Source organism: Achroia grisella, unplaced genomic scaffold (assembly GCF_030625045.1).
Source record: "Achroia grisella isolate CSIRO2021 unplaced genomic scaffold, CSIRO_AGI_Agris_v1 utg6026, whole genome shotgun sequence".
NCBI lineage: Eukaryota > Metazoa > Arthropoda > Insecta > Lepidoptera > Pyralidae > Achroia > Achroia grisella.
This window is the reverse complement of record NW_026712960.1, coordinates 287,152-409,047: the sequence shown is the minus strand read 5'-3', so window position 1 is coordinate 409,047 and position 121,896 is coordinate 287,152. Positions and strand designations below refer to the sequence as shown.

At 33.8% G+C, this 121,896-nt stretch overlaps 5 protein-coding genes across 7 annotated transcripts; 3 read left to right on the top strand and 2 right to left on the bottom strand.

Moving 5' to 3' along the window:
• The first annotated feature begins 504 nt into the window (after positions 1-504).
• On the top strand, positions 505-67,558 carry LOC131848919 (ski oncogene). The gene is made up of 2 exons (XM_059198879.1): positions 505-1,766; positions 66,686-67,558. The coding sequence occupies exons 1-2, from the start codon at positions 960-962 to the stop codon at positions 67,190-67,192; spliced, it is 1,314 nt and encodes a 437-aa protein (XP_059054862.1). The 5' UTR covers positions 505-959; the 3' UTR covers positions 67,193-67,558.
• Positions 67,559-78,915: 11,357 nt separating this feature from the next.
• On the bottom strand, positions 78,916-90,600 carry LOC131848922 (sterol carrier protein 2). The gene is made up of 2 exons (XM_059198883.1): positions 89,223-90,600; positions 78,916-79,739 (listed from the first exon to the last, which is right to left on the bottom strand). Exons 1-2 carry the CDS (start codon positions 90,327-90,329, stop codon positions 79,236-79,238), a joined length of 1,611 nt encoding a protein of 536 aa, XP_059054866.1. The 5' UTR covers positions 90,330-90,600; the 3' UTR covers positions 78,916-79,235.
• A 656-nt stretch (positions 90,601-91,256) lies between these two features.
• LOC131848921 (uncharacterized) lies at positions 91,257-94,989 on the top strand. Its single transcript, XM_059198882.1, has 3 exons — positions 91,257-91,450; positions 92,272-94,324; positions 94,736-94,989. The coding sequence occupies exons 1-3, from the start codon at positions 91,380-91,382 to the stop codon at positions 94,877-94,879; spliced, it is 2,268 nt and encodes a 755-aa protein (XP_059054865.1). The 5' UTR covers positions 91,257-91,379; the 3' UTR covers positions 94,880-94,989.
• A 1,187-nt stretch (positions 94,990-96,176) lies between these two features.
• On the top strand, positions 96,177-107,820 carry LOC131848936 (myeloid leukemia factor). Of its 3 annotated transcripts, none has more exons than XM_059198898.1 (8): positions 96,177-96,436; positions 96,599-96,762; positions 97,182-97,264; positions 97,850-97,952; positions 100,630-100,750; positions 101,266-101,367; positions 102,872-102,967; positions 106,273-107,820. In XM_059198898.1, the coding sequence occupies exons 1-8, from the start codon at positions 96,384-96,386 to the stop codon at positions 106,364-106,366; spliced, it is 816 nt and encodes a 271-aa protein (XP_059054881.1). In that variant the 5' UTR covers positions 96,177-96,383; the 3' UTR covers positions 106,367-107,820. The 3 variants fall into 3 exon arrangements, with proteins under 3 accessions (XP_059054881.1, XP_059054880.1, XP_059054882.1); XM_059198897.1 differs by having other exon boundaries at positions 96,587-96,762; XM_059198899.1 differs by lacking the exon at positions 102,872-102,967 and having other exon boundaries at positions 96,587-96,762.
• Positions 107,821-114,265: 6,445 nt separating this feature from the next.
• Positions 114,266-118,464, bottom strand: LOC131848932 (uncharacterized; the record flags this gene model as incomplete). Its single annotated transcript, XM_059198892.1, has 4 exons — positions 114,266-114,954; positions 116,773-116,932; positions 117,401-117,605; positions 117,909-118,464. Coding segments are annotated over 4 exons (1,089 nt in total), but the record flags the coding sequence as incomplete, so codon positions are not given.
• Positions 118,465-121,896: the final 3,432 nt, after the last annotated feature.

The window sequence follows — 121,896 nt, the reverse complement described above, 5'->3', positions numbered from 1 at the left end:
CCGAAACTTGTGGATTTATGAATTATGCATTGTCTATTGATAAAAAGATTACAAGAATCAACTTAGCAATTATGTACCGACCGTTCCACAGTTACAGTTCCATACCGCACTGAGATTACATTTAGTCAAATCCATCGAAACTAATCTGTTACAATTTTCAGTTGTTAGTCATATCAAGTTTTAAATAATTACACCCTATCTATTATCTCTGTGAGAATAAAAATATGTATAAAAGAAATTATGGTAATGTGTTTTAAACTATGCTTAAAAACAAATTACGTTTAGAGTCTAATAGAATGTCTCTTCAGAGTTAAGTTCTTAATATTATTCTTAGTCCACCTGTTTTTTTTCTAGAGCAAAAATAAAGTGGATTTGTATGATTATTACATATGAATAAACAGTTAACAGTCTGCGTATTGTACTCTATGTCGCGGGTGGCCGCGACTCGCGCCGCCATTCTGGATTATTTTGACGGGAAGGTCGGTCACGTGACACGGCGGTGGGCGAGGGACGAGGGGCGCCGGCTAGACTCTCCAGTAGCCGAGCCATCCGTCTGCTGCTTTGACTACGGCCGGTCGCCGGAATCTACGCCCCGGTCTCTGGCGCCCGCATCTATTACGTGCTATTTCGTCTAAATAAATGAAACTTTTTTAAATTAGAATCGGTTGTATATCGATGGAACACGTCTCAGTAATACAACTTTCCGAAGTATCTAGTGCAAAACTGTGGCGGTGTTGTGATACGAAGCAGATATTTTCTTATTTTTGCACGGCTGTGCGAGCGGCGACGGGGCGGAGACGCCGCGAAGGAGCGCCGCGCGTTCGTCCGGGCCGTCGCGACGGCTGGGCACACTCGGCAGACATGTTTCGATCGCGATCGGAACGCGTCGCACGTGCCGGCGCGTAGGCTCGCCGTGACATGCGCCCCTTGAGATCCGTCGTCGGTGGGGGTGACCGAACATGGATGTAGTGACGCCTCACATCACCTCCGTGCTGAAAACTTACCAAGCGAGCGCGCCGCGCAGCCTGCAAGGGCCGGGCTGCGGGCGAGCGGAGCCATGTAGCGAAGCGCCGCCGCCGCCGCCGCCGGCGCCCGCCGCGCCTCCGATCCTGCTGGCGGCAGACCCTGAGCTGGGCGAGCGCGGCGAGACGCTGCTGGAGGGCGAGCCCATCTCGTGCTTCAGCGTGGGCGGCGAGCGGCGGCTGTGCCTGCCGCAGATCCTCACGTCGGTGCTCACGGACTTCAGCCTGGAGCAGATCAACCGCGTGTGCGATGAGCTGCAGATCTACTGCTCGCGGTGCACGCCCGAGCAGCTGCACGAGCTGAAGTCGACGGGCGTGCTGCCGCGGTCGGCGCCCTCGTGCGGGCTCATCACGCAGACGGATGCGGAGCGGCTGTGCGCGTCGCTCCTGCATGCAGCGGCCGCGTCCAGCCCCCACAAGCTGCCCGGCTTCCGCGTCTACCACGAGTGCTTCGGAGGCGCCCGCGGCGTGTGCGCCCCGGATTTGAACCTAGTGCAGTGTTTGGTGTGTCGCTTGTTGTACAGTCCGCGGCGGTTCGTGTGCCACTCTCACGATTCGGAGCACCGTACGTGCCACTGGGGCTTCGACTCGTCCCGATGGCGCCGCTTCCTGTTGGTGGTAGACGAGGAGAAGGAAAAGGAGAAGTGCGAGGCGGTGCTGGACGAGCTGGCCGCCAAGGAGACGCAGGCGCCGCCGCCGCCGCCTCCCACGCACAAGCAACACTTGCCATTGAAAAGAAAACAGGTAAGACTAGTCCTCTAGTTATCCAATTATTTTAGTACCTCCGTACCTCCGAGTTACAAGACCATTACATAAATATTGAACTCTACTTCAGATAGTTTCAACAAATTTCTTATTACAACACTACCTGATAGCACATGTATCGTACATGCACTTGAATATTGGGTCTACATAAGTCACCTATAACTAGGTAGATAATATACCTATAGGTACTAGAACGTACCAAGCAGCAATCGTAAACTGTATTTTACTATAAATAATAGTAAAAAAAAATAGGCCATTCATATAAGAATCGAGTTGGATTCATGTCTTAAATGATGTTTAAAGAGAAACTATTGTCTATAGCTAGTATTATTTTTGGCAATCCGTGGGAGATGCGATTGTTTTGATTTCGTTCTGTAATTTTGGGCATAGATGAAATAATGGTTTCGGTACTACAGATGAAATGATGTTACACGGGTTTTCTAAATACATGTATTTCCCTTTTAGATAACAAATATGAGATGTGTTCCATACAATTTGAAGTCATATTTTTCACCCTAATGAACCTTCAACAATTTAAATAGAGAACTACAGTTTACCAATAGGCTGAAGAATAATTTAAAGATCTATTAAAATAATTGAAGAAATTTATTCTTACTCTATGGCGTATATTTAATCATTTGATGGAGCTATTTAAAGACCTAACTCTATAAAAAATCTGTTATGACCATTCTGCAACTTTATTGAGGAATACAATTCTGATTTCAAAGTACTAGTGTTTTCTATGTGTCTGTAATACATAGAAAACATTCAGACCAATACAAACAATCATACTCATGAATACAAATGTTTGTACCGTGCGAGGAATCGAACCATCGACCATCGAAAGTAAAGCGGTGTGCTAAACCGCTAGACTATCGAGACTGTCATGTATAAAAGAATAAAATAAAAATTGAATCTATGGGAGAAGATGCAAGGTTCCAAACAAAATAATAGCTTGCATAGAGTCATATATAACATGTTTTGTTTTAAGTACTTTTAAGTAAGTCGTGTTTTCATCTCTACAAATACAATATGCTTATCTATAAAAAGTTATATGAATTCGTACAAAAAATGTTTTTTACTAACTGACGTTATAATTTTTTTTTTGTCGATAAAATGTATAGAACAGAATCAGGTCGGGCTCTCTAGTTACCTGTATGACGGGCGCCTCCTAAAACTAAAAAAACTTGACAAAAATCGCGAGGGGTGAAATATCCCCCCCACTATTCTATGCCCGGGTGCCACACCCCTTGCATCCGCGAATTAAACTACGACCCTGTGAATTCCGATACAAGCAAAAAAAATAAAAATACTGACCTAGTTACGAAAAATGATGGACCATTTTTAGATGTAACGTCTATCGTATTGATTTTGCCTATATATTAATACGCGAAGCAAAAACTTTGTACTCCTTTTAACGATAATTGCGCGGACGGTATGAAATTTCACACATTAATAGTTTATATATAGAGAACAAGTGCAGAATGGTATTTTTTTTAAATTAGGCATTAAAAAGTACTTTATACCAATAAAAAAAGCATTATACACACTACCATATATTTGACACATACGCATAGAAGTACAGTCTTTAACAATAGAACCTTAATAACATACATAAGTATTTTAATAATATTATTTAAATAATTTTAATTTTTGTCTGTCTGTCTGTTCCGGCTAATCTCTGAAATGGCTGGACCTATTTTGACGGAACTTTTATTGGCAGGTAGCTGATGAAATAAGGAATAACTATAGCCGGAACAAAAAATGTTATTTTGGTGTATGTACCATATTTATATTCATATGCATGTAGTAAAAAACGTTTATTTCAATATTACAAACAGACACTTAAATTGTATTTTTATGTATAGTTAAAAACAAATTTGTATCACATTTATTTCCTCCAGACAGGAAATAACAATAGGAATTCTATAATAACAATAACAGTCTAGGTATCTATGTATAATAACAATAACAAAACTAATTTCCTCTGCCACTAATAAAACAAATGGTAGGCAATTTTGTTGATTATCTAATATATACTAGGCAAGGGTACACAATAACAATTCGTAGAACTATCCGTTACTTCATCTCTGATAATTGATAATAATAACAATATCAATGTATACTTCCGTTCGATATTTGATTGCTACTTTATTAATTAACAAGCGGACTGTTCCGACTTTACTCGGATCACATACCATATAAAAATGGTAACTATGTACAACCTCCGCAAAAAATATTTACCACATTTTTAACTATCTACAAACATTTGAAAAACACAAACAATACTTGAATCCATAATATTTGAGTACTAAAGCAGTGATATTTCAGTATTTTCACTACCATAGCTCATCATTTAAACTATAATGCAGCTTGTAAAGCATACTATTTGGAGGCAGCTATAGGTGAGAGAGAGGTACCCCGATAGTTCGTTAAAACTGTATTTGATATAACAGATTTATTTTGAAAAAAATTAATTCAGATATTAGTTTTTTTAGCACTTACGTTATCTACTAATATATGTATATATCTGTTTGCTAATAAGCTAACGTTTTCTTCAACTGTCTCTATTGGTCTTTATTGTTAGCATTTCTTGCCCAAGGTCCACCTGCCACGCTTTTATATCTATATCCATCTTCTGTACGATCTTCCTCTTCTTTACATATCTTTTATATACCAAGACATTATATCTTTACATTTAAGTTACTCGATTGTGACAATTCATAGACAATAAATCGTCACAATGACTGCTCTTCGATTAATTTCGATTGTTATCCATGTTTTCCATTACCGTACAGTTGATTAGATTTATATATATAAGTACACCTGATATAATAAAATAAAGGTTGCATATAGCAAAAAGAACAATTCGCATAAATTCATTAGCATTGTCAGATATCAGCGTTTAGATCTTTATTTGCACTTTACTATGTTTTATCTGTTCGATAACATATGTCCGCGCTCAAAACAACTTTATCTTGTGTCACAGATAAATACAAAATGTTATTGAAAATTTTATCTATAACAGATAACGTTATTACTTCTTTAGTGCAAAAGTACGTGTTACCTTTGAATACTATATACTGACCTAAGCTGTGGATATTTTTAATGTAAGATAATGAAATCGCAATTCGTAATATGTCTACGTGCAATCTTATTGGCACACGTTGGCAAGGCAACAGCGATGGTTGAAAGGTTGAAGATGAGATTCTCATTTCGCCGGTTGCGGTTCGATTCGCTAGGATTTAACTATAATAATAATAATCTTAAGACAATTCACACAGCGCCATCTAGACCCAAGTTAAGCTAGCTAAAGCTTGTATTATGGGTACTAGACAACTGATAGAAATATGTAGATATTTTTTTTATCGTAAATACATACTATGTAAATACATACAAAACACCCAGCCCGATACAAAACAATTATAGTCATGAATACAAATGTTTGTGCCGTGCGAGGAATCGACCCCGCGACCATCGGACGCAAAGCGGTGTGTGCTAGACCGCTAGATCACCGAGGTCGTCAACTATCTTAGTTAACATGGACGATTATTGGATAGTGTCCCTGCCAATCCCGAAATAGCATAATTGATAATATATTTTCTACCTGAAATAGTATAAAATTTCTGTTTGCAAAGTGGACGGTCAGAGGTCAATTCAAACTCTAATTAAATAAACTAATTAAATAACGCCGTAGATTGTATTCTGGGTTTTTCTATGTGTAAATTATGTATGTATTTATGAAAAAAAATGTATTGATATCAGTTATCTAGTACCAATAACACAAGCTTTGCTTAATTTGGGACTAAATGGCGCCGTGTAAATTGTCCAGGGTTATTATTACACAGTATAATACAGTTGGTTCACAGTCTTGATCTCAGATACAAATAAATCTACAAATTGTAGAGACAATGACATGGTGTTGTAGCAACTCATAGTTTTTAACTTTTTTTATTTATTGATCATAACATTTATAGAGGTAACAAAATGGTTGAACAATAAACACGTGTGAAGAATACAGATATGACTATTGATCATAAAACTAGTCGAAATATTATCAGATAGTTGTCGCCGGCTTCTGAATTAAAGATTAACACATTGTTTTCTAAAATTCGCGTTTATAAGTACGATATTCTTGATTTGTAATACGACATTTCTTTATTTATTTTTATAATCCACGTAATTTAAGTTTTACAATCATTTCAGCGTGAAATAAAAGTGACGATGTTTTTAAAACACGATATATTTATATCGTTTGTTTATTTGATTCTTTCAGACCTACCACAGACATCATCAACATAGATAAAAATGTTCTGTTTCTTTGTGAATGAAATTTAATTATACCTGACTTTTGGCTTGATATACTCTTTATGTCTTACCTCAAACACTTTTCTTTAAATATATGATAAATGGAAACGTGCTTTCTGTCGGCAATAACATGATGCATGAAGCTTCATACAATAGCATGAAGTTTAGTCATTTAGTCCAACATGGAGAATTCACGAATTAATCACAATGGTTTCCAGGCGGAACCGTGTGGACGACAACCTAACGTGGTACATTACTGGCAATGGGGTCAATATCCCTTATTACTAATCCCCCCTTAAAAATATCTCTAAGAATATCCTTCAATTCTTGTCCCTGAGGGGCCCATCCAGCGAACTCTATAAAAGAGCACAACACAAGCACAATAGATCTATCTGTCTGTGGTACTGGTTTTCTTTAGCACCAAGTACTAGCCCAAATCCTTAAAGGGTTACTACTTAGTACTTTGGTGCTACTCGGTGTAGTAAAAGAATAAACTCCCTTTCAAATCCTTTATACTATACTATGTACAGGCTGCTAGTAACATTGTATAGACATCAGTAGAGACATTGTAAAGCCGCCAGTGAACGATAGCGTGCTGCTCTATGACATTAGCGCAAAGTCGAGAGCTCACATTTCCAGCAAGTTATTACCGCGGCATTCCGCATCAGCCGCTTCTAAGAAACTCAAATGACAGCCGCCCGGTTTATGTTGGGATCTCACGAGACAATAATTCTCATGATGTTAAAAAATATAGTCATGGTATTAGTCTACTAATGACACGGTTTATCGCACGAGCGGTAGAGCCGAGCCAAATAAAGTGATGGTATGTGGTAACCGTCGCCTATATATATGAACAGAGTACCATCCTGAAACATTCACCATCGTGATATATTCCTGATGAATTTGAAACTGACTCATGTTCATCTTATGCTCCAATGGTGTCCCGCCAGCGTAAACCGTTAACGCCGGCGTGTACACCATTCTATTATAATCCATTAAAAAATACCTCCTGATACCACTCATGTGTTGCCATTTCGGTGCTTTAAAATGTTATGGTTTCAAATCCTGTAATTTCAGAGTTCTCTTTCAATCGAAACTATTTACAAAGCAAGTCTAATTAAAGTAGGTGAGACTGAGCGACTAACTCAGACACTTCTTAAAAAGTCTACCTCTTTATTTCAGGTCCTACTAAGTCCCTTTACGTGCCAAATTGCGAATGAACTAAATCGTATCGTATTGTGACGCTTCTTCAATAATCGGAGGATGTAAATCTCTCATAAATATTGATATTTCAAGTTTAAAAATACTATTTTCTAGTAATAATAAAATGTACAAGTGCTCAAACTATTTTTAATGATCTTCCAAGAATATTAAAAGCCATTTTATAGCGTTTCCAATTTTACTGGTATTGTAAATATTACCGCGTTATTTTTATTGCCTTCTAAGTGTAGCTGGATTTCATTTATAATGTATATGCTCTTAACCACGACGTCGTCTGCGTGGAATTAAATTTTCATTTTTATCAAAAAATCTAAAATAAAAGTAGTCGAAGTTTCTACTAGCTAGTTAGCTATAACATTAGCTATCTGCGAGTGAAAGTCCGTCAAAATCAGTCCAGCAGGGTTAGAGATTAGCAGGAACAAAGACACAATTTTTTTATTCTTTTTTGATGTACCATATACCATGAATTCATATATGCATTTAGGGAAAATCTGGTAATTTGAAATTACAGATTCTAAAATTTTATTTATTATTATAGATACATGGTTTTATATTTGTTCATCAGTATGTAATATGCTTGTATGTATGTTACTTGTGTTTATAATTAACTACATTAGCATCTCTCACGTTGCATGACTTGTTGACACGAGTAACATTGGGGTACAGGGTTAAATTTTTCGCTTCAAGTTTCACGTGACACCACAGAATGTTAATTGTTTTGTTTTCGACGTTTTCTTGTTAGTGTAACAATATGACAGTTGTTTACGGTGGTGGGTGGTCCCACATTCGACTGTTCGTGTCAAATTGCTGTCAGGAATTCGTCAGCAAACATCAGGTGCCACATCGTTACTTTGTATTTCTTTACAACAATTTTTCTATGTCATAGGATTAGCAACGATGCTGACGCACCTGGAACACCTGATAAATGGCAACTACAGATATCATGTCACGTTACACCTGTGGTATTTCTTGTGTTGAATTTTTTTTCGAAAAAGGTTAATACTGTTGATCGCAGTTGGCCTTTATAGTTTCACAGAACGATAGGGGGCGAGTGCAGATGGTACTCAAAACCCGTGGAGTTATGGAATGGCCGAAGGGCAACTCCTTAAAGTATACGACATTAGTCGTAGTTAACAGTTCCCTAGTAACTTGACTTTCCATACGGCTGATAGTATAAAACCATGTTTTGATTATGTTGTTCTCATAATTGCCCACGTGTAATATTGAATTGCTTTTCGTCTGAAACGAGTAAAGTTAATTAATTCTTGTTATTACGAACTGATACATTTTTCTCGAAATTTAGCTTATATTTGATAACACTTTCGTTGTTGTTGTTTACCTATATTTTCCTTGAAATTATAAATGTGTAGGCAAATTTTCGATAACCATCCACGTGTAAGTGATCACAAATTGCGGGGCCCCGTCATGAAGTTCCATTAATTTTCCTATAATACTTAGAAAATATTTTGTTTCCCACTTCCGCTGCGGAATGGACAATAAATAACAGGCTCTTGGTCAGTAGCCAATGGACATCAAATGGCATGACACTCACCGCATATGAATCAGCGCGGATGCGTGCTCGAATGAATGGAGTGATTTAATTAAAATATTTTCAAAGAATAGACTTAATTTCTCCTTCCGACTTCAAAAAGAAGTTCGTCCTTATGGTACGCGGTATTTTTGTTAATAAATTGTGAACTGAATTTGACGCGATTTATTTTGTCTTCCGTTTTAGAGCTAGCTAGCTTGATGTCTAGGTTTAAAATTTCAGCTTCAAGACCTAAAAGTCGTCATCATAAATTCGAATTTGGCCGATATTAAACACCTTAGTGTTTTCATTTATATTTGTAATTGTTCTTCGGTGATGGCAACTCTGATGACAACTAAAATTAATCCGAGAAACGACGATAGGATGGGTTCTGTCACTTTAGATTCAAATACCTACTTGGGATAATGCGGGGCATGTTGTGTCAATTCGTCGTACTCTATAACGTCGACAGTTGATATTGTATCTCCTAACCATCCCATCTGGAATTGCAGTCGTGAATGTTTATTTATTTACCTAATTTAGAAGACATTAGTACTTCTATTAATATGATTAAAGTCGGCTTTTTAAATATTAAATTATTCAATACCACCTTATTGTTAAAAATAAAATAGGCGATATTTTATTTTTAACAATAAAGGTTTGAAAACCTTTTCCCTCTGGCGTTAACATTAGGAGAATCTTTTTAAAATGTCAACATAATTACAATAATTGTGCCGTTAACATTCCATTTCTGGAACTGCTGACCATGGTGTAAGTATAGCCTCAGTCCTCGCTGGATCGGAGCGAATTTAGAGCTTGAATTGACAGAAGGGTAGATAGGGACGAGGGTCCAGTTCAGGTGACACTGTTCTCGTCCATGTGATATATGCTTTAAAATTATAACATAATACATATTGTTGCTTCTGGGAACATTGGAAGAAAATAAATGAAATGTGAATCCTAAGACTATATTTTGAAGTAAATTGTTCTGAACTCTCGTCAAGATTATTATAGAAACCGTCGTCTGAATACACGAATCTCAGCACTTCCCAATAGTTGACTGAGAGAGAATGCAAAAGCATTTAGTCCAAACTTTTGGACCATATTTTATACATATATCTTGGCCAATAAAGCAAATAAATAAATATATATAGCACCTAATATGAACTTGACGTCGTCATGTGACGCTCAAGGGTCGACATTCATGAAGGCCAAGATGTTATGCCTTTGTAATTTCACTATCTTATTTTAAACTTCAAACAGAACACAGCTGACTAAGAAAGCTACCTAAGAAGGTTGAAGAAATAATTGAGGATATATTTCGTTTATTAGATAGTGAAGAATGTTTAGTACATTCTCTTACAACGAAATATATTTAACCCAAGTTCTGCGAAGGAGGTAATCATTAATGATGGCCTTTTCTGTGCTATATAATTAAGTTGGTATATAAACGGTATCTATTTGGAAATAGTGAAGTCATCGATGAGGAATGAATTTTGTTGGTATGTGGAATATTTGGCTCAGGAACTGACATGTGGACAGTTCGTTAGCCACACATTTTATTACACATTCTTCATTTGTGACTTGCTATTTTCGTAGAAAACAGTAAATATCGAAAAGTCCATGAAAATAATAGATAATCATAAGGGAATCATATATTTTACGGCGACAACGCTATTTTGAATTTTGACTTCAGCAACCTGAATCAAAATATTTACGGCAAGAACACTTCATTCTGACCTAAGTAATATGGATTCCACGATAAAATGTCAACATATATTTATACAGACGTACTTGACATTTTTTTTCTGTTCACACTAATTCTAATATTTCTTGATCGTTTGCTTGCTTCCCAAGTAAAGGCACTCAAATCTTTTCCAAAATGTTCTGTCGAGTAATTCTGGTCTATAGTTTCCTTGCTGCTTTAACTATTTTATTTTCTCATCTTTTATTTGGTCGTCTTCTTTTCCTGTATAATTTACCCAGAGAACAAGCTGCGCTTAGAACTAGATGGCGCTGTGTGACTTGTCCTGAGATATTTCATGTCACAATTTATAAATATATGTATTCTATTCATCAATTTAGATATATGCATATTATGACACTACGATGTTATTGTCAATAGCGTTTAAGTCAGAGAATTGTATTTTAATCTTAACACGAATGATTTAATGGTAAATAAACTGTTTACCTCGACATTTTGACTGGGTTGCACTGACCGTAGTCACGAGCAGTCATGATGTCATCAAAACTTACAACGTTATTATTGGACAAAGTAATGATAAGGTAAAAACATTTTGATTTGAGCTCTACAAAATTTATAAAGACGTCGCCCAGTACTCGAGATTCGACCATAATTAATTTAACATTCAGTAATACAAATAAATTAAAGACAAACAATATTAGTCTATTCTCAATTTAACCACAGACTTTAATAATAAATAAACGTGTGTGTATCAAATGTATGTTAGTATTTGTAAGGTAGTTTTATTATTTCAATGTATTTTTATACATTATTAATAATTTTTTATTCTGCATTACTTCTCTATATATCTGCACTTATAGATTATCTGTAATTGTGCGAAATTTCATACTCCTCCATCCGCGCAATTTTCACAAAAATGGGTACAAAGTTTTTGTTTCACGTATTAATATAATGATTACTAAACTTAAGAAAACACCTACTTCTTTCGCACTTACTGAAAAAAATAACAGTTGCAAAAGAAATATTCAACCTTTGTGGAATTTTAATCGCCAATAAATTAGGTAAATATAAGTTCTTTGAGTGCGAGGTAAATTATGTGATACCTACTTCTGTTGCTTTCAAAGGGGTTTTTATTATCAATTTGGCAATGTTGCCAACATTCCGAAATTTCATTGCGATGTCTAAGATTTCAGGTATGTCGATTCCTATACTATCTCTCGTAAACTGACTCATAAGTAATAATAATAATAGGTTATATGAAACTTTCGCGGTTGCCAAATTATTTACATATTTTGACAGAAATCATATACAAATATTATTTTACTGAACTTTTTCTAGAACATTTTCTTTCGCTAAAAATTCTAATTATAGCATTACACACAGACTCGAAGAAATCTTGCGCGTATTGAAATACACAATAATGACATTATAAATACAAGCAATAACATCCCAAGCAAGTACATGGTTTATTCAAACGAAGTTCTTCGGAATCTTAATTTTTAAAAAATACCATTGCCGTTTCTTTTTACTCTAAACTGACTTTTCTATCTACTTGAGCAAATTAGATTTGATTGAGTGATTCGAGTTTGTAATTTTGCTCAAATCCAAGAATGGCTCTGACTGTCAAGTAAGATAAATTAATACCTAATCAATATGTATATTTTAATTTATTGCCTGTTTTTTTCTTTAATATTTATTTCTATAGATAAATATTTCTATGGTTTCGTAATTGTGTGAGTAATTATTTAATTAAAAAAGCAGCATAATATAACTCGCATAGATTCCTCCCGGATTCTGATCAACAATTTTGAACAGATTTTTAACTTTTATGTAATTTATTTGTTTATTTACATGTCCTGGGTGAAATTTTCGAACTTTAAGCCCTCTTTCTGTTTGTGATGCTTCAGATTCCTCAGGCGTAATTTATGAATTTTGCCTCAAAACCATGACCTACTGTATAATCCATGAATTCTATAATGTCTACTGAATTACTCATGTGTAGAGGTGACGCTTATCATGTTTTTATCAGGAGATAGAAAATACTGGATTTATTTCTAGAGATAATACCAGATAAGGTGTGGTTTTTGTTCGTTAAATTTTATATATAAAATAAAATAAAATTTTCTGCAGTACCGTGTATACAGGTTACCGGGGCAGAATTTGTAGAGTCGTTTGCTTGGGTATTTTCTCACCTAGTTTTGCTGGCAAGCAGCATGATTTATAAGCTGTATTACGGTTTAAGGGCGTATAATGGCAGTGAAATACAAGGTAAAGACATGACGTCATCCACATCTTAGCTCCCCGCTAAAATGAGGATGTGGCGATGACAGCGTTGCTGTATAGGTGAGACAAGTGTAAAGCCGATGGATACCTCTATATACCAGAGAGACCGTAGACTTTTTGCCATTCCACTATCAAAAAATATGGTGTGATCAGATATGCGGAGTACTAGCCGGCACAAATTGCGCTCCGCGTCCAGAGAGAAGGTACTCCACCTGCCATCTGTCAACCAGATGTGAGTCACGCGTGATCGCTGTGATGGTATCATTTCGTCAGACACCTACGGATATACAGGTTGCGTAACGTAATTTTATAGGCGCAACTCACGTTCACACGTGCCGTGTTGTAACAACATTGATATTGAATTTGCTCCACGTGCACAATTACGGACATCGGCAGACTGTGTCTAGACGCAAACTTAAAACACGTAATGTGCATTATATTGTCATAATAGCATTGGTTCCATTGCCACCGCAGTATCTAAAGCCGTGGTTCCGATCCCTTGAGGACTATGTTTAGTGAAAGAAACGTAATACCATCGTGAGCTAATGGAAAATCATCACCGTTTTCTATGATACTGTTATGTGCATATCACACAACTCCACAAAACCATAGACATAATAAAATTACATAGACTGAGAATGTTACACAGAAAAAGACAGAATGTTACAAAAAAAAAAAAAGAAAAAGATATACTTTTTCGGTGTAACAATTGGGAGAAATATACTGTAGATTAGCGGGAAGGGATTCATAATAACTGACTAGAAACAAGTTGATAATTGATCTGACAGTAAATGTTTATTGTTAAATTCATAAATTAAACGAAACATAACGGTACATTACATTTCATAATAGTATCTTTTGTAGAGCGCCTATGTTTATCGCAAATAAATTTGATTTGATATTGACGACTATCGACGTTAAGTCCTGGTGAGTTGGCTACGATAGGTAATTTAACTGATTTCATCTTCATTTTTTCACCCTTCAGCGCTCCGCCAGCGTTATAGCGTTACCACAGGCGGGATCACCTTTCCGTCACCATTAACAAAAGATTTTAAATATAAAACATAGTATATATAATTTATAAATTTATGACAATTACTTACATTATTACTAAGCTATGGACTTTAGTAAACAGACTTAAATGTATTTATTCCCTTTAATTTATTATACACTTACAAAATACACATACTAGTACAATTATTAACAATGAATATGTGTTTTTATTACTATTCGAAGTAATGTAAGTTTATAATTTTATTATTATAACTGAGCAGTAGACTGTAGATAATATGGTAATAATGAAGACATGTTGCTTATACAAATAAGCGTGCGAACGAGACGGAAGACCCGGTAAAACGAAACTGGCTTAGAAGAAAAATAATAAAATGTAAAATAATTTACTTATTCGACAGACTATTATGTAAATGGTGTTTGCAGCAATCTTTCGTCAACGAATTCGTATGTTTTCTATGTAAAAAATAGGAATAAAATATGTGAGTCATATAGTATCTTACAAGAGGTACGAGATTCTCTTACCTTATCATTTTAGGTAGTATTGAAAATGCATATCACGGAAAAGTAAGAACATATTATGAAGTACTAGGATAGCATAATTATACAGGAGGTTTTGGAAAAGTCATTGTAAATACTAGCCCCCTTTTATTCTAATAACTTCCTCTATTGTTTTGATCTGTTTGTTGTACATATTTTGTAATTCGGAAAACAACTAATCAACCAAGAAATCCAAAATTCCTGGTATAGGGAGGTGTAATGATAGACAGAACACTCGCCAACTTTCCAAATAATCTAGATTGTTCTAGATAGTAAAGAATAGCCTGTCTATTCAGTGATACAAAGGGGCCAGTATCTGGAGAACAATTATTTGATTTTTTAATATTTTTATGAAAAAATGCGTTAATGTAGATAAAGATCTGGATAATTTTGACCCTTCCGTACTGAATTGATAAAATGACCCCTCGGTTTGTATGAAAGGCCATTTACATATTCACCTCACATATTCTATGGATGTGATGTAACTAAAAATTAGGTACCATATTGTATTTAAATTTAAAATAAACGGTATCATAATGTTTCTGAACATTATTCTAAACGGTTTTCGTATATCTACATATTATGATAATAATAGTACATTTATGTGGGAATATGGGTTTGTTTCGATGGCATAATACTCCTAATAGAGTCGCGCGCGCGTACATTATGTGATGATATTTATGGTTTTAGTCTACGGTCTACTAATTTACATCAGTTGGCTAATCAGTTGACTGCCATTTCTTTCACTAAGAGAGAATAAAGTCGCGAAGCTGACAATGTCAATGTTTTTTAAACGTTTTATGTCTCTAGGCAAAGGTCAGTTAGTAAACATTCATAACAATATGAAAAAGTAGTGTGTCTATATTTTTATTGATATACATGAATGTTAGATGATCCGATGACCTTCGTGTTACCTATAATATTTTATTACACATATTAAATATAATTCACTATAGCTATTACCTGTAAAATTACAGTTTTTCATTTTTTAGAGAATTTTGTTTATTTTATATATTTACCACTACTGTATTATAACATTAAGAGAAACTAAATCGGTCGGTAGGTGAATGTGTTTTTAGTTTTAGCGAGATATATAATATAATCTTTCTAAAACTCAAAATATATTATATATTTAAATAGTAATATATATTAATATCTCAGCATTTACTATATTATTAGTAATAATAGTATATAGAGACGGAACAAGAACTATGTTGTGGTAACCAAGGACATTATAACTATATACATATATAGGTAAGTTTTATATAACGGGATAACCCGACACGAGCTAGTTTCCTTATCAAATTTCTATTTATAATAGGAATTCTTAATATAAATAGAGGCAGTATATTACAGTTTGTTGTTCAATTGACTATAATAGAACAGCTAATTAACATATGATATTTTGTACATCAAATATATAGGGGTGGATGGATAATTTCATACAGATTCCATCCTTATATTCCATTATTTCTGACTAGTGCGGCAAGAAAACAACTATTTATTAAAAAAAAAACTAAATAAATGCGTATAATTCCCAAGAAAGCTCACAATTAAGTAGTCAAAAGTGACATATAAAAAAAGGTATCAAAATAATACAATATTTATATATAGAATGGTGGACTAGCTGCCAGCGACAAACAACATCCTATCATCTTTCCTCGTCCGATCGATGGGATCGATTGATCGATCGATCGACGAGAAATGATCCGAGGAATGTTTCGATCCGAACATTCCTCGTTTGAATGGGCGGTCCCATTCAAACCAGGATCGAAATACCGATCGAACCCCTAACGGTGGCCTCAGACGTTAGGGGTTCGAACGGTGAAGTTGTATCCGTCAGACAGAAGTTGTCCTTCACCCTCTATATGTCTTCCCTTCCTTTGTAGTGCCCACGAAAATGGAAGTGAGTGCCACTTCCATTTTCGTCGTGTGAAGCTGTAAACGGCAGCTACCGATATAGCATTAGGCTAGTGCTTTCCATATTTATCAACAAAAAAATCCAATTCCTCATAGGTACATAGTTAAAAACAATATCTGGATCGAGACGTATGATAACGTAAATATATTTACGACTAAGGTACTGCAAAATAAGATTGTAAAACGTGTAAATGTATAATTATGATATTGCGCATCACCACAAAACTGGTGTAATTGTATTGTATTATTAATAAACTTGTATTATTGGGTAAACCCGCCACAAACATTATTAACTTGTGTAATATTTATAAGAAATAGTTTCCAAAATGACAAATTAGTATTATTCTGTATTTATCGACTGATTTTGAAATCTAATTTCACTCAATTTTACTTAAGTACATAATGTTTATAAAGTTATATAAAGTCAAAGTGAAATATTGTTTATGCATTAATTAACATATATTATTTATAAATGTCAACTTATCACTGTGGTTGAAAAAAGGAGAGGACGGTCAAAAAAAATATTTAAGGATTGTGTGATATGTATAAAAGGAGAGTAAGCGCTCAGATATGACGGGATCAGTGGAAGAATATGACTTGCGCCGACCACAAATAATGGGATAAAGGCAAGGCAATGATGATATCAACTTGTCACTATCCCTTCCGTCCCGTTTGGCTACGTACTTTTAAGAGGAACTACCAAGAAACTCAAGTCGATATTTTTTTTAAATAGTCTTGTTTTTTATATATTTATATATGTAAATAAATATATAAAAAACAAGAAGCTAAGCGAAACTTTGCCATCCTTGTATGTTATTCGATACATCAACTTCAATATGCGTAATAACATTTTCATCGGAAAATGTTATTTCCGGAACAAACATCATTAATAATGGATTGTTTTCAACAATAATCTGGTATCAGTTAATTATTTTCTACAAACACTAAATCCGGCACCATTGTGCCTATCTCTAATATTAGTTTACTAGAAACATAGCGTTTGTTATCGTAGATAAGTTAGAATATAACGCACATTAATTATAGGTAGTTTTTTACCCAAACAGAATAACAATAGTAATATATCACTGGACAAATTCATACAATGCCATCTAGTCCCATTTTATTTAGCAATTTAGCAGAACTTATGGGTACTAGACTGCTAATAGAAAAACTTTAATACGTATATAACATACATAGTAAACATACAAAACAAGCAATCATAGCCATGCATACAAATGGTTGAATATCGCAAGGAATCGAACAAGCGACCAGCGGAAGCGGTTTGTTAAAAAGCTAGACTCCCGAAGTCGTCATTATTATAAAATGTATCTACTTAATGAATGTTTATTAACAGTTTGATGACTGTTCGAGTTTTCATACAGAGTGTTCTAGAAGCCTGCTTATTGATCCATCAAAATAAAAAGTTTACGACCTAGCTGCTTCACAATACGAAGCTTGGATTTTCAGTACTAAATAATTAGTCATGGCCCATCAACAAGATCGTAAAATAGAAACGTTCCCCATTAAAAGTGAAGATAATTCAGGTGGCAGTATGAATCACGTTCTCTTGTGCCAATACAAACTAAAAAAAAAACTGGCCTCGAGCCGTCTTGCCCGTTCATTACACAAAATATTATTCGTAACCAAGTCGTAAGTAATGCCTGAGAAGTGACAAATTCAGTTACTTACACTCAATAACTAATACACAAATATGAAAGACAAATCATGGAACCTAGATAGCGCAGGATTAACAAAGAGCACAGACTTAAAACATTATATTTCTGAGCCTAACGCTATGTCTTGAAATTATAATTTTAATAACTCTCTCTTTTCTGTGAAATCGCCAACTTATTTTGTCGTATTTTAGTTCTATATCAAATTAATTATTATACACTGTCATAAGTTCTTTTACATTATACCACAGAGCAATTATCATTACGTTTATAAGAGTTGCCAGCGCCCTTGTCAGAATTGAATCTATGTAACAAAGTATGTATAAATGTATATGTCTGATAGACGCAATTCTGAGATGTTTATTAAATGATCTAAACAAAAAGAACTTGCGCAGTCTATAACAAAAATGTTTTATTCCTAGAAACGAAAAAATAGTTTTATAAAAAAAATATTTAATATCTTATTTAAAAGTTTAATTTTCGAACGTATAATACATAATTAAAATCCTACAATATATTATCCTAATTGCAATTCAATAAAGTTAACAATCCAATGACACTAGTTGCATCATAAACTTTAATTTTAGTAACAAGCGCCGGTCGTGTATGTAATCAATCGAATTTGAATCTTCATTTTATAGCTATTAATATTAAAATAGATGTTTGGAGTTGTCATGTCGAGAATAGAATAATTCTAATGTCCAGCGAACATCTGGAACGTTGCCAACGTCGGGTAGCGACCCCAACTACCGCCCGGTGACCGGTGCGCGGTGTTGTCGCCTCGGCCACTCGTGTGCGGTTGATTGATTACCCCGCTTACCTCACGCGTTCACTAATATAATTCTAGGATACTCACTTGTCATGTTTAGCTAATTTATTTGTAGCTACGCGATCTGCGGCTTAATAACTTTTTTTTAAATAATAATCAATAACGCAGGACAATTCACATAATGCTATATAGTTCCATACTACAGCTTATGGTATAATAATATCTCACCGAGGTCGTCAAAGAATGTAATAAATTATTGTAAATTTAAATGAAAATTAAATATTGCAGTAACATAAATAAATAAAGACAAAATAACAGGAAATATTTATTTTCTTGACGAGGAAATTGAAAGTAGAACCCGTCGAAGTAGCATAATATTTTTATATATTCCATTTTATTTATTTAGATTTAGTTAATGTATCTGTTTTTAAGATTTTTCTTGGAGCAAATACTACTAAATATTACAAAAAAAAATATTACGATATAGAAACACTTTATATTTTATTGTATAATATAAATATGGTAAATGTCTTCATAAAATATGTATTCACACGTTCATAAGTAAGATACAGTATGTATATATTTTTAATAATTTTTGATCGACGAAGGTTTTCCTGTTTTATAAACTATTCTTGTATCAAAAACATATATAGGTATTCTAGTTATAGACGTTATTATCTGTTGTTGTCATGTTATATTGTAGTGAATTTGTATTTCACTAAAAATTTTCTGTGTAAACGGAACTTTGGTTGGTCAAAGCCAGTGATTCTCAAACTTTTTTTCTCTCTCTCTCAAACTCATTTTTAAACGGCACACTTTTAACAATTTCAAAATTCGGCGGCATGCAAAGATTACTATAGTTTTAAAAATTATTTACTTACCTATAACACATTGCGTAAAATAGTTTGTGATAATAATTTTAATGTGCGAAATAAAATAATATGTACTACAATAATACAATAATATTTTTTTATGGATGATAATGGAATGTTACATCGTTTAATGGTTTACGCTGGCGATGCACCATAGGAGAATGTGACAACTTCACCAGGAATTTATCAAGATGGTTTCCATGGGGAAACGCGTGGAGGTTAACCTGTTAAAATTGTTACTTGGCTAGCAATGAGGGCAACTCAACAGTCCACATTACTAACAACTCCCTTCTTCCCACAAGTTAATATATAAGTTAACTTACTTATTATTAACTTGTAGAATTAATATAATTATATATATACAATTTTGCGGCACACTTAGTATTTTGTGGCACAAAAAGTGCCGCGGCATAGTGTTTGAAGAATAAGAATCACTGATCTAAGCTATGTTGAGCGGTTTGTATTGTTTCCATGCGGTTTGCCAATGACGGCTACTACTGTAAATAACATTAAAGAGACCGTCCTTGATAATAATCGCGTCGCGCATGCGTAAGAATCAATCTGCGCCAATTATCTTGTGTACACATATGAAATTGTTTGAAAATAGTTATAATTGAATACACAGAAGCGGTTTCCGAACGCAATTTAAAAAAAAAAGTATCTCTATATCAATTTGTTTATGTTTATGTAGACATAATTATTATACACTTTTATACTATACTAGTATAAAAGTGTATAATAGATATTTTGTGTATAAAGTTTTCAATTTGGTGGAAGGTTGTCTTTTTAGTTCCAAATTTAATTTGTGTTTATTTTATTTTATTTGAATATATCAAATAAAAAAAAATGGTTTGTATGTATGGTATGTAAAAAAAATGTCTTTACAATTAGTACCTTAAAATGTTTCTGGTTAAGAGTATAGCAATACGTACAGAATTAGAATTAATGATAATGATTTTTTTGCAACATATTATTGAATATTACGTATTTATAATTATGTAAAAAAGTAATTTACATGTTTAATGTCTGTTAAATATATATGTGTGGACGATGGTGTATATTTTACACACAGCTTTTTTTTTTATTGTAAACAGTCGTACTTCTTAAACAAGGATTGTATTTACATACAGACTTATAATGCTATATATTACTAATTATATACATACATCAGGACATTTAATAACAAAAATGGCAACACCGAGTGACATAATATCACGTCTCGTTTGACTATTAAAATAAAAGAAATTCTATTAATGAATATCCAAAGCCGGAATACTCTTTAAATATACGCACATGAGTTTAAAGACTAGGTGATAGTTAAAGAACATGTATCCAAGCCAGAACCCAAACATATTGGAAACGAAACAAAACGTCTACAAGAAATTGTGGAAAACAAAACAACGGTGTGCAAATTCAGAAATAACCCGGCATTCGAGTCCTAATGGATTTGTTGCGCGGGAAATGTCAAATGGTTCGTACACCAGCGATGTTCAGAATAGATCCACAGATTATATATATATAGAGTGGTATATATCAGCCAGTGTTTTTCTTTAATTTTTTTTTTATTTTGTACAAACTAAAAGTATATGCCCGTCCCATTGTGCCCTAAAACTAATTACTACATTACCTCACCAGTGAGCAAATAGCCTTAGCCACACTATCTGTAGGATCAGCTAAAACGCTTTGTATGGCACCAACATCCAATATAGTCATTTTATGGTCTGACGTTATTCTATGTTGACTCTCGTCCAGACACACTCCATCAGCAGATAATACACATCTTACACCACAACAACTAGTGTTCATTCTGTGTTTTTTATGTCATTAGAATGGCAAAAAACTAACGTCCAGTCTGATGGAATGTGGTATCCGTCATCTAAACATTGTTCATGAACAGTACCACGGGTATCACGTTACCATGTCACTCCCGTGGCTCAAACTCGTGGTACTTTTGCAAGTTAGGTTAAGTTTTATACTCGCACTAAGAGGCTTCAATCCATCCATCTGGAGATTGTTGCCCCGGAAGTCGATACTAGGGCAAAGGGGTTTGGCCCGAGGCCCCAACCTTCACCTCGCTAGGGGCGTGCGGATGACCAGACATTTCCGTAGCTCAAGTCATATATTGTCATTCCGAACTAAGATATGCCTCTTATCTGGTAATTTGATTGCCTAATCTCATCCGACAACCAAAACACAGCTTACAAAGCAAGCTGCTTGGAGGCTGAAATAGGCGAGACTTATCACTCAAAGTCTTTGTCAGAAAGTATACCGCTAGCGCAGACGATATACTATTATCATTCATTTAAAAAAAAAAGACATAATAAATTGATTCCAGGTACTGTATTCCTATAGTATATCTTTACATTACGTAGTATATTATGCGATTAGGCGATTCACCTATTTTTTTCTACATTTTTTTTATTAGTGTTCTGTCTTGCGGAATTTGAATTGCCTCTGTGTTGTGCAAAAACGTAACGTTGTATACAACAACAATTCCACTGTACTACGTAAGACCTTATCTCCAGGAAATAGAGTCGAAGTTTTAAATAACTCTTGCACGAAAGAATCTTTTTGATAGATCTACTAGTTATGTAAATTGTAAACATTTACATTAAAATTATAGGATCTATAACTATATTTTCAAATTAATAGTTAACCCTGACATGCCGCCATACATCGGATTATATGATTTTATTATTCAAAATCTTAATCTATGATATGCTCTGTGGTTAATTCGCGATCATAATTTTTATTTTATTCTTGAAATTGAAACGTTAATATTATTGCCTTAAAGTTCATTCATTGACTTCAAATTCCATTAATTTCTCCTAAATTGGCGCGTGGAATTAATAATGATAGAATAATATTTAATTCGTCTCACGTAAGTTGAGATACGGGTCCATGATATGCAAATACGATAACGATTTACGACCTTTCGTCGACCACCTGGCTGGAAACATTAAAATAAGAAAAATAAATCAAATATTATCTATGATAATCGTCATATTATTTACCTTAATTGAAAGTATGCTTTATGATTAAAGGTACGCCAAAATCTGTTACGTTGACATAAACAATATTTAACTTCTTTTAAAAGTGTCATTGATGTTTTTTTTTATTTGCACTAAAGAGTTTTTATTATTATCGTCATGTCCATTTGTCTGTTATTTTTTAAATAGCGATATTTTAAAAATGATCTAGTGACATCGGACAGGTTTTAATCTTTCTACGGTTGTGTTAAGGAAACATTTAACTCTTTTCTAATACATGTATTAAAAATTAAACAATAAAATTAAAAGAAAAATGGTCTATATTTATGACTATCTGTGCCCGTGTAAAATTTATAGCCTGTTATTCTAATGTATATAATTATATAGTTTTAAAATTTTATTCAGTAGTTTTTGCGTGAAAGAGTAACAAACATCCATCCATCCATCCATCCATCCATCCATCCATCCATCCATCCATCCACATTTACAAACCTCCACGTTTGTAATTTTTTTTTTTATGTATGATATAATATATTATAACGGTTTACGCTGGCGGAGCACCAGTGGAGGATGATAAGATAAGCATGAGGTCAGGTCAGTTTACCTATCGTGACTAATTCACCAGGAATTAAACACGATGGTTTCCAGGGGGAACATCCATCCATGGTACATTGCTAGCAATGGAAGTTACTAGTTCCCATTACTAACAATCCCCTTCCCCCCCACGTTTGTAATAAGATCAAACTATAGCCATCACAAAATATGTCTCTCCCGGATAATCAATAAGCAATAAAATTACATGTGTTAATAGGTTTACACATTTTAGATTTGCAGATACTAATCTACAAAACTAAAATGTGTTTATAACCAATTTTTTATTTATCAACGGAATAAACCTAGTATTTTATAAAATAACTCCGGACGTCATATCTTTGTTTGTCAATTGCAAAGGGTCTGCAGTCTCTTTGTACCCTTATCGGGGGGGTAATTGGGGCGCGATAGAGCGCCGGGTCAGAGGCCGGCGCACGCGCACGCAGCGGTCAATGACCCGCACCACTGATGAATGTCACACTTGACTCTAATAATTATGTTGACTGAGATGCTAGAAGATGCATATAGTTAGAAAATTGTACATTTACCATTAACTTGCTACCCGCCCCGGCCTCGCTCGGGTTTACAGAAATAAATAAACAACCCTGGACAATTAACACTGTGTTATCTATCCCCACGGTAAGCAGAGCTTGTGTTATAGGTACTTACTAGATAACTGATATAAATATTTAGATATTTTTTTTTATAAATACATAAATAGTATACATTTAAAAAACACCCAGACCGATACAAACAACCATATTCATGAATACTAATGTTTGCACCGTGCGAGGATTCGAACCTGCGACCATCGTAAATAGAGCGAGGCCGTCAAAATATATTATTTTCTCTTAAATCATTCTATTGCTGATAAGTGCATGATAAACGTTGCGTAGTTAAAAAAAACGCAGCGGAAGTGACTTCATTTTATACTATGTAAAGATTAGTAGGTACTACACGATACTTACTATAGTTTACTTTTTAAAGAATTTATTTATATCCATATAAGCATGATTGGGAAAATAATAATAATAATATCTCAGCACAATTCAACAGCGCCATCTAGTCTCAAGTCAAGCAGAGCTCGTACTATGGGTGCTAGATAATTGATATAATTATAAAAATACAATTTTTTTTCTAAACGCATTAAAAAATATATATAGAAAATACCCACATAGAAATCAATACAAATATTTGTACACCGATGGTCGCGAGTTTGATTCCTCGTACGTACAAATATTATCTGTGGTTTGTTGTGGTCTAATGGTTATCTGCGAATAACATGTATGTATTTACAAAAATTATATATATATTTATATCAGTTGTCTAGTAGTAGTAATATATAACACAAGTTCTGCTTAGCTTGGGACTAGATGGCGTTGTGTGAATTGTCCTGAGATATTATATTAATTGTTATTTACACCACGTAAGTAAATAGGTCAGCCTTTATCATATATGTGTATGAGACAATGTTTATGAAGTAGGTAGGTACGCATATCAATATGTTTACTAGTCATCCGCTGTGAATTAATTAATCCAGTAGTTTCCATGACGAAACACGTTTTCAAAATACATACTGTTACGTAATTTGTATATTTATTATTTGAACAGCAATCAATCACCATCATTTAAGTGTAATTATTATCATTTAATGCTATGCACTTAATTTTAATTTCGGCTCTAGTTTTTATCGGAAAAACCGAATGTTAAGAGCTTCTGAAGGAATTGTCATTTAGCGGTATCTTATCTTATTTTCTAGATACTATATCCAAAATTAGTAGGTATGGATCCATTTGGAATGCATTCGTTATGTATCTTACATTTAGAAATAACAGGATCACACCTTTTAATTAAGAATTCATTAAGTATGGCCGAATACAGCCTCTCTTAGACACTCTGCAATTCTGCTAAAAAAAAATGCCTTCGATATTCTATTCTCAGAACTAACTATTCGCCCTGTCAATCTGTAGACATCGACTCCTTTACATTTGGGGTTGTGAACCTTACAGACCTTTCAGTATGTCTCGATAACTTATAAAAAATCTTTTGATGTCTAATTTGTGCCTAATAATTGCCAAATGTAGAGTTAATGTACGATGTATTATGCTGCATTCATTACGTATCCTGCCGACAACGTTCATCAGTATTCCACACTGGTACCCGGACATGGCGCGATCGAGTCTACACTTCAATAGAAACGCTATCTACCAGCCGCTGGCGTATCGAATATAAATTACACAAAATTATAGTAGACGCATAAAATCTGCGCTACGTGAAGCCATGACTGAGTCGCCATTTTGAAATTCGAACGTTCGGCATGCGTTCTGAAACTCAGCTCGGCTCGGCGAGTCGCCGACCCCGTGACCGCGCGCACATATTAATGCTTTGACCGCCCACGGTCATGTGTTACCCGACCAAGTTTATTTACAACTCAATATCATAAATGGAGTAGTCATAAAAATACTTCGCGACGTGGTGGCGTTATTATTATGATGTTGCCAGACTGGTCGCGGACGGGCACCGCCGTCAGACGCGTTTATTGGTTTCGACTTACACTTTTTCGGCTGTTTACGAGCGGAGACGAGGTCACTACGCGTCCGTTTCGAGTCGGCTTTTCTTTTTATGGCAACAGGGAAATATTGAGCGAAGCGTCCGTCTAATGCGATAATGTGTCTAGCTGACTTGTCACTAATAGAAGTAGAGTATGTTACATTAATATGTAACTGTTGTTTCTTAGTACTTTTTTTTTATACGATGACGGTGTCTCATTGATTGATTGATAGGGCTTTCAGGAGTCCGACCTATATGAAGTTTATATCAATACTAAATTAAAATCGCTATTAAAAAATAAGGGTTGATGGTAGGAGGGTAAAAATTTGGGGTTGTATCTATTTTTTAAAGACACATTATAAAAAACTAAAAATTATGTCTTAAAATAAAAAAACATGTTAACAACAATTATCACTTAGGAGTATGAAAAATAGATAGTATAGTCGATTCTCAGACATACTGAATATGCATATAAAATTTAATAAAAATCGGTCAAGCCGTTTCGGTATGGTTAATGTTAAGTTACATTGGGAAATTTATATGTGAGATTTTGAATATTTTTAAAGCCAGTCATATAAATATGATGCAATGATAATAAACTCTTTTTTTATTTACTACAACAGCTGGAATGTTATGTGGAAAATGTTTGTGTAAATATATGCCTACCGAGAGAATACTCTCATTAAAAATGCAAAGAATTGCAAGTGTCTTTTTGTGCGGTTCATTTTAATACATATTCCCCTAATTTCGATAATAATTGTATCATTATTTTTCCATCTATGACTTCTATTTACAACCGTATCTTTTTTTTCAGTCATGCATTGACATATTTACTAAACAATTCGTGATTTGGATGTTATCAATATGTAGCTCACTGAGATCAGTCACTATTCATGTGACCTACAAATGGTCAACTGTATTTATTTGCATATGTTACATGTACGGACATGAATATCACGAGACTTCGTTAAGATTATTTTATTTATGAATTATCAGATAAGTAATAATTACATTATAAATGTACGTGATTGACAGAATGGAAAAAGATCAAAAACTGCCACCAATAGTTTTAGAAATAATTATTAATAATAATAATCTCAGAACAATTCACACAGCGCCATCTAGACCCAAGTTAAGCTAGCTTGTGTTATGGGTACTAGATAACTGATACAAATACATAGATTTATATTTTTTCGTAAATACAAACACCCAGACCGACACAAACAATAATACTCATGAATATAGATGTTCGTGGCGTGCGAGGAATCGAACCTGCAACCATCAGAAGTAAAGCGGTGTGCTGACCGTTAGACCACCGAGGCCAAATAATTAACAATTATACTTAAATTTAAGAATAGAACAAACAAACTTGGATAAAAAGACGGTATTTACCATAATAATAATAGTAATAACAGTTTACGACATAGCGCCACCTAGTCCCAAACTAAGCAGAACTTGTGTTATGGGTACCACACCACTGATTGAATACCTATATAATCACAAAAAAAAATACGTTCATAAGCGGCTAAAAAGTCCTACTCGAATAAATTATTTTTTATTTGATTTGACAATATACACAGAAAACACCCAGCCCGTTACAAATAATTATACGCATGAATACGCGACCAACGGAAGTAAAGCGGTGTGCTAAACCACCAGACCACCGAGGCCGTCATAGTAATAAAAAAAATAACAATTGTCATATTTTGGCAAAATATTTTATTAGATACTAGCTGTACCCGCGACGTTCGTCCGCGTGGAACGCGTTAACTTCATTTTTCTAAAGTAAAAGTAGCCTAAGTTACTCCTTATTACATTAGCTACCTGCAAAAAAAAGTCCCGTCTAAATCGGTCCAGCCAGAGATTAGCCGGAACAAACAAATAGACAGACAAAAGTTATAAAAAAAAATTTACTGATTTAATTTTGTAATATTTGTAATTTTGTGTTTGTATTTACACGCAAATCAAATTTTATTTATTGGTATAGATTACGTATATAATTTTTTTGAATATGTTTTTAGTGTACACTAATTTGAGGTAGAAATTTAAATAATTACATACATTTATTTCACCCGTACGTTTATTTCAATTAAAGTGCCCACGGGTGATCATCCGGTCCCAACGTGTAAATTTACTTTCGTTGCGGAGTGTCCCAGTGTGCATGCTGTCTTTGACGTGTTAATATGTAATATTTAAAGACTTATTACAGTAAATAAAATAAGGAGGCCAACATTCCGTTTTATGGCCGCAATATTGATTTTATGTGACGTCATCTAGCCTATGACACTTGCGATAGTGCAAGCAGTACTGATAAAATCTATAATCAGGGATGCCAACTGTACCAGGATCCTCTTATGAGTACCATATTTGTAGTCTCCAAATGAAAGTATTTACCTCTCTCGTTTCGACTAGGTTGCACTAGCCGTGGTCACGAGCTGACTGGAGTAACAGCGATCTCAATGTAGATGCCAGCAATTGTTCTTCTAATCGAGAAATACCTTTATTTGCCACAAAATTATTCGTTAATGATATAAATATAAAATATATTAAACACGTTTAAAAATAACTATTTTCATTCTTGTACGAGATTTTAAAAAACAAAATACTATGATGAATGAATAGGGCAGTTTGAAAACCTAATTAAAGAGATTTTGACAGATTTTTACTTATTACTAGGCTTTTTTTATGAATGATAATGGAAACGGTGCACCCACCCGCGCGAATGGTTTGCACTGGCAGGGCATTAGTGGAGAATGATTAGATGAGCATGAGGTCCGATCAGTTAGCCCATCATGGTAAAGTCACTAGGAATTTATCACGATGGTTTCCAGGTAACCACGTGCAAGTCAATCTGATATAGTACATTGCTAGCTATGGGGACATTAGTCCACATTACTAACAATCCCCTTCCCCCAGGTACTAGACTATTAGGTTGGCAGCCCTGGGTATAATATAGATTAGTATGCGATATATATATATATCATTACTAAGTCTGAAGATAAGCTTTATTTATGGAAGTGACGGTTCGTTTTAAGACGTAATCGTGGAATTATTAGTTCATTTCAAGTGCATGTATGTTCTTTGTTATGTAATTGCAATGACAAATTGATTGTTTTATCTCACTTTAGGCTGGCTTTTATCTGAACACATAACCTGGAAAGAGGTAGAATAGAGGATGAAAAATTTTTTATAGGCTACACGGGTCACAGTAATTCTTGATATATGTACATACGTTATCTATACGTACATATATACAGATGACACAGTCACTCACAAGAGTAAGAATAATCATCCTGGATGATTCACACACCGTCATCTAGTCTGAAGTTAAGTAGATCATGTGGTATGGGTATTAGAAAACAGATACAAATATTTACGTACATTTATTTGTAAATGCGAAAGCATTTCAAATTGACGGTAATTTGACATATTATAAGAGTATGTAATAGACCTACATGAATAAAGTTATTTTGATTTAATATGATTTGATTTGAAATACATACATAGAAAACACCCAGACCTATAAAAACAACAATACTCATGAATACAAGTGTTTGTACCGTACGAGGAATCGAACCTGCAACCATCGCAAATAAAGCGGCGCGATACTCTACCTACCTCTAGACCACCAAAACACACAATAACAACTATAGTAGATACTTTTTATTCTCTTCTTTTGTAACATTGTTATTCTCGGTAGATATTTCAAAACCCATCGATCATGTTGATCTAACATTCACACTCACGCGCGCCATGCACCACCCATGTACCGTAGATGAATACATTATAGAATAGATTTGGATGTACATCTGTTTGTTGAACTAGCCGTCTGATACATACATGACATCGTAATGTGCTTGTGCTTGTTTGAACGCAACCTTTGCACTAACATCTATTGATATTAAAATGTCTTGTATATTTCATTTATATTATTTTCTGTCCTTACGTAAGCGTCATAAATACTTAGACGACAATATAAGTACATATGTAATATAGAAAGATAATAAAATCCAAACTTATAAACATTCTCATTTATTATTGGATGGATTATTTAAGAGATTATAATATTAAAATATTAATAGTTATTACAATAATGGAATCCAAAACAAACGTTAAGCATACTACTTATGTACGTAGCGATAGACTTTCGGATTCCAAATAAATAGTCTTGCCTACACGAAACTCTAAACTACCTATTTCCTTTCTATTTGAAACAACTTGTAACGCAACGTTAACCACCAAAACCAAAATAAAAACCGTAAAACTTTAAAATACTATTCCATTTTGCTAGGCGTCTCTCGACATAATTTTTTAATTGCCAAAGTATTATTATAGATATAAATCTAACTACACATTCTAAATTTGAAAAAATTGCTTTGCTGGTAGCTGACGTTGGCTGTGAAGGCAGTTGCCGAGCGACTGTCGCAGTGTTGCCACCTTTGTCGTTTTACCATTCGACCTGGTGGATTTGATTTGATTTGACTGTCTAGTGCTCAAAATTCGCTTTTGATGACTATTGAATTTACAGCTTCCTTTGACAAATTAAAAATATTTAATTTGAAAAATTAGGCATTGAAAAAGTGATTAGTGAATTTTCCATACAATCTTATGCCAATGATGCAGCATATGCAGTCACAGCCAACAAGGAACTTTTGCCAATTCCATACAAATTAATCTAAATAATTAAATAAGTATTATCGGCTCAATTTTACTATATTTTTTATTTTTATTGCTCTCATTAATTTACTTTAAAAAAATGTTGGGTCATCAGTGGTTTGGGGTGGTTCAGCAGGTGGGGTCGTTCTAACTTTGTTGGCAACACTGGACACTCGACATGAGCGGGCGAACGCCAAGGTCAACTTTACAACTGGGACGCGGGCCGCACTGCCATCATTGATTTCACTATGACGCAACTGGCGACGCGGCGCGCCGCCGCCGCTCTTGTCCGACACGGAACATGTATTGGCTATTCAACTTTTTGCTGCCTCATGAGTACATGAGCTCTACTCAAGCGGAGACTCCCTAGTGTTCCAAACTTTCCCGCCCTTTTGGGCATTCTGTTTTCAAATTATTTGATCATAGACTACTTTTTATTGTCAACATCAACACAATGTCATATTAGGATATTTATAAGTATATAAGCATGTCTATACATAAAAGTATGAAATTGTATAGGCTACTTTGTTCTAATGATGCCCTGTTGTATTCTATTAATGATGACATTATTGTATTCGTCTATCAACATTTAGAGACTCAATTGAGGTTTAGAAAAGTAGCACTCTAAGTACAAACAACAGTAACATTTCAGGAAAATTAGGATTACACTAAAATTGATGACTGCAAAGCCATGATGTTTGGGTACATCAAATGTCTAGATGACGTAGTCAGCGAATTGTATTCAAGCGGATTTCAGTATTCGGCGACAAACAGGATTTCTTAAAGAATTCACGCCCACTTTATCGATCGATCTCGCCGGCACACAGCGGGATTTGCCGAATAAATGTCATAGTCTTACGGCGTTCAAATAGGAAAAAATAAAATAAAGGAATAGCAGAAAATCTTACTTTTATCTTCAGCAATGTGCTCCAGTGATCTTGATCGTTATGACACATAACCTACATATAAGACCTAAAACTCCACACAAAGTAAAATGAAAGATAGTATAAATTTATATATCAACACTAACATCTTTAATACGTTTCCTTTGTCTGGTTCAATGCGACAAAAAAACTTTTTATACTCGAAAAAATAAGAAATGGCGCCGGCATTAGAAGATGGCGACAAGTTGAATGATATAAGGAAAAAGATAGGCAAAGGGAGAGGTCATTCAACAGACGTAATGTAGTTATAGATATGACGAATGATAAGGCTCGTGAAATTCCAACAGAAATATCATCGTTAACTTTTCAATTTAACTAATTGTTTATGTGATTATAGCAAGACGAATTACTGCTATTTGGAAACTGTACGCATCGCTAATTTGTAGCCGGCCCATAAACAAATCTGTCATGAGAAATAAATATAAATATTTGGAACGAGATGGAACGGCAATTTGCGGCGCGGTGCCAAAATTCACGCGGTCTACTTCTGTCAAATGCGCTTCGAAAATAATGACCACTTATTTTTGGCGGTAACAACACAATATTGTGGCTTCCTTACGTGTGAATAATAAATTATAACCCTAATAATTTGCAAATGAATATCAATGTAGGTAATTTTTTTTCTACCTTCGATAGGAAGTAGCGCAAACATGTACAAATTATACAAGCACATAGATTTTTTGCTTTACTATGTTTATCAGATTTGCGTTTGCAATATATTTGTAGGAGAAATTCCAAATAAAAGCACGTGCTCATTCAAAGGACAGTAATGACGTTATATGTCTCGTCGCTAGAAATGTTTGAGGGGATATGGCAGTGAATATTTTAAGCTACTGAGGCATAAAAACGGATAGTCCTCAGAAATCGCAACCCATGAGTAACAAAACCTACATACTTTGTGAAGCTCATGGTGCTATATCGCTGACTATTGGCACTTACCACCCGGTAGACTTGACCGTCAATGTGATATTTCAATTTTATAACAAAAATATTTCGTATCTTATCATACTGTATGTATGTTTGTACGTATTGAACACGAATGTAGAAAGATGTGTCTTAATTTTAGTTCATAATTTTAATAGCCTTTACGATTGAGCCGTCCTTGGCAGTTCGCCTGCGGTCATTGAGCGCGATACTCCCGCGGTATCCAAATCAGGCGACAAAAGCCTCGCTGACATATGACTGCTCGCTTTACGGAATTTTAAATGACTGTGTACTGTCTCAAAAATAATTTGTAATCCCATTAAGAATCGGTACATTACCAGACGAATAAAATCGTCTGTCTCATCAAGCTGCTTGGTGGATAAGTTGAGATGTGGCTATCAAATAACAAAGGTAGCACCTTAGTTTTTAGGAATGAGAAGGTAAGAAGGGTATCACGATTGTTCACGTTCTGTACGTGAGATGAATTTGACTTACGTTGTGCTGTACTTTTCTGTAAGCGACTGTAACAATTTTTCACGAAATGGACCGTGAACTTGTTTCTTATCGCCTCTTAGACCCCAAAGCTCGTTAGTTCGAATCTGGTCGGCTCAAAAATAAATTTAATTCTGTCTTGGACATTCCATTGCCTATGATGTACTTAGAAACGAAAGAAATATATTCCAGAGACTGCGGTAGGAGGTATTTAACTATACCCATAGGAAATGTGGGCATCTCAAATAAACTCTATCCCACCCAGTTACATAACAGTTGTGAAGGGATATTATTATTTAAAAAGAAGATGAGACGATGTGCTTGAATGAAAAGCCTCTTTTGATTCCATACACTGCCGTTAGCTAAAAGCGTTTTGAAGAGTTTCCTTTAGTATAGGAGTACATGTAAAATATTAGAACGCTTTCAAGTACAAGTAGTTTGCTGCAATTAGTGAAGTGTCAGAAAGCACTTCTCCATGATGCTTACCTGGTGCACTTCAAAATAACGAGCATATTATGTAACTAACTGGAAAATGACCCTGACGACGTAGGTGTTTCACACATTGCCTCAGATTTCGATGATCGTAAATTTGTTGTATAATTGTATTTTAATGTTAACAAATAATCTAATGAATTTCATGTCAACATTTTTGTTATGAATATCCTTTATGAAATTTTTAGTTTATATATGGGATTGGACAGTAGGCTGATAAATAACAGCCTACTATCCAATCCCATATATAAACCCCTAGGTGATAAAGAGTGGCCTTATCCAGAATTAATTATCCTGGTAAAACAACGATTACAGGATCAGCTTGTATAATTATAAAATTTATGTATTTTCAGTTGATTTAATACGAGCCAATGTACTTATATTCACTATAATGGCCCATATACCTAAAAACTTATAGGTTAGTTTTTTTGGTAAAAAAATCTTACTAAATATAAATGCCCTAATAGTATCGTATGGTAGTACATTTCTATTTCAAATTGAGTACTAATTATAGGTCATATAATATTTCTATTATTGATTTTAGTGAATTTTTACGCTTGCCTAGTAGAAAAACGATCGCCAAGTTCCTAAAAAAAACAGAAAATTTAAAAATATTTGCTTCTCCACCATGTGTAATAATAGCATATCTAAAGAAAATGAAAAATAAATTCTAACAATGCAAGTTCGTTGCACTCGCATATGTACTAAGCGGCAGTTACAATACATGGTTCTTTTTTTTATTCGCCTTCGGTTACAACAACGCTGAACGCAGCAAGGTCGATGTACAAGTTAATTTTAATTAATTTATTTCCGTCCAATTTATGAGTGCGTTTTTGTTGCATTTGCGTTCAATAACCTTTTGGTGACAAATGTTCAGACAGAATAATTAATTCCTAACTAATTATGTGCCTTAGTTTCTGTGTGTTCATTAGAATATTCAAGTGTTAGTTTATTAGATTTAAGATTATATTGAGTATCAAAATGCTTATGAATATTTGTAACTATAATAGTTAACTCACGCAACTTTTTTTGTGTCACATTTTCCCCGTTAATGAAACATTTTTCATTTTAGCTCTGGTCCTATTGGCCGTACCGTGATGTTGTATATATATTCTCGATAAATGGTTTATCCAATAGTGAAATAATTTCCAAAATTGGTGCAGTTTTTTCGGAATTTCCCCAAACATCCAAAGTCAGAGGCTTTACAAGCGGAAATCTGAAATATTTTCCTCCTTTCTATCTGCTTATTGACAATCAGTATTAAACAGTAGTCTAATCTGATATGTCTTAATTGGTTGTTTCTTCTTCAAGTGATGATGCTGGTCCAATGAATCACCCTCAGACGCTGTCTGCGAAATCTGGAAATAGAATGTAGCCTTTCATATCAATTTGATCATGTGACCCCGGAGTTTGTATATATCGCACACCTAATACCCGTATTGAAAGAAGTAAAAAATAAATTATATTTGATATTGCACTTTAAAGAATTATCTTTAGTGTGAATTTTCCAAAGAAATTATTTTGTGTTATAAAAATATTTATTTTTTACTTCTTTACGGAAGTTATTATGTCTGTATGTATGTATTGTCATGAATACTATAAATATCAGTAGCTTATACCCTTTATGACTAAACCTGCGGAATATAAAAAAAAACTTTTATTTGTACCTATACAATGCAGTCAACATTCTGATTTAGTTGGACAACTTTCACTAGGTATTGATTTTAGAAAGTATTGCAAATAATTAGTTTAAGAAAGTGCCAACATTTGGTATTTATAATTTGTCAATTGTTTGTCTGTGATACAACGCTCATAGATTTGTTACATATCTTATTGAAGCTGTATGGTAAAAAAATAACAGCATCTTCTATTTTTTTTTTATCATAAATACCATCACGTATTAATTTACCATCTTCTTACGACAATCTATTTTTTCTTATTTAATATTGTAGTTCTTATACCAATCTATTTTAATACCAAATTTCATTAATATATTTTCACCCGTTCAGTCAGGAAAGGGTAATAAACCGACAGACATACGTTCGAATATATTAGTATATATAAATAATAAAGTAACTCTTTCACATCTAATAAAACTAGTAAACCAATTATGATGAATTTTGGTTCACCGATTAATTGAACCTTGACGTAGTAGCGTATGTCTTTTATACGCTACTTTTTAGCGTCAAAATAATACTTGAATGGGTAATACGTAAGCAAGTGGATGAAATTTATATTTTTGTAGCACAGTTCAAACAGCATCATCTAGTCGTAAATTAAACAGAGCTTGTGTTATAGGTACTAAACAACTGATAGAAATACTTAAATACATATTTTTTATACATAATTACATAGAAAACATCCATATCAATACGACCAATCATACTCATGATAACAAATGTTTGTACCGTGCAAGGAAACGATCCGCAACAAGTAATTGTTACTAAATAAAACTTATGTCATTTAATTTTTTTATAAGCATAGTACTTAGTGATATTGTGCAGAAGAAGTTGCGACAATCACCTCGTCTTATTATGGTTTAAAGCTGGTATACATTTTCCAAATAGATGAAATCCTACAGGCGGTCAAGAACAAAAATAATATCATAAGCCTAGTACAAAAGGGATTTTTTTAAAACCAATCTATCTCAATTTATGTAAAAGTTAATAGAAGCGTAAAATAGAGGTTTTTGCTCAGCCGAGGTCCCTCTCTGGGGTCGACGTCCTGCTAACAGCTGACGGGAAAAGGAGGTACGCCCCCATCGTGCATTGAACTCGAGCTTTACCTACGTTACAGGCTTGTTTATGTATATATATCTTTATATATAGTCCCCTATTAAGGTTCTGGAACCAGGTGCCGGGCTTGGACTTATTCAATAGCTTTTATCAAGTAGGAATCTTGTATATCCCCCTTTTCACTCAAGTTATTGACATCAAACCTTAAATCGTATTAGATACAGTGCCAGCAGCAGATATAACAATATTAATATATATGTACTCAGAGTCATAATTTAAAAAAAAAATAGAATAGAATTCGATATTTAAATTCGCGTTTGTCTTGATCACGTAGGTAATACTATTAGACAATATTTTTTTAATTCTTTTCTGAGATTTGCATACACTACATTACTTGGTGAGTATAAATTAAAATAAAATAGTTTAAAATGGTGACCCTGGATAATTTACCCAGCGCCATCTAGTCCTAAGCTAAGCCAATCTTGTCATATGAGTATAGGACAACGGATAAAAATACTTATATACATTCTTTAGTAAATACATACATATTGTACCTTGAAAACACCCAAATTAATACATATAATCATAAATAAAAATGTTTACAACATGCGAGGAATCGAATCTGCGGCCATCAGAAGTAAAGTGATGTACTAAAACGATAGATCACCTGGCTCGTTAGTATATTCTTTCCTTTCCAATGATTTCTATATCTGATTAGAAATAGTTTTCAGAAGTAGATAGGCTACTTAATTGGTTATTAGTAAGATAATATTTGTTATGACTATCATCACGTACGTGATACCTATCTACGATTGCGAATTAAAAATTATTTGTATTTAACTGAACTTTGATATTGTTAAAGCACCTTCTTCAGCTATAGATTGTTTTAATGGCTAATTTAAAGAATGGCGGTTGCTAAGTAAGTATTTTGTAACATTACATTCGAAGAATTCATTCGCTATCGACAGTCTTACTACCTACCTACTTTTCTGTGATTTTACCTAATGACTTACGAATGGCCCAGTTTTACATGTTGCTAAACAAACTATAAGTCAAGGTCATTACCCCCTGCCTACAATAACAAACTTTTCAACCTCATTATTCGATTACAACGCGAATTTAAAACATTTAAATAAATAAGAGACGAAACCTTTCTTGCACAAACAACTCGTTTCAATACCGGTTCGTGTTTATCCGTCTCGTTCGCACACTCTGCGTGTAATTAGAGCGAATGGGACGGCACGACAAGGTCACTGGTCAGCCGCTCTCCGTCAGACAGTGAGGCGCGCGGGAGGGGAACGTGCGCGGGCGCAGACGAAGGCGGCAGTTGGCAGCAGACGTGACGTCACACCGTCACGAACTTGCATGAAACCTCTCATGCGTAGGAAAACTGGATGCGTGCACGATACTAAAAATGTGTATCTACCTGTCTATAGTAGTTCTAGACCATTAAATGCTAGGTCGTGTGTTCAGGCGCAAATGTTCGCAGCACCAACAACAGTGACTCATTGTGATGTCACAGAATTGTATAGCATTCATTACTTTTCTTTACGTTTTAGAGAAATCGTTAAAGATATCATGTATGGAGACTTTTGGCGCCGTTAATTTTAATCGCAGTAATTTTTCGATTATTTTTTACAGCGTTTAAATAGCCATAGCAATTGATTTATATATTGACATTACCTAGAATAGAATTCAAAAACTAAACAAATCTTTTGTCATGGTTTTGAATGATATGGTGCTAACACCTTTACTAATGATGTAATCTGACGCAGCATGAGCAGTAAACAACAGGATGTTAATGAAGTTATGTCCATAAGCTCATCGTGACGAATTCAACAAGATTTAACGACAGTAAACGGATCATTCCTTGAATATAGGAGTCATCACTATCAAGTGACGAGAACGGGGCACCTTGAACCAAAAAGTACAATGATTTCCAGAGGTTTTTGGACGCATGTTATTATTGTATATGGAGTAAACTAACCTGTCACACCTGCCTTTAAGAGATCACCGCCACCCAAGAGCACTTGTAACACCAGTGATCTTGAAAGAGAGTTGTAATCCTTTTAAGGAGAAATATGCTCTTTTAGATTTTAATATCGCATCTTTTGACTTAGTACATATCCAGGAATAAGGCTCACAGCTATTAGCTCCGCTCCGTAGCGATGCCCTACGGATAGACACCGTTAGTCGTGCCGTGAAGATAATTAAATACTTGTCTATGCTTTCGCGAAAGTGCGATGAGAATATCACGGAGTCCCTCAAATGCTGAGGTCGTGTTCTTGTAATAAATAAGTTCTTCCAGCCAACTTGCTGGTGACTTCTGACTCAGCCGTTTCTCTTTATGTTCTGTGTGCTATCATCAGCATTCGTCAGTGTTGCTATGTTATTATTTCATTGATTGAATGATTTAATCCCCACCGTTACTTTTCTGTTGGCAATTTGATTGTTTAGTGGGATTGGAAAACAAAAAAATAAGAATTAAATATCTTAGGTAATATGTACATTGTTTCGTATTGGAAAAATTAAGTAATGGGTGAACTTTCCGATAAGAAAAAAAATTGTAGTCTGGTTAATTAATATTGTATATAATTAAAATAAATAATGACTGAATTGTTATGGGCTAATTTTTCAATATAATACTTTAATTAAAAGAAGTAGTTTTTTTATTCAAAATTAGTTGTTTTAGTAGTTTCATATGTTCAAAACATTATTTTTCTCGTCTTTTTAGGAGATTTTTATATTGGATTCTCTCAATCTTTGATGGCAACACTGGTCGTTAGTTGTTTAGCACTGCCCACTTGTTTCCCGTTAGTTTATTTACGTATTCGAGTAGAGAGCAGTTTGTCACGGCGCCAAATTTTATAATTAGATAGTTCTGTTGTCAAACTCATGCACCCGCTTGCGCAATACACAAGTTAGCCAATGGAATGCAACAATCTTTATGACTTTTATTAATTTCTGTATCACGACCTATCATTGCATAAAGTTATGGTTTACTAGCTCTGCTCGCAGTTTCACCTGCCTGAAATATCTTATGTGTTATTCTGATGTATAAGTTGTATTATTGAATATTAACTTCAGTTGTGTAAGTAACTAAATCTGAAGTTATTTGCGTTGTAACTGTAAGTTGAAAACCATTCAGTAGTTTTTGCGTGAAAGAGTAACAAACATCCATCCATCCATAGCCACAAACTTCCACGTTTATAATATTAGTAAAGTTTCATTCTAATATGTAACGAGGTAGAGTAGTTTCTAAAAAGTCTCGCTCACCAAGCAGCTTGCTTTGTTAGATGGGATTAGGTTTAAGGGCAAAATTTACCTTTAGCGTTTTGAACGCAACTTGAATGTACATAAATCAACATATAAGAGAATAAGCAAAAATTACATTTGTAATAGAAACCTTTTTCTCAGTCAGCACTTTTACACTGCTGCGTAGTTAAACCATTGCGTAAACAACCATTACGATTTAACATTTCTAAAAATTTTAGGCATCTAATTTTAGATTAGTTTCTAATCATTTATATATATATTTTTAAATAATATATTGCGGTATTAGATTAAGAAATAAAAATCAATAAATTACCTACCTAGGCAACACAACACATCGCCATCGCTACGGTAAGTAGAGCTTGTGTTATGCATACTAGACAAGTGATACAAATACTTAGATTTTTTATGTAAATACATACATAATGTATGTATAGTAGATGACACCCAGATTGATACAAACAAACATACTCATGAATACAAATGTTTTGTATCGTGCGAGGAATCGAACCAGCTACCATCGAAAGTAGAGTTGTGTGCAAAATGCCGCTAGACTACCGAGGCTTGTTATTGAGTCAAAATTAGATATTCCAAAATAAATGACGTCTTTAACCAACATAATCGTTAACATGTCCCAACTAGAATTTTTACACTGACGTCTCACAGCGAGAAACATGAAAAACCCGGGTGTTGCGACCTAGTTGACCCAAATAAAACTTTCATCCCGGCTGTGACGCAGTCATTAAGTACATCCCAAGTGACAGGAACATGACATTTGCATAATAACTATTTTACACATCGGATTATACAACGTGTAACAGAATTAATCCCTGAAAATGCGCGTTTAACGCTCTCCGTGGTTTCAGTGCTGAATGTCTGTCTAACATTTAGTTGTTAATTTTAAACTGGTCACAGTTTCGACCTTTGCACTAATATTTTTGTTCTAGAGTATATATCTGTTTGTATTGGTATGTGTGTATTTATATATATTAGCAATTATTCTACTATTGTACAAGCCTCAAGCTTTCTTAAAGCAGTGTAGAACGTTTGAAATATATAAGCTAATTTGTTTTTCTCTATACCATTCTCCAGAGGGCGCCGCATAGTAAATACTGGCTGTGCGTCAATTAATTTTTGTAGTAAACAAATAAATCGTATTAATATATTCAAAGCGCGACAAAAATATGTGGTAAATGTGTAAATAGTCTTATTTTTGAGAATAAACTGTGAAACGAAGTTCACAAAAGCAATAAATAAATTATACTACGATTTTATCATTCCTAAGTGAAATAAACAAAAAATATGCCTTATATACTTTCATGTATATATAGTGAAAAAAAACTGGTAATTTAAAATTACAAACAGACACGTCAATTTTATTTATTTATATAGATTATTGCGATTTCCATTACATTGAACTAATTCTATCAATATTTGAGATCTAATAAGTATATATTCTTGTTAGAATACAACTCGTAATAACTAATGTTCATTTAAATGGATATTAAAACGTAGGCCTAACGAATTTCTATACTGAAACGCTCTCACTTGACTCGCTTTACCCCCACACCCCTGTCCCGCTTTCAGTGGAACTGGGAGAGGCAGGGGGGGGGGTGACCCGGGAATAATAATTTTAGCTCGACGCTGTGGTATGGAAATGAAAAATGTCATCAACCGCCTCTCGCTCCATATACATTTACCTGCGAATATGGGATGGCTGATATATGTAAGTATATATATATACATATATATACATATAGGTATATAATGTTTATATATAATCTTTATATCTATTTAATGTGTGTTGCTCATCATTATATTAATACGTGAAGCAAAAGCGTTGTACCCCTTTATACGAAAATTGCGCGGACGGAGAGTATGTAATTTCGCTTGAAGTTTTGTTTATAATAGAGGAGTGTAGAATGCTAATGTATAGTTTATATAGGGCAATTTTTTTTTAATTATGTATATATAATACATTAAGTCAATAAAACAAAATATTACACACACTACCATAGTTAACACATGCATAGAAGTATAGAACCTTAATAATGGTAAAACTTATAATTTTGTTTAATTATCTTCGAATTTCGACTATTGGGCGACCACCAATTATTATTAATTTATATTGTTATTGCCTATGATGCCTTTACCATTCTATTCTAGTACCACCTACCTTTTATCTTTTGTCCTCTACCCAATGGTTGCCGAGAAAATATTGCATAAGCGATATGGCCGCCTTTTTACTCTACTAGCGACTCGTTCCAGCTTCGCACGGATCCATTATAAATCTTAGAATTTTCCAGCTGGTTCTATACTATAACCGGCATGTATTATACATATAAATCTTTCTCTTGAATCACTCAATCTATTGCTGAAAACAAGAATAAAATCGTTGTGTAATTTAAAAGATATAAGTGAACAGATAGCGGTGGCTACTTTATTATATACTGTGTAAATATATTACTCTGTTAATTCTGATTCCTGATGTATGTTTAGTGCAATATAGATTCTCTTGTATATAAAATTCTCGTGTCACAATGTTAGTTACCATACTCCTAAACGGCATGACCAATTTTTATGATTTTGCTATATTAGCCGATTCAGTAGGTCTAAGAATCGGCTACTATCTACTTTTCATACCCCTATGTTATAATAATTGCCCATCTCTAACATTTTTTTATATTTTATAATGTGGCATTAAAAATACATACAACCTCAAATTTTCACTCTTCGATAACCACCCCTATTTTTAAATTGCGATTTTAATTTATATGGCAAAAAAACGTTTGCCTGGACAGCTAGTATATAAATAAATAAATATTTCCACCGGCCCATCGTGAAATATACCGACGTATATAAACGATTTCGTGTGGGAAGACTCGTTCACGCCTCTGTTAAATTAATATGTCATAGGTCATGTCATCCGAACTAAATAAAACAAGATATATAATCAATGACGTCACAAAATATGATGTGACGTTGTATCTTCAATGCTTTGTCTTTCCTAGTTAATTAGGTTACTTAACGGCATTTTCATCACCAGGAAAAAAAAAAACAGGAGCATAAAATGACTAACAAAAGTTTTGCTGTCGGCAAGATTCGAACCAACGACTTTAGTGTCTATATGTCGCACTAGGAAATTCGAGTTATTGACGACCTCGGTAGTCTAGCGGTTTAGTACACCGTCTTAATTTCGATAGTTGCGGATTCGATTTATTGTACAGCGCAAACATTTATATTCATAAGTATGACTGTTTGTATGAGTTCGGGTGTTTATATGTATATTATTAAAAAAAAATGTTTTAAGTATTTATATCAGTTGTTAAGTCCCATATCATCATTTTTCCTATTTAGGAAGTAGGGTTTAACCTTATATATTTATACTGAGGATAAAATGTAACATTGTATTGTACAATATATGAATAAAAAAACGGTTAGTGCTTTTTGTTAGTTTAGTGACATAATGACAATGTAATCGAGATTCAGCATTCTGTAGTTTCAGTAACATAGTTTACTATCTTAATATGCAAGCAAATAGACATTTCCCAAGTGTACAGACTAGCTACTTTAGACTTTGTATTATGCTGTAATTGTAATTGTAACTTTATTTATAAATTGATAAGAATAAAAATCTAATGTAATGATCTTATCGAATGTCAAATGTCAATATAAGGGGCGGGCCCATTTATTAATGTTCATTACAGAGACCTTGACCGTCTGCGTTTCTGTCAATTTAAAAAACAATTATATTTTTTTATGTTCCTTAATGCCCCTTTGTTGCAAACTATTATACGAAATAATAGAGGGTTTATATATATCATTACATAGTATAAAACAAACTCGCTGTCGCTGTCTGTCCGGCCCTATGTATGCTTAAATCTTTAGAACTACGCAACCGATTTTGAAGCGGTTTGTTTTAATAGATAGAATGATTCAAGAGGAAGATTTATATATGTTTAATACATGTACAACCGTGCCAACCCGGGGTGGGTAGATAGTGTATATATAAAAAAGAATCTGTATTTTTCTAATCATGTGTAAGCGCATTAGAAAAGAATAAGAAGGGAGTTTCTTCTCAGTTCTTTTTACCTCGAAGGAACTCCTAACTGACGGTAGATATAACACGTCATAAGAGTCTCTAATAGACCTACTTAAATAAAGATATTTTTTATTTGATTTGATATATTGATATCAACAATATCGTGTTCCAGTTACAGAGTTTTAAATACACAGATTTCCTAAAAAGTATACCTCGGTCTCACTTATTTTAGTAGACTTCAGTTTGCTTTGTAAATAGTGTGTTGGTTGAAGGGTGAGATTAGGCAATGAAATTACTGGATACGAGGCATGATATCTTAGTCTTAATGGATGAAACCAATGGTGCAGCCGTGTGCGCTAACCGTATACGCTGGCTGGGCAACAGTGAAGGATGATGGTATGTGCATGCAGTTAGATCAGTTAGCCCATCGTGACGAATACTTCAGGAAATAACCAGGATGGTTTCAAGTGCGATCGCGTGGAGGTCGACGTAACATGGTAAATTGATAGTAATGGGGTTATTATGGCTTATTACTAAGAATCCCTTCACCTTGTATCACCGGAATAGTATCACAAGCGTCATATGATGACGTGATTTCTCTTCATGTATAGAGGGTACGGTTGCCACTTACCATCAGGCAGGAAGTCAGCTTGGTTACCATTCCAAAACATAAATTAAAATGTTTTAAAACATAAGTTAAAATCAGTCCAAAGACTTGAGTATATTCAGCTGGAACTTTGGTATAATTCTCGATTCGGTCACCCATGTACACTTGAGAAATTCACCCCGTAAAACTCGTGGGTAGTACGAGTTGAGAATACATAAGGGATTTAAAGTAGGTAGGGTTGCAGAAATGTTACAGTGCTCTGAAACGAGTCATAAAGACATAAGGGGACGGTTTCATTGTGTCGTGTACTTTAGACTTGAGGGATTACATGACACCCCCGTCAAGATATGCAATACATATACAGTAAACGACGTTTATATACACATGACAGTATATGACGGCCTCGGTGGCTTAACGGTTTAGCACACCGCTTTACTTCCTATGGTCGCGGGTTCGATTCCTCGCACGGTACAAAAAAGTGATTGTTTATACGGTCTGGCTGTTTTCTATATATATACTGTATGTATTTAAAAAAAAAGTATCAGTTATGTAGTACCCATAACAGAAGCTCTGCTTAGCTAGGGAATAGATAGCGCTCTGTGATCTATCCAGGATATTAGTATTATATGTATATCCAATATTTCGTTACCATAATTGTCTCAATATTGAAACCAGCTTGCAGAATAGATCATGACGATTCATGTCAATGTGAAAATTAAATGTATATTTGTTCTAATTCATACATGATATCTGTTTAAAAGTACCTATCTTGCATATTTAATTCAAACAAATTTTAATAATTATTTCGCCTATAAAAAAACTACAGTCAAGTATTAAAATCAAGTAGTAAATCATCTGGAGGGATTGCGGTCTTGGAAGACCGCAATCCTTCCAGTGCGTTTTCCAGAAACTCTTTGCCACGCACAACCATATTGTAGAATCATCTTCCAGCAATGATATTTTCGAACCGATACGATATTGAAACCTTTAAGAAAGGAGCTTATTCCTTAAAAGGCCGGCAACGCACTTGCAATTTCCCTTGCGTTCCTCGTTATTTAGCATAAGCTCATGGGTACTCATTTAATGTCAGGTGAGCCGCAAGTTCGTCTGTCCTCTATGTTATAAAAAAAATAGTAAATTGTTACTATGATTTACTTTTAATATTGATATTCCTACAATACTGGCAATATGGTTCTTGCGACAAGGCGGATTGCCAGCTATAAATAAAGTACTATAATAACAATTTACTTCGTCAGATAAAACACAGTGATAATTTTCTTGCAATAGTTCACGGGTTTCTCGGAAGCTCGCCGTCTTGAGTGGCATAAAAAAACGACTCTGTGATTTTGCTGTCGCGATCAGATAACGGCGCGTGAGTCGTTGCTATGGCTGTGTAGGGGGAACCATTGAACGGGGGTGGATCAATGAACTTGACACCTTGGTACGTTACACGTGTCTCCTCTTAGTTCGTACTCGTTGACATTTTTCTACAATTTGTCTACAACTTTTTTTATGTATAATTGGAATGATAAAGTAGACAAACGGGTGCTGCTTGGGACCGGTCTGTTCGGGTTACGGATAATGATTAGACTACTTTTTTTTTTTGAGAAAATTGCAATAGCATATGTTGACGATCACTGTATTCTCCGAAATTTTAATTTATAAATGAATCCATATTTTGTAAATATGTACAAGCACATTTGAAAAGAAGGAGAGCTGAGTTTCTTGTAATTTTTTCTCAGCTCGAAAAACCTCCGATATAATGGTAGATTTTGACATATCATACGTGTCTGTATACCTACAGGATTTTTTTTTATATGATTTGGTACACCTGTAAAAACCTGCATTTTGTTGTCGTTTACGTATATATAAAATTGATGTTGATGATGGACTGGTTTGCACGAAAATCCTACCTAATTTAAATGACACAAACAGACGAAAGGAAATTATTTTTATGTAACGTAATAATGTTGAAAACGATGCATATTTAATACTATCCGCTAACTCAAAACATGAAATTCGCATTTGGTGATTTTTCACGCGTCGCTTCGCTTTATTATTTTGTATATTACATACTAGCGACCCGTCCCGTCGTCGCACGAGTGTATCACAAATATTTGAATTTCTCAGCATATTCTATACTATACACGCATATATTATAGTCTTGAATCAGTCTATCTATTGCTGATAACTGCATTAAAATCTGTTGCATAATTTAAAAGGTAAAGGCCAGCAGACAGAGTCGTTTTTATGTTGCACTATGTAGAGATTTATGCCTGCCCCGGGTTTGCATGAGTATTTTACAAAAAAAACATATATAAACACACATATACTCTTCGATAATGATCTATTGTAGCACATCACTGCTATATTGTCAATAATTTCCGCAGCCTACAGGATATAAGGATTTCTGTTTAGTATCACGTTATCATGTGACAAGATGATACCACTCATGCGTTGCCAATCCAAGTCTTATCCTGTAAGTTCTCTACCATTAGTCAAATTACTGCACCTTACAACCGAAACAGCTTACAAAATAAGTTGCTTAGCGGCTGGAATATACGAGACTTGGGGGAAGGGTATTGTTAGTAATGGGAACTAATAAGCCCATCGCTAGTAATGTACCATGTTTGGTCGACCTCCACGCGGTGTCCCCTAGAACGGTCGGTCAGCGGTCTTTAATTCCTGGTTATTTAATACGATGGGTAAACTGACCTGACCCTATGCTCATCTTATCATTCTCCACTGGTGCCCTGATAGCGTAAACCGTTATCGCAGGCGGTTCACCATTCCATTATCAGATAAAAAAAATATGAGAGACTAAAATACCGACGCTGACAACTTTTTTGTTTATTGGTTTGTTAGTGTTAACCTTTTTTTATTAATAAGTAGTCGGTTTATTTTTTTTACTTTATAAATAATTACATGTATGTTTATATATTAGTAGATAATATAATAACATCTTTGTACTACGAAATTGTAGGCACTAAATAAAGACATAAAGCCATTTGTAATCATTTCTGTTATCTCGTATGTTTATATTGTCACTGTAATACTTAATACTGTAGTTAAATACAAGTTATTTATATATTAAACGTCTGCAAATTCATATTGTAAACATCTTGTGGGAATACACCTATTTTTAACAAAGTATGTTTAATTAACCAGATTAATTAATATCATTACACTATTGATAAAAAAATGTATTTTTGAATGTTTGCTGTTCAACCAGGCTTAAACGATTGCATTGAAATGAATTATTTTTACTCGCATACACGTGACCAACGCCGTGCTATACCGCTAGTTAACTATTTATGTTTATACAATATTTTACATTAATTTTAATTAAAAGTATACCATTAATCATTAAATATATTACATCATCATTTATCATTGTGACACTTAAGTAATTTGCAACCTCTTATTTAAACGTAAAATATAAATGTAAAAAAAGAGTATAAAATATAAGAAAATAATGTGAAATGATGGAAAATTATATAAATATATAAACATCCCACAGAAAAGAAGAGATAAACTCATTTTTAATTCTATTTCTAAACAAAAATACTCTCTTGTTCCCGTGAGTGCTTTTAAAGTTCTAAAGCATTACATAAATTTTTTTTTTAATATGAATAACTCCCGTAGGCGATTTACCTTTTTAAATCCAATTAAAAATTTCGTTTAAATAACAAATACATAAAATATACAGTACATTTTCAGTTTGAACGCAGTTATGCAAAGGGAAATTAATTTAAAATGAGAGCTGAATATTAAAAACTACATCTAGCTCTTTCTGTGACTTTGTGGGTGTTTTATTCGGAATAATACGTTGTAACATTTTATTTTATTTGTGAAACGATTGCAATAATATAACACTGAATGTTACAGAAAATTACTGTAATATATCAGTGAAAGCAGCATTACAGTGTAGATATTCTTCAGTATTATCGTTCTATCTCTATTCAGAGACCTTGTTCTTCCCTCACCCGACCGATAGGAATACTTATTAATCGAACCGTAAATATTTACGGTCCTCTCTACTCAGCTTACTCTATTATGGCAGTAAATATAGAGGTATTTTTTTCATTATTCTAAAAATTCATAAAAATTCTAATAATATACACGTTTTTTTAATTTTTCGTATTGTCTTGGATTGTTCTAGAGAATAAGGTAAAGTTATTTCTTTTATTGTGACATATTTATCAGTTACGTATAATTCTATTACAAATTAGTTAAAAATATCATCTGACTAAAACATTTATATTACGTGGGTTATGTTATAAACAAAATTTAATTGAGTTTAATTAGTTTTTGTACAAACTTTTCATACCAACGCGTTTTGTATGGAGAGATGTCAAGGACATGCCTTAAGCCGTTTCTAAGATTAGTCTGCACAGATTAACAGACAAAAATTCTATGACCTCGTTAACATAAGTAGTCAATGTATATTTTTTTTTATTATTTAACATACAGACACGGCTCGTTTACGATTTTTTTATATGTATGATTGCCGGCGAAGAATGCTTTACGATAATGAGATCGTTCTGTTCACAAAATAGCGATTATGTATTTCTCATACGGCCTTATCTAATTAACTAAATGTAAAACGAACAATAATTAATATCTTATTCAGCTAATTAGTGATATAGTTAATTATGAATTTAATTTGGTGGCAGCCGGATCATAACCGGATGGTGTGGTTTACGTGATAAGTAAAAGACGGTTTTTAATATCAGTCTCATTGTTAATTAGTTTATATAGATTACTAGCTGACCCCGCGAACTCCTTTCTGCCACAGAATTAAAGGAATTTTGAAGTTTAGTTACGCAATAAATTTTTAAACGCACCCTATTTGACAGTTTGTATGGGAAAATAAAATTGTTGAGTTAAAAATTTTAATGTTTCTAATATAATCTGTGCCTATGTTTACTCAAACGCTTTCTGCTAACATTTGTGGCAGTTAATATAATATCATATGAACAATGGACATTGGACTCCCAAGTTTATGTATGACATCGAACTGCTGACTGTAATATAAATTGTAGACAAAGTATCCACTCGGAGCCACTTTTAACACTTTTCCAATTGAATGAATCAATACATTTAATCCTACTAAGTAACTTGTATAAAATTAATAATAATAAATAACCCTGAAAAATTAACACAGCGCCATCTAGTCCCACGGTAAGCATAGCTTGTGTTATGGGCAAGTGATACTTTTGGAAATACATAGTATACACCCAAACCGATACAAACAATCAGTCATGAATACAAATATTTGCACCGTGAGAGTAATCGAACCCGCGACCATCAGAAGTAAAGCGATGTGCTAAACTGCTGCACCACCAAGGCCGTCTGTTTTAAATCTATAGAAATATATTTATGTATAATGGCAGAATATATAAAAATAAGGGAATAACACATTCTTATAGATATATTATACATACCAATCTGTTTCTAGCTGGCAATCTGGCCGACTATAAAAGCACCTGGCTATCACTGCGCGACTAGCATTTAAAACCGGTCGTATAAAACAGGGACGCGAAAGCTACACGCCTAAATGACATGAACCCATTCGTCGTTACAATATGTGTACAATTGTAAGGTATTAAAATGAGTCGGTTAACCGACAACAGCGCACGTAACCATAATTTCGCACACAATTTGCAATCGTAATGCTGTCCGCATACTAAATAGATTGTTATTTTTAATTTTGCCCATGCTGTGTCTCCGTGGGAATCACTTACATTGATGTAGTTCGTATCTTGACTAGATAATTAGGCTTAACTGTTTAATTATGTATGTAATTTTATTTTTTATGTCTTATTTTGTTAAACGAGTTCTTTTTCGAACTCGTATTGTTGCATACTCAGGACATTTTATTTTTTTGTTTACATTATTTTTTTGATTATATTATTTGTTTTTATTATCCATTGAAACTGCAACTCCATGTCTCACGTACTACACGATATAAGACCTAATCAGTCAAGTTTCATGGCAGTTTTTCTCAACTAAAACTCATAATCTTAATAAGATTTACTTTGTTCGAGCTGAGTATTTAATTATTTTATATATAAAATATTATATATTTTGCTCAGATATTACAATATTTGCTTCTAATCTTAACGTTTTTCTTAATATCATATCATCATTATGGTTTTACATCCTCATTGTATTGTGTGTATGTGTGTGTGTGTTCTAATAAATTCTAGATTTTTTTGTGATAATTTTTGTTTTATAAATATTAGACATCAATATATTATTAACTTAGTATATATAGTCAGATATTAATACTTTATAAGGAAAAGGAACATTTAGTATGCGAAGTCAGTTCATGTTTCAAGCCTAATTATTATTACAACGAGCGTTTCCTTAATGCGTTCTAAGACAGGCAAGCAGTATGCAGCTACATTGCAGCACCTCTCTCCCATTGGCGGAGTCGGCAGGCGCGGCCGCACTGTTCGTAACGTTCACTTCGCGACATCGGATTGTACTTGGATAATTTATACACAGTTGGCATACAAAGTAGTTGACAAGTGGTTCTATAGGTTCAGTAATCAGGGATTCAGGGTTACGAGATTCCAAGAAATATATTGATATATGCAAAGTTTAGTCGATGTTTTTTTTTACGTAACTGGCTACAAACAAGCTACAGGAAGAGCACCTTATATATGGTATGCTTCATGTGTTGCCATTCCAGAGAATTAAGGCGAGTATTATGCCTCCATACACTCTAACTGCCATATGTGACAATGGGAAAAATGGCAGTTTAATAAAGATGTAATTGTATTATATTGTATTGTATTGTATATTGGACTCCATTTCATTTCGTAATCAGCCTCTCATTTGGGCCATTGTGCGTGTAGAGCCGAGACTACTAGAGTAGCCAGCCAAGCTCCTCCCTAATTTAGAAATTAATAAAGATGTAAGTAAAGGTTTAAAGAAATCCATATACAGACAAAAAAGCAACCGGCTGAAATAGATGAGACAGTGATACCGTAATAGTAGTTTAACAATCACATGTTTGTACCGTGCTTGGATTCGAAACCGCGACCATTGGAAGTAAAGCGGTGTGCTAAACAGCTAGACTACTAAGTCCGTCAAACAACTAGACCATAGCTATAATTGAAATGGCAGTAGAATCCTGTTATGCCTCATTATATATTTAACTCGTTAAAACCAAAGAGCTACCACCTATATGTAGATTATCCAACATACAGTCAATCATACAAGACGACTAGATCTTACCGTAATCAAGTAAAAAGTTACAAGCCAAAGTAAACGACTCTACTCCCGTTTATCTCGTTCCCTCCCACAAACAGACCGCAAGTGATTAATTCAGTTAAATTACTTGAACACGTTCAATTTGAGTCTAACGTGACCATTTTTTGTTTGTTACACTGGGACATAAAGCAAGAGTATGCTCAGATATGATAACCGAAAGGGATCAGAGGATGACATACTGAGCCGACACCCAATATCATCATCTGCTTCTTCCTTATCCCATTTATTTGGGGTCGGTGTAATATGTTTTTCTCTTCCATTCATCTCTGTTCGCAGTCATTCCGTTATTTACTCCCTTTCTCACCATATCATCTTTCACACAGTCCATCCATCTCTTTTTCGGTCTTCCTCTACCTTTATAACCATCCACATTCATATGTATCCTTAGGATATGATCTTCATTTCTACGCATTACATGCCCATACCACGATAGACGATTACTCTAACCTCTCCGACATCGGTGCCACTTTCATACTTCCTCTGATGTATTCATTCTTTATCTTGTCTATCCTCGTCACACCACACATCCATACCCGACACCCAATAATGGGATATATTTAAGACGATAATGATGTCGACCCTTGAGGGCTTAAAAAGGAAATAAATACATTACTTTAATATTCGTAAGTTTTACAACTATTAAAGTGATAGTGGGAAAAATGTCTCTTCTGGTGTTAATATGGTGGTTGTAATAAACTAGTGGACCCAATACACGATCAGCTTCGTGAAGACAATAATAATAATAACCCTGAACAGCTAATAGCTAACAATAAGTCCCAACTAAGCAGATCTTGTGTTATAGATAGTAGACAACTGATATAAATACTTAAATATTTTGTTTTCATAAATTTATACATAATACATATAGAACATCTGGAGTCATACAAACATACTCATGAATACAAATGTTTAGACAAGGCGAGGTTTCGAAGCCGCGAGCATTGCGCAAAGCGGTGTGTTAAAGCGCTAGAGCATCGTCAAGTTTCGTTAAGTTTTCTGAAAATTTCCAAGTTATTGCGCAGTTTTCTTAATTTTTCGGTCTGCAAGTACCTTCTACAAAATAATAAAAACATTAAACAAATTTAAATGAAATCTGTTAAGTTACCAAGGAAAATAAATATAAATTTTTATGTACATCAATTATTTTTATTAAAAGATATTTTGCTCTGACTGGGGACTAAGTACAGACAGCACGAAAGCGGGACTGTCCCACCGCAATTGGAACGTATGGTAACGTTAGGTCTAACCGTACTCGAGGCGTGTTCATGATCTGCACAACAGTTTCTAAGAAGCAACCGCGAGTCAATTACATAGTGTAGTGTAACATTCGCTATAATCACTATACCGACGCTACATAAAATGAACGCAAAAACCATATAAATGTGTTTCTATTTCTTCACTAAGCGTTTCTCTGCAATTGACCAGGCAAATATCTCGAACCTTTGAGGTGTATCAGTATTTAGAGTACTATATAATAATTCACTCAGCGCCATCTAGTTTAAAGATAAACAGAGCTTATGTTATGGGTAATAGACAACTGGTATAAATATATGGACATATTTTTTTGTTGTAAATAATACATAGAAAACACCCAGACCGATACAAACAATTATATTCATGAATAATATGCTTGTACTGTACGAGGAATCGAACACGCAGCCATCAAATAGAAAAGCGGCGAAAACCACTAGACCACCGAGGCTGTCAACTATCGATTGATACAATTTAGATCCCAATAAACTATAACAAAGCATCTGTGCTTGATTGGATAAGCAAGAAGCCAGGACCCTGAATGGTTTCCAGCGTCTGGTGGTCGATATCTACCAGCCATTGGACCATTAATCCGATATTATTTATCTCGTCCTCCGTGGTCCAACAGTTTAGCACACCGCTTTACGTCCAATGGTCGCGGGCTCAGTTCCATGCACGGTACAAACATTTGTATTCATGACTATGATTGTATCGTTCTGCGTGTTTTCTATATATATTATGTATGTGTTTAAAAATCTAAATATTTATATCAGTCGTCTAGTATTTATAACACAAGCTCTCTTTACCTTGGAATTAGGTGTCATTAAGTGAATAGTTCAAGGGTATTTATTTATTTATTAAAGGACGACCAAGGCTGACTATACTCATATTGAATCAGTATAAAAAACATACTAAGTCTTAGTACTTGGTATTATTAAATTTTATCATTATATTGTCTAATTAACTACTCGCCTCGGCTTCGCACGGGTGTCCATGTATTATATATAAATTCAAATTCAAATTCAAAAATCATTTATTCATGTAGGACATTTTAGCCGCTTATGAACGTCAAATTTTTACATTATAATTTTATTTTTTCCCTACCGTCCATATATAAACCTTCCTCTTGAATCACTCTTTAAAAAATAACCTCTTCAAAATCCGTTGCGTAGTTTTAAAGATTTAAGCATACATAGGGACAGACAGCGATAACGACTATATTTTATACTATGTAATGATATAAATCCGTCCTGTGCTAGAAATTGCTACTTGTTACTCAAGACATATACATTGGACCACCTGAGCAAAGGCTAAGTTAGAAATCCTAAACACTGGTTAGGGATAAGCATCAAAGCCTTTTACGGGTGACATGTGTTACCTAACTTTAGAATAGAATTAGCCTACCGATCGTTGACCTTTGAAGGAAATGCCACAAGAAACTGCGAATATATAACGAATATACTAAACATATACAATATGATTCTTCGTCGAGCAGTTTCAATATTGTTTTAGACTTGCTGATACAGAAATGTTTTAAAAGGCACATGGATTTCAAATATTCTTAATTTAAGCCTAAGGCTTACAATGTATTAATGTAAACTAAAACCAATAATAACTCTAGTTGCCAACCCCAAATTAAAAAAACCAGAAAGTTGGTAAATCCAGGATAAATCAGTTTAAATACAGAACGCAGTAATAAAGTTGCAATAGTTAAATTAATGTATAATGCATATAGGTGAAATGAAATTCAAGAAATTAAAATCAATCATGTTTTTACTTACTTAGAGATTATAGAATGTATATTTAAGTAGTTCTAAAATTTAAAAACTATTCAAAATGTCTCAGGCTACTACAAAAACCTAGGATACGTTCTGGGAAGACAAGACGTTTGGCAACTCTGGGATAAACTGAAAAAAATTCTCTATAGAAAGATACATTGTCGTGGACTAATGTAGGACAGATATAGTATTAAAAATAATAATATCAGAAGCAAAAACTGAACGTGTAACTAATACTTGATTGCTATCCAAGGAATCGTTACTAGGCCGCTGACCTTTCTACATTAGAGTTGAAATGAAAGTATGATAACATCTCTACAGCAATACAAGCTAACAAGACAATAACGCCATGTAGGGCCGGTTGAGATACTCATCTAAATGCTTCACGACATAACATCAGGATGTGTTAGTGAAGCTACGCTCGGCATTCTGTGGATGGCTTCGTGTACATGCAAATGTGGAATAGCGAGGCCTCACTGCGCATAGATAATCAAAATTAAACATTTTTTACCAGAGACAAACTGACTCTAGAAGAGTTTGTATAAAATCGGCCGGTGGGTGCCTCTATTTCTGCTACTTGCTTTCCAAGGTGTTCTCTGATTAAAATACTGAGAAATAATTTGATATTACGATGTACAAAGGACCTAAGCCAGTCTTTAGGAATAGCAGCACATATAGTTTGTGACGTCCGTGATGCTGTTCATGTAATGTAATATGATCTTTATTCTCCGCATTTAACTTCTCATCTGGGCAGTACACTACTATTAATGTACCAAAGTGGTTGCCACTTTCAATTAGGTAGGAGTCAGCTGTTTGTTTCTTGTTTCTGTTTGATATTCTTGTCTATACCACAATAGTAGTCTAGACAATAACTAACCCCCTTTCTTTCTGTCTCTCTTTGTAATAATAAAGAGAGAGAGTTAGTGGTTTCATTATGAGGACAGTAAACTCCTGCACCAATTGAAAAAATCTTTTACAGTTCAAAAGGTATGTTATTCCTGAGTGACATAGACAATGTATTCTGTATGTTACATATAGGTAGGTATATAAAAATCTAAATTTATAGTCGGAACGATCCACTAGTTGAAAAATACTACTAGAAATGACGAACAGTTCGCCTAGCGGAAACGATAATAGTCGCCTATAGGGATTATCTAGATTATATACTGACGAAGCACATTACGTACGTTCGTTACGTAGAGCAGACATAGCATACAAACAGAGTCCGCGAGCCAGAGCCTAATTTCGTCAACCTCTCGCCCGAAAACTTCTAAAATATTTACAATAGTAAGTCTAGTGAAAGTCAGCAACGGATCATAGTGTTTGGTCACATTGACCTGTTCCTGGCACGCGGGCTAATAGTACTTATGAAAGTGACATATTAAGAATTATTATTTCTTTTCAATGACTTTATTCTTCAATTTTTCTTCACATTGATGACATACATAACATGTCGCGCGTCTAGTGAATTAGTAAATTGCAGCGCTCGTGCTCCAATCAATTAGGGCAATTGGACAAGTGCAGTGTCTCATCTACTGCATAATACCTCAATGATAAACTTGACCATTAAGTAGTTATATTATGACTTTATCATTATTTATTAATCTTTCTGTATATATTAAAAATCCTGTTTATTGACTATCCTTAGTCACAGTCTTAGCATGTTCATAGAAATTTATATCGTGTTCATAACATAGATTTTTTTTAAGGATAAAAAAAAACCACTGCTCAAATTTGGTAATTTCTATGGATTCATAAATAAATAAATCTATAATATAAATAAGTAAATCTATTGACTTGGCTTTAGATACCATTTATCATATTAAATATCCATGATGTCACTAGAATATTAATCTTAGACTTTGGTCGAGATTACGGAAAACGAAATTATAAGAGTTGTCTAAACTATTATAATAATATGATAAAACCGAAAGTTTAATCGTTTATTTGTGACGCGAAGAATACTTGATTGTTTTTTAAAAATCACCCACAGAACGGTACAGACTTTAAGGGTGGTGCTGACGCATGACAACTAATGGATGCTGATAAAATGAGGATGGAATTAGGTTTGACTTCATCCCCGTTTTCAAATCGTCCACTGATGCCTCCAATGTAGCACAGCGCAGGCGGGGCTCCATACCATTATCATCTGGACTATTAAGCAGCTCGCATAATTTTATACTTTATTAAATGAGAGGGACTGACTGAAAATCAGACGTGTAAACGTTACGCTCACATCATCAGTTGAGTCAGCCCCTTTTGCCCAGAATATGTAGTGTGAGGTACTAATGTTTCTGTTATAAATGTAGTTTAGGATGCTCATTTCTTTATAACTTTAGTTTTACAAATAGTGTGCGAACTCAAATGTATGTATGTCTTTTTTTCTGACAATAAATAAATATAATTGTTATCATCTATTACAGAAAAGTCCATACTAATATTATAATTGTGAAAGTGTTTGTCATTTTTGTTACCTTGTGACATAGGCTTTTAAATCTCAAAAAAGGCAGACAAACTCGCGGGTAACAGCAAGTAATATATAAGTATGCGCTTAAGTTATGCTAGTTCAACTTGGACCAGTTAGTTTTTGCACTTATACACTAATGGTGGTCCAACTTGTTATCTTTGATTCGTAAACAGATTATAATTAGACTGTATATAAATTGACATTTATATTCTATGCGAAACACTTGACATTTACTTTTGAAATATTAGCCGTTCACACTTTGCTGCTTCACAGAGCACCGCAATAGTTTTTTTTTTATTTGTGTTAATGGAATGATGTAGCTGCCTGTGCTAAAAAATAGGTACAAATTAAAAAATATATAGAACAAGTTTATATTATAGATAAATATAATATTGGACAAAAGGTTGTCGCAGCAAAAATATGAAAAAATATAATTAAGAAAGAAAAAAGAAACTGTGTGTGCAGGTGGTGGCAGATTATAAAAGAAGCTTGAGGTCAGATAGCCCATCAGGTATTCATGATCTCATTGACCTCATACTTATGATGAAAATTATGAATGAGGAAGGTGAGTGTGGACGTGGACTGTGAACCCCTCTACTAGCAATGTCAGGTTAACCTCAATGCCGTTACTTCTGGAAACTATCGTGATAAATTTCTGGTGAATTTCTCAAGACTAGCTAACTGACCCGACGTCATGTTCTTTTTTACTCCACGGGTGTCCCATCAGTATAAACCGCAGCGCAGACGGGTGCACCATTCCATTATCATCTTTCGTCAAAAGCCAAGCCAAAACCATGATGATTTTACTTATACTATGATTCTACATAATTTGACATTAAATGTACTTAGCTATGATACCATCATAGCTAAGTACATTTAATGTGGGGTCATTTGTCATGTCATAACACTTAGTTTGACACTAAATACTGCTGTGTCTTTGAGTAAATATTTATTAATGAAATTACATAGAGCCATGTAAATGCACCCAGGTATATCAAAGCTTTCGAACTATTTCTTGTTTCTTAAAGGCATGTAATATATCAATTGGATTGCCTCATGTAATCTATGGCCCTATGGCTTCAGAAACATGGCCCGACTGAGTAACATTAGGGTATCTTAAGTCGGATCACAGATGGATAACAATGTAGAAGCGGTATACTTGATAGATAGCATTGTCGGTGCCTTTTAGTCATGTCGCAATTGAGTGTGCTCTTAACTGGCGTTCGATTTTAATCTTAATTCGTATAAAAATAAGAACAACAATAGCATATTAAATGAAAATAGTCTTTATTCAAATAATTTTAATATATGCGCTTTTGAATACATATCTTTTTATTCTGTAGCTCATTGAAATACAGATTCATCCAAGAAGAAACTTGCCTGTTGCTCTAACAAAACAAGTATTGTTCAATCTTACATTATAAATATTTTTTGTAAATACATACTACCTTAGGACACCAAGTCATAAGCTTGAGTATTAAAACTAATCAGTCATAGTGATCAGACCGGACCAGTCCCAACAAGCAGCACCCTTTTAAGTATCAAGTAGATATCCGTAATACTTCAGTGTCGTTAAAACGATACACGAGTTCAGTGGATTTTCGGAAAATATTTAAGGAGCGGCGGCCAAGTCCTTTAAACGGTGGGCTGGGCGCGCGTTTTCAACTAAAACGTAAATTCTATACATAATTCATACAAGGCTGGAACTCATTGATTACCCAAGAATACTACTGCTACTACGACCATCCACGTCCAGAGGAATTCCTATTCTGATTCGTTGGAATACCATTGAAATTCGTTTGTTTCGCTATGGCCGGTGGCGTCCGTTGCAAAATGGATAGTGTTAGTGTGGAATAGGGTGTTAATTTGTTTGAGCGGCTGGTGTGTGACCTTGGTCGCTAGGGGTGTTCCGGGTGGCGTCTGGTGTCTCACCCCTGCGGCGCGTGGCAGGCGAATGATGCGTCGCCGCGTCGGCTGCTTGCGTAATAGATGTTCAAATTACTTGTAGCGGTTTCGCCTTCTCGGCGTGACTGCTGGAGTAGTCTTGGGTAGTGACTTTTTCTTATGGATGATAATGAAATATGCACCCGCCTGCGCTAACGGTTTACGCTGGCGCCAGTATAGGATTATAATTTTAGCATGAGGTCAAGCCAATTGTGGTAAATTCACCAGTAATTTATCATGATAGTATCCAGGACCTACCGCGTGGTGGTCAATCTTACATGGTACATTGTTAGCAATGGGATTTTTTTTTAGGGATGATAATGGAGTATTTCACCCGCCTGCGCTAACGGTTTACGCTGGCGGGGCACCAGTGGAGCATAATAAAATGAACATGAGGTCAGGTCAGTTAGCCCATCGTGATGGTTTCCAGGGGGAACCGCGTGGAGGGCAACCTGACATAGTACATTGCTAGTAATTGGGTCATGAGTCCACATTACTAACAATCCCTTTTCCCCCCGCAATGGGATTATTAGTCCACATTACTAACTATCACCCCCTCCCCCTAGTCTTGGGTAGTTCAGGGACGGCATAGTCACATAAGTATTTTTTAGATTGGTTAATGATTTCGCTGTAGATAGACTTTATAGAACCATATATGGTTTGCCACTTTGGTCCGGGTGGTCTAACGGTTTAGCACACCATCTTACTTCCTATGGTTTCCATTCGTTGCACAGTACAAACATTTATATTCATAAGTACAATTGTTTGTATTGATCAGAGTATTTTCTATGCATATTATGTGTTCACAAAAAAATACTAAAATGTATATAAGTATAGTATCAGTTGTTTAGTGCCCATAACAAGTTCTGCTTAGCTTGGGACTAGATGGCGCTGTGTGAATTGTGAACAGTAAAAAATCGTGTAAAAAAAATCTGGCACTTATTATAGGTACTCAGTAAAAACAAGATATGTTGTACATTGTCATATGCAAATTCGATATGCTCTACCACTGGTTTTTCTCCACCGAAAGACAAATCTGTATTTAAAAACTAAATTATTCACAAACGTAATTATTATTCTAGATTATTCTACACACTTTAGTACTTGCGATTAGCAATTTTGGCTAATATATAATCAATTAAAATACCAACCATTGGGATGATATCGCCATGGTCAGACATTGATGCCGCGTGTAAGATAACAATATTATCAATTAATTATTACAATAGATTTATTACGTGATAAGATATTGTATTGTTTATAGGAAAGTTTATGCGAATATTGATTTTTATGTAATTCTAATGGTAATAAAGCTGACGGCCTGGTGGTATATAGGCGACGGTTACGTCGCCTATATACACAAACAACCACTAACATCATAATATCATTGCCTGCATAGTATATTATAAAATACTATGCCTTTATATTCTGTGATTAACTGAAACCGCTTATGAAGTGTTTTTAGGTTTAAGGAAGATATTTTATAATAGTTGATAGGTAAACTAAACAGCTCTTGTACTATATAATACATATAGTATTTGATAGTAAGTAACTGTTTCTACCGAAGATTCTAAATTTGAAACTCATGTTTAAATTGTTGAATTAGAAATATAAAAATATTGTTGTAATAAATAATAGAAAATATATTCATATTTCGAATTCAACTATTTAAATGCGTAATAGGCAAAAACCTTGCTAAAAGGGTAAATAAAAAAAACAATTAAAATGGAAATGCTAAAGAAATCAATGATCGTGTTCCAAAAATTAAAAAAAAAAATTGTAAATACCATAAGCATACACAATATTTTTTTGTCGTTTGTTTATTCAAGTAAATACCTATGTATAATTTTATTAAATTTTCCGTTATATCTCTACAACTGTCTAATTTCAGAATAATATACTAAGTATATACACTTAAGACATTAAGAAAAAATTGCTTTAAATTTTTTTATTTATTTAGGGTTTCCTGTCATTTCGTACAAAAGGCAGGCTTAATGCTATCAGCTTCTCTACTCAGCCAACTCGTCTATTTGTTGTTGTTGTCTATGTTATAAAAATTTTTGTATAACAAAGCACAGACGTCATAATTATTAGCACAGACCACCAACAGACGTAGACATCCATTTTGGTATTAGATTTGTTTTATTTTTTTATGATAACGATATGGTACTTAATTTTTGTTTATGATATTTTATAGAAAAGTACAAAGGCTTATCTTTAATCATTTTATCAATTAAAACCGCCAGTAATGTTATTAGATATTACGTACATTCGATATTAGATAAAATTCCTGAAAACTGATCAAAGGTTTGTAATCAATACGGTAGCAATATTTTATATTCCGTTAAGTGTTTTGCAATTTATTCTTAGTAGACTTTAGTTACATCTTTTTTAACCTGTAGAAAATCTTCACCAAGTCGTTTGAAGGTGTGGTATGTGTTTTAATAGTTGTTACCCGCGACTTCATCCGCGTGGAATTAAATTTCCTTTTCATTGAAATAAAATAAATCATTTGATATTGACAAAAAGCTATCAATTTGAAGTTATTCACAAAATTAATTCTTTCGCTCATTTAGGAATTGCTCAGCTTTCGTTAACCTATAATTAATTTTCTGTAAAAAAAATCCACATGTTTTTATATAGTAGAGCTAGAGTTTTTCTTATTAAGGCAAAATGGAATGAAATATATCTCTGTATTGTAGATAAAAAAGGAAATACTTTATTAGCAGCCAATGAAGCATATATAATATTAGTTTACAACACTAGGTACATTATGTTTAATATTATACACCAACAATTTATATATGTAGTAACATTGTTAGTTGGCAACATGACCGACACTCCGCATATTCTGTGACAGTTTACTGTCAAAGTGGTAATATTCTGTGCAAGTGATTAGTGACCACACGAATGGCTCGATATCTATATGCTTTTGCCTCACGTTTGCAGTTTGAAAAAATCTAAGCACAGATAAGATAAGAATTTATTATTAGTTTTAATACAAAACAATTGAAGAATAATTTAGATAGGCATCTGATTATTAATTTATTTTCTGATTTGATTATGCAGGGCCAATCCAGCGAGCCGAGCTGATTTGCATTTTGTTGTTTGTTACGAAAATTTGCATTCAATATTTTTATAATGCCAGTTGAATTACAAAATCTTCATTCATATTTATCAGGAGTGATGAATAACTTTAAGTCAACAGTTGCCAAGAGACACTGTGAGACTATAAATTATAAGACACTAGGTACTAACCGTTACTTCCTCTGCTTTTTTTTGAGATCTTCATTTGATATAATGGCAACTAAATGTATTTTTTTTAATGGATGATAATGGAATGGCGTATTATCTGCGTTAACGGTTTACACTGGCGAGGCTCCAATGGAGGATGATAAGATGAACAAGAAGTCAGGTCAGTTAGCGCATCGTGATAAATTTACCAGGAATTTATCACGATGGTTTCCAAGGCGAAGGAAAAGGTTTCAAAACCTTTGGTGAGATTTGGCAGTGAAATTACAGGATTAGAGGCATATAGCATATATATAGTAGGTCTTCATGAAAAGCAAGTCACTAGTGTCACAAGATGACATGATGTCCATAGTGCTGTTCATGTTAAATACGCGACGCTTACCACTTACAATCAGATTAGCCGTTAGCTTATTTGGCATTCCAAGTATCTAAGAAAATGCTCCACAGCACTTCATTGTTCCAATGAAAACATGCAATAAAAATTAATTAAACCATAAACAAGCGATAAAGTTTCAGATACTATGAAACAAGAGTGATCCATTGAGGAATGCGGTAGTAAACGCTCACCTACGCACATCATAGCTTTAATTAAATCGCGGATGATTCGTTTAAACCGAGGGGAATTTGGGCCATTTCTTGCGTGCTGTCAAAACAAATAATCATTGAGGGCTCTAACCGAAATAGGGCTCCCGCTCTCATCGATTGTAACTAATTAGAAATAAGATCGTGTCCATGTTATAATGGTTTAGCCTAATTGTGTACCAATAAAAAAAAAGGAATTACTCTATATAATTTATGTTTAGTCTGTAGATGTGTTTTGTCTATGTTGCCTATTATGTATGTCCATACGATGTAGTGTTTTTAATGTTCAGTAACCTAAAAGTGTTTTAATATCTGCCCTCTAACAGTCGATACTAACATTACAATAAAAAAGATTAAATATTTCATGTTTGTTTGTAATGGGTAAATTAAAAAAAAACGGTGTTTTTGAATTTTTTTCTTATCCAGTCCAATAGATTAACATTTTCAGCGATAAACATAGTATATAATTCAAATAGGTAGTATCTAAATATAATATGCTTTAAATGAACAATCAGTTATCTTACTATTTTTCTACATTATTCACATAAAATCTGAACCTTGGTAATTTTTTTTTAAAGAAAGTTGAGTTTCCAGCACACTCTTCTCAGTTGAATTTACATTACGTATGAAGTGGTAGAGTTTAAAAAACTATATTCAAAAGAACTTATTACGTATATTTCTGTTCTATTGGTGTCTGTCATAATTGTATATATTATAATATAATAATTCATCAAGCACGGAATGTATTTTCTGATTACTTACTTGTACATATATTCTATATATAGTATACATCAATATATACATCTTTACATAGTATAAAATTAAGTCGCATCCGCGGTCTGTTCGCTTAGATCTTAACAACGGATTTTAATGCAGTTTTTAATAATAGATAAAGTGATTCTAGGGAAAGGTTTTATGTACAATACATGTACATTCATATAGGCGAAGAATGACACTTTATTAGGTGGGCCGTCAGCTTGTTTCCCATTTTAGTTATAACTTATAATATATAAAAAAACACTACTAAACTTTTATCTAATATCAGTTTGTAATTGATTCTATTCCAATATCACAGATAAGAGGATATTACATCAATACCAAGAATCCGAAAGTTTAGCTTGTATTCTGACATGCCATCTGATAAGTCAATTATCTAAATACTATTGATTTATATCACAATTCATGGAAAAACTACATTTATTAAACCTTGTTAACTACTGAATTTATTCTTTTCTTTCAACCTATTTTCTTCATTCGTAAGAAAGTGACAGAACAATGTAACAATTAAAATAGGTTTGTGGGTTTTACTTCATACGACTAAAGGATAGTGTATTAGTGAACCAAACACTAGTCAAAACAAAACTTGTCCGTTGGTACACAGTTTGCAGATAGACACAAAAAGCAAAGTGAAAATGTAACACGTGCCGCAGAAAACAGTTGCTAAATTACTCGCAAGTAGGCCGAAATGTTTGTTGGTCGGCACCCACGCATCCATTCTCTACTGACCCTTGAAAACCCATTGACCTGCCTTCACCACGCCCTTTATTGTATGCCGAGTGTGGGTGCTCGCGGGGTGCGGCGGCTCATGGCAAATTGGCCGTCGCTGTACGCTCGTAGATGAGACTAGAACCCCCGTCGCTCTCTCATTATGGACATTGTGTTCGGAGGTACTGTTTTTGATCGTACCGGCGCCATTTTGCCAGACAGAAACATGTCTGCAACTAATAAGATCCAGAAATTTGGGCCGACGTAATAGAAACAATTGTTTTTTTTATGTAATTGAATGGAAAATAAGTTGGTCCACCTGGTGGGAACTGGTAATCTACATGTAGATGTGACGAACTGCACTCACTATGGACATCACAAATTGTGAGCTTTGGAGTGCACTTATATTGCCATTCCTGTAGAGTAAGGTGTCTCGCAGAGGCAGAGGTTTCTAAATAAAGAATGTGTAATGTTTTGTAATGTATCACGAATTCTTGGCAAGTCTATCTGCCATTGTTTTGGAGTCACCTCCCTCAGTACCACTATAAGTGTAAATATACATATATGATATGACTAATTTTGAAGAAATATCTTTTCGTCGGCCTCGGTGGTCTAGCGATTTAGCACACGTCTTACTTTCGATGATCGCAGGTTTGATTTCACATTAAACATTTGTATTCATGAGTATTACTTTTTGTAACTGTCTGAGTGTTTTCTATTTATATGAAGTACCCATAATACAAGCTCTGTTTATCTTAGGACTAAATAGCACTGCGTGAGTTGTCAAGAAAAACAAGCTTATACGAAATTAACACGATATTGAATAAATAAATCGAACTTATTGGTGTCAAACGGAGTTGTTAAAAATAATGAACCTTCGTCTAGTATACGCTATGTCCGTAGTATATAAAATGTTTCTTACGAAGAAGTATTTTCACAAATACGTGTGGGGCAGGGTCTCTCGGCCGTTGGGGGGTCAGTTGGCCGGGCGAGGCTGGCGTCTGGGGGTCGTCTGTGGCCCGGCCGCGACCTACATCCCTGAACACCCCGGGGGTGAGGTCGCTATGACGTGCGTTGTCTGCCCACCCTTACCCACCTTACAGAAGATAAATGTTTTGCAGTATAGGTGCAGAATAACGTTATGTGCATAGTTCACATAAAATGTGTAGAATTGTAGAATTTCATTATTGTTTTTCTTAGTAATTATTTTTTCGTCTACTAACTAGAGGTATCACCCGCGTAAAATTTATAGCCTTTGTGTTACTCTGATGTATAAGTTCCATCAAAATCCGTTCAGTAGTTTTTGCTAAAAAGTAACAAACATCCATCCGTACTCACAAACTTTCGCGTTTATAATATTAGTAGGATACTGAAAATTATGAAGAGTAAACTTTGGATGTTTGGGGTAAACTCCGGCACTATAGATCCGATTTTGAAAATCCTTGTATTTGTCAAGAAATATTGTAGGTCATATATTATCACGTTATGATCAATAGGAGTGAAGATCCAATGAAAAATGTTGCAAAAATTGTGATATTGTCGCAGACGAATTTATCTGAGTCTGCTAGTTAGTTTTAGTTAATAGAAGAATTTATTATTAGTCCCTCCCCCTCGTCTTGGCAAAGGTGCAATTATTCTAGAGATTTCTAAATTTGGGAATTAAAGACTACTAACTCCATCCCTGACTCATTACTACTCTGATAAATAAGCTTTCTATAAATGAAAGAATTTATAAAATGTGTTAAATATTATAAATATTAAAATACAATAAAAAAAAGTATAATATTAGCTTAGACTATATACAGGACTATCAGGAGCATCGGAATTTCAGGCATTCTTTTTTTTTTGTGAATACTTACGTAAAAAAAGGAAACAACATGAAAAAATTTGAATTTCAAGAGTATAAGCAACCAAATACTACATATTTCTATTCATTTATTCCATAAACATTTCCTAACATAAGAAGAATAGAAAGTTATATAGAATAGAAGTTTAGTCGAAGTCTGTATGGCTCTACAAAATACGTGTATAATACAGTAGGATGCAATGTAAATACAGTTGCTGTATCTTGGTACAGATATTCAAGACAATAACTGTGGACGAATTTTGTGTCCAATTCGCGTCAATGTTACTAGCGAATACAATTTATGGAATATACTCTACTGAGTATATATATTTTATACTCAGTAGACTACTTTGTTCAGTATACTGACAAGAAAATACAGTACTTATTCTTTATTCATGACTACTATATAATTTTTCGACGACCTCGGTGGGTATATCCGTTTAGTATACTGCCTTATATTCCGATGGTTGCTGGTTTGAATCTCAAAGCAATACCAATATTCATGAGTTCTTGTGGATGGTAATGGAATGGTGCATCCGTCTGCGCTAACGGTTCACGCTGGCACCAGTAGAGGATGATAAGTTGAGCATGAGGCTGACCTCATGCACTGAACTGAGTCAGTTAGTCCATCATGATAAATTCACCATGAATTTATCACGATCATGGTTTCCAGGGAGAACTGCATGGAGGTCAACCTAACATGGTATATAGCTAGCAATGGGGTTATTAGTCCATTACTAATAATCCCCTTCCCCCCAATATTAATGAGTATATCTGTATGTATTGGTCTTGATATTTTTATATACATGATGTATGTCTAGCGTTGATAGTACATGCATAGTTGATATTAAAAGTTGTTAATTTATTCATTTCTCAATTCCAGGTGGTGGAGACGGTGGTATGCAAGCCAGAGCCGCCAGAATCACCTCCGAAGAAAGCGCGCAGCGAGGACTATAGCTATGCGGTGTACCTCGATAACTACTCGCAGCTTCAGCATCCAGCATTGTCCGCTTTCCGGCCGTGGGGCAAACGGGAGCCTGTACTGCAGAACCCCGAAAGAGTAGTCCGGGTGGCACACCTTACAAGATTCCAACGGGACATCCAGCCGAATGTTGCGCTGAAACCGCTCACGCCTCCAGTTGATGACGTCACCTCATCCACTTCCCCGCCTCCGAGCGAACCCGAGCTGACCGCTCGCTTGCTGGATGCAGAAGCAAGGCTTGCGCAACGAGCGCTGCAACTCGACAAACGGGAGGCAGAGATAGCTCTTCGTGAGGCCAGGCTCAACGAAAGAGAGGCAGAATTAGCGAGGCGCGAGCGCGAAAGTGAGAATACACCCGAGCGGAACCCCTCGCCACCCAAACAGGAGGAGACAGACCCGCCTTGTTGACCAACGCGTGTCATCGTGAGGGTGTTCAAGTGACTTACTTCGAACGCTTAGTGACAATGCGTCTCCAGAGTACAAAACGTTATGGTGCTGAACGTGGTACGTTAAAAAAGCAGATCGTTCGGAAACGCGCCGCCGTGTACATAGATTTGCAATATCTGAGATATTGTTGACGTTTAAATCCGTATCTGATGGGGATTCAACTGTTTATGGTACTTGTCGTGGATAATTGAACCTAATGTTCATGCAGTTTCAGAACGGTATTAGAAATGACGTCTATTCATATCTATTTATCACAGATTATCTTATATTGTCTGCATACAGCGTGCTTCTAAAAATAACTCCATTGCTAATGTTATAATTATTAAAACATATACTAAAGTGGGATATATCTACTATTGGAAAATAAGATAATATTTTATACAATTTTAACATCAGTTAAATAATGTATACAATCTTTAATAACAATAATAATTAAAATATGAACGCATGTAGTTTTTTGTTAACTCTACATTCAGAGTTGAGTATAGACAGACCTATTGTGCGAGCGAAAGGTGAATACATGACGTCATTTCTATTACCATCGGTGACCTGCGCAAATAGTTTATTAAAGGAGAAAATTACCAGCGAAACTTCGCTTTACATTGCATTTATTCAATTATATACGGTGCTAGCATATTATCTACATTCCCTGTTACAATGCATAGTATTCTATATATATATATATTACTTCGATAATAAAGGAATTTCATGTCTTGTAAGCAATAATAAAAAAAAAAGATCTCATTCCAAAACTTCTTCACTTCAAGTATATTTACATAGGAAATCCATTGAACCCTTATGATACCTACTAAAGTATACTGTAAGCGAAAGTACAGGGGCACTGTTTTTAAACGAAATATTTGCATTTACTATAAATATTTTTTGTATGAGAAATTTAATGAAATTAATTCTTATCTTAATATATATATGTGATACTATGCTTTGTACATATGCAATGCAGATGATATGCTAGCAGTATATATATATATCAGTTTTACCACTAAGCATACTGGTAGTAGTAGCAAGATGCAGACGCTGAATCGGTTGATGTAATTGTACATATAATCATATCAAGTACAGTTTTATGATAGCATTGTTTGTATTAGTATACAGGTTTCTCATTGTCTCCTCAACGTGTGCCATTCTATAGGTACCTCTGTTACCTTTTCATACAACCTCAGCTTTCAATAATAACAAAATACTCACAATTATTATAGTAAAATAGATATACAATTAAAACCATAAGCATAATTTATACAGGGTTATTTTAAGTTCTGTTCGCAGGTATTAACGTATTTCTTTTAAGTTTTAACTGTAATTTTTTTTGTTTCGCTTTTTTTTTAAGAATTATTAAGTACATCCATAGTTTTTTTATAACTAATAACTCTGTATAAAAACCTCAGCAATACCAAATAATAATAGTTTCGTACAACAGTACTAGTTCAATATACCCTATTCAATTATCGACACTTGACTTGGTAGAGGCACGTGGTCTAAATTTAATTTTTTACTAGCTGTATAATATGGGAGTTGTGATCATAGACAATTTCAAGGGAAAGTCGCCCTTAATAATTGGATATCTATATTTTTTGTGACGCACTTATTAAAACTTGTCTATGGGCAAAATGTTTTATGGAAACGTTATTGATACTGTGTGTGAGTCCAGGCCGTCAAATTAAAATTAAGGGGTTTATCCCGAATTCTACCTCATTGTATATAAAAAAAATATATTTGGCTAAAGTAATAATTGTTAAGTACCTAAGCTGATTTTAATTGTTTAGACATACTTCTTGATTTGGAACATGTACTTTGGAGCAATAATATTAATGTGAAATATGTCACTGCCTGCACTTTGTTATCAATCTGTTAATTTGTTATATTTGAGTGAACGTACGAGTAATTGCCATTACAAAACATTAGGGAAAGTAAAAAAGTTAAATTATAACATAAGAGTGGACCCTTGACATTCAAATGTAAAGGAATAATCACTCAATGTTGGATAATTTATGTTAAGTACATTTGTTAAAATTTTCACCCACTAAAAATACAATTTCTATTTTTTTTTTTAATTTTTAAAAACATCTAAGAATAAAGGTTCATTTTATATTATAGTTTGGTGATTGTCCAGCTATATTTTTTATAATTAATTCTCAATTTGAAAATAATATTGTAAACCATAACGCTATGCAACTGAATGTACATATGTATTTATATCAATATGGCGACAGAACAAGTGGAATGTAATACAGATATTATAAATGAAAATCGTTAACACAATTGTTCAAATAACCATCGCACAAGTGGCTAAAATTATCCTATACGAATAGGATCATTTTAGTTACTTGTGCATGTGAGTTGTTATTACAATTTTTTAAATCAAAGCTCTAGTTTAAAATCATAGATAATAAAAAATTTAAATGACCATTACAAATAATTGTAGCTAGAAAAAAGACGTGAAAAAAAAGTTAAACGTTCGTTCGTTGCTTTTTAGAAATATATGGCGACTATAATTTGTGAATGCAACTTAAAAGATTATGTCTAAAGTTTTAAAGAAAATAGTGAATTCATTTTCGTATAGGTAGCTTTAATTACTTGAAGAACTTTTTTGTTTCCTAAAAGTGATTATAACACCTATTTGATATTATTTGCATAACCTCAAATAGAGGTAGTTTATAAGGTAAAGAAATTGCAAACATAGTCCACTTGTTGTGTCTCCATATATAAGACATTCTTCTTTGAATAGATTAGGTTAATAAAACAGAGTAAGAAATATAAATCATGTACATAAAGTACTTAGTAATTTCCTGAACCGACATTGATTTTCTGACAGCTTTCGAATGATTTTATCTTCAATATATAATATAATGCACTTTTTATTATTAAACTGGCAGACTTTTGTTTGGGTTACGCCTCAATTATTTTGTGCCAGTGACTGTTTCTATTACGATGACCTGTGGCGTGACCCAGTGTGATGTAACTTTGGTAATAATTTATTATGACTATGCATTACGTTGTTTGGCTTTGGTGAGGTTGTCACAATTTAAAAAGAAAACAATATGTTGTTATGGCAACACCAAAAGATAGTATCTTAAATTAACTATGTAATTAGTAACATCAGAAAAAAAAATTGAAAAATCTAATATAATTTAATAACAACAGAGAGAAATTTTTAGATTGTGTCAATTTAATAAAGGCTATAATTAATTTGGTGTGAACACCAATGTAAGATTTGTAAAATATTGTAACATCACAAATGTGTTGTTGTACTGTTTAATATTGAATGGCAACTATGATTATAAATAGCCGGACAATACCGGCGCGTTGCGTGACGCGATAAAATTGTGAATCTACGTGGAATAAAATTTCACTGTTAAAGTGACTATTTAAATCTTTGGCAAAGCTCAAATTGTAGAAAAATTATGTTTTTCTTTCGACAAAGTTATTTTTTCCTTCTCAAAGAGTGTTAGGTTACGTTGTACGTAGGTAGGTAGTTGTTATAAAACATGATTTCAGTTCTAGGTTAGACATCTCTAGTCAGAGACTTTTTGAGAAATAAAATTACCATTTACTTATTAATAATATATTATTCATATAGGTACCTACCGTACGCGAGGATTTAATGAGAGTAACTTATTGTTTAATATTAAATTTGTAGAGTAGGTACATTAGAAATGGACTGTATGTCATGATATATATAAGTACGATTTTAAGTTATATATATATTATTATACTTACTGAAACTTTTCTGTCAGTACTTATGTTGGATACGTATTTTGGTGCTATGATGTTTTGGCTTGGCTAATGTAGTATTTAATTGTATATATAATACATTTTATTACCTATTTATTGGCATTTGTACCGGGTTTACTTTTTGTTTTTAGAAAACTAATTGTTTCCGAATTGTATGATGTATCATAATTATTTTTGTTCGCGAACGAAAGCGATGGCTTAGCCATCTTGAACCTAATCGCTTTAATTAATTAGCGTAAGTTGTAATGATTACCTATATTTATATATCTATGTATCGATGGAAAAGTTTCAAAAGGATACACCTCTCACTGTCTCGTTGGTTAATAATGAATGGTGCTAAATAAATACATGATGAAATAAAAAGTGGCTTTCTTTTCTAAAACGTCAAATGCATACTCTGTAGGTTGTTCTTTTTTTAAATATCTATTGAGAATAGCCTGTGGTAGCCATAGACAGTGAGAGAACTGTGTAAATATTGTTTATTTTATAACATGGTGCGATAATGCCAGGCTGTAAACTTTTTAATACATGAATAACACGCAATGGAACACTATTCTTTTTTTTAATTTTGTTATTTTTTATCGGATCGAATGAAACATTAAAAGCGTTATGAAATAATTACATTAATTGAGTTTAATTATACATAAATATAAAAATAATAGTAAATCTCAATATAATAATATCGCAAACTTATCGATTTTATTTATATATTGAGAATTATGAGTATTTACGATACTTAATAAATCAACAGAGCTGATATTTTAATTAAAATTCAATTGTTTATTGAGAAAACTGCTATAAATCAATGAAAGCAAGCAAAATAGTTTTGTCTTGTTTATTCATAGAGTATTTATTATCTATAATATTCTACTAGTACACTTATTACAAACCATAGACAAGAAAGAGATACGTTTCATTGCGTGGTTGGTGATTTGCCAGGGTGTAACATAGGTACGCCTGTGATCTCAATGTATGATTGTTATTTAAATACATCCCTATATGGTGTTGTGATGGTCGCAAATTCTAGATACCATCGTCGCAAATGGTATCCGCCATATCATGATGTTTATGGACACCGTTTACGACGATACCACATAATTATATTTTAAATCTTACTGCCGTGTCTATAAGAGGTTTGGTCATGTGATGATTTTGTGATATATATATATATATAAATATATTTTTAAACAGACACAGTTTGATTTGCACACTGTGTTAAATGTTTAGAACGCATCTATTTATGGTATTTTTTATTACCTTTCTGACGAAAATTAATTTATGTATTTTGTTTTCTATATTTGCTAAGACCCTTATTCATAAATAAAATTACTTAAAATTCATTCAAATACAAAAGGTTTTATTCATGGACATATTTGGCACGTTGCAGACGAGGCTAAAATGATATTTTATCATATTATTTTTCTATCGTCTAGTTCAGGCAACAGTGTTAATTTATTTTAACTATAACAGTGTTTTGTCAGTCTTTTAAATAAAATGAAATAAATGCCTATTTGACAAAATAGTGCAATAGACAATACTTTTGATGTTTTTTAAATAAGGGCATTAGTCATTTTAATTGTTTTGAATTAAATACCATTATATATTTTTAATTTGAGTTAAATAAGAGTGTTGTAGTGATTTGTGCCAATCGTAACAGCGTCGCAGATGGACAGAAAGACAGTGGCAGTAAGGTTTTAATGAAATAGAATTTGCTATTATAATTTGAAACTTGACTAGAAACGAATTGAGTATATATTAAAATATGCCGGTTGGTAGTTACGTGCTTATTGTCTTTTGGTCAGGTTTTCGTTTCTTCATTAATTTGTCATGGAATCTTGATAATTTTATAAATATAACATTGAAACACTTAAGTGTTACTGTGTATCATTATTTTAACCATAAATACTAGATATACCGATGTTTTAAGTAAAGTAGCTTCATACCAGAGGGTATTTAAAGTTATCAACAGGATGTTTTAAAATTAAAAATTGTACCTAAATTGATGACCGTCAGATGAACTGTCTTTCAACAGTTGTAAAAGAAACCGTTATGCCAGTACATATATTTAGTTCATATTAGTACTCAATTGTGAGTGATATTCTCGTGATTCTTCTACGGGGCAAATTACATTTTCCAAGTCGTTTATACCTTGCTGTTTATCATATATATCTTTATTCCAGATCCCTTACTAGGTAGAGGGTCTGGAGACTTAACTACTCTATGAAATAACCCGCAGTCTCTATAGCCGTATTTAGCAACATTTTATGCCACTTTATCGAACACCTATCATGGTCATTCCAATACAATAAGATCTTCCAATCCTTATCAACCGTCATACTTTCTTTTACACATAAGGCAAGTAGCGTCCTTTCTTTCTGAATTTACATGTTACAATCTTCATCATCATCATCATCGCAGCAAGACGTCCAGCGATCTCCACGACGATCGGTTCTTTCCAATGCCTTCCCGCGATCTTGACCAGATCGTCGGTCCACCTTGCTGTTCCCACGCTGCGTCTTCCGGTTGTTACAATCTTAGCATTATGTAAATAAATACATAGTTTATGGAAAAACTAAAGTATTCACTAGTAATAGTAGGTACTTTAAGTTTTTGTATTATTATTTATTGTTCTCTCGTGTATGTATTATGACAACATATACAGAATTTATAATTACAAATCCAGAATATTAACTGTTAACTGTACACCTTCCTATTTTTCTTCCAAAATGATCATCTTAAATTATTATACCTAACATACCTATTCTATATACCTATTTATATTTTTATATTTTTCTAATGTTCAGATGAACGATTTAATGAAATTACTATTTAATTCTAATTAATTTCTATACATTTTTTATCGTGAACTCCAATGAGTACTAATGGTAATTATTAATCTTATGTAATATTTAATTATAATTTGTACATCACTAAACTAATTTAACAAAGGCGTATAATCAATATATCTTTACCTGTCTAGGTACTCTTACGTAGATAGCTAAAGATGTACATATGACGGACCTAGGTATATTAAAAATAAAAAAAAACTGTAGAACTACTACTAACATCTCGTTTCTACCAAAATACGTGTCACAAAACGCCATGTTTGCATTTTGGCGCGAAAAGTAGTTGTGACATTTGTTTCACAAGATGTTGTGAAACAAATGTGTGATAAAAAATATGAAGCAATTATAAAAAAAACAGTTTAGTGATGTATAAATTTTGAAAGCTCCAAACGTCTGCTCACTAGTAATGAATGCATCTAAATTATAATTGACCGTGCACCTTTAATTATAGAACTTTTATTGAGCATATAAAATGCATTTACTTTTTAATACATATTAAAAATTCGCGTACAATTCCTTACAATGTATAATAATAGGGAAGTCTTGCCCAAGTTTAGTAGTCACTGTATGCCTCGAGGCAATAACAATGTTTTATGTTCATAAAGTGAACACTTTGTTTGTATCAAATAGATAGTTACAGTCCAAATAATTCATTGCAGTAAAATGGCATCGATTATCAGTTTGCTAAACGCCTTGCGTTAATTTTGTTATGCGAATATTGTTAATGAAATTAGGTAATGAATAATAACAATATTGTTTAAGTTGAACAATAAATGCAAAACAAAAATATATAATTTTGTGCACACCACTACATAAATATTTTGTCTCAATATTGATGACTGAATGGGGGTCTTACATTATTTTCTAACCTATTGACTATTGTAAAATGCCCAGAGCAGCGTAAAAGAAGAAATTCAATGGTTCTTTACATTGCTCTATTTGCGTGTTTTCTATATTCATTAAAAAAGTATTCAGTACACGCATCGGTTGATTTGTCTTGCACCCATAGCTTTTCTCAATTTAACGCTAGATGGCGCTACTTTGTATGTCCAAGATTGTTTTAATTTTGACATACTGTCTAAGAAGTTCATTTGTTTTGCATTTCGCAAACATCTCTACGTGTAATTTCACTGCAACGCATTAAAATTTGGTCATTAGATTTTTTGCGGCTATAATACCAGCTTGATTATGAATTGTGTGTGTTTATATCAGAAAATATATTGTGTTGCTAAATATAACAACTAAAATCCAACGTAACATTCCTCTCTACGTATGTTCATTGGATTAATACAAAATAAACGGTGACAAAAACAGCAGCAACTTTTCGACCAAATCGAATACGGCTCAAACGAAATGGCGTCATATAAATCGTATAAAATCCTTATCTTTGGAATTATTGAAGATTTATTTTATAGATATATTCTTTATTAACATTTCTGAAAGATTTGATTTTAAATTAAATTTTAATACCATGACGGAGGCATAACAATTTGGTCCTCAGGTATCAGAAATATGAGCATCACAAAGTATCTTATGATTACCATAATGTTGCTCATATATGTTTACCATTACCAAGAGGACGGTCAGTTTGTTTACCATTCTCATTTCATTTGGCGTCGATTCGAAGACGTTCTAAAGTTTGTCTGCAGATTGTATGATATTGTACCTGATAGATTAGAATTGTAAGGTTAAAGTAAATGTTCTGTTATGCACACACATGTTCGTAACATGTGGTTTCGAAGTGTGTTTTTACTTGAATATAATTATAAAGCTTATAAGTACCTTGTGGAGCAATAAAATGAAATGATTTCCAAATGCTTGTTTTATTTGGTAACCTATATTTTTTAAAAGCCTGTCTGATTTAGCAAAACTTTTTTTACAAATGTTTTTAAAAAGTAATAGGCTTTTTTTTTAATGAAATACCAAACGAGGTGACAGCCGACCTGATCGTATACGATAGCCGCCGCCTATATACAGAACAACACTATTAGCAGAATTCCATTTTAAGTTGAACTCAACTCCTATCATCTTCCACTGGTATCTCGCCAGCATATAATAACAGAGGCGGATTATTTGTACTATTATCACCCACAATGAAAATGTTGTATCCGTGCTACCTAACAGTAAACATGACTATGACATTTTTAAATATACTTAGCGCCTGACTGGTTTTGAACAACAAAATATTCTGAACTTGATGTAAGTACAATAGGTATTTAGTATATACAGACTGTCCTGTATGCCGGGGCTGCTTTGAAGTCAAGTCAGTGAACCTGGAAACCAGTGGCCACACAGCGTTCACAAATCTTCCAAACGGTGAGGTCGCTTCGTGAAACCTGTGAAGACACTAGGAGTGCAGAGCTTCTTATGAGATTCGTTGGTTACTTTAGTAGTCTCGGCTCTACACGCACCACGACTTCAACATGATACGAAACACAGCAAAATATCAAATGCTATTGGCAGGGAAATTACAAGTCTATGGCATAACAACTTAGTCATCTGTTTGAGGTGTACTTGTTGGAGGGGTTAGTCACACAACAAATAATGAAGATCAGTACTTATAGCTATACCTTAAGGAGCTAAAGCTTTATAGTTTGGGAAAATATAACGCTGAGAGAGTTGTCGATGTTTTTCTTTATAATTAGGTAACGATTATTGTTATTGCTAAAAATTAAACAATTATTAGACGATAAACTGCTTTGACGTTACAATAATTGCAATATCTTACCGCACCGTCTGAATGATAACCTTTAAGATAATTACTGATTTTATAACTGTCTATGAAAACTTGTTATTAGCATAATAATGTTTATATACGTCTATTGTATTGTCTGGAAGATTTCCTATGCCTATAATTGTAAAATAAACTCAGAATAACCACAGATAAGAGAATATTATTGAATAAACAGACGGTACAGATGGACGGAGAAGTATGTACTGGACTGCACTGTGGCCTCTTTACTGATCCGTCCCAGAGTTTAGGCTACTGAGGTCAAATTTGGGAGACAATAAAAAAACTGCGTGTCATCTCATAATTTTAACTCTCGTTAATCTTTGTTGGAAATTGTAAACACCAGTTGAATGTGTAAGCAGTACAGACTGCATGTGTCTGTATTGCTTACACAGTTTAGTATTGTTATCTATGAAGATGTCCCTGTACCATGTAATAATACAGAGTGTATTCTCCACATTTAGTCACTCATATGGGCTGTCCGTTTTTTGTCCGTAATTGGCCGCAGCTGGCCTTTACAGCTTTATCGGACGAGAGGGGGCGTTCATGCAGTGGCTGAAGGCCAACACCGCCTGACGGATACGACTTTAGTCTAAGGGCACTGCTAGGGGTTCGACCCTCGGCTCAGGGCGTCGTAATTTCGATCCCCGTTTGAATTTCATGGAGGATCGATAAGAGGGGGTCTGGGCTGTTGTGCGTGGGCCCTGTACCATAAAGAGCAACTTCATGAAGTACTACTGGCCGAATAGGGTGGTGTATAGGCGCTACTGCGGATTGCCGTCATCAGTGCCGTGACCACACAGACAATTTATATTTATATATCTTATATTAATTTCAATATTATTCATATGTATGCTAGTCTATAAGATATTTACAATTATTTCATGTCTTACGTACTCATAAATGACATGGTGCCCAATCAAGACGTTATTTTTTTTAAGGATGCGTGCACCATGCATTGCCAGCGCTGACAGTTCATGCTAGGGGTACACCAGTGGAGGAAGATAGCATGAGCATGAAGTCAGTTTAGTTAGCCCAAAGCCCCAAGTTAGCCCCCCGTGACAAATTTACCAGGAATTCATAGATGGTTTCTAGAGAGAAACGCGTGGAGGTTCTGACTTGATACATTGCTAGAGATGGTGTAATTAATTCACATTACTAACAACCCCTTTTTCCCCAATTCAAGGTGCTATTTTTTTTTTAGTGGATGGTAATGGAATGATACAGTAGCCTGCGCGGTTTACGCTGGCGAGGCACCAATGGAGAATGATAGGATGAGCATGGAGTTAGGTAAGTTAGGCCATCATGACATTCACCAGGAATTCATCACGATGGTTTCCAGGGGGAACCGCGTGGAGGTCATGCTGACAGGTCAGGGGTTTTGGACAAAGATTACTAAGAATCTCCTACAACCCTGAATATAACTATTAGTTCACTTTACTGACAATCCCTTTCTCTCCCTCAAGGCGCCTTTACTCATAATCATCCTATTACCTACTGTTAACATTCATCAGAAATTACGGTGTCAACCCTGGTATGTTTGTCTATACTAATATTATAAGACTCGGTATGGTTCAAACACCACTTTCTTCCGATGGTTTATTTAAAACATTTGTATTCATGATTATGATTATTTGTATCGGTCTGAGTATTTTCTATGTATATTGAGTATTAAGAAAAAAACTATGTATTAATATCAGTTGCCTAGTACCCATGACACAAGCTCTGCTTAGCTTGGGACTCTGTTGTGACTCAGACTGGCTCTGTGTTGTATTCTGGGATATTATTATAAAGAGGAAAGTCTTCAGTGTTCGTTTACAGATTCTGAAACCACTGGACCGATTTAAAAAATATTTTTCCAATATAATCCTATCCCTGTTGAACATATGCGATAGAATATATCAATGTGTGCGTGTATACACATAACAAATCTACATCTTTGTTCTCAGAATATGTGTCCTGTTAAACTATTTGCCTAACTATTTGTTTTGTATTATCAATATGTATCTGTTATTGTATGAAAATTGATTGGGGATAACCCTAAATTAAGATACAAGTCCAGAAACCCGCCTCTGACATTTTTTTTATTCTACCGCTCATTCGGATCAAACATGACATATAATTTCACGATTTGTCACCCCCTCCCCTAAGTTAACGTGTAAACTAACTAACAGATAGCTCCTTATACAAATGAAATGTCAAACATTCACCATCGACAGTTGACAATTATTCTAACCATACCATCTGTGATTACACTGATATACATAATTAAGTTTGGTAATTACTATATATCTTCAGTATATATGTTCGGTACTCCTTATATACTTACAGAGAACAGGAGAAATAAAAATCAAATATATATTTTATATAAAACTGTATAATAAAAATATTAATGCCATTGATAAAATATACATTGGAATGGTATAGAGAAAAGAGTATATTAACATAAAATAACAATATAGAACTATTTACCTTAGACAGAGAAATTGAGCCCCTACAGCACTAAAGTACAGTAAGTGAGAGCTATAAAATATAACTATTCCATATTATAAATTAAGAAAATAACACAAGGCGCTAAGCTCCTTGAGGATCTAAAGAAATAAGTCTAAACCACCCCATACCTCAGTTCCATAACCAAGAAGTAATCCATTTTATACCTATATCTACATTTAAACATTTACAATTTGGATCGCAGCTTTTCGATTCTGCCGGCCGCGTGCCGTTGTAAATCTGTCAATTTCATGGCCAACCCCATATTGCCTTGCACCTTAACTTTGCCTTGGAAGAACGCCTTCTGAGGGTTGAGTTTTCCAGAAATCAGATCAGCTACATCTTCGTCGTTAATTGTGAAGGTAACATCGGGTTTCTCTGTACCGTTGTACGTAACTTTCCCCTTGCCTTCTTTAGCGTTGATGACCCAATATCCTTCTAGCCCGTTGGGTCCATTCCTCACTTTGAATCCGTAGATGCCGCGCACCTTCTCGATTAGGTTATCCTCATCGTCTTGCATTTGTTCTTCCAAGAGCTTCATATATTTGAAGACTTTGAAGTCCTCGGGACTGCTAGCGATGGCAGCCACATTGTTGGGGCTGACATTGGTGAATCCTTTGCGGTACATGGCGATGACGACTGCTCCACCGAGACCCAAGTTGTGTTGTAAAGCGATTTTAGCACCGGGCACCTGGAAGAAACAAAATACTTATATTAATATTGGTGTAAGTTACTAATTAATTCCGTTTTGTTACGTTCAAGGCGAACCAACACGAATAATGAATAATGATATTTAAATAGGCATATTGATGGACAGACAAGTACAAAAATATATGATCATTTTCGTGAAATACCATGTATGTAATTGTTAAACGCTCACATAATGTTCTCCTTTGTTAAACGAGTTAATGCCTTTATGGGATTATGTTGAAATCTTTTGCGAAACATGATTCGATCATGAATAACGTGCAGTGAAATGAAAATTCTAGAAATAGGCTCGTAAACATCAAAATTTGTATTATTATATATATGTATCTACTAAGATCTATATTTGCACGAGTTTAATATGGTAAATTTTATTGTATTTGTGAGTAATGTCTCAAGTATTACAACCGCCGAGCACCGTGCTTCATAGTTACGGTTGAAGTGTGAAATAAAGAGCTGAAATTACAGAGTATGTTAACTTAGTTGTCGCATAACCATACGCTGTTTATATCTATGGGTGTCAGTTGCTATTATCAATTAGATGGGCCGTTAACTTGTTTACATAAAGACGACAGTACAATATGGGCAAATGAACTTGTCAGAACTTGAGAAATTATACAATTTAACATAATTTAAATATTGTGCAGAGAATACAAGTGCATAAAATGTAGTATATTATAAAGTACTAACTACACGTCCCGGCTTCGCACGGGTGCACATGTATTATACATATAAACTTTTCTCTTGAATCAATCTATCTATTGATAAAAACTGCCATTAAAATCCGTTGCGTAGTTTATAGGATCAAAGTAAATAGACAGCAGAAGCGATTCTCAGAGCTTCATTTTAAACTAATTATTACATTCACACAAAAGAAGCAAGTAGGTTGCTGTTCCCAATATGCATCTTTGATATCATCTGACCTATAGAATATAAAATGCAGTACAATATTATAATCAAATCAAATATGATTTATAATTATATACAATGAGCTACTTAATCTATAATTGTTAGTTATTACAATTTGAGTTATAATAATATTGTATTACGATTCAATCAGTGTTGTATGTTTATCTATATGTTACGTTATGTGTATGAATAACATACTAGTTATAATTTAATTATTTTATCTAAAACTATGTTAAGTGGTCATATGATTTACTGTACTTCAAAATACGAGTATGATAACGTTGTTTCACATTATTTCTTTTGTCTTCCGAACTTGTATAAAGTACTTGATATTAGTACGTAAGTATAAAAAGTTTTCTTTTTACTCGTCATTCACCGGTATTTTTGCTATATACGGACTTAAGCAAAGTACATAATAAAGAATAGACATAATCTTTATTCAAATAATCTTAATATAAGCACTTTTGAAGTCACATTTTTTTTCTACCACTAATTCGGAACGCGGAATTATCACAGGAATGAGCAAGAACCTTACGTGTTGCTCTATGTTATGTTTTTACATCAATGAATATAATCCTGACCAGTTTGAACGAATTTTCTAACTATGCGGAATGTATTTTGAATTACAGCCTTCTGTAGTTGGCAGTATATACTAGGTGGCAAGTTTAGGGTATTTATTCATTGATGCATCTGTTGAAATGAAATGAAATGAAATTTATTTGCGTATTATATAGTTAGATATTCGGTAATATGTCCAGGTAATAATATTAATGGCAATTGTTTAATTGTCCCAATTTACAGGCCTGCAAATTTTGAGTACATTAAAATTAAATAATCTATAATATTATCGTTATTATTATAATTATTATTCGTCTCCAATTTGTACTGTATTTAAATAAATAAAATGCTAAATTGCGCTTCACATTTATATAGGCCGTTCCCGCTATTTTTACAGTCAGGCTCTGTCAAATGCACAGAGTACGTTATGAACAATATTAATTATGCCAGACTATATATATACTACAATTATAATTTAATATTAATGTCCTATGCAGTATTACAATTATATATTAATAGTAATAATTAGTCTTGGTATGACACTTGAAGTTGAGAGTACGATACTTGGGATTATTGTTATCTTAAATCCGATTATATTGGTTAGCAATTCTGTATATTTTGATATTATTATTATTATGTATTCTTTATAAGGCAGCAGACGGACGCATGTAAACAATTTTATTTGTACATAACTTCTAACTGTATAGTTTATATACATAATTATTATATCTTATCTGTCATGTTATTGAAAAAAAAATCTTACAAAATCTTGGACTATATTTTCAAAAATTGATACATTTGTTTTTACAGTTTTTGTAGTACAGTAATATACAAGGGTAAATAGTACAATAAAGTTATATTCGATTAAATAGAAAGATATGGACGTGACTATGAATATTTTTTTAAACTAATTTTATTCGAAGATACCAGTGGCAACCCTCTACATGCAAATGCGATTTAAAACAGGGAATGAAATATTTATTGTCAGAAAAAATCAGAATCATACAATTCCATGCATACACCGTTTAATTAACGAGAACAAAACAAAATGAACTTCCGCTACTATACACAGTATCTGGTAAACAAATGAACACAAACAGCATACGAGATATTCTATGTAAAAGGGGCTGACTCAGCTATTGCTTGAGTGTAACGTTTACACGTATGCTGCACAGCGCTGAGTTTCAATCAAAGCCTCATCGAAAAAGAACTAATATTTATTCTAATATGGATTATCAGATTATCTTTTGTAGAGGAATATGAATGGAACAATGCCCGACAACCTGCGGTTATATCTTACCATGAATTATAGTTCATTTAGCAATTACCATTCCGGAGGACGTAAGACATAATAAAACCAGACAACTAACCACCATAACAAAAGCTAAGTTTAGCTTGGACAACTGATATAGTAAGAATAAATGAAAATAATAGAGAGTTGCTTGTAGAGACGATTATTATAGCAAAGCGCAGCGACAGAAGCGTATAAAACAAAATGATTCATATTAAAAAAAGAACATCATATTTTGAATATGGATAAAAGATATTTTTACAGTTTTATATATAAAACTGCCAGTGATTCTTATTACAGGTTTAACAGATATAAATACTTAGGTACATTTGTTTCATCATAAAGACTCCATACCCTGTAAGTTTACTGCCTTATCCTTAACCTTCTATCAAAACAAGCAAAGCCATCTCCTTGACGACTGAAGTAAGTGAGACTGAGGTCCCAACAGGGACAACTTTACAATGTCTAATTAAGTAAATCTAAACAGAACACAAATGTACGGCGAAATAATCATGTTTAACGGATCGGTGCACGCTATTGGTGTCTAAATGATGAAAACACGTAGATTATGGTAATAAAATATACTGATATACATTTGCCAACTATATAAAAGACAATGTTGCAATAATTGAAATGTACCAAAACTATAACTGTTCTAAAAATATAAATTTAAAAATAATAAAATAACAAAAGAGCTTGCGGCGGTCGGTCACCAAAACACTGTTTCTAAGGGACAGTGTGTTCCGTGTGGAGGTCAACCTGACAAGAGAGTTAGCGTAAGTCAACGCCATTATATTACTTTAACAAATACCTACATACCTAACAGCTGATTCAGAGGCCAAAGATAATTGCTGTCGTTACGGATTTTTATAATTATTATCACTGCGTCCTTAGTGATTACGATTATTATTTAAGAATTTTACATTCTATCTATAATCATTTGATAAGAAAACAATCAGTGCCTACATATGATAACATATTATACATTTTTTTTAATAGCTTTGGTACACGGTCGTCTGTCAATTCCATCATAGTGTAAAAGCAGTGTATGGCGATCTCGATAGATCTATATAGATGCTACAGGTCTCTGTCACAATGAGCAATAGCCCAAACCTCTTAATAAAGTTTTAAAAGTATTAGGTTAAAATAAAAAAAATCGATTTAACAAATCGGCATCGCAGATGCACCACTACCCCGCTATAGGTGGTAACATTATTTGAACATTTTACAGCAAAGAACCTAAAATTAGAAACCTTAAAAAATATAATTTAATAACTAAAATATATTATTAAAAGGCCCTTTAGGCAAGGTTCCGAAGATGCTGGCAGCGTTCCCCCTTTGAATTGCTAGACTAATTCTTTGTCCGAGGTAGCTGCCAGCTCTTCGGTCTTCTGTGATGTCGACTAAACTTTTTACTATTTCCTTAAAAAGTTGAACAAAATTTATATTTACACCTGTCAATTTAGTCTCCAGGATTAAAATAAAGCTGTCTCAGTTTTTTCGCCATAAAAATGAGCTAGAGAAGTCCTTTTATGGTGAAAATAGAGTTTTACAGTTACGTGTAATTCTAAAACGTAGGTACTTATTTAAAGAAAATCTGCCAAATGCGAAACGTTAATTTTAGATGCCTTATCGGATCACAATATTTCATCGAGTGTAGTTATTGTACAAAAATATAAGTTTTAGTTTTTAAGCAACATTAGTTATTAAGTCCGATAATCAGAGGTTTGCTTTCTCGCACGATTTAAATATTTACTATACATAGTCCTGTGTACGATTTTTTGGATCTAGTTGTTTTCTATGTTCATTACATATGTATTTACAAAAATAATGTGTTTATGTATTTCTATCAGTTGTGCAGCATTAATGAGGATTATTATTATTATATACTTCGAATAAAATGCCAAGGAGTAAACAAGATAAGTAATCAAGTAGTAAATTATATATCGATAAATGTATTAATTTATTGCAAAGTATTTATTTTTAAACTTTCTAGTACAGATTATTATTATAATTAAACAGTTTTATTACTAATGTTTTGGTACGCCCCTTATTAATAAAGAAATCGGACACGTGTTAAGGATTCATTCAGCTTGTTACTATCAATGAGAGACTGTTAACGATTGCTTATCAAGATAAGTAATCAACGTGAAAGTAATATATATATAATTTAGATAAATTATTAATTTATTTTTCAAACGGTCTTATGTTTAAGACTTATCTTTGAAGTACAGTTATTATTATAAATTAAACATAAAAACTTTATTACTAATGTTTTGGTACGACCCTTGATGTCTGCAATAAGATATGTGGAACACTAGTGTTAATTCATTCAAATAAAAATCATATATGTATCAGATCAATGAGAAAAGACATATAACAATAAAAATTTTAAGTTCTTTAAAGTTAACAAAAGAGCTGATGACCTTGAAACGTTAATATATAAATATATCTTCAAAAATTTACATAAGAATCATCTTATTAATTTAGATTTTTCAAACGGTCTTATGTAAAGACTTCTCTTTGAAGAGTGTCTGCTAGTTATTTTTGTCCTACCACAAACATACTTAATATAATATTTTCGTGGAGAAGGTGAAAGAAAGAAGAGAAAAAAAAACAAGTTTCTAAAACTAAAGACAAAAGGGCATGGACTTAATAATCTGTGGAAAGCAAGAGCGTAATATATATAAAAAAAGCCTTATTTCATCCATCATTTAGTGTTAGTGTTACTAAAAATAAAATACACAAAACGATAATTAGGAGAATAAGAAATAATCATAGTAAATAACTCTGGACAATTAACAGCGCCATCTAGTCCCACGGTAAGTAGAACTTGTGTTATGGGTAATAGACAAGATACTTACTGACTGATATAAATACTTAGAAACTATTTTCTGTAAATACATACTTAATATAAGAAAACACCCAGACCGATACAAACAATTATACTCATGAATATAAATGTTTACAACATGCGAGGAATCGAATATGCGACCATTGCAAGTAAAACAGTGTGGTAAACAGCTAGACCAGCGAGACTGTCAATATAATATAATTCATAAAATATTCCGTAGTTTATAAATAATATTAACACGTAAAATATCGTTTATATAATCTACACAAATGTGACAAAAAAAGTTTAAAATAGTGTTTTGTTCGAAGTTTACTGCGTCAGTTATTAAGTTTGTAAAAAAATACATTTAAGTATAAGAACTTTAAACCAAAGATTACCTATACCTGATATAGAGAGGTACTGAAAACAGATTCTTGATAATCGTAACGGACTGTATTAGGTGGCTAAATAACAGACACGTTCCTAGTTAAACGAAATATAACTATTCAGGCCAGCTTCAAGACAAAAAACGTAGTATTACAAAAACAATATCCATTAAAAAGGGTACTTTAAGGTAACCTCGGAATATTAAAAAAGGTTGACATCAGCAATTGTTTAAATAGATAAAGTTTATATTAAAATCTTACTGTTTGTTGCACAAAATATGGAGGTTTCACTCAGCAATCTGGTTAGTTAAAAGTCGATGTGCCCAAATATTATTACAGTTATTTCCAACACACTTGCGTCTCGTTCTAACGGCACCTTGGTACTGTCGGAAACAGAGGTGTTAAAGACGCTTAGTAGTTCGACATCGCTTAATGGAGATATCTGAGTAACGGTTTTAAAAAAATCGATATTGTTTACTAAATCAATTCGTTGAAACTATTATTTACTCTTAAAAATCGAGACGATATTTTCGATTTGTTTTTCGACGATAGATTCGATTGTCTTGATAAGGACCACAAAATTATTTACAATTAGGTACTTAAATGTACATAAACACTAAAGAAATAACAGTTATTGAAGAAATACATAAGTACTCAAAAACACGCGAGGTGCCTATTTGCTTAGTTTACAATCGATTAATCAGAATGTGATTGGAATCGATTTAAATATCAATACTTTTATACATATGTAAATATATCGATTCTAATCGAATCTGGTGAATTGAGTCATTCAATTCACCAGATTCGATTAGAATCGATGTAAACATCGGTTTTACAAGACGTATCGCATCACTAATGCAAAACCGGTCAGTGAATGTATGTAATTGCTTATTTATAAAAAAAATAGTATTACATATATCTAGTTGTTTGTATTGGAAAACATACTGTGAATGAACTATTGCAATGCTGTTGGTCTTTAGTAATTCTAATGCTTTACTGCAGCTGGACTTTACAGTATTACCAGACGAAAATGGAAGCGAGTGCAAAGAGAACTCCAAATCTGGTGAAAGATTTATGAAGACGACACTGACGGCTAACTTCTGCCTGATGGAAACAAGTTTCTCGTCGTCGTCTCAGGGCACCACCAGGGACACGATCCATCATCTCAAAACGTCGTAATGTTGATCCCCGTTGGAATCAGACAATGGACGGATCTGACGCCTTATTTATAAAAAAAATTATATACCACATTTAGATACTTAAATTTCCGTCTTATTCTTACAAGTAAGAACATCTTAATTAGAAGGAAAGTGGCAAAACACTGTAATCGTAATTGATATAAGTTTGTAGGAAGTTTAAGGTTTTTTATGAAATGGTAAACAAGCTAATAATATTTGATATGAGGTTTGAATGGTGTAATAAAACAAGTGTATATGAACAGCACCATAATACAAATATCCCGTGATAACTACCTATAAAATAACTGCCAGTAAGATATCATGCCGCATACCCTATAATTTCATCTTATCTCGGACATTCAACCGAAATACAGCTTTACTTTGACGCATAGAGGACTTTGCAAAATGTACTTCGGTAGAAATTTCTATCAATGATTTGTTTCATGCGTTTTTATTTAAACTAACCGTTTTTTACTTCATGCATATGAACATACATACTATACATACACAAATTTTTTTTTTTTTACAGTTTTTGGCTGTTTGTCTATCGGTCTGTTTGTTCCGGTTAATCTCTGAAATGGCTGGACCGATTTTGACGGGACTTTTATTGGCAGGTAGCTGATGTAATAAAGAGTAACTAAGGGTACTTTTATTTTAGAAAAATAAAGTTAAATTCCACGCGGACGAAGTCGCGGTTACAACTAGTATAAATTATAAGTGACCGAAATTTCATATTCCTCCGTCCGCGCAATTTTCGTAAAAAGGGGTACAAAGTTTTTGCTTCACGTATTTACATATATATAGTTAAGAAAACTAGTAACTTTCTAGTCTCATTCTGTACGTAACTTCTAGAAAATTAATACACTACAGCTGCGGTACCTACTATAACGTGACAGTTATCGTGCTCCGTGACGTAACGTTTGTTTGTACATTTAACCTCGCGCAATATTTTTAGCCGGACACTTATCAACGAGTACTTTTGGAACTTTGTATAGAATCGCAAAGGAAAGATTCAGGCAAAAAAATGCAACACTAAGGGTGTAGTCACCTAAATTATTGAAGGAATACACTCAAAAACCTTTAAATGGTTGGGAGATTGAACGTGAGATTTTCGCAGGACAAAGTTTAACAAATAAGCAAAAATAACATGATGATTTGCATTTTATCACGCCCATTGTTATTGGAGAGCCAAAGTATGGATATTTATTATAGTAATTTATTTCTTAGCATTATGTAAATAGGTTTTCTCTAGAATAGAATAGAAATAATAGAAAATTCTTTATTTAAATAAACTTAATTTAAGCATTTTTAAAGTCTACCACTCATTGGGAAGCTGTTGCATTACAAGAAGAAATGCAAGAAACTTGCGTGTTGCTCATAAATTTTAAGTTAAAATGTTTATGTTACATTACTATGTTTATTAGAGTCAAAATTCTATTCGCATATTAATATGCGAAACGTGATAAATGCGAAATTAACTCGGTCTGTCTGTCGCGCTATCACGCCAAAACTACTTGAACGATTTAAATGAAATTTGGTACCCAGGTCTAGACAACCTGGGACAACCCAGAGAAAGGATATAGGTTACTTTTGAATGCAAAATAAGGGTTGAAAGGGGAGATGAAAGGTTGTTTGGAAGTATGATCATTTTTAAAGCTAGTAGCTTGAAACTAATTTTTAGGCTGTGATTAAATAGAAATAAATATGACATACAAAGTTTGTAAAAATTTTACCCTTAAGGGAGGGAAGGGATGAAAATTTGTACTGAAATTTGTCATTTTTGAAGCTAGATGGATAAAACTTTTTTCTTTGGTTTTATTTGTGTCAGATTATTAAATAATTTTTCTTTATTTATGTGTCTTCTGTAGACATAAGACACATACTAATAATTAGCTTAAATAATTAAAAAGAATGTCCATTCCATGCAGACAAAGTCGCAAGCACAACTAGTATTATATATCCAAAAATCTTTAAAACCATTGCAAATTTGGAAACCATATGAATGGCCACCCTAAGATGTCCTCTATTTCTACAATTGCCATTTGAGTGATGTAAAAACAATTAGATAACATTCCTAAAGTCCTTTGCTACAATAATTGTTTTCTATTTAAATAAATTCAAAGTTCATTGTTTATCAAGTATGAATAGGGGACTTCATATCAGTCTTCCAATTATTGATAAGAAACTAATAAACTAACATGTTATCAATATGAAACATGAAACACCAAAAAACAAAAATAAGCTTCAAAGTCTCCCAAATAACATCAGCCAGCAAGACAACCCGTTCAAACCTTTATATTGATTGTTAACAAACCTGTCTGGGGCCCGCCTCGCCTCGAAGTTGCCACACCAATTCAGCACACTGGGCCAGACCGGTAGCTCCCAGCGGGTGACCTTTAGCAATCAATCCACCACTGGGATTGACCACCACTCTGCCTCCATATGTGTTGTCACCAGCATCAATAAATTTCCCTGCTTCACCTTCTCCGCACAACTGTAGACCTTCATATGTGATCAATTCGTTGCACGAGAAGCAATCGTGGAGTTCAACAACATTAACCTGGTTAGGAGATATGCCAGTCTTAGCATACAAGCGTTTAGCAGCCAACGCTGTCATATCTGTGCCAGCTACCTTCATTAGACTGTTCTCATCAAATACGGCAGCAGTGTCAGTGGCCATTTCCATACCAATGATTTCTACAGCCTTGTTCTGTAAACCGTACCGGATGACAGCTTCCTCAGACATGAGGATAGCAGCACCGGCTCCATCGCTAGTCGGGCAGCATTGCAGTTTAGTTAATGGACCATAGACTTTCCTAGAGTTCAATACTTCCTCCACGGTGTACTCCCTTGTGCTTTGAGCACGTGGATTCTTTGCACCGTGTCTATGGTTCTTTGCAGCGATTTTTGCAAAGTGTACCTCTGTTGTGCCATACTTCTTCATGTGTTCAATACCTGCATTACCGAAGAACTGAGGTGTCATCGGTGCAGCTGCTATCTCCGACAGTTCTGACATCTTCAAGACATGTCTGTCCATAGGGTTTGTTCTGTCGTTGAAGGCACCGCCGCCCAGGGGTCCAGACGCCATTTTCTCGAAGCCTAATGCGAGTATTACATCACTGTTTCCGCCTTCGATGAGCTGTTTAGCGAGAAAGAGAGCGTTCGAGCCCGTGGAACAGTTATTGTTGACATTGTAGACAGGTATACCAGTCATGCCGACCTGGTACAGCACTCGCTGGCCGCAGGTGGAGTCACCGAAAACATAGCCGCAGACTGCCTGCTGGATAATTTCGTATTTGACACCTGCATCTGCGAGAGCGCCCTCGACTGCCTCCTTGCCGAAATCCGGGTAATCTCCACCAGTGTTTGGTTTGACGAACTTCGTCATTCCAACGCCAACAACGTACACCTTTCTAGGCATTTTGAAAATATTATAATTATTACCTCTTGACACCGATGATGACGAGCACGAAGTGATCCTGCCTTCTATGCACAATAAAATTTATGCTGATAACTAATTGACGTTGATATCAGATAACAAGAATTAATCCAAATTAAATACAAAAACTTTGACTGAGAACTAAAGATTGATCAAAAAGAGTCTACTAATTAAAATAAATTATAAAAGTCCATGACCAGACACAGAAAGTACAATGGTCAACACCGGAGTTGTCAGCTTATAAAAACATTACACGATGATAGGGAAGGACTGTTTAATCGATTCCATCCCATACTTATTTTCGATTGATTCGATTTTTTACATATAAATTTTCTATTCGATTTATCGATTTATTATACATATATCGAATGTGAAACAAAGTACAATACTTTGTTTCACAAAAAAATAAACTCGAATAATTATTACAAATTTACAATGAAATAAAAGTAATATTAACATTAGGTTAATGATTTCCGTTATAAATGACTGACAAAATATATCAATGGAATTATTTACATCCGTCTATTATGATAAACTATTTCGGCGCGACAAACAATAGCATTCCGTATATTCATACCTATTTGAATATTCCTTCTATATCAGTAATTGTTGCCAGATTTTTAGGAAAGGTATCACTACTTCATATAGAGTCTAGTATACTATGTCGGATTTACTTGAGCTTACAAAATTTATGATTACAGTTCTGTGTGCTATGGAAGATTTTTTCAGCAGGCTTAAGAATTTATTTAATCTGTTCTTCCAGAAAACGTATTATTTAAGACTCAGGAAGAATAACATAAAGAGGTTAAAATTAAGACTGTCTATCCTTATTGTATTGTGCATAGTATTGGCAGCTAGATTTTACAATAGAATACATTCTAAATTCAAAACGGTAACCATAATTCAAACATTTGTCACATTATTTCATATTTCAAGGAGTGTATGATATTATCAATGTTTAAATTTTGAGTTATAATAATAGAAGACTTTTTCGGTTAAACAAATTTTAGACAAACTAAAAACTAGCAAGTAATGGCTTTGGATAAACAGAGAATTCTAAGCGAGTTAGGCAGTGTTGTAAATCAACTTCAGAGTGCTGATTGGTAAGTAATTTAATTGAAATTATTTCAACTGTGGACACGTAGAAACGTAGAAAGACGATAGATGACACGTTTGGTAGCAGATCTACGAAAGCGATATAACTGGTTGCGATTTTTCATTTACTCCAAATATGTTTTGATTAATATCTCTCCTCTAAAGTTAGATCTGATTTTTTTACAGTTGTGAGTTATAAATACGGTCCATACTGTACCAAATTCTATAATATGGTTTTTCATAAAATTCAAAGAGCGTAGTATATTCGCGACGGCTTAGATAAGAAGGGAATGTAGTAGGCTTACATTAAATTAAACCAAAATAGTGTAGATAGGTTTGCTATTGAAAATTGTAGTATTTTCAGTAACCTTTTTATTCTCCAGACTCATTTCTTGAGTACTTTCATGCATATTCCGGTGTATAGTTACCTCACACATGCTAACCTTTTAACTTGCCATCCTATTACTGCAATTGGATTTCTCGTTGTAAGAGAAAATGTTGGCTTACTCTTATATACTGGCCATATGGTTTGGTATAGATTTTTAAGTTCCTACAATAAAATAGAAAACTCTTTATTCAGATAAACTTACTTTAAGTACTTTTGAATAGTCACAGTTATCCATCTTTTAATGTACCGCTCATTCGGAAAACTGTCTCGTCACAAGATCAAAATATTTTCAACGTAAAAATGAAATTTCTGATAAATCTACACTACGTTGAGTTGCTTTTACATCTGAAAATAATATAATACTTTGTCAGGAATTATAGAAATTTTCAAATGTAGTTTAGTTTTATACAATTTTAAATTACCATAGTTCATGTGTTTCAGTGGGTGTATGGGAAAACTGTTTTCAAATCCGGGCCAAGGTTCCACTATAGGTAGTCCACTACCAACCTGTGGTGGATGTCGACGAGGCTGCTGCCACGGCCACGGATACAACCAAGGTTATAGTGCCCCTTGTGCTGGCGAACCATGTTCCTACATGAATTCCATGAACGGACCCTGTATGGGTCATTGCAATCCACCAAAACTTTATGCAGATACATATAATTATTTGAATGAAAACCTAATGCAGCCCACAATGAAAGAAGTTTATAATGACTTGAAATCAATCACGCCTGCAAATACTGTAATGAATAATCCCATGGCCAGTCAATTAGGGCTAGCTCAAGGAAATGTTAGCATGCAACCACAGAACAATGTAATAGGCATGAACCAAAGTCCTACGTTAGGAGGGACAGAGAATCTGAATACTATAGAGAATTTAGATAACATGTCGCCAGGCTATTCGTTACAAATGGGTAATCACAACAATACTCAACAAATGGGCACCATGCAAAATATTCAGCGTAATGGTCAAACCAATCATATGGGACAGAGTCAGCCAATGGTCCCAACGAGTGGAATGGGAGCTCAAATTGCAAATATGTTTATTAGTGAAGGTGGCTCGAAAAATAAAATGTCAGGGCAAATTGGACAGTTGAAAGAATCTATACAAATAGATGCTCATCAGTCACCTCATGGCAAAGTTGGTGTTACACCGTTGTCACCTCAAACCGATGGCGCTTATAAAACCGATATGGGAATGACAAATATGAGTTACGGACAACAACCTAATTCAAATTTGCAGTACCCGGTTACTCAGCACCCAGCTCCTCCAAATATGTATTCTGAAAATATAGTTCAAAATAATTCAATGCTAGGTAATATGACACACTGTAACAATACTCCTGGTTCTCAAGCAATTGGCCAAGTTGGTAACATGGGACAAGTAAATAGAAATCCTGGTGTCCAACAAATGTCAGCTCCAAATCCCAATACTTACGGTCAACACAGTTCAGGAATTACAAAGTTTAAGGAGATGTTTCCAGGCCTCATGCAAGGTGATCTCGGATTTGATCCCATGGCTATAGCAATACAAATGAATCCTGCAAATCAACAAAAAGCTGCAATGAATACGATGCAAAACTTGATGACTGGGAATAAAAGTATCAAAGCCAATGAGTCTCAACCAATGCATCAAGAAATTATGCAATCCAATAATCTTATTCCTTCTAATCAAATATCAGAACAACAAAAGTATGCTTCACCTATTTTGAATCAACAGCAGATGTCTACCCAGCAAACTCAACAATATCAGTTATTACCACAATATCATCCGCATCAGTTACAACAGAGAACAGATCCTAATACTGGTGCTATAATAAATTCCCAAAATCATTCAACTGGAAACGAGTCATTTAGAGATCCTAATATTAAATTACAAATGTCCAATTCACCAGATCAATCGACACCTCCAACATCCAACCCAGTACCGGCAACTATTAAAGAACCAATATTTCCAGTGGATATATCAAGGAGCCAAGCTATACACACAAAACCACAGATGTATTATCAATACAATATGCTTGGTCAACCTGTTGAAATGATGCCGGCGAAAATGTATCGCCCACCTGAATCATCACTGCCCCAAACGCTATCACCACAGCCGTTACCCACTAAACTGAGAGAAGAGGCAATTAAATACAATAATGTAAAAAATACTGTTAGTAAGACTTCTATTGTTGGAAACAAACCCGTCGGAAGAACACCTAGTAGAAGCCAATTGCAACAAGTATATAACCAATACAAAGGTTCCCAATCGTTTACTCAACAGAACATAAACCCGCCACAAAGTTATGGCTCAACATACTCTGAAGGGAATGTCGCTCACAGAGTCGCAAATCCTGCGCTTCAAGCACCTGTAGAAAAAGTTGGTGGTGATACTATTGTTAACAATACTGTATTTAACAACAACAAACCAAATAAAGTAGCACCAACAGTGGAACAAATCGGTGATGTACCTACTACTAAACCTTGTGGGGATAGTGCTCCTGATAAGGTAATGAACCCATTGTATATCATTTCTAATAATTTTTCCGCTAATGCTTAGACGTCATAATACAAAATCGAATCAGGTTTTTATACCTTTTTGCTGGCTTATAGAGAAATTTTACAACGTGATCTAAAATGTGCCTTCGCCTTTGGTTTTATATTTACTCATACTTACTACACTCACTAGAGGCAATTCTTCTGACATGACGGTTATTATTCTACTATATTCTAGTCTTCTATCATTATTTATTTGATCAGGTAAAGCCGTTATTATCTTATTTATTTTACATAATAAAATTGTAAAATCGTGACGAATGTTAACTTCCTTCCTTCAAACATGTCTGACATTTGCATTACAGTTTCCCTTCGTATACTTTGTATTTTACAGTAATTTTATTCGTTAAATATTTTGTTTCAGGTGACTGCTATGAAACAAACCAGATGCAGAAATGGTTTACAGGACATGGTATACACATCGTATCCCACATCAGCGGCGTGGTCTTTTCATGGTAACAACCGTGCACCATTCTCTGACGCATATAGATTTAAAAGCAGAGCGTAGTGTAAAATGGTGTTTGTTTGCATTTATTGCTTGTATGTTTTTAGTTTGTCATAAAATAAATGTGGTATATGTTTTGTACTGAGAATTGTTATGAAAATGAAATAAATAATTTTAAAATGTTTTTATCATTTAATTTTACGAATAATTTCAAGCAGTGGCCAATCAGGATCATCGAACAAGAGGCCTACAGGACCCAGGGGATACAAGAAGTAACATTTATTACGGAATTTACATATTTTTTTTAGATAAAGGGAGCGTGCCGTCGCGTCTTCGTGCGTAGTATCACCATATACTTTGTGGTTCTGATTATTTTACCATGAGTCTCGGATCTCGGATATTTCCTTTAGATATATTTATTCTCGGATATGTTACTTACGTGACAACATAATAATTACTTATGTGAATGTTTTTAATAGAAGAACCATTCCATTATCATCTATTAAAAACTGCTATTTCTGTTGTGTTTGAAATATAGTGGTTTTCTAAATGGGGACCAACAAAATCAGAAAATGATTACTTTGACATCGATGTAGAAATCGATTTATAAGTATCGACGTATAAAAAATATCGATTTCTTATAATATCTATACGGAATGTTGATATTGTCGATGTTTTACAACTAAACATCGATGAATATCGAACATCCACCTGTGTCTTTCAGTATATAGTCATATTTTTAATTGTTTTGAGACCAATAGATATTGTTATTTAAGTTACTAGTAACTACAATCAGTTTCTTGACGGCTTATTACAAAGCGCGCGGCTAAGGTCTGAGAGCACCAATGTTTTTTTTTGCGCTCACGCTCTTTTCAACCAAGCACGTCAAGCCAAAGCTTTGAAAAACGATACAAAACGTCTACAAATACGTATTTGAGAAAGCTGCATTGTTCGGTTTTTGGGAATAATTTTTTCCGTCGATATTTATTATCAATTTTTAGACGATTTATAATTAATGTCGGATTTTTTTATCTGATGATGAATAAAAACAAATTTTGTAATAAGCGCAGTTTTTTATTTATATTACCTAACTATATTATGTTATATATAGTTATATTTTGTACAATTACATTATGAACATTTCGATTCAGACATAGATCAATAGGAACATAATCGTCAAACTCGTTGTATGTATAAAGCACGGCTAAAATTCAAACCCCGTACCCGATATCGGCAGTTTGGCACACTAACTATTCACTCTGTTCGGGCAATTCCATTTTCCAATAATTCGTCACAACACTATTTTTATTTCGTCAAATACATAAACGACAAATTCTTTTACATTCTTTGTCGTCTGGGTTTCTGCAAAAAATAATATCGTGTTCCTTCGTTTGTGATTGCTATACCTTCGAGTTTTGCAATTTGCTCGAAATTTCTATCATAGATCGTAATTTTTCCGTGACAACTTTCGCGAGTGTAACAAAAATTAGTTGACTCGCTTTATTGTGTTTAATTCCGAGTTATTTACTGATATTTGGCTAAAGATCTCTCTTTTTGAGAACTGAAAATGTCGCTGTTTGGATCTTTGATGGGTGATTTTGAAGATGATCCATTCTTTGGGTAAGTAATAATTTATTGATACAATAGTAATCTATAAAATACAATGATGCTATTGTAAATAAAATAGGGAATTAAAAGCATACGCTTCGCTTTCCTTTTTTGACAGTTAATCACATGGCAAGCGTTTAGTAAATGTGGTAATTTCCACAGCTCTCATTTTAGGCATATGCGTCAGATGAACAGCATGATGAACTCGATGTTCTCTGACCCGTTCGGCATGCTCGGCGGCGGCGGCCCCCTGGCGCTGACTGCTGCCCCCCGACACGCCTGCACTTCAATGATGCCTATGATGCCCCAAATGCCGATGCTTAACAGATTATTCACAGGTACTGTATAATTGCATGTTTAAATTATATAAGGAAATTATTGATTAATACTTTTACAAGTTATTGATTTTTTGCCTGTTATTTGACATAGACAAAAATTTTCCATTTGCCTTTTGTTTTGTTATTTGTGTGCCATAGCTTTCTTTTACATTATACACCAATCAAAACAATTAAAATATGTACCTTTATTTTTATTTTGTAAATAGAATAGTAAATAAGTGGACTGCCCACATGGTGGTTGAGAGGCAACCATCACTTTATATAGATAAATAGCACAAACATAACATCATAGTGCTGTACCCATGATAATCCTCATGCTATTCTGGAGGACTAAGGTACCACCCATTGGCAAAATGGCAATATTATAAAGCAACTCTGCAATATTACTATACAAATTATCATAAACATATATTTTTTAGATATGGATGGATCCATGGGCACAGGAAGCTCATTCAGCAGCAGCACAGTTATAATGTCCAGTGGACCTAATGGTAAACCACAGGTAATTATAATAAAATATCTATTATTATTATTATACTTTTATTATAAGTTTATTACATATATTAAAATAAAACTTGTATAAATTGTCTATTTGTAATTATTATTTACTTTGGTACTAGTTGTTATTTCCAACTTTATCTCCTTTATTTAGATGGAAGATAGAATCTGGTATTTGTAAATTGGTCCTCAGCTAAAGCTAGCAAGCTTGCATATGTTTGGAGTATATATTAAACTACTCTATCCCACCTATTTCCTTTCTCAGATAATAAGTAACATTTGGTGGGCCCCCAGATATGGGATGGGACCTTGGACTATTACATAAATTATATGTTGTATTTTTTTCATAAAATAACTTTAAATTAACTGATAATGTTTTGTAATTTTTTTAAAATTAGGATAATTGTCTGAAAGGATAGGACAAAATATTTCTAATGTAGTTTTAATGTTTAATTATAAATAACCATCTTATTTATAAACAATTACACAATCATTAGAAAAGTTGTGCAATTTGAATTCTATTTTGTATCTTCTATATTCTATTTTTGCAGTCTTACAATGTGATTATTTTATATTTCAATTTCTTCAGGTATACAGTACTAGTAGCAGCACCAAAATAGGACCAAATGGTCTTAAGGAAACACGTAAAACTCTTCAGGACTCCCGCACTGGGACTAAAAAGATGTCTATTGGTGAGTTTTTAACTGATATTATAAATCAAGGGTGTATAGTAGTTGTAGGTTCTACAACTAGTAGTAGAGGATGTCGTGGTGTAGACCATGACTCCTCCATAGTCATCAACTTCACACACAATGACCCAGATAAGAAGCTAAATGCGGAGAATAGAGTGCATATTACATTAGTCCTCAACTTATACTGACAGGTTGTGAGTTTGATTTTAGCTTACACAAAGTTTTTTGTTAACCCATATTTCTTACTGCTTTTGGTGATGAAAAAACTGATGAGACCAAATTAATCTGGGAATTGATGGTAGTCTATGCCCACCACAATGTTGGATTTCGATATACTGAGAGAAATGTGGATGTGTCAAAGTTAATAACAGCAATACTTACATTTTGTAAGGACTCATCTCTCAGATCCTCAACATAATTAATCTACTAAAAATAATGAACCCTGTTTTTAGTCTGTTCTAATCGTGACATCGGGAAAATCATCGTAATTTTGATGGGGCCATAGCTTAAAAAAAAGAAATGATCTCTGATAGATATGTTGATACTACTGAGTTTTTAGTAATACTACTATAATTAATATATATGTAAATTTTATATAACATGTGATGGGTACATACTTAGTGACACTCTTACAATTTGATGCAACTGATAACCATGTTATGGTTAACAGTCATGAAGGATTAAATAAACCACAACCTTAGTAAACTAATTAGATTTGATATTACTCATGGGTGATATATCCTATTCCTTACAGTATCTATATTTGTATCTGAATTAATATTGTAATGAGGAAAGGTTAAATTTTTTGTTGTAGTGAATAAGGCGATCTCTAATTACGCTAAACCCATTTTTAGGATAAAAATGGGTTTAGCGTAAATACCCCCTCTGTCACAGCTAGTCAGATTTTAATAGTTTAATATTGTGTTTTGATACTAACGTTTAAATACGAGTCTAAGACACACATACAAACTCTTCCCAGGAATGGGACCCCTCCTACATTTCATGATGCATTGTAGAAAATCCTCATGAACCCACTCATACCGTAGGAGGTAAACGGGTACTGCCTGACCATTGAAACCCCCAAAGCATTTCTTGTGTTTACCTTTTCTCAGGATTATGAGAATGTACAAGCAACCTTCCGCAGCCCCGACGACTTTGGTACGCCAATGCAGGCCCCTTCTCATTTTTTAAATTTGTAATCACGTTTAAAAAATGAGAAGGGGTGTGCCCCTTCTTATCCTCTTGTCACACTTTGTCGACCATAATAAACAATGTCACGTTAGGGGGAGGTACCCCTAACGTGGCATTGTTTATTATGGATGACTAAAACTCAAAAAATATATAACCGATTTAAAAAATTCTGTCAACTATGAAATGCCAAGTTAACATCGAATATTATTATCTGTATTTTCCGTGGGCAGTGCTACGTGATAAAATTAGTCTGTGGGTCTGCTGAAATTAACACAATGTGTTTATGCAAATTTTTAAATAAACTGAACGATTTTTTTGTTACATAATGAAGTTGTTGAATATGACATCATTCTCTGGCCAGGAATAGAAAGATGACTTTACATAATCGGTAATTCACAGTAGTTGACTACGTAATTAGAGGCTCGAGTGATATTTGGCTAGTGTAATGGGCGTGGCTTGCTCTTAAATTTTTTTACACGTAGAAAAAACTATGGCTCCTATAAATTGCGTGATTTTTGCCACCTCACTTCTCCCTCATTCTTTTTACAGTAAGTCACATTTGTCAGAGAGGGAAGTCTCCCTTGTGTGATGTTTTTTTTCTATTTTCGTTATTAATTCATATTTAGACAAGAGATATTTATTTTATTTAAACATATTTTTGTTACTATTTTCTTTAATAAATCTATTTTTGCCATCAAGAGAAATTTATTTATATATTTATGTTATAGAAAGTATGTAACTGATTGCCAAGCGAAATTTTTTTTTTGTTATGCAATAAGTTCAAAGCTAAATGAATTTAAATTTATTTTGTTATCCCCACCTCGGCCACGCAGAGGTGTACAACTGTACAGTGTACGTGAGGAAGGTTGTATAACTATGTGTATATTATTCATATAATATACATAAACAGAAACTTTTGTGTTTAAAATTATTTTTCATAACTTTCTTTTATATTTTACTTCTTATTTAACTAAAAATAACATTGATCCATTTTTATATTATTTTTATTCTACCATATTGACATCTAGTATAGTAAGTTAGTTAGTTGGTAAAACCATTAGGAATTTATTATGATGATTTACAGGGAGATGTGCGTGGAGGTCAACCTCACAAGTACAATGAAATAGAAAGAATTGAAAAACGAAATAGGAATTATCTTTATACAAATAAACTTATTATAAGCACTTTACTTATATAATATTTTTATTTTTATTTATAAAAGTCATATTTTTATTAACACTCATTCGGAACGCAAATTCATCACAAGAAGAACGTGTAAGAAACTTGCGTGTTGCTGTTATAAATCAATGTTATCCTAATTAAATCATTTGATTTTAACACTGTATTCTGCAAACAAATAAATTAATAAATACACATTAACAAGGATTAGGCATGCGACAACATAGAAACCGCTACAAAAGGGTCATCAGTTCACATTAATCAATCAATCTCCTTCCCTCCAATAATTGAAATTGTAATAACCCAGGTCACCATATCGGCGAGCGCGCGCATGTGATCGAGCGGGAACAAAACTTTTACTCCGGTGATGCTGAGGAGAGGCAGGAGTTCATTAACCTCGATGAGGAGGAGGCTGAAGATTTCGACAGGTAAATATGTTTTTTTCTCTACTCTAAGGCCGCATTTGACCTTTACAGCTTCACTAGACGATAGGGGCGAGTTCAGATGGCACTTCAAACCCGCAAAAAGACTTATGGAGCGGCTGAAGGACAACTCCCGCCTGTCGGATTTGAGCTTGCTTGATGGATACTTTGGTCTGAGAGCACCGCTAGGGTTCGAGCCTCAGCTCAGGCCGTCGCGCGTCGTAATTTCGGTACCTATTAGAATTGGACGGGAAGGTCCTTAACTTCCGCTTCGGTACATTCTTATGCACTCGTAGCTGTGTGTTGTGTATAGCAGTAGCAAAGTGGCAACAGTTTGCACTTGTAAAAATGCAGACTATATTTTTTTAAAAGTTAATTATTTAAAAAAAAGACTACTATATTACACTATTGCCAGAGGGGCAATTACTCAGTTGTATGTATTTGTATTGTAATGTATGTATTGTAGTGCATGATATTATAATGTATTTTATATTTTATTTATATATTTCGTATGTTTTCAGAGAGTTCCAAACCAAGGCGGGCATGATGAGGGCGCGTGAAGCCATCGCCCCAGGCTCCCGCATGGAGTCGCCTCGTCTCGCACTGCCGGCACCACCGCCTTCGTAAGTAGCTTTTAAATGTTATTTGTTAGAATTGGTCTAAAGTGTATTAAATAGTTGTTTCGGCGTCTGTTTTATAAATTAGAACATACTAATAAGTTAAAAAAAAAGAAAAAAATTGAATTAGACGAGCCTCCATAGTCAGACGGTTTTTCCAAATTTCCAGATAAGGAAAAACATATAGAGAAGTATAATATAGAAATAATGATAAGAAAAAATAAATGAAATAAAAAAAATTAGACATAGTCAGACGGTTATTCCAAAGTTTCCAAATGTATATTTCTTTCATATATATATATAGAAAGTATAGTAAACTTGCGAAACATTTAGAACTTTCCCAAGTAAAGCAATTTTTCTAGATGTTTTTTAATGAATTAAATATATATTTAGGTGTTATATTGCGGAAATCCATTCACTACTTAATGGACTTATATTGTTTTATTTAATTCCGCTACAATTAGCTTGTGTAAGATCACAAGTATTCAGTGCGGAAACTAGACTACCGTTATGACCTTCTCTAATGTCGATCAAATTCCGACCGTTATTGAGTCTACACCCATATCGCGATACGTGTTTCGCCTCTGAACGAAGCATCATCAGGCATTGAAAAGAGTTCGGATATAGCTTGGAGGCCTAGTGTTGACTGGTCGCCGAGTTGCTGTTTAGTCAATTAAACAAATGAATATAAATCCATTAAGTAGTGAATTAAATATATTTTTTATTATGCGATATTACATATTTACTCGATACACTTGAAATATTTATATATCAATATATATATTATTGTATGACGCTTAAAATATTTGGTGTATATGGTTAGTATGGCATGATTGTATAAATATTGTATTTATCTTTCTTGCACTATTATTAATTTTTATATATACATAAATATGCTATAATGTTTTTTTCGCAGAGATGGATAGATGGATCTAATTTGAATACACAATGAGTTCATTACTTAACATATTAATACTTTTTAAGTATTTATTCTTTTCGTCATTCAACAGGGAGAGCTCTCTCTCTCTCTGTTTAATCATTATCTGTATCTATCTACCTGTCTCAGTATATAAGAGTTGCCAACCATTCTGTTTTCCCAGGACATATCCTAGTTTTTGTAGTGTACTGGGAGCTCTTGGAAAAATTTTAAGTAGCTATATTTCCTAGGTTTTCAATATTAAATAATCTTTTAATTTTTAATTAAAAGTTTTCACTACATATTACAATGCTATACTAACTAAGGTATAAGTAACTCAACACGTAGTAATTGCTGTTACTACGTGTAATAGAGTTATAATAGTTAAAGTGCGGTTATGAAACTGAATTGTTCTGTTTATTTTTAAACTTTCGTGTTTAATATACATTATTTATTATTTGTTAAAACCCGGTTAATAATATAAATAATGAATTGTTCTGGTTATTCCAATTTCAAGTTCTGTTTTTCTATTTATATTTGGGGTTGGCAACCCTACAGTATATACAAAGTAGTTAGTTGGCATGTATATTACAGTACAAGTAGAGATGTGTCCAGTCCTCGTCACCACTCACGGCCGAGTTCGCGCCGGCCAATCAGAAACAGCGCCGGCTCCCACCTACTACCCTCCAGGTAAATTCACTTGTTATGGCATTATTAACAACACGAATTTGCCTACTTGGTAATTAAAAAAATAAAATGCTTCAAATTAAGAATACTTCATTACGTCATCATTTACATTTGACGGGGATTCTCATTAACTATGTTAATAAACTTAAAAATATTTAATTACTAGGCTTTTGGTAGGTTTATTTTACTTTGGAGGAGTACTATTAAGAATAGTTCATTACGTTATCGTTTACATTTCGCGGGAATTTTTATTAACTAATAAATAAATATTTTATCTCTAACGTTTGGAAGGGTTGTACTTAACTTAATTTTGGACTCATATTAAGAAAACTTCATTACGTCATCATTTACATTTGGCGGGAATTTTCATTAAGTAATAAATTTAAAAAATATTTGTAATCTATCGTTTGGCAGGGTTATTTTACTTTGTACTCATATTAAGAATAGTTCCTTATGTCATCGTTTACATTTGGCGGGAATTTTCATTAACATAATATTTGATCTGAACATATAAGGATGAATGACGTCAATAGCATTTGGAGGTGTTATTGTACTTTGTATAAATTATATAATTTATAATGTACATTAGTATCCTCACGAAATACCTTAATTATAATTTAGAGAAAAACTGTGAAACTTATTAACTAACATACTTTTATATAAAATATATAAATATTTATAATAGTTTGGTAAATAGAATATTTTCTTGTTTAAATTTGAAAATTCAGATGAACAAAAGAGTCACAGATAAATAAAGATACCATAAATATACAGACTAAATAGTTTACATAAGAACAACAATTAACAGGTTTAAAAAACTTAATCTAATTAATTTTAACTATAAATTAGAAAATTCTATATTCAAATAAAGTAAATTTTAAGCACTTTCGAATAGTTACACTTATTTTTTTTAATCTACTGCTTATTCGGAAACATGTTAGCACAAGAAGAAAAAGCAAGAAATTTGCGTGTTGCTCTCTTAAATAATTGTTGTAACTTTACATTTTTAAGGTGTATTTTGTGAATACAAACTACCAACTAGCACTAATTCATTAATATTAAATCATATTTTCTATTAATATTATGAATCTAAATTCCAAATTCTAATTGGTCCGGACAGTTCCAGATACTGGAGGAGGCGTCACTACTATTAGAGATATCGTAATATACTTTGATGTTTTAATATATATACTTTCTATTTCTTTGCTGTAAATGTACGCACGCTGTCTATTACATATATTGGCTGTTTACATATGTAAATATTTTGCTATAGTCGCATTTTGTTTGTGTGTGCATGATAGTTTTTATATTGTTCATATATATTTAGTATAGGTACTATAAGTCAAGCATAGTTTTTTTTTAAATGATAATGGAATGGTGCACCCGTCTGCGCTAGCGGTTTACGTTGGCAGGGCACCAGCGGAGGCGTTAGTTCATCATGATAAATTCCAAGGTTTCCAAGGGGAACCGCGTGGAGGTCAATCTGACATGGTGCATTGCTAGTAATGGGCAATGGGAGTCCACATTACTGACAATCCCCTTTCCCATACATAAATAATAAAACATACGCAATATATTTTGTGATAATATTTTTAAATTGGTGTTTTTACAGGCTTTATCAATAGATACGAATAAAAATAGTTTGAATTCATATTCATAATCATAGTTTCTTTCGATGGCTTAGTAAGTATAAAAAAATTTGCAATTAACTCTATGGATTCGTATAGGAAAGTCGATAATAAACGCACTAACTTAAAAAAAAAACTTAATGATAGGTGTTAATTGAAACTTCCAATGAAATTTGTTTAATAGGAATATTAAAAGATATAGATAACAAATGCAGTAATAATTTTTACAGAAATTAAATATTATTTTGTATAAAGTAGATACCACTCAGTAGCATCTTGATTTCGTATGACAATATAAAAATGCTATTTATTTCAAATCTTGTTATATTATATCTGTATAATTGATAATTTATAAAATATTAAACTCTTTATTGTTCCTCTCAAAGAAATAACAATGTGCTAATCTGAATCTGCCTATTTTTTCTGATAACTTATTCTAAGATTTTTTTTATTGAGCTCCCGATATTTCGGCAGTGTTTCAACCGCCATAATCACGGGTAAACTTTATGTAAATAGAAGTATCACCACTGAAGTATGCACTCACTTGCTATTTATATTTTTAAATCACATCAAGCTTTGACTTTTATCATGTGTAGTTTTTTTTTATTATCTTGGCATGTATTGTTATCCCAATTTAGTAATTTAAAAACGGAACAAACAACATCTATACATAATAAAAATAATGATGGATATGTTTGATATACACAAAACCCCATCTATTCAGAAAATCAGTAAAGCTATGGGATTTTTTATGTAATAGGAACATCATGTATTGTGTAGGGGCACTACGGTCTTGTCCCTACAACCTCATAGCTTCGATGGTCTAGCGGTTTAGCACACCATTTTATTTCCGATGGTCGCGGGTTTGATTTTCCGTACGATGCAAACATTTGTACTCATGAGTATGACTGTATTGGACTGCGTGTTCTATCTTAGCATTTATATTACTGGTCTAGTACCCATCACACAAGCTTTGCTTAGCTTGGGACTACATGACGCTGTGGGAAATTGTCCTGAGATATTATTATTATTGTGTATCTGTATCTGTGGCACTAAACATTACAAATTGAACACTATGCATCTAAATACAAACGCAATATGTAGTGCATATCTATATGTATTAGTGGTTGAAATTCGACCATTATTAATTTATATGTTTGAACATCGTTAAGGTTCTTTTGTCAAAGACTTGCTTCAGTATTAATATATAGATTTCTTTGATAACGGCACAGAAACAAACCTCGATTCGCTGATTTGTCAATTAACAATATAGACATTATTAGACATTGACGTTTTGTTATCAATCTATTGACATTATTTGATATTGACATTTTGTTATCAATCGTGTAATATAAGGATAGTATGTGTAGTGTTTTTTTTTTATTGATTTACTGTATTTCTTTTTTTTAATATTTGCATTCTGAACTCCTTCTTTATATAAAGTATAAGTGTACGATATTTCACACTCCTCCATCTGCGCAATTTTCATTAAAAGGGGTACAAAGTTTTTGCTTCTTGTATTAATATAAAGATATGTGTTTGTATTTGGTCTCTGCACCATAGCATAATGTCTCTTTGGTTTTTTTTTAATAAATTTAATACGTGAAACAAAACTTTGTACACCACGTTTTGTTCATATATTAATATAATGTATGATGATATATGGTTTTAATATTACAGTACCAGCGTCCGCGAGGTATACGGCGGCTCTCACCCTCAACGGCACAGGCACAAACACCAGAAGACCCACCGACACTCCAACGCCGACAATTAATGTACCATCCTCACAAACTAGCCGTCCATCAGACGTAACAAAACGCAGAAACGACGCAATGATATCTTATGACGTTTATTACCGGACTGTGCAACAACTAAACGCAACTGTAGAATGTAATGTGTAGGAATGTTAGATGTAAATGATGTGATTGTTTTGAAGGATACCGAAAGGGGTTATCACGAAATAATTCATTACGAAACTGTTAATGTACTTTTATTAATATAGTCAATCGGGTTTTAATACGAATAAAATGGTAAATATAAGTATTTACCTCTCAGTCAGTCAGCTCGTGACCACGGCTAATATAACGTAGTCGCAACGTCGAGAGAAGTAAATACCTTCATTTACCACAAATTTATTAGTGTTAAAACCCGTTTAACTATATTAACAAAGTGTATCAAACAGCAAAGTTTAAAGATAAGTGAGAATGTACTTTGTTTCTTTTGCGACAGAGTTCAGTTTGTATATCATCAAATTTTGATTAAACTTTGTTAATAGTCGGACGATTAGAATTTTTCGTGAAACAACAATGTATTGGATGAATAGTATTATGTTTAAACAAATGCTGTGTATAAGTAAGGTGTACAACAACATAGTAGCTGAATGACCTGTTTGTTCTAACAAAGGTAAAGACATACATATTTAGTTATTGTCGTGGATAGGTATAATCCATATTGGTAGGAAATGGTTTCGAGCGGTAGCAATATGATTTTGTACTATTATTTGTTTTAAACAAAAGACGCAATGAGTATTTTTATATATACACTCAATGCCACGTGAGTTGATTGTGTATGTCGAGATTGTGTAATATGAAATTGTCTATGGTATGTACCTAATATTTTATTTAGTTTTTCTGGAAGAAGAATAATAACTGAGCATAATACTATTAATAGGGAATAAAGTACGCGCTGTACGCATGAGATAGAATGAGAATGCAACGTCTAACATCTGTTTTTCTCATTGGGCTATAGTTTCTATCTACGTGACAATACATGTTTGTTTACAATGTTTTTTACTTTGTAAACATTCCATAGACAAGACGAACTTAAAACTTTTTTCTGTTTTAAATGTACTAGGAATGCAGGTCAAACTTTCTTGTTCTAGTGGCGAAATGAACTGTATGCAGATTAGAGATTACTATATTTTAAATTATATTATAATTATTGTTTTAGTTTTTGCGTAATTAATTTTATTTGACAAGATGTCTGGTTACATTTTAAAAGTATTGACAAAAGATTTAGTCCGCCATTATTACACAAATTTTGTGCATTGAATAAGTAAATTGAGTACTGAAATACAGTTTTACGCAACACATTGCATACAATAACAACTATAAATTAAAGATCATTATAATATTATAATGTAATAAAACAATGTTGCTAAAGTTATTACTTCAAGTTTCTGTTCTTAATTTTATTTAAGGGGTTATAATATGTATCATAATTTACAAATATGAATGGTAGTTAGTTTTTACCCTATTTATTAATTATCTTATTATCCTATTAATGTGATGGTGTAATAATCCCTTAAAACAAATATACATAGATATTTTTTACTTTCCAATTTGAGTGAATATGAAATAAGCGCTAGCGTCAATGTATTGTGAATCTCATCTCATTTGCGTATATTTTTTATGTATTATTTATGGTATAACTGGTAGATTTATTACACTATCATTATAATGTCATCAACATTTATTTGGAATTGTTTAGTGCTTATAACTTTTTTTAATTTTAGCCAGGATTTTAAAATACATTTTGGATTAAAGTATTGCATGACAGTATTTTGGAAACTATGCAAAATTGTCTTGCTATCGCTCCGTGATACGAAAACGTGATACCTCAGTGATGAGTTGATACTAGACCGTTAGTGGTCAATGTGTGTATTGGTTAGGATGTGAAATCTTAAGACAGCCAGAAATTGCTGACTAGCTTTTGATTGAGATGTGACGTTCCATACATATGGAACATGTTTGGTAAATTCATTTTATAGTTACAGACATTAGTTGCCTTTATATGGACGGTCTTTCACGCAGTAAAGAATGAGCATATAAATTTAGACAAAGAGAACAAAAAAGACCGCGCGTTGCCAAATAAAACAGTCCCGCGTGTTTTAGCGCCTTTTATTTAATGATTGTCATTGCAAAATGGCGGACATCTTATGGAGCAAAGACAATTATAGAGTAATTGATAATTTATTAATCTTAAACGTGCCTATGAAAAATATTATCTGTGGAATAAAGAATGAAATTTAAAAGAAATAACATGAAACATACGCGTATAGAGTGAATACAAAATATAATAATAATAATAATTTATTCAGCATTATAATACAGAGTAAAAATATAGAATAACTTAAAAGCTAAAATCGCGGTATGAGCTGAATGCTAGTACCGCAGAATGTCACTGCAGCACTGATTTTCAATTACTCACGATGGCGCACGCTAGTTTTCCCGCGCTAATTTTGGTTGATTCACACGCGTGAAAGAACGTATTGTCTAAAGGCATCTATGGGGTTTAACATACTTCATCATATTAAAAACTTACATTCGTTTCATGGCGATTTGGTGATTAATTCTAACAAAACAAATGACATAGTTATGTTGTTATTTAATCAATAGAACAATGAAACCTCTTTTGTCTTGTTGACTGCGTCTCCATAACGAATATTGGTTAACATTTTGTTTTATTAGATTTTATTGCTTTTAAATCTTCACTGATAGATGTTATTCTTAAATACCTCAAGTTTTCATGACATTTTTGTGTTAATTTATTGTGCGTTTTAATGGGCGTAGCAAGGATTTTATATAGAGGTCACGGAGGAAAGGTAATTTTTTTTATATGAGAGAACATGTAAAGGATATTATTTGTTAATTTATGACGTAGCTCGAATATCCATTTAACAGTATTTCAACCGTTCATTTACGGTTAAAACACGGCTAAAGGGAGGGGCGTGGGCACATTTATCCCCTTTCTACCCTCTTCCCATACCTGACTACGCCCATGGACGTTTCGTATTTATTTTATACATTTCAATACCTCCTGATTTCTTAAGTACAAACATAAATACTTATTAGTCATTTTGATCGACTCTGAAGTGATATTCTGTAAAACTATCTCTGAAATTCAAATTGTAATTTGATAATTGACTATGCACAAGATAAATATATTTAATAAAATATATAGTAAAGCGTATCTACTTTCAACTTGTGATATTTTTTTGTAGCTTATTAAAAAGCCCTTAAGACTAAAAATGCGATTCTATTCTGTTTAATGCTTTCTTTTGGGATATTTTCTTTTTGGAAGATAGTGATAAAGTATTAGTAGTTTAGATTTTAGAGCATGTGGGAGATATTTACTGGATAATCAAAATGAATTTTAATTTTAGAGATAGATTTAGAATCTAACCGATTCTTTATATTCATTTAAGTACTATTTTACTAAGTAAAAACAAACTACTTATTGTCTACTATTGGAAAATTGAAAGAAATTTTCGATGAGTTTTTGTAATGAAATTCTAAATGTTTAAATTTGTAACTAATTAATTGGACTGTTAATTCAAATTAAAACGTGTTTTAAGTTTACATTTACACGCGTTTCCAGTATTTTGTTGTTTATATTCATTTTCCTACAGTTTAAAGGCTTATAGACATTAGTTAATACATTTATATTACTAATACTGACAGTGTTTTAGTTTTATGATAGTTTTAAATCGTTTTATCATTAGATATAAGTAGTGTGCTTTGTGGAGAAATCTGGATATTACAACTGATATATATATAGTTGCTATAGATTATTAGATACAAGTAAATTGTTCTTAACACATTAGTATTCTGTACTCCAAGTTAGTTATTACAGATAAATAATAAGTATTGATAAAAAAATACATTTTTAAAGATATCTAGATTTTTTGACAGAGATTTCCGGTGGGCTGCGAGTTGAATTATATCATTATTCACTGAAATCATAGCTGATCCCAGATGGAATAATCAAGAAGCATTGAACTTCTGGCAATGCCAAACCCTGGCTTAGAACCAACGACTGTGTTGGTAGCTGAAAAACATGGGAAATCAGTTAAAAGGCACACATTTTTTTTGTTGTTGCCTGATTCGAATTAATGATCTTTGGAGTCAATAAGGCAAATAAATATTAAAACACTGGGTTATGACGTTTTCAATTATATCAAAGTAACGTGAGTTTTGGTGGTATAGTTGATTATATGTATCATGACAAGTTGCCATTTTAGGTGGGTACTTCGATAGGGACTATCGAAGTATAGATAGTTGGTTTTTTATGGATGATGATGGAATGGTGCTCTTACTTGCGGTATATGTTGGCGAGACGCCAATGCAAGATGATTGGATGAGAATGATAGGGCGAATTTACTCACAATGGTTTCTAGGTCGACTGTGTAAAGACCCACCTAATACATTACTGGTTATTGCAGTCCCTATACATCTCTGCTCATTCTAAATGAAAAAAATTATGAAGAAATACACGATTATTCTTTTCGAATTCGATCTCAACTCTATATGTCGAACTCAATTAAAATTTAGAATGTGTATGTGGGCCAGAATGATATAAAAAACGTACTAATTTATTAAAACATTTTATTTATTTAACCATATGATGAAATATGATTATTCTTTCTGTGAGATATTGTGATCACGGTCGCTATTGGTGCATCGCGGGGGGCGCGTGGCGTATCTTTGACTTGACATGGTCTAACTGATCAGATGCCAATCGTATTTTGCGTAAATGCTTAAAGATGTCGAGGCAAAGTGGCTCACCCCGATGCCCCAACCTTCACCCCCAGAAGACCAGCGTGATGTTTAAGATATAATTTAACTGGCATCTGCCGCCATCTTTAAAGGTATGACGGGTAATAATGTGTCCCCTGTCCCACTTCGTTTATCAAATAAGCACAAACCGATGCATATTCTCTAGGAAATAACGAGTAAGTTCATAATAATCGTAAGGTAGAACAGTTTCTACAGCACCGATACGATTGAAACCTTTAAGAAAAGAGCTTATTCCTTCTTAAACGGCTGGCAACGCACTTGCAAATCTCCTGGTGTTACGGGTGTTCATGGACAGCGGTAATCACTTATCGTCAGGTGATCTGCAAGTTCGTTTGTATGCTTTAAAAAAAGTACCATCTAGTTCCAAAATAAGCTAATCTTATTCTATGCGTATTAAATAACTGATAAAAATATATAAATACTATTTCTTGTAAATACTTACATAATGCATGATGAATACAAATGTTTGTAATGCGCAAGAATCGAACTCGCAACAACCCGAGGTAATGTTCGGAGATTACGTAATCCATATAAATTTCAAGACAGATATGAAACAAGCTTTTTTAAATCTCACAAAGACAACCTGTTAAAATAAAATTCCTAAATAAGACCAGTTATGAGGTTATAGAGCATAAGGTCCATAATTATGACCCAAAAAAGGTTCCTGTCCCGAAACTCACCGTCCTAACCGCAGCTGACGTTGTCTAAGGTAATATAACTTACCATTATTTTTTGTGGATGATAATGGAACGCTAACGGTTTACGTTGGCGGGGCACCAGTGGAGGATGATAAGATGAGCATGAGGTCAGGTCAGTTAGCCCATCGTGTAAATTGACCAGGAATTTAACACGATGGTTTCCAGGGGGAACCGCATGGAGGTCGACCTGACATGGTACATTGCTAAATGGGGTTATAAATTACTAACATTATTATTCAAGTTTTTAACCAGGAAGAAATGATTGACGAAATAAGGCCCCGTCTCGGGGTCTATTATTTCTTAGATAGCATGCATCGGTTAATTAGTGAAATATAGATTTAGTCGTGTATTTGGTAGGGGATAATGTATAAATTCCTATTTAATGTAACTATAATTATGTACATACTCAGCCTTATAGACAGATAACAAACGAGTGTATCAGTAAATATGTTCCTGTTACAACACGCTTAGAATGAAACGAACGTTGAATGTCGCTGTCTCGTTCTCTCTCTTGCATGTTGTACAGTACTTACGTGGTTACTGATAGATTCGTATGATACTTGTTCAGGGGTTAGGTTAGCTTGGATATTGAAATAATCTTAGGTTCAATATCTAAGTGGCTGCAAATTCGCTATGCCCCATTATAGCTAGCACACACGCGTAACATTTTGTTGCTTTTGACGTTACTTTACATGCACTGAAATAATAAAATCATTATATTGATACGTGAAGCAAAAACTCTGAAACCGTTTTAACGAAAGTTTCGCAGACGGAGGAGTATGAATAATCATTTTGAGAAGTTGTGCTCGCGGTATATTATATTCTGCAAGAGAAAACTATGTAGCGGTATAATCTGTGCGTATCCTGCGCAATAAAAAAAATCCGCCCAACAGTAAAGTGAATAAGTAAGTGAACGACTGAATTTAACTACTCGAACTTATCGCCGCATATTATTGTCTGCAGAATAAATATGGAGAATATAATCTGTATTTTAAATTTTTATACAGATAATTTTTCTCGCGTATTTTTTTTCTATAGACAGAAATCGCGGAAAAAAAATTTAATATTGTGTGAATTCGTTTTGAGAAATTATTCACGTGGCATATTTTCTGCAGGAGATAACTATGTAGCTATATAATCTGTGCTTAGCATGCGTAATAAAAGAAAATCCGCTCACGAGTTAAAAGTCTTTGACTGAATTTAACTACTCGAACTTAATGCCGCATATTATTTTCTGCAGAACAAATCTGGCGAATATAATCTGTACTTTTAATTTTTACATAGATAATTTTTCCCGCGTATTTATTTTCTATCGATAAAAATCGCGGAATAAAAAATGAATTCTTGTATGAATATTCATTTTGATAAGTCATTCCCGTGACATATTTTCTGCAGGAGAATACTATGTAACGATATAATCTGTGCGTGGGATGAGCAATAAAGAATATTCAGGGAGTTGTAGGGTTTGCTTTGTCACGTTGGAACGTGGGCGCGCCCACTCGCATAGAAGTGGACATTCCCATGCACAATGTAAATTTTCATATTGAAATGGAGAAATGTTACTCGTGCGTGCTAGCCGTTTTATATTTATTGTGAAAATAATAAATGATCACTCGATATAGTATATACAAATAAATAAAATGGAAGTGTCTGTTTGTAATTTGAAATTATCTACTGTTCATTAAATGCATATGAAAGTATATGTGGCACTAACTTAACATCAAATTAAAAAAAAATAAAATTTTCTCTGTTTTTGTTGATCTCTGAAACCATAGCTAATGTTATATGGAGTAACTTGGCTACTTTTATTTTAGAAATTTTATTTATTTAAATTCAACACGTAAGGAGTCACTGGTAACAGCTAATAAATATTATGAACATGAAAGTGTCTTTGTCTATCTGTTGCCTTTTCACAACTAAACGGCTCGACGGAACAAACTTACTTTCACATTTGTATTTGTATTTTTTGGTGAAGTGATCATTTAATAATTTCATATATAGTCACAAAATTGTCTAATTACTCATTGGATGGCCTTATCCAAGTGTTTACCTTGTATATTTGTGAAATAAAATTCTTACATCGCAAAAGTATAAAGGTGCTGACCGGCTCGTCCGGCATTACAATGTTCTGGTATATAACTTGACCATTGATTCGATTGTTAGGGGCCATCTATAATTATCTATGAATGTCACGTCACACGTGACAAAGTGTGACAATAGTTTGGAAGAAACAAAGTTTGTTTAAAATCATAATAATCATATCCTCCCACTGTACTAGCAGGGAGTACATTTCAGTTTTAGTATTAAACAGAAAATTTTAACTATTAAAATGTGTCTTAATTTGTCGATGGTCACCTATGGATTTTCATTAGCAATGTCCAAGTTATTTACTGCGGATTGTTTTTCGCTACATACAAATCCGAACTGTCTCGTGTAGTTATAAATTTTCGATTATTGATGTTAGAAGTAAAAGAACCAACTTATTCCCGTGTGATTGTAAAATAAAATAATCAATTTTATGGTGTCTTTCATTTTATTATCATTCCAAACATATGTACCAACTTTGTTCCGTAATATTAGACGAATATTATAAATAAATAGATTTTATGACTGTGGAATAGAAATTTATTTCAGATTAAAACAAATTGCGCAAATAATCATTAAATACACAATATTCGATATAAAATTATAACTAAAGTGAATTTTACAAATAAATAAACATTAACCTTTTAAAAATAGAAGCAAATCAAATCCCGTAACCAACTTAATATACTTTTATTTAAACTTGGTTGATATTATTATAAGTGTATAAGAAAATTAAGAAAAGTATTACGGTGTAAAGGAAATTAAAGTGCATTATTTCCGGCTACATCAGTGGCGTCCGCCATTTTGTTTTGGTCGCCATTTTGCATATTCTGTCAGAGACTCAGGCGGCAGATGTCGTCGTTGATCTCGAGCATCTGATCTATGAATGATTGGTTGGACATCAGTTTGGCCAGCTTCCAGATAATAAGACGAAGTTCACCAATCTTGTAGTTCATTTGTGCATTGCATAGTTCTATTTCTTCGTGTACTGCTTGTGGTACCTAGTGAAAAGAAAACATGTATTATATAGATAAAGATATAACGCATTAAATATGTTATAAAAGAAATAAACAATATTAATAGCGACGGCCTCGGTGGTCTAGCGGTAGCACAGCGTCTTGCTTCCGATGGTTGCGGGTTTGATTCCTCGCACGGTACAACAATTTGTATACATGAGTATCATTGGTTGTATCGTTCTATGTGTTTTCTATGTATGTATTTATATCAGTTGTCATAACACAAACTGCTAAGCTTTAGACTAATGTGCGCTATGTGGATTGTCCTGACATATTATTGTATTACAAGGTATCGTTTCTTAAATAATAATTATTAAGTTACATTGAAAAAGTTACGTCATTAAATTTACATACATATTTATCCTCCTAATTAAATATAATAAAACCATAATTGATTTTAAACATTTCCTTAAACTAGTAATTTCGTCGTACCTACATATGATGAATCTATTGTATTTATTTAATATACATATCTACAATAATTGTACTTGTACGCAAGTAGATACCTATTTACTAAACAAGATAGTAAATACAGACTTTGATCCTACACATTTCGATTTTATCTAATCTGTATACTAATGTCATTGATTGAAGTTCATTTTAGAAAAGCTGATTCTAATATATCGCTATTACACGGAGATATACGTAAACATCTAGTCATCCTTTTATCATCCATTAACACAGCTGGCTGCGTGATGTTCACATGAATCAGAGCGATAACACGCTAACCATCGGCCACGGACATTGAACAATAGAATAGAACAGAATAGAAATTATCTTTGTTCAAATAAACTTATATAAGCACTTTTGAATAGTCACAGGGTGGGGGGAAGGCGATCGTTAGTAATGTGGATTAATAATCTCATTGTTAGCAATATACCATGTCAAGTTGACTTCCACGCGGATATCTCTGAGAACCATTATGTAAAATTCCTGGTGAATTTACCACGATGAGCTAACTGACCTGACCTCTTGCTCATTACCATTATCATCAATTTAAAAAAAAAACATATTTTTTTATTCTACCACTCATTCTGAACGAACTCGTTAAGAAGAATGAGCAAGTTAAGTAAATACGCATTAACAAGGATTAGGCAGGATTGCAATGATTCTGAGCTGTAGTGTACTAGATTCTGCTGTAACTTTGTCCACAAAATAACAATAATAAACCGTGGACAAGTCAAAATAAAATAATATTCTATCCATTTATTTAGATCAGCATTAATAATTAATTCAGTGGACAGTTAAAATAACCCTATATTTACTGAAATTATTATCGCATTTTCAATGGTCATTAGGACAATCATATGTTGACGGTTGCAACCCTGAATTAAATGAAATTACTGATATTAAATATCATTCCGCTTGGTTCATGCACGTAACTTGTACTATTAGAATATGAATATTTGATTACATTGATAAGGCAACGGTTCTGATTTTTAGGTTATGGACGTCATTAGTAGACTTTAGAGTTTATATTATTATTATTATAAATCGCTATTAAAACATAGGGGTTGGTGATAGAAGGGTAAAAATAATATTTGTAATGCCACGTTTTAAAAAATACAAATTTTGTCCAAAATAATTAGGGGTGGACAACCCTTATCACTTATGGGTATGAAAAATAGATAATACCTACTCGATTTTACTATATTGCCGATCTATTGAATATGCATACAAAATTTCATAAGAATCGATGGAGTCGTATCGGAGGGGTTTTGTTACAAACTGTAACACGAGAATTTTATATATTAGATGTATCTACATGATGTTGCTTTGCTAGTGTTTAAATCTATAACTTACGTTATTGGTGTCCAAAAATGTGCTGAATTTATATTTGGTCTTCCGTTTCTCGGTGCCGTTGTCGAAAAAGAGGGTAAACTGTGCATCTTTCCCCCGGGCACCGACCGGGAAGTACAACCCGGCGATCAGATGGCCTTTTTGATCTCGAGAGAGAAGACTCCTGCGCAATAATCATCAACATAAATAAAAAAAAGCTACTTCATACAAAAAAGTCACTGTAGTAGTAAAAGTATTTATTAGAAGGAACTTTTATATAAAGTTGTCTGCGTGGGTTTCTCTGCAATGCTGCTTCAATCTATATAAGCTGTTTCTGGTATGAACTGTGTGTTATCATCCTCCAGCATCTTTTAAGCTGGATGAGCTTAAAAGTGTGACAGCGTGTATAAAAGTATTACCCCCGTAAGAGAGATATGTATTATATACCTTACTATCTCTGATCAATGCGACGGTTGACTGGTAGAGAATACCATTAGGCATTAAAACCGCGATGTATATAATTTTGTGTGCAAAAGAATAAATATATAAATTAATAAAAGTCATTCCAATTGCATTAGAAGAAAACGCATTAGCAGTCATTATGTAGGCCACGATCATTTATGATTGATCTAAATTATCATTATCCATTTACCTAAAATTGTAGACCAGGTTTCTTCTCTCGGTCACATTGACTCCATCTAAGTACGGCCTAGCAACGTACACCAGGGAGGTTTGGCATTTCACCACGCTCCCCCTGGTCTCCTTCTCTTGCCACTCCACGTAGGAGCTGTTCTGAGGGCTGAACACGTAGTTGTACTCTTTACGGCAGTGTGGCTCGTCTGACTGCGTGAACCAACCTGGTAAAGGCGATACCGTGTTAGATAATCCTTTTTTTCTAAGTTGATGGAATTCATAAGACAGAAAACCTTGTTGTATAGTAGCTATACGAGGAAGGAGATCGTTAGTAATATTCCCTGTGAGGCCAACATTGGTTACCTTATCTTTTGCTTAGGTTCTTTATTGATGATTAAAAGCGCGATCGGAACTATCAGTGCATTGTTGTCCATAACGAAAAAGTAGCTCTTTATGGTAAAAGTACAAAGTATAAATTTAAGGCAAATTGCATCATTTTCATATACTATGTTCATATAAACAATTACCAGTGTTCGGGTACGCCCTGTCAGCCATGACGGTGACGATGCGCGGCACGTGGTAGCCCGGATCGGCCAGCAGGAGGCCGGGCCGGCCGTCGATCCTGATCTGCACGCCCACCATCACGTGCTCCTTCTCGGCGGCGATGACTGCCGCCGGACTGTCGCCGCAGCACACGTACTCGCGCACGTCCACCACGGCCTCCTCGCACGACAGCAGCGCCGTCGCCGCGGCGAACCCGGCGAACTCCTTGTTCAAACATCGCCACCTCTTGATCAACTCCAACCCCAGTCCGACGCAGGTGTGCTTCCTCGCTCTGATCGGCGGCGAGTACTTCTCGTACACGTCGTACAGCTGCTCGGGGGTCTCCTCGAAGGCCTCGAAGAGCGATATGAAGTTGCTGACGGAGTCGTAGTTGTCGGTGACGAGGAGCCGGCGCAGCGTGGCCTCGGCCTTGGTGGCGAGGTCCTCGTGGCGCGCCGGCGTCAGGTCGAGCGGCCGGCGGGGCGGGCCCCAGCGCGCGGCCGGCAGCGGCGGTCCGGTCAGGTCGCGGGCCCGGCCGGCCGGCGGCCGGTCCGTCGCCCGCGCCACCGAAGCGAGTCAACTCGGCCACTCGGCGCCCCACCGCCCCACCGCGGGGGAGGCCGGCTCGGCCTCCGCCCCCGGGCCCTCCCGCTGCCCATCGTCTCGACCTCGCTCGCTAGCAACCTCGACGCCCTTTACGAGCGCCTCTCGCTGCCTCTCTAACACCAATGATGTAGGTTTTTCACGCTCTGTAAAGGGAAATACACATGTAAGTTTGAGCATCATCTCATCTCAAATTATGCCACGATAGCTAATCCAAATTAGCGGTAATGTTCGAATCATACTTTTATTTAACGATGACAAAATTAGAACGAAACAATGTTTAAACCATTCATCATCGCTGAAGCTAAAAGTGTGATGAATTTCGAAAGTACTAATAATACAATACAAAATATTTTTATATTTCGCATTGCGGCATTATTTGTGCGGCTGGGCGACATAATGGACAAAGTATATCATGATTGCTTCCTTCCTACGCATATAAGATTAAAAACTAATGCATTTTTGTTTAAATTACGTACGTACATAATGAATGCTGGTAGTGATAGGTCATTAGTAGGTCGTCAATATCTACGCCATGTGAAACAGCGCAAAATAACCATGATAGACAGACATCAATTTAAACATTGTGATCTCTACTCGTAATTCGAGCACGGAACACTAAAAATAAATCACGGTTGCCACTAAATTCGGAACAGCGGGAACGAGCCACGTGCATTTCACGACTCGAGCATCGAACCTTAGCTTTCAAACTGATTGTTTAATCTTGCATAGCAATAAAAATTTCAATTCTTTTACATTTTTTCGTTCTATTTCTTAGTTATAATTACTTTTTTTACGTAGTTAAAATAACAAAGCCGACGGCTAACCTGATAGCGGAAACCGTCGCCTATATACAACATGGTGTTATCAATTGACATCCATGTTATCACTCATCCGCTACAGAACTAAGATGTCATGCCTCTTTTCCTGTAATTTCACTACCTAATCTGCACACTACAATTAAAACAAAACTTAGAAAGAAAACTGCTTGGTGAAATAAGTGACCAGTAGTTTCTCCACTCCACGCATTTCCCCATAGAAACCCTGATCCCTGATGAACTTGCCGCGATGGGCTAACTGACCTGACCTCATACTCATCTCATTATCCCTTATTGGTGCCCCGCCAGCGTAAACTTAGCGTAGTCCGGTGAAGCATTCGATTATCATCCAATAAAACAAAGACTGAAGGAGAGATTATTCATAAACGATGACTTTTATCGTTGTATACTCTATCACTAATCCTATATGTCCAATTGACTATTTATAACGTAGATTCTGTTATCTTTGGTAATTACTATCTAAATGGAAGTACAGAGGAACAAAGTTTTAAGATTAATCAAGCGTCATAGAAATCATACGCGTGATGCATGGGTTATTCAGCGACGCACGCCTCGAGGATGTCTTTATTAGGATATTAACCTCTAGGTTTACTACACGTAAGCTAATCTAGAGTTCTAGACAAAGAGTACATGCGAAATTGCGTTCAACCTTATTAACGCCAGTTAAATTTATCGGATGACGTCATCGAGCAAAGAACTGTTATCTTTATAATTTATGTGTAATCGAATGGCATGATAAATAGCTAGTTAATGATCCAGCTGCTGTTTATCTGCTACTAGAGAGATAAGATGATTGCCAAAGTCTTAGAAGCCGATATTATATGGTTATGAGGTTATGTAAACAATATAATCATACTTATGACTTATAGACTGTGTCATAACAGTGACGCCACTACTATTTTAAAGTCAAAACTATAAAGATTTATAACCATATTATAAGCTTTTTAAAATAATAATTAAGTAGATATACATTTATTTAAATTATTGGTACAAAGTAACGTATGGTCTACTACATTACCAAAGTTCCTTTATCGCAAAATAGTTCTTTTGTAAAGTCAATAAACAATAAATCGGATCCCATCACCCTGAACGTTATATAGAAAGTTTCTTCTCAATTTGACTGTATATTTTGGGTGTGGGTGTTATACAAAATCGATTTTAATATAAATAAAAGTCGACATACCTAATATATTCTGTTTTTTTCTTACAATGCATGGGTAATCAGTATTAATACTTAACAAAATTTACTTAGGAAAACCTAAATTATCAGTAAATAACATGACCCGACTGAATAAGATATTAACTTGAAATTACTCGATTGATTTTCGTGTGATCGATATTGTCTGCTGCGACTGTTCTGAGACTGATTCCCATCGATACTTTCGTCAAAAGTTGGGAACCCTACCACTTATTAGAGTGGACAAGGAAGTTTAAATTTAACCTGTGACGTCACTGTTAGTCATCGAATTCATTGGAATATGCGAACAATGTTAACATCGCGTGAATTACCGTAAAAAGTTTCACGGTAATCACTGTTCAGTTTAATTTGTTGTTATTAAAAGCATTTATTATATTGTTTTTTTTTATTATTATTACTTATGGTCCCCGCTAGCGCAAAACCCTTATATACCTATAATAATAAACCCTTTTAATTGCATAATTCACTTGAAATTATTGACTATTCTTTATGACTGAATCTGTTACCGAATATTCAGTGTTATGTTACATATTAAGGTTATTTGAATAATGAATATCCATATTTTAAAATCCGTTCTGTTCAGAGAAAGTGCCATAAACAAACGAAATCGTTGAATTCAGAAGCTTCTTTGGGTTGATTAAAAATCGCACTGGTAGATAGATACAAAAGTTCCAATACCAATTTGCGTTTATAAATACAGAATGAAATTAAATACAAAAACAATATAGATACAGAAATGATACCAAAGACAACGGCTGGCATGGCCTTAGACTCTTTGCCTTTCCTATATTGTATTATCCGTCCTATTCGAAAATTACGTATTACCTATTAGTATTTTACGATATCGCAATTTGCACGATTACATTACTAAACTAATAGATCAAGTTGAAAATGTCGTAAAATGGACGACATTTTATTTATTGCTTTTCATACGTAATGCTACAGTTATGAAATGACTTCGATGAAGATTAAGTACGTATCGGGAGCATTACTACATTTTTAAAAAAGAAATATGGAATGTCTATGGACGGTCACGCCATAGACATTCCATATTTCTTTTTAGTTCTACACTATAGTGAAAATATTTTTTCTAAACTAAAATGAACCTGTAGTTAAAGCCATAAGCATATTTTTTTATGTTTGACAGTCGGTTTACAAATTAATTCAAAGAGTTTTGCAAATTAATTGCGTTTATTATTTTTATAAAGGAAAATTTTAGAATAGTCTGCGGAAGTCATTAATACGTAGACTTACTTATTACTCCAGTTATACTAGTTACAAATGTTTATCTACTTTTTGAACTACATTCATATCCGATATTCGTATTTACCA

Excerpts from the sequence above, each read along its gene's own strand:
- LOC131848919 (XM_059198879.1), top strand. The coding sequence starts at position 960 with ATGGATGTAGTGACGCCTCACATCACCTCCGTGCTGAAAACTTACCAA. Across the intron at positions 1,767-66,685 it reads TGCCATTGAAAAGAAAACAG|GTGGTGGAGACGGTGGTATG; the intron begins GTAAGACTAGTC and ends TCTCAATTCCAG.
- LOC131848922 (XM_059198883.1), bottom strand. The coding sequence starts at position 90,329 with ATGCCTAGAAAGGTGTACGTTGTTGGCGTTGGAATGACGAAGTTCGTC. Across the intron at positions 79,740-89,222 it reads GCGAGGCGGGCCCCAGACAG|GTGCCCGGTGCTAAAATCGC; the intron begins GTTTGTTAACAA and ends TGTTTCTTCCAG.
- LOC131848921 (XM_059198882.1), top strand. The coding sequence starts at position 91,380 with ATGGCTTTGGATAAACAGAGAATTCTAAGCGAGTTAGGCAGTGTTGTA. Across the intron at positions 91,451-92,271 it reads CAACTTCAGAGTGCTGATTG|TGGGTGTATGGGAAAACTGT; the intron begins GTAAGTAATTTA and ends CATGTGTTTCAG. Across the intron at positions 94,325-94,735 it reads GGGATAGTGCTCCTGATAAG|GTGACTGCTATGAAACAAAC; the intron begins GTAATGAACCCA and ends ATTTTGTTTCAG.
- LOC131848936 (XM_059198897.1), top strand. The coding sequence starts at position 96,384 with ATGTCGCTGTTTGGATCTTTGATGGGTGATTTTGAAGATGATCCATTC. Across the intron at positions 100,751-101,265 it reads GAGGCTGAAGATTTCGACAG|AGAGTTCCAAACCAAGGCGG; the intron begins GTAAATATGTTT and ends GTATGTTTTCAG. Across the intron at positions 101,368-102,871 it reads CTGCCGGCACCACCGCCTTC|TACAAGTAGAGATGTGTCCA; the intron begins GTAAGTAGCTTT and ends TGTATATTACAG.